General features: G+C 38.6%; 3 protein-coding genes across 9 annotated transcripts; 1 reads left to right on the forward strand and 2 right to left on the reverse strand.

The window, feature by feature from the left end:
- Nucleotides 1–21,357: 21,357 nt before the first annotated feature.
- Nucleotides 21,358–74,981, reverse strand: kcna4 (potassium voltage-gated channel, shaker-related subfamily, member 4). 2 transcript variants are annotated; one of them, XM_044355248.1, is made up of 2 exons: nucleotides 71,156–74,981; nucleotides 21,358–23,540 (listed from the first exon to the last, which is right to left on the reverse strand). In XM_044355248.1, the coding sequence occupies exon 1, from the start codon at nucleotides 74,383–74,385 to the stop codon at nucleotides 72,283–72,285; it is 2,103 nt and encodes a 700-aa protein (XP_044211183.1). In that variant the 5' UTR covers nucleotides 74,386–74,981; the 3' UTR covers nucleotides 21,358–23,540; nucleotides 71,156–72,282. The 2 variants fall into 2 exon arrangements, with proteins under 2 accessions (XP_044211183.1, XP_044211172.1); XM_044355237.1 differs by lacking the exon at nucleotides 21,358–23,540 and adding an exon at nucleotides 70,295–70,754 and having other exon boundaries at nucleotides 70,860–74,981.
- A 353-nt stretch (nucleotides 74,982–75,334) lies between these two features.
- Nucleotides 75,335–89,989, forward strand: LOC122984665 (gonadotropin subunit beta-1). Of its 3 annotated transcripts, none has more exons than XM_044355259.1 (3): nucleotides 75,335–75,762; nucleotides 88,720–88,903; nucleotides 89,722–89,989. In XM_044355259.1, exons 1-3 carry the CDS (start codon nucleotides 75,725–75,727, stop codon nucleotides 89,914–89,916), a joined length of 417 nt encoding a protein of 138 aa, XP_044211194.1. In that variant the 5' UTR covers nucleotides 75,335–75,724; the 3' UTR covers nucleotides 89,917–89,989. The 3 variants fall into 3 exon arrangements, with proteins under 3 accessions (XP_044211194.1, XP_044211206.1, XP_044211198.1); XM_044355271.1 differs by lacking the exon at nucleotides 75,335–75,762 and adding an exon at nucleotides 86,689–87,136 and having other exon boundaries at nucleotides 88,666–88,903; XM_044355263.1 differs by lacking the exon at nucleotides 75,335–75,762 and adding an exon at nucleotides 86,823–87,136.
- An 8,523-nt stretch (nucleotides 89,990–98,512) lies between these two features.
- Nucleotides 98,513–107,175, reverse strand: LOC122984685 (ADP-ribosylation factor-like 14 effector protein). Of its 4 annotated transcripts, none has more exons than XM_044355299.1 (5): nucleotides 107,077–107,175; nucleotides 101,103–101,298; nucleotides 100,852–100,980; nucleotides 100,629–100,669; nucleotides 98,513–99,073 (listed from the first exon to the last, which is right to left on the reverse strand). In XM_044355299.1, exons 1-5 carry the CDS (start codon nucleotides 107,097–107,099, stop codon nucleotides 98,845–98,847), a joined length of 618 nt encoding a protein of 205 aa, XP_044211234.1. In that variant the 5' UTR covers nucleotides 107,100–107,175; the 3' UTR covers nucleotides 98,513–98,844. The 4 variants fall into 4 exon arrangements, with proteins under 4 accessions (XP_044211234.1, XP_044211226.1, XP_044211242.1 ...); XM_044355291.1 differs by lacking the exon at nucleotides 107,077–107,175 and adding an exon at nucleotides 106,454–106,635; XM_044355307.1 differs by lacking the exon at nucleotides 107,077–107,175 and adding an exon at nucleotides 102,963–103,203.
- Nucleotides 107,176–109,191: the final 2,016 nt, after the last annotated feature.

The following is a 109,191-nucleotide window of genomic DNA, read 5'->3' on the forward strand; positions in this document are numbered from 1 at the left end:
TATTGGTGAAAATTGAAGAGCAAAGAAATTTCATCCATCAAACCCTGTTGTTTTGTGGTGTAATGAGGATCAGAGGTGCGATGGCTCATGAAGCTGCTGGTGTTGCTATAAACGTTTAATGGGCGGACATTTCAGGTTTCATTTCTTATGTGAAACAACCTGATCATAAATATCCACCATGTAGCTTCTGTAAATTCCTTTAAGAAACATCTTCAGACGCAACTTTTGAATCTTGCTTTTAAGTCGTCTGTATTATTTGGAATTTTTCTCCCATCACACCCCGCTTTATTGTTATTATTGTAATGCTTGTATTTGTTTACATGTTTACATAAAAAAAATATCAACAAGTTGATATAAAGCACTTTGAGCTGCATTGTTTGTTTGTAAGGTGTTATACAAATAAAGTGATGATTTCAGGTGCGTTCACTCTCAACTCAGAATAAATGGTTTCCATAACAGAATATGTTTACAACCTGAATAAATACTTTGTGCTGCTGTTCATCTGGACTTTGTTCTTGTGACGATGCTGCATCTGCAGTCAAAGTGATGAGTAAAATGTTGTCATAACAATCAGGAACAATGACCAAAGCTAAAAACATAAGACTTATATTATTAAAAAAACAGCATTTTTTTCTATGGAGAGCATTTGCATTGCTTGTCATTTTCAACATATCCAACTTAAACCATATACAGGCTTGTTGGCAGTTGTGTTGCAGAACATTATTATTATTATTATTATTATTATTATTATTATTATTATTATTATTATTATTATTATTATTATTATTATTATTATTATTATTATTATTATTATTATTATTATCATTTCTGATTAATTGAGGAAAATATCATCTGCGTATTATTACACACATATATACATATAAACATAAAACCATAGGAGATAACATTGCAGCTGTTTCTCCTGGTCACCTCCCTGTTCCCAACTTCACATCCACTCTGTCTTTTATGTTACGGATGGTTTTGCCCTTGTGCACAGATTCATAAAAGATAAGATGAGATGAAGCTTTATTGATCCCTGTGGGGAAATTCTGTCACTGCAGCAGCAAAGAAATGGCTTTCAACAGACAAAAGAAAACAGAATACAAGAACATAACTCTAATATAAAAACCAGCAAATAAAATGAAATAAACTATATATAATAAATAAAGCAATATATGAAGAGTATAAAGACTTCAAGGTTATGCAAACATATTCAGCCAGACATTTCAATAGTAGACTGTTAAAGTTGGGAGTATGGGAGAGAGATTGATTTCTAGCATGAATGGATTTATTTGCAGTCGTTGCAGATGTCTTGACTGCCCACATAAAAATAGATTTGTTGGGTAAGAAATAGCAGTTGCATATAATTGTTAGGGTATAAAAACAACTTTTTAAAAATGTGTCTTCACATTGTCATATCAAGTCCAGCTTTTTCTCCATATTAAGGGATTTTAATGTGTTTTCCTTTGTCAGGATGAGCCTCGCAGACAAAAGGGGCACAAAAGCAGGAAGAAGTAAGAAATAAGAAAAGAGGCGGGTAAATGTGCAAATAATAACAAGAGCTTAGCATCGCCCAACAACCAGTCAGTGCCTACATTTGTTTATGTGCACATTTTAAAGCTTTCAGCCAGCGGGGACTTAGTGTATTGGTGTTTGGTTTAGTCTAGACGGGGAGGGTCATGTTGGCTTCCAGCGTACAGCACGCTGCAACTCTCTGCCCTCGGTCTGTCTCACACTTTTCTTTCTCACTCTGTCTCTCTCTCTCTGTACTCTGTCTTATTTCTGATAGCCAAACTCCTGTCTGAACAACACCGTGATGACTGAGTGCGTCTTCTCCTCCCTGACTGTTTCTGTGGAGGAACGGGGGGGGGGGGGGGGGGGGGGGGGGGCTTTCTGTTCCTCACAGCTCCTGAGTTTGGTGGGAGTTTGATACCATTCAGAAGAAAACTCTGTATTACACTTGTGTTTGAGGGAGTCGATGCGGTCTGAGTTTTTTTTATTCCAGTTTCCTTTCCACGAGGCTGCTGGCAAACCCACTGTAGACAAACGTACAGGTGACTTCCAATGGAGGATCTTGCATGTGACTTTATGAATGAATTAATGTGTTATTTTCGTGTCATACTATTTAAAATGATCCATCCCACATGGGAATATGTGACATGCAATAGTAAAACATATAAATAACAACTTCTGGTGATTGACGCTCATGTTCCAAACAGAAATAAATCACTGCTGCAGACCACATAGTATATGTAGTACAGGAAAAACATGCTTTGCACAGAAAAACAAACATAAAAATAAACAACTACTTCATTTAGCTCACATAACTGACAAAACCAATGCTGTTCTTCAATACAAACATAATGTCCTGTTTCTGAATGTGATTGTAAGATACAAATGAGAGAGAACACATATGCACATGAGGTTTAGACACATGTGTGCGTTGTCACATGTGTGTCTTGTCCATGCAGGTTGTGTGATCACACCAAGGTTCATGTGAAACACCTTTTGCCCTTTACCTCTCTCCTCCTGGTTGGACATGAGTTAGTTTGATAACCTATTTATGTCTCTAGAATCATGTGGTCTGTAAGTTGGGCTGATGATGGTGCTTTGACCGAATGTTCACTTATGTCACATTTTTTCACCGTGTCACTTTTTATACATGAAATAAATTGATTCTTTTTCATCTTGGGAGCCTCTTTGGGGTTTTTTTGTCAGTGTGCAGGTAATCTCTTTATGAAATGACCTGTCTAGATCCCAGTGCTGGAGATTGCTGTCATTTATGTACACAGGAATAAACAGTTTCTAATCCATTTGCACAATATAACAAGTCGGTAAGGCTGTTTACACTTTCAGAGGGACGGTACTACCGGTATCAAATTATCGTAGGTAAAAAAAAACGGTGTATATATAGTAAAAGCAGTATACCAACACATCTCTTGATGGTACCATGGTCTAGGCCTAGATTTCTTGTTGAAGCCGTTCATTTTCTGCTGTGAGGAAAATACCATCGTTCATGTGCTGATTAACCTGTAATTCTTGATTATGGAAGACAAGGAGGAAACATAAAGTCATTATTCGCAGGACAGGGAGGCGCCGCATCAGGAGGGAATTTAGTTATTTTGAAATGAGTCAAAACTTGGACATTTTAGTGACGGGCGTTGCATTGTACTTTGTTCTGTTAAAGAAAAAATCTTCCTCCCTCTCTCTTTCTCTCCCAGAAACTCTCAGCTTTAATACATTTCACTGTCAACCTTTCATCTTCTCTGTGCTGCACCTGCCGCATTAGTAATTCAGTACACAGTAGATCATTTATAAACATTAAAATTTTAGTACCTCTAAAGTTTGTATTTGGCCAAGATGTTCCGGGCAAATATTTGCATGCATGTGCACAAGACCGATGACTGTAAACAGATTTAGAAAAAGTCAGATTTATTACAGGGGAGTGTTTAACGGCACACAAAGTAGTTTGGATTTTCTGAAGAGAAATCAGATCTCCAGATTACTGAGCCACTGCAGCATGAAAAGAGAATATATTTTCTCATACATACAAAGTGATTCATACAAAAATATGATAATATCTTGCTTGAACCACCTACTTTTTATATGGAACTACATTACAGCTTTCAGTAACACCCTCTCAAAAATAATGAAAAAAAAAATGTATACCTTGTCCACTGATAATACTGATTTCGAATTTTTGGTTGGTGTCTGTTATCAGGATGTGTCAAACAGTTTACACCAAACACAGTTTAAACACTTTTCTAAATCAGTGCACAGAATACATTAAACTGTAGGTATCCATAGCAACAGTACTTACAGTTGCTGCTCGCTTAACAGTTTAACTGAAACGAACCCAATCATTGACAAACCTGATAAAAATAGATGATGATTTGAACATAGATTTTCTTCTTGCCGGTGTTGGGTGGTCATGGTATAGAAAATATCCTGATATAGAAAATATTACACTTGAGAAATGGTTGTAGACATTGTCAGATGTTTCTTTCAGTGGTTCTCCTCATGGGTTCCTCAACATAGAAACAATATCCTGGATTATGTTATGGCTTTAGTCCCTCCCACTGAAGGTGTAAGGAAAGATGCAATGATGTCTATGTTAAACATGGTCAAAGTAACAAAACTTGAGGTAAACATGTAAAATGTTCCCTGCAAGTCAAGTTTGTTTTAGGAAGTTTTGACACCCAAAATAATTCACTTCACTGCAGTAAAACGGGAGAAATGCTGCTCTTCGCCTCCACCTCATCCGTTATTTGCATTTGTAAGGATGCTTCTTCCTGTATTATCACTTTCTTAACCCAATTAACCTCTTGAACCCAAAGCTGTCTTTCACTCCCTTTTATTTTTATGCTAATATGTAGTCACTATATGTCTCAGCCAGGTGTGCCATGTAGTTATTTTGAGGACACGTTAGGCTTCTCAAAAATGTCATCAATGAGGATGTGAAGCTGCTACTTCTCAGCTTCCTTTAGACTTGTACTATACACCAGCTATTAAATAAATCCACAAAAACTGTCCTATTAGATAAGTACTTTGAACCATGTAAAATTTGCAATTCATAAAAGCTGATTTAAGTGATTACTCCCGGTAATTGGAGTTACAGTGTGCATGTAAACATATGCAGTGTTGAAAAGAAAACTCCTCTGAACCTCACACCACGCCGTGTGTTTCAGGTCATGGGATGTTGACATTTTATATTTGCAAGAGCGGTTTAACAACAGGAGAAGAGTTGGACTGGAGCAGTAAGTGCAGATGAGGCATTAACCATGCATCCACGGCGGAAAGTTGAGAGCAAGCATTCATTTAAATTCAGCACATCATCTATATGCAGGGAGTAAACAGAGCAAAAAGGCCACCTCGTGTTGTTTGGAAACAGCATCTGTGGAAGCCAGAGGTCATGAGTCTTTTGTATCCAAACATGTGGCGAAAAATAGCTAGGGGAGGAGATTTTAACAACACATATCATTAGACCTTAATTAGTAAAGTCGGCTTTAGGGAACGCGCTTCCCACCTGTCTCAGTTTGACATACCTCGTCCTTCATATTTCTACATAGAGAAGATGGAAGTCGCCTGTCATTGGATTCCTGCATGGATTCAAAAGTATCTGGCACACTGGGGTCTGTGAGTGTTTTAAAGCTACAGTATGTGTTCTTGTTATATATGTTTTTTTATTTGAAATATTCCATGAAGCATATCTTAAGGTGCTGTCAAAGGCTTCTGTGAGGCAGAGATATTCCAGTCTTAAGTTTTTAAGCAAACCAATCAGAGAAGGCCAAAGTCAGGGGTCGGAGCTCAAGGCTGTCAATCAATATGTAAACACACTTCTGGCTGTTTACTCATCTTGTACCAAGGCTCCAAGCTAGCATTAGCTGCTAGAGGACGTCACTATGGCTTACTGATGTGCTCTCGATACCTGCATTAGTCAAACTGAAGAGCTCTGTTATTTCCAGTCCCCCGGGGGAGAAATCAGGAGGTGTGCACGATCACAAGGATGCAGGTGAACGGTTGGGTGGAGCGCAACGGAGCAGGAAGACTGAGAGGAACGAGGAATGAGTCTAATATTAGCAACTAGTTTGATTTCCAGAATAATGCAATCAATAATGTTAACGTCAGAACATCTGTCTCAGGTAGCTGACACCAGAGTTAATGGTTGAAAAGAAACATAACAGTTTTTTTTTTTCTTGTTGTTGTTTACTCAAGAGTAAATATGTGTTTTATTTATGTAATGTATTGAAATATATACTGTATAGAAAATACAGTATATATTTCTCTTATACCAAACAACAAAATTACATCTAATTATAACTCTAATGGGGGCTGCATTTATGGAATATTTGTATTGATCAATCTATGAATTACTTTTAGGTCTCAGCAGTAATTAAATATTATAATGGATGATTCTCAGTTTATCATATTGTGATGATATAATCATATTGCATTGTCTTTTTAAACTGTAACGTCCGTCGCATCTCGTATCCCTTCTCTCTCTCTTCCCATATTTCCTGTTAACATCTTGACTTTATACACTACAAATTAAAGGCAAAAATGACCAAAATACAGGGTGCAAAATTAACTTTTTTGTCCACTGGACAAATGGTTAATGAATGTTACAAATTTTACCAGCCACTTGCATATTTTACCAGCATTTGGCTGGAGGCTGGTGCTAATTTTGTGCCCTGCCAAAATATAAAATATAAATAGCTTGTTAATAAAATTATGCCGTGCTCATGGTCCGGCATGCCAGTCCTCACATGCATAAAAACAAAACAAAATTTGGAACCACTTCAGACATGATCGCCTTGTACAACCCAACTGATAAGACCTATATTTTTTGTAAACTCACAACACACCACCTTAGAGCTGCAACGATTATCTGTCAAGTCAGCTGACAGGAAATCAATCAATCTGCAACTATCTTGATAATCGGCGTAGTCATTTTCTAAGCAAAAATACCAAACAAATGCCATTGTTGCTGCTTATCTCTGTTTTATATCATTGTAAACTGAATATCTTTGAATTTTGGACGGTTTATCGGACAAAACAAGACATCTGAAGACGTCATCTTGGGCTTTTGAAAATGACAACAGGCCTTTTTCACTATTGTCTCACATTTCATAGAGTTAATCAATTAATTAATCATGAAAAAAATGGACAGACGAATCAATACTGAAATGAATCATCAGTTAACTTGCAGCCATCTACAGTATATATACAGTATGTATTACTGTACCACAACACAGTATTTTGAATCATTTTCCGGTTGAAGTTTTCTTTGCAGTTGAAAGAACGAACTCTTCTTGCTCCACTTTGCTGCCGCTCTGCTCTGACTGTGTTGCGTCATCAAAAGTCGCAGCGGAGAGACTGTTCTGTCCACCTAGTGCTCAGTGGGCCTACAACCATCACAGTGTCTGCTCATGTTGAACAAAATGGACAGAGGACTATCTAAAGGCTTATCACTGGCATTGTATTACCCAGAATTCCTTTTGCCTGTGTTATGCTCATCATCTCTCTCGCTCCTGATCCACATTTGGCATGGATGGATGGTCATTTTGCCAGGGGAGAACTGGAAGAGATTGTGTGCAGCCCTTCAGTATGTTCTCCCTTCATGTCTCTGGATGTTTCTGTGGAGCAGAGAAGCAGCTAAGCAACAGTCTAGAGAGAGAGAGGTAATTGCTTCCTGGTGATGAGATGAATTGACATTCGCTTGGCAGCGCTGTTTATTTCCCTATCTGCCCTCTCCACCGAACACAGAAGCCAAGTCAGGAGTGTGTGTGACTGAAATGCATCACCTCTTTCTTGAATTAATACAATAGTTATTGGCTTGTGACTGTAGATGTCCACAACTGTATTCAAATAGATACAGGATTGTCCATCTTAAGCGAAGGAGAGTAGTTTCTCCTCGGCTAACACACTTTTTTGATGGGTATCTCTTACCATCATGCTTCAGTGCGTCTGAGCGTTTCTTGCCTCCAGACGCAGTGAAGAGAAAAGAACACATCCTGCAGAACTGACAGGGTTTATTCTTTTTACTGTCAGAGCTATTTGTAAGACAACTATTCTTTGGTGACAATTCTTTGAATATTAACAATGTGCACTTCATTTTTTTTTTTTTTTTTTCTTTGGGAAATCTCTGCCAGAAGCTTTTACTCTACGCAGTGAAAGTTGAACGTAGGTAAAAACCAAAAATAGACTGACAGCTTCTCTGGGGTTTATGGATGTGGATATTCATGTGGAGGTTGCAGGTTGTGACGGAGGGGGAGGAGGAGGAGGAGGAGGAGGAGGAGGGTGGGGGTGGGGGGGGGGTAACTTCTGACAAACATTTCTATAACATTACCTTCACAGTGTGGCATTCGTCAGCTTAGTGGCTCCCCTTCTTGCCTGCTCCTTGTCAAGCACCGCTGTCACTGCTGCTCATGTGTTTGCGACTTTACCGCAAAAATCATTAGAAGAGGGAAGCTGAAATGAAATGAATATCTTTTTCTGCCTCATCAGTAAGATTCAAACTGAGCGTCAGTTATGTAAGCACTGCTAAATTTATCAATGCTCATTTTATGCAAAGCCTGAGCTCCCAGGCGCAGACTGTGTGTTGAACAGAACGGGAGGAAGGCTTTTGTTTCCCTGCGAGCCATTTGATTTCTATTTTTGTGCTTGGAAAAACAAGATTTAAAAAAAAAAAAAAAGGTCATGCTAATTTTAGGTGTGTTTTCTTGAAGGAAAGGGAGATGTGTTCCTCTTCACTCAAACGCGTACAGACAATCAAAGCAGACTTCAGTCAGTTTACAGCTGTTGTTGCGCAGGGGGGGGATTACAGTCAGGAGTGAACGGCAGGCGCATGCTACGTCGGCATATGGCGCTTTCTTCACTTGCTCTCTGCTTGTGAATGAGGCAGACAGGAAGACAGAGTGTGTTTTTTCCGGTGTGTACCTTGCAGAAAAAAAGTGTTGTGATAAGTGCAGGAATCTCTCCTTTGCTCCATTCACAGTGAAGACTGGAAGTTGTCAGATTCAAAAGTGGCGAGTCTCAGATCTCACACAGGATCTCTGTAGACAAACAAGGCAGCTTTCCTGATTTTTTTGGCACACTGCCTCTCCCCCACTCCATGAAACAAACATTTTTTGTATGACACTTCTGACAACCATCATACCTCATGTTTATATCATAATCTAAACCTACTCCCTTTTCCTAATTCCACACTTTAATCCCCATCCTAACCTAAACTTAATCCTAATTCTTGGCAGGTTTTCCAATTTCCCCTCTAAACTTCAAGACTTTATATCTGTCACTTGTCTGGGTTTTGTTTATTTTTTTTCATCCATCATTGCAGGCCTAGAGATGTCGCTTCAAACGAAGTGCTCGTCAAACTGTTGAACAACCCCGTCCCCCCTCCACCTTTCAAACATCAGAATCGGGGGGGGGGGGGGACTCTGTCTGACAAATTTTGTGACTTTCCAAAACCGATAATCCATCATTCACACCCACTTCACATAGTTACTGGTTTATGTGTGCAGAAGTGTGGAAGTAAAGCTACATCTGAACTTCTCTTTTAAGCTCATGTCACTTTTTATGTGCACAGTCGAGTGCGACACGATTCATAGCGTGTTGCCTCTCTATGACGGCAGGTTTCTCACCGCTCCTTCAGGAGTATGAAGTATAAGCTCTTGTACCTTTTTAAGATGCGGTCAGCCGACACTTCAAACATACTGTATTGTCTATAGACAGACAAGCATTCACACTAACATTCACACCTATAGGAAATTTAGTTTCCGATTCATCTAACCTGCATGTCTGTGGACTGTGTTGTTCCACAGGAAGACAGTGGGAAAAAAACTCTCCAAACAGGTCAGTGAAAATACTCAGAAACAAGAATGTAACATGCTCAATATGTGCATGAATATATTAACTAAATGGCATGAAGAACACAGAAAAAGCCTGTTTCACCAAATGTGCAACATGCAGCCTGTGAAAATTTCCCCTTGTGTTAATTTTGACATGTTTAACTAATCAAAATAAACAGCATACTTACGATCCATGCATGAGCATGTGAGAGGACTGTAGGACTCACAGATGTATTTATGTATTTATATCTGCAATTTGCAAGTGGCACTATTTGCGACCTGCGTGTAAGCAGAACTCACAAATGTCTTTTGTGAAACGGGCCCCCTGGATTGCAACGTGTTTCAAGCTTGGCGCGTTTCCCCCGGCAGCATCCTGTAAATGAAATTTCACTAAATCCCTAAATCTGAAAACCTATGATGAAAGTTGTAATAACTGAGTCATGGTGCAGCCCTTAGTTTTAATTTGATTCTAATTTGAATATTTTTAATTTTAAGTAGAAAATAATATATAAAAGTACTTTAATTTAACATAGGATTATATTTTAGTTGCACTGTAATAATTCATAATAAAATTGCATTTTGTGTATCTGGTATCTGTAATTTGATTTATTATATTCACTTCAAACAAGGTGTTGCCTTGTGAAATCTTACAGCAAGGAATCATTTGAACCTGTAAAGTCATGTGACATCATTAGAAGACAAACATGTAGTTTAATTTGTTGTATTATTAAAAAAAAACATGTGTTATGTTGATTATGGCATACTCAGTAAAGATCGACTGATATCCAGTGTCACACTAGGAACTAAAACAATAAATACTTGTATTTTGGGGATTTATATAAAATGGATTTCTATAAAGGCCTGACAAAGTACTTGGATACTTTTATTTGACCTTTGTGTGTCATTCTCACTTTTAAGGGCCTATTTCATTTAAATCACAAGGTCATGATATCAAAGTTATTTTTAAAACAGACAGTTATTATTCATCTACATTATTTAAAACATAATCAAAGGGGTTACCCTTCCTCCATTGCTTGATACAAACCGTACTGTAAATGTTACAGTTGTTGACATTTTTTTCTTTCACCTTTATGCATGGTTGCATTGAAATCCCACTCACCATGAAAAGAAACGTCTTCCACACGCTCACCACAACAATTCAGTGACTCACCTCTCGTTTTCTGAAGCCTACATCCACCCTGATAGTACTACAGCCCAGTTTTACATAGGAAACTCTCCCGTTTCTCTTCAGCTCGACTGATCTGTATATTTCATATAAATCGGAGCATCACGGATCATTAAACATTTGCAACACACAATCAGCGTTCCCACGTTCAAAATGGAGGAGGGGAGCTGTGCTGCGAGGAGCCGCTGGATCCTGATCAAGCCTCTATGCTAGGGATATGTTTTTGCTACAGACCACACTGCCTGTTACCATGACAACAAACAGAAATTTCCCTCCATACACTTCAACCAAGTGCTTTTCAACACTGAATCCATCCTCCGCTCCCTTCCCTCCCCCCACTCCCCCCCCCTGAAGTTACTACCCGCTTCTCTGCTACCAGCGTCTTCGGGAGTTTGGGGAATACACTTCAATTGATCTGCTGCAGATGAGTGGAGTGAGACTGATCACATGACCAATTCAGATGTCAGTGAGATCACTGCCTCGTTTCGTTTCTCTCTTTCAGGCGGTATCAATTTGAGAGCGAGCTATTCTGGCGGTGACTGAATTGCATAATCTGATACAGAATGAATTGAGCTGTTTTTTTTTTCACGAACGTGTCTGAGTGGCGAGGTGCTCGGCGTTGACCCAGCTGCGCGACCACTCCGGGCTATCATGCATCACCGTCTGAGTGTCAAGCACAGGAAGCTGCGTAGGGGAAACGCTCCGTCTGGCACGGAGTGGAGGCATGAGCAAGGTGGAAAGGACACACTCAGTCACCTGTTTGGTCCCTTCTACCGCATGAGCAGAGGAAAGACTCTTTTTTTTTTTGGTCTCCTAACAGAAATAGCTTCTCCTCCACCTTACCTTGGAGATAGCAGGGGGATGATGGGCAGCGAAGATACACTTACACACCATGGGAGGCCCCGACACCGAGATGCCAGACCAGACCTGGGCCTGTTTTGGGCTCTTCGACCCCTGACCTTCCTCCATTCTCACACCTTGAACTGTCAGAGATGGATGAAGATCTGTCAGAGGCTCTATTCTGGGTGAAGTGCAGCTCTGAGCGTCTGAGATTTGACATTTTGACAATGGCTTGGCACTTTCTGTAAAAAAAAAAGTTCTAGTACATAAAACACACAAGTATAAAGCATAAAAAACTCAAAGACCATGAATATGTGGATAAATCTGACAAAATCTAACTCTGTCTTTACTGTTTGTAATAAAGCTACTTGAAGCGAAACACATTTGGATTGAATTCACACTTAGGACAGTCTTATCAGATTAATAACACTATTCCTGACAAACCAGACCGTGATTTATTCTCACTTGGTGTGCAGAAAGATTTGAAACCTAACAAGCTGCTTAAGCCTCCTGACTTCAAAGCCAGCTGTTGGGCTGGGAGATAAATCCAATGGAAACCGCTGATGGTTTGATGTACGTTGGTTGATTTGGGATTGCTCCTTCTGCAGCTTTCTCTTGCTCTCAGTATTCCTGGGAATTGATTTCATACCGCACTTCATCAGGCTGTTTGCATTTAGTGGACTTATCTATTTTTATATGTATCTATTTTTACATGTATCTATTGGTGTAACAGTGTATCTCACCATCTCCATTAATCTATGTCTCTACACATCTATCATCTCATGGATAGATAAATATTACAGCAATACTTTAAAATGCTATATCTATCCTTGACAATACATCTATCCAATGTCACTGACTGTCAAATTTAATAAATTGAGAGTGAAAGGAGTATGCCAGGGGAGTAAGTCCAAGGTCAGCGCCACTCTAAGTGCAGAAGCTGGTAAATGTTACCCCGGGGAGGTCACTGGCCTGAGTCATGCTGTATTCGTCTGGCAGGAGACCTCCTGACATTTTCTGGATGTAAAAGAACAGTTTGTCTATAGCAGCAAGCACAATTGTTGCTGACAACTTTTCCATTCGCAGCCCTGCGACAGGAGCGTTGTTTGTAAAGGAGCGCGAGCAGGTACCTTTTGGGATTTGGGTGATTGGGTTTCAGGGGCCAGCGGTGTTCAGTACGGCGGCGTTGGGTTTCCATGCAGAGGGGAAACGGTGAACGCCAAATTCACTGGCATGAATGTATGAGAGCAGCCTCCGACCATGTGCCGAGATATTGTTCCCTGTCAGGTGTCATCTTACACCTCTGGGTGACAGGGTCTCTTCCTGGTCGACAGTAGTAGACACTGACAGAAGCAACAGAAGCTGAGACGGTGCAGCGACAGCACTCGGACTTGTTTCCTTTTGTCTGTTAAGTATGTAGTGTTCATTATTTAATTAAGAATATGACACGTTTGCTGCACCCTGAATACACTTTTTTTTTTTTTAAATTAACACACAATATTCTCAAGTTGAGTCAAAACATTCATGACTTACATTTTTAAGTCGAGGCAAACAGTTTTATCTGATTTACAAACAGTAAAAGGTCATTTCCTTGTTATGGATGTGACCATATGTAAGTGTGGAGTATTTTGGTTTCACATTGCCATGCTTTGCAAACTCAGGCCAGGTGGAGCTGCAACGATTAGTCAATCAACAGATGATTCATTTGCAACTATTTTGATAACGGATTATTCATTACAATAAGGAAAAATGCCAAACATTTGCTAGTTGCAGCCTCTCAAATGTGATTTTTAATATTTTTTTTTGTGACATACATGATAGTAAACTTTTTATCTTTAGATTCTTGACTATTGATTGGACATAAAAAGATATTTCAAGTCATCATTAATGTAAGAAATTATGACAGCATTTTATTTTCTGACATTTTGTGTACAGAATAATGATTAATCAATGAATCCAGAAAATAATCACCAGATCAATAATATATATAAATAATAAATAAAATAATCATTAGTTGTGGGCCTGCAGCCTGGGCTTTTTGCCACCAACTCTCGGACTGATGCTTGATGTACTCCAGAGATAATCCACTGTTTGCATTTACATTGTGGAGCCACTTCATCGGTTTTACACAAAACATCACTCACAGTCTAACAGCATTTACTCCTAATAACTAATTCTATAAGTAAAACACAATAAAAACCAGTAACAATGCACAAGTCTGTCGCTGTGGTGCATGCTGGGAGGAGGTGTTCTTCAGGATGCTACAATGTAAACTCATACAAACCACCATCAACGTAATTTAACCAAGATTGGTCAAAAATAAAATAAAAAAATAATCATTACTACAAAATAAACATTGAAAGAACAACAGTGTATGTAAAGTGCCCCCCAGAAAAAGAAGTACCAAATATTTTGCTATAACCTCAGACCATTTTATCTTATTGTTATTTATAGTTTAAGCACAACAGCCGCAAAAAAAACAACAACAAAAAAACAGAATGACACATTCTTCATCACTGCGGTTTCAAGTTCGGTCACAATGACGAAGCAGTCATCTTAATGAGTCGGTCTGAGTGTGCAACAAACATTTGCAGCTTGTTAGTGTTTGTGGTTGCCGTGTGCACGTGCCTCTGTGATTGTGCACATCGTGTACCTTGTCAAGTTTTGTGGAGACAGCTGTAAAGGGTGAGCTACTATATATATCTTCAACGCTGCTCTAATTTTCCTCACCATGACCTGATCCCAGAGTCATACATTGACCTTACAGGGTCGCTGTCATGTACGACAAACTCATGACAAGCTCCTTTAGTCTTTTTTAAAGATGTGTAGAACAGGAAAAATAATATTATTTTGCTGAATTAGGTTTAGTATTTTGTAGTAGTTTCTCTCTCCTGGCCTGTGGAGGTTTTGTTGAAGGTGAACATGCTGCATCCTCACAGGATTTTGTGTGTTTTGCTGTGAGGAAGCAAAGCACAGCCCTGCAGCAGTGTGTCCGTCACCGGCTTGATGGATGAACTGGTGTTTGTCCAAGAGTCAAGTAATCGCACCACAACGGACCCATTTAAAATATTTAAACGGTGTCGAACATGAATGGCTGGGGCATCGGGTTTCAAAAGCAACCACCGTAAAAGGCCACTGTAGATGAAAACGTTCTGTCACTGTGATACTCGGCCCCCGCTGACAGAGCTGGTTGCGCGTGAGGGACGAACATAAACATGTCCCAACATTTACTGTAAAGCAACAGAACCGTTACAAGCAGGGTGGGAGATGTGCTGAACTGTGAGTGTTGGCACCGGGAGCTGGAAGGCTTATGGATTTATGGATTTTAACACTTTGTTTAACACAGCAAATAGCTGAACGGTTCAGAGTAATTGGTTTGTATTTTTGATTGAGACAATGTTTAAAATTTGGTACATGACTCACAATGCCATTTTTAAAATCTTTTAAAAGCTTTTGTTCTCGGAAGCAGCGCTCAATCAAAAGAAGAGGTGACGTTTTTATCTGAGAAACCAACCACTTCACCGAATAAATTAATAACCTTCTTCACTTTCTAGATTAAAATCACACTCTGATCAACTGTGTAAAGCTGCAAGAGGCAACAAAATATGACTTTGTGCGGTCAGAATACAGCAAATTCACACCGTTCTCTCCTTTTTATGAAGACTCGGCCTACCTCTCAGTTCAGTTTGGCCTGGAGGTTAAACAGTGGTTATTTCTTTCATTTGAGAAGGCATAAAACTCCTTGAATAGACCGTTCCAACGGCTAATATATGTGCTGCACTCTAGCGACACTGCCATTACTATTAGAGACAAACTGAATGCAGTGAAATTGATAGCAAAGGCATAGAGTTTTTTGGGTTAATCGTTTTCATAAATTGCCAACTAAATATGAGGCTCTGTGAGAAACTATTTTTCCAAGTTGAAGTTTATTGTTGGAACAGCTGATAAGAGCACCGGCCAGTTAATATGGGTTTTATATAATCTGTGGGTAATAAGACATCTAGCCATCTGTTCAAAGTGGACTGATTTTTTGTTTCAGAGTTTTTAGCAGGGCTGCAACTAATTATCATTTTCATTATCGATTTTGCTTTAAAAATAACTGAGACGGTTAATCGATTATAAAAATAATGAATCTTCTTTTGCTCAACTAATCAATTAGTGGAATAATCATTGCAGTTTTTAGATTATAGCCTTTATTTCAACGGCAATCGACGGCTACATTCCTGACATGTCACATGTTTTACAGCATTACTGTGAGATGTACAAGTGAGTCACCTGATTATTGGCTACATCCAAGATATCAGCAGTTCATCTCGGACAAAAAAAAAAAAGAAGCACATCTTAAAACACTTCTGTTTTCTCAATTTTTATTGAATATATTATATTTTTCTTTAATCAACATTGCACATATTCCATTTTCAATCACATCTCATATTGCTGTCTACAAAATGTTTATGAATGTAGAAAATCCAGAAGTTGGAAGGTTTACCAAAAAATAAAACAAAGAAGAAGAAAACAAAAAGGATAATTAAGGTCAGAAGTGACAAGCTCCAAAGATACAGAGATAAAGAGAGAGAGAGAGAGAGAGAGAGAGAGAGAGAGAGAGAGAGAGAGAGAGAGAGTGAAAGAGAAGGAGAGGAGCACCCTCAGGAAAAGAATACAAACATACCTTGGGTTAGGATGCATTTTTCTCAAAACAAAGCATCATGCAGAATAAAAGCAAGGCTGGCCAAAACTCACATGGATATTTCTGAACACCTGAACTGTAGAAATATTTTACATGTTCATTTATAGTTACCGTCAGTTCTCCTTTGCTGATTGATAATGATTTCCCTCCTTCGTAATGAGTGACAAGGCAGTGGCGAGTTTGAACAGTTTGAATATTAAGCATACACATACGTGAAGCAGTTAACATTAAAACAAATGCAGCCCCCCTGACCCACCCACCCCCCACCCCTCCATCATCATCATCATCATCCCAAAAAAAAACAATTATGTCATCGCCATCATTTATGACTCTCCACACTGTGCCTGTGCAGCACGACGGAAAGCATGTATAGAAACATCTCTGCTGGCTGCATCTAGATACTTTACCTCTCTGCAGGTGAGATGATATCTTAATGACTAATGTAGATATACTGGATTATAACGGCTGTATAAACGTGACCGTGGCCTTGGCTGACCAAACTGTACCAGCTTGCATAGACACCCGATAATTGTCGGTTTGAATCCCATCAACGTCCTGTCAAATTCACATCTGGACATAGTATATTCTTCATTTTTATGTCTTTGTTTGGGTGCTTGATTCAATATTTTGCACACAGTGACTTTTCATCAAGCTTTTTATGGCGTAAAGCTCAGTAGCTACAATGAAATGATCCATGTCTGATTTATGGCTGACACTGTAGTTTGATGAATCAGAGGAATTTTGTGCAAAAAAAACAAACAAAAAAAAAAACTCTGTCTGACAGTCAAAATGATACTTTTTGTGACTGTGAATATAACACATCAAAAGATCTGCTAGGGTTACCAAGTGTCACCATAGTAATTGGCCCATACAGGCTAAAGTACACGGTGTCTAATCATCCGTTTATATGCTTTGTGCATCTTCAAGACAGCAGCAGACAGTTAAATCATTCGTTTGATGCAAAAATTACGGTGGCCCTAAGAGCAGTGCGACTAAAGAAAACACAAAAGAAAACATATTCACCAACGTGACAACACACGCAGCATAACAAATACAGAAAACACAACCAAACTTTGTCTGTGTTTGGTTGTTTTTTTTTCAGTATTTGTGCCACTTTTTGTTTCATATGTACTGTCAAAACTGGTGAATATGTTTCTGGATTTGTCTTTCATCTTTTTTTCTTTAAATATTTTGTCAAATTGTTGAGGATGTTTTCTTCATTTGCATTGTGTTTTCTTGAGTTTCAGTGCCACTGTTAAAACTTCATAATAAGTATTGAATCTTTTTTTATTACTAAAAGTGACATGAAACATTATATTGTAATAAGGTTTGTCAAAGAGTATGAGGAGATTACATAACAATCTGAAATTGGTTTTTCATCCACAAGCAAATATCTTTGATTTAACTTGAAGCTTAGATTTGAATTTGCAGCTGCTTGATGAATGAAGTTATTATAAGTTTGTTCATAAAGATCTCTTTGAGAAACAGACAGCAGCAACCGGGAGAAGTGGTCTCGGAGCAGGCAGGGGTTGCTTTGCTCAAGGGCACTCTGGCGGCGATGCTCTCACTGGCCGATTAACACTTCAACATTTAATTCATCTTCTTGATTTAACATAACATAGTCTGTCTGCTACACTATGAGCCAGAAAATGAAAGGTGCAAGTTAAATTTGGGTGATGTTTAAGCTCATTAAAGGCTGTTATCATTTAATCAGTGTCATAATATCTAGAAGAATGTGTCATCTTCTACTTGTTAACAAAATTACAACTTATAGTGGTGACTTTCTGTCTCCCAGTGATATATGTTACCCCTGTTATTAACCCAGTGATCTGAGGGAAACGCTGACATTAAGCGTATAAGCTAAGGCCTTTCAACAAACAGGTATGAACCGTCTCCTCCGGTTTCCTAAATACAGATGTGACCGAGCAAACACTGTAATCATAGAGCACTAACACTGTTCTGCAGGAGGCAGATGGTGAGAAAAACAACCCCAAAATCCCAGTCAGTCATATAATATCCAGCACAAGTACTAAACAAATGCAAACTGCGTCACTGTTCAACAGTTTTGCTTTGCTCCTCATAAGCCACCTTGTTTATAAGGAGATTAAGACATAAAACGGGTTCCTGGTGTTATCGAACACTGCGGATGTTACAGTAAACACTCTAGTTTTTATCCTCTGACTAATGCTTTACTTTTATGTACGTGTGTGTCCACGGTTAGTAATATCAAACCGAGCCACAAGGAGACATCAACAGCGCTGCCTGGGTGCAATATGAAGATATCAGGCTTAGTTTCTTCTGCACTGTTGTTAAAAAGATGTACAGCTCTTAGAGAGATAAAACATTTAAAAACGGACTAAAAGCCAAAGTCAATACATGAACCGTTGAGGATTTCGCTGAGGAAACTGAGGTCACGTCATCTGTGTTTGAGGGTTTTAGCAATCTGTGAGGAGTTTCAATTCTGCAGCTGAAACCTCTCACATTGTGTTTTAAACACTAAATCTGGTATTTTTAGATTCAGTATGTTTACATCAGACTGTTTTTTAGTCCAGCAACATAATTTTGAAAATGCTGGCTGTCTGGAAAAAGAGGTAAAGGCTTTGTAACTGAATTTTTGACTTTCATGTTGGGAAATTAAATTTACAGAAAATCTAATTAGTTAACTGAATAACCAAAATATCGCTATTGTCCAGGGAAAGCCTTTTATCTCCATGTTTTGTGAATTTCAAAAATATCAGAACTGAAGGATACATTCCTCTATAATTTGTTCCAAATATTATCAAATGTCTTAAATGCCTAAAATAAAAATAGAGAACTTTGAAAACCCATTAAACTGTCACAAAGGTTAAAACAAATCTTGTTTCATGAAAAGATGACACTGTGATGTCACTTCTGGGGTCTGGCCAGGATTTTCTGAGGAGGTTGGTGGACTCTAAATTTAAATAAGACATGACATGAACAATAAACTCTGATGTTTTAATAGTAGTCGGATTATCACCATATTCATCCTGACTACAGGCAAAAGCAGTGCAAAAGTTTCTACTTCACTAAATCTTAACTCTGGGCTGCATTGCTTTACATTTGTGCCCAATTGGTTTGTTTTTAGAGAAAATCCTTTGTTATTGATTAGAAGAGAGAGACATCTTAAACCTAATCGTGCCCAGTAACTCTGAAAAAGCATTATAGAGGAGCTTCGGGCCTCAGCTGAATGACGTGATCCCCAACAGAAAAGTGTATTTCTCAAAATATGGACGCTGAGATAGCCCTTCTTAATGTGAAATCAATCCTCAACAAGAGTATCCTCTTTAAATTTGATGTTTCTTTTTTTTTTTTTTTTACATTATAACTGAAAGTGTAACTAAAAAAGCAGCGTGGGATGAATCCTCTCTTCGGTCTCTGGCCAGTGGCTATGAAATATTGTAAATGAGGCCCTGGTGAGTTTTCCAGCTCCGAGGTGATTATAATTAAAATGTCCTCCTCTCACCTTGTTCTGAGTGTTATCTAATGCCCCCACACAGACTAACTGTTAACCTTCTTACTCATTCGCTGTGCTGAATCACAACAGTTATCACAACACTTATTACTGCGGATAATTTTAACATCCATGTGAATATCTGGCAGTACTAAGTCAAAGGAAAGTGAATATTTTTTTACTCTCCTATCACTCATATGACTTGGATGACCTGGACTCTTTATTAACATCCATGCGGATAACTCTGGATCATGACCTTTTTATTTAGTGCGAGTTTCATTCATGTCACACACAAGGACAAATTATTTTTCTTCCTGTACTATAAAATCTGCTTAAAAATCTACCCTTATTATTGTTCTTGTATTATAGTACACTGACCTCCTCTGATCTCCTGATGGAAGCAGATTTAAGCGAGGGCACTGTGTCAGAGCAAGTCTACATAATTGCAGCCTCAAACCAAATTATTTGAATTAATAGATGGAGGGGGAAATGGGTTAGAGTCTGACCAGTTAAACAGATTTCTTTCAGTCAGTCTCCTCTGGTGCTTGTTTGTTCTGCTTGATTGAATGTGGTGGCCTCAAGGATCAATTCTCTGGCTGATCCTGTTCTTGTTCTCTCTGCTAACCTGTGGGCATATTACTATTTGGAGTGGTTTTTCAATTGTGCGATGCTTTATGATAATACTAAGCTGTAACTGAACACAGAACTGGACAGATTCATTTGTCCCTCGCATACATATCAGTATTATTGCAATACAGCTCGGCCCTTCCTGACGGTTCCCGAGTCGAGACTCGAGACCCAAACTGACGCCGAGCCTCTCTGGTTTCGAACAACTTGTGCTTGAGACACGTAATCTGACAAGATCAAGGCAATGAAATCACTTAATTAAACATATTTCTACTCACAGGTTATATGTTAATTTCATTCACCAGTAACAATTTAGATTACGGCCTGCAATGTTTATTATTCCCAATTCATAGTGTTATTTTTTGTACTAAAGGTGTCAGTACAATACGTACCGATACATAAATGTAGATACAAGGGAACAAGATGAGAAGGTGGGGAATAAGGCGTGAGTACAAAACAATTAAACTCTAAATTGGAAGTAATTACGTTGTACATTGCGGGCCGTAATCTAAAGCATTACTCTTATTATCTATTAAAAGAATAGTTTGACATTTTGGGAAATGTGCTTATTCGCAGGGTTAGATGAGAACATTGATATCACCCTCATGTCTGTCCGAAGCTACAGCTAGCAGCCGGTTAACTTAGCTTAGCTTAGCATAAAGACTGGAAACAGGAGGAAACTGATAGTGTGGCTCAAAAGTAACAAAATCCACCTACCAGCATCTCTAAAGATCACTATTTAACTCATTATATCTCGTTTGTTTAAGCCGTACAAAAACCAAAGTGTAAAAAAGACAAGTTAAGTATTTCTTGGCTGGAGACGTCCTGGAGTCTTGCTGGGACCATGATGTTGCCAACCAACAAGCAAAGACTCCACTCCTTGATGCAAACACTGATCCTGATGCAGAACTATTTAGTCGATAAGCTTAAAATATTGATGTAAAGACCATAAAAGTGTCTTTATACTCTAAGCTAAGCTAACCAGTTGTTGGCTCCAGCTACAGACATGAGAATGGGATCATTCTCATCTAACTCTCAGCAGACAAGTCAATAAGTTTATTTCTTAAGATGTTGAACTATTCCTTTTACTGTAATGTTTAATTCATGTCGGCTGTTTTGTAGCTGTTTTACTCCATTAATTCATATCCTCATATTATCAAGTTTTTTTCTATTGCTGTGTGCTTATTCATTTTAAAAATGTTGATACTTTTTGATTCGACTTTGACTTCATATTAATTATATATATATATATATACATATATATATATATATATATATTATAAAGATTTATTGATGTTGCACAACTAAAGATGTGACAACTGCAACCTGACATTACAATCTTCTGTCTTTCAGTTATTTCATGTTTATTTTCTTTTGGATGACATTTTTCTTCTTTTCTTCCCCACTTTTCATTGTTATGCAACTTTTTTTCCAAAAAGAAGAAAAACAACTTTTGACAGTTTAATCCCTAAACTTTGCTGGAATATAATAGTATTCCCGGTAAACCTGCTGGTATGCAGAAAAGAGAAAATTTATACCTACTCCTTCCCAATAAAAACATCCTCACCAAAGGGACTTCACAATTAAACTACTGATATCTATTTTAAAACTATTGCGGCTATTTGGTGGTTACAGGGTTTGTTTTTTTTCTGACACTAAGGAACTATCTGGAACATTCAGTAAACAGCTTGTCTGAGGGATACTATTATTGAGGTAATTACAGATACGAATTTTCAGAAAAAAGAGCAAGAGTGTGAACTTTGGATTTTCTTTAGGAGAAGAGGAAAAATACACTAAGATCAAGAGCTCTAAATTCAAGCTTTTTAAGTGCCATTATAGGTAACACAGTATGTGAAGGATGCTTTTTAATGGGAAAAAAAAATGAGGAAATGAAACACTGTCTTTATGTAATTCAACATACTATTATTAAAATAAAACTGGCAGTGGACATTAAAACTTAGTTCATTCTCAGGCAACATTGAGAGAGAAGTATGAAACCCCAATTCTTCTCTGACAAAGCTGCACAAACAACATTAGCAACCTCATGTTTTCATGTTGTATGCCAAAAAAAATGAATCAGTTGATTTTCAATGAGTAAAAAAAAAAAGGGGAAAAACTGCCAAAAACAAGACAAATGGAGAATGTTGGAGCAGCATCCGCAACAGTATGAGGAACATGATTGTATCAGCGAGGACAAACAAAACACAGATGATTATGGTTGATGGTCATAACAGTCAAAGAAAGTAAAAAGTCTCAAATTACTCTATCTGCAACACATCTCAGGACACACAAGTATAAACGTCTGCTATTTACATTTTTTTCCTATTCAGTGTGCATCTATATCACAACATTTTCCAGAAGTCCACAACATACAATAAATTCAGGGTTTCACCTTTGGTTATGTAATTATCAAGGCTAGGTTTAAAAAAATATAGAACACACGTCCATGTTACTTTGCATACAGTTAAATTCAAAGTGAAAACATATCAACAAAGCAGCTGGTCAGCTCTAAATTTGCATCTGAGAAAAAAACCTAAGTTATTTCATCTTTACGACAATGATTCTCGGGCGGTGAAAGCCCGGGGAGTTTTCATCCGCTGTTTTTCTGCGATAGAAAGTGAGTGTGGCAGATATTTATGAATGTGTTTATGTGCCTGACATCTTTGCTTTAGTGTAAGTGGATGTTAATGTATGAGGATATTCTTCTGATGTAGTCAGAAGCCAGTCAACATACGTCTGATATTTCTCTCCCAGCCCTCTATACACTTTCTGAATGAGGATTTTCATGTCTTATGACACAATGTGAATTAAGAGTTTGTCGCCAGCGTTTGAGTGAGCAACTCAGGCCAGCCTTGTTTGGTTGACAATATGAAACAAGATAAAAATAGATTAAGTCGTACTGCTGACTGCACATAAGCAGAGAGCAAACTCACCATTTAGTAACCAATGACACCTACGAAGCCGACCCAACTAAAACATTATGTCGACGTTACAACCAAACATTAGTCTCTATCATATTAAAATATTCACATCTGTTCCTTACAAGACACTTTTTTCACATGTAAAGAAAACATCTTTGTACTCTGATAAGTCTCTTAGTATCATCACTCCATACATCTGTATATGTGTAGTAATTAAGGCAATCATTTTGGGCCATGACTTACTCATTTGCCAACTCCAGTCTCAACCCTCAAGGGTTTGTTTACCGACGTCATACAGTAGTACTCAATCTCCACTTGTCCAAATGCAGAGTCCCGTCCAGTCTTTGTTGCTTTTTCAGTGTCCGCTCCCACTCAAGATGACCGGTCTCAATGTTTTGCTTGTTCTCTGCAATTTCCAGAGATGTGGGGTTACTCCCTCTCCCTGTAACTGGCAGCGCTGCAACAAAGAGAGAAACAGGAAATGGATGCAAATCCATTATCATTCTTGAGAAGATGGAGCAATTTGCCCAAAACGCCAAACTGATACTGCATATTTTCCTTTCCCACCCAGAGGTTGGGCCAGAAGCGTCCCACTTCAGATAATCATCAGGGTCATTAAGTAGCAGTTCCTACAGAAGCACTCAGGGGGGAATAGGTCTGAGGTTTGTTAAGCACATGTACACAAGATAATACTACTGACTTACAGTTTTATTCGGATGAAACACAATTTATGATTTACTGCATAACATTTGTTTCCCATCAACAAGCTTTAAGGTCGTTAAAACCATCTTACTCCACGTTGTCAGACAGTATCAGCTTGTTCCAGCTCTTCATTGAGGTTTTATGATGTTTATACTGAGTGAAATATACAAACCAAAGGCTCCATGTTTTTGTGGCTGCACCATTCCATCGAATGGAAATATTCAAGATAGTGGAGTATACATACAGTTGCGTTGAATATACTCTTACTTGTTTGTTTTCCAGGAATGCACGCACAATATATAATACCAATTGGAACAGAGTGGGCTCACTGGGAGGGGGGGCCTGAAGGAGACAGGAGCTGAAACAGCCTGTTTCAGACAGAGGCTGAACTGAGGGGCTGCATAAAGGGCTAGTATGAGTTAAATAAGGAGTTTTTTGAACTTTTAATAATGCAAAGATATTCCAGTAGAGCACCAGATTAAAAATATAGACCTGTAAATGTGCATTATATTTCCCCTTTTAAACTATTACATTTTTAGCAATTAAATGACAGTTGCAATAACTGTTACAAACATAAGTATGCAGGTAAATGCCACGAAGCATCAACTGTCAGCTATGACGGAGGTCTGGCGATCAAGGTTTTGTGTTTTAAAAGCAACATGAGACAACCATCAAAGCTCCAAAGATGAAAAACATCTGTGCTCAAACTGCAAGTGTACAGATTTTGAAAAAAGTAATAAAAAATAATGAATTGTCAAGAGGTAAAGTCTAACATCACAACAACCTACCCGAATACATGCAAACTGCAGAAACAGAGAAACAACCGTCACAGATTTACAACTAACCAGCAGCGACATGACGGACATACGGAGCATAAAAGCAGTTGTTAATTGGCATTCAGCCTGAAATGTAGCTGTGTTTGTAATGTTGATTTAACTCAAATTTGAATTTCTTCTTCATGAAGTGTTTATGTCGTTTTGGCTACCCCCTGTAGGGTGAAACATTTCACAGAATAACTGTTCTGTGTCATAGCTATTTGTGCTTATTAAGATGCAGACTATTACAGACGGGCGTCCTCTTTAAACAGAGCAGCTGTTGTATAATTCTCCACCTCAATAATTTGAGGATTTCCACACAGTCTCTGAGGAGCTGGAGACATTCTGTATGCAATCATAGCTGCAGCAGGCACAAGGCAATTACAACAAACATACTGAGTGTTTTTATCTAATTCCCTTATTAAGACTTTACAGCTAAACCTGTGCTTGTTTACATTTCAGGTTTTGTTTGTTTGAGGAACTACTTTAGTAAATATACACCAGTGTTGTATCCTCTATTTACCCTTGAATACCTTCTGCCTGTAATGATAAAAGAACAAACATGAAGGTCAATATTCATGTACTTATATACACTGAAATAAATCAAATGTTTGTGCTACCCTTTACTTCAAAACAGTAACGGCGTATTCAGGAGAAATCTGGGAATATCCTTAATATTGTCCAGTGTCTGCTGTGACCTTACATTTATTTAATTCTCAGGCTAAAATGTCACTGTGTCACTACAGTACAGCACACTGGTGCTCTGCACTGACGTCTTATTTCTCAGGTGTAGGGCTGAAATAAAAGCAGCTCCTGTGTGTAGAGTTTTAAGTAGGCAACCTACAGCCGGAGGGAAACTGTGCCAAACCACGACTACATCTTACAGCACCAGAATACACAGAGTAAAAAGCTGCTGCCACTTAATAACAGGTGACCCATGCTGTGATCTCTGTCGGGGTCTGCAGCGGTTATTACAGTGAACTGTATGAAGACATTAAAAAAGATCGTTCTGAGAGTTTATGAGCAGATATCATGACAGCAAATTATACTTAATTTCTTTTTAACGAGAGGCTGTAAAATTAGAATGAATCATTTGTTGTGTTACTGAAGATGATTCATGGGAAAAGACGGTTGCACCAGATGTTTATAAGGTCAAACTTTGGCTAGTTGTCATGTAAGTGTTTACTAAGTGGAGATTTACTCACCTCTCAAACTAGTTCTTACGTAGAGTTTAGTTGTTATAAATATTTACATCTACTAAGTGCCGAGTGAAACTGTTGCGTAAGCTAGCTGAATGAACCAACTGCTAATGCTAACCTGCTAACTTGACTCATGTTAGCTTCAAATGAACATCTGAATGTATTTTTGCACAAAACAAGGACTGTGGATTTTGTCCCCCATCACTTACATTGCAATAGGACAGGGATATTTTAATGGCCAGTATGAACAGGAGGAATTATTGCAGCAAGAAAAACAGTGAAGGTATCCTTTAAGGGGCTTCCTGGTGGCCTAAGGGTTGGAGCACTGACCAGCAGCATCCCCAGTTTGCATCCAGCTGGGGACCTTTTATTCCTTGTCATTCCTCATCTCTTTCTCCTCATACTCTCCTCTTTCTGTTGTCTCCCCATTGATAAAAATATTATAATGGCTAAAGGTTAAAAGTTCATGTAAACCAGATTTGTTTTTGGTTCTTTCTCCCTTTCTCTCTTAAATGCATTTCAATAAATTAGGCATTTTCCCTCTGCCGAGATGCAGGTAAATGTCTCTGAATAATAAACTTTATATAAGAATAACAGAAAACAGGCATGTGTACGTCTGCCAATGATACCAGTGCACATTCACTTACATACAGCACAAATATGTTATTGTACCTTGTGCATTTACTGGGTATATACAATAGATGGATTGCTACATCCTGATAATATCTATTATTAGTCAACTATGTCAGTTTTTGACCTGAAGCTGCAGTAAACAGTGTTTTAAGAAAGGCTGAAACTTATTCTGCATTGTTGAGATCGCAGCTTGAAGGTTTGAGTCTTTTTAGTCTGATGTTTCTGCTGTTTTAACACATACAGTGCTGTCTGTCTCGTTCTGGGTTATTCCATTCTCGGCAGCTGCAGTATAGGAGGTAGAGCTGGTCGTCCACTAACCGCAGGGTTGGTGGCTCTTCCTGTCAATGTGTTGAAGAGTCCTTGAGCAAGACACCGAACCCAAAGTTGCTCCTGATGGTCAGGCCAGCACCTTGCATGGCAGCTCCGCCACCATTGGTGTGTGAGTATGTGTGAATGGGTGAATAAGAGGCAAAAATTGTAAAGTGCTTTGTCTGTTGAGATAAAAAGGCTGTCGGGTTACTATTTGACTTTTTAAATCCATGCTAAATTTTACTTTTTGCCATTTACCTAGATGTCAAGGATTAAGACAGCCCACAGGGAGTTTTATCTTCAGGTCTTTGAATGTTCATTTTGGATTATCACCCCCCCACATATGCACACTGCATGCAGGTTTCTCCCAAGAGACACAATAATCCAGTACCCCAGCCTGTACACACCAATCCAGGAGACAGCTGCTTCTCATTAGAGTCTTAGCAATAAACCACCAGCGATACAGGAGAATTATCTAGGAAGGGCTCATCAGAGATCTTATGATAGTAGATGATGGACTCCCCAAACATCAGGCCTGTGTTTGACTCTGTAGCTACAAAACACAGTCTTAGAAAACAATAGAAACTGAAGGAGCACACTAGTGAGGCTACATATCCAGAACATACAGAGAAAAAATACTTGCTTCATTTAGTTTCTAGGACTCAAACAGGAATACAAATGTGGAATAATCACTGTCTATCTCTAAGATCATGTACCTGGCTCACCAGCTGTGTGCACACCTAGATGCTTCCACTTCTGTGGCCCAGCAGGAGGCGGGCCAGTTATCAGTGCCACACGCAGAAATCCATTCATCCCACAGCCTGTCACTTTGGGCCACTGCCTGCTCAAGGCTAAGCCAAGAGCACCAGGTTAAACCAGTTCAGATCTACAAAACCACCTGCTACCCAAAGCTCTCACTATTCACATTTCAAGAGCCCAGAAGCCCTTCTTTCCATGGAAATGGATTTAAAATCATTATGGATTTTGCTGCAAAAGCTGAAACTGGCAGAGACTGAACCTGCAGGTACGATATTATGTGGGGGGAAGATTTTTACAGCCCAAAATGATTTTAACATAACTGCAGGGGTTTGATAGTGCTGCTAATTCCCGATGATTCAACAGTTATTCCACTAGATTTCTGATGCTTGCTAAACCCGCACATATTCGCTCTTCCATGCAGTCTGAGTTGCTCACTGATGGAGAACATCATGTGACATTATGTTCATAAACCAGAGCAGCAATGACAAGTCAGTATTGTTGCAGTATTTTTAAATGCGGCATATTACCTCTAATTACTAAGTTTATTTGTTTCTAGTGTGGAAATATGACTTTTATTGTCAGCGTCAGTTACACAGCACAGTAACTAAGAGGAGTACACTGAGCTCTCTGCTTTATAATGTGGTTGCAATTTCGTTGGCTGCTGATAAAAGTCAACACGAGTCACAGATTACTTATTGCTCCTTTCCAGTGAGTATGATTGCAGAGCACCACCAGGTCGAAGGATTAGAGGAATGAAAAGAGAAAAGACCAGCAAGCTGCCTCCCTGACCTTTCATTACCTCTCAGATGTTTGATGGTAATGTAGCTGCCGTAAATAGATGCACGTAATGGTTTTACACACAAGCACAGCTGCTCCATTGTTGTTGAAGGACCTCACTGTAGCACAACATATCTAAAGTCTGATGGAGCAGACAGAGGTATTTATATGCAAACAGGTGATTAAAAGTGTGTCTTCTTCTATGGATGAATGAATGAAATAATACATTTTCTTGTTATTATATCATGTGTACAACCAGTTGCATTTCACTGCATAGCACCCGAAACCAGTCTTCCCCAGTTCAGAGTTTGTATGAGGAAGTTTTACAGCCAACCTGCTCTGTGATCTGGTGTCATGGTTATTAGCTCTGAGCTCAACTAAAGATGTTAAATAATTCAGCAACTCAGATAGAAAGCTCTTATAAATGAAGACACAGGTATGCTGGTGCCTTCTAGATGCCAGTAACAACTTTTTGACCTTTTCATATAGCTCACAGTGGTGAGTGCGATAGCTGTCTGCTGTAATGAATCGAATGGCACTGTGGTAGTTAGCGTGCAAGGGTTTGAGGGGTTTGAGGGTGACAGCAGCAGCATGAGCATATAGGCTATGTCTGTAATCCAATGTGGACAGTATGATAGATTGTATAATGTGTGAGAAACAAGATCTGAATTTTTAGTTGCTGAGCAAGATGTTCAATATGAGTTTTGAAGGACAATCTGCTGTCTAACCAAAGTCCTAAGTATTTATAATGCTGCACTGTTAGTTAGTTCTCCATTTAGAGCATGGATAAGTGTGGGAACATTGATGGATTGTGCTCTCAAATGAATGAAAAATAGATTTTTCATTCATAAATGAATGAAAAAATAGATTTTCATTTATGAATGAAAAATAAATTTGGTGGTTCAGAAGTTTGGTATAGAGACTGATTATGAGGAGACACTGTTAGGGGTCAGAATATAAACAGTATGTAAGTGTTAAACAACTTTCACGGTCAAATTTTAGGACTATCATTGTCTACAACAAAATCCATAAATGACAGCTGAAAACATAAAATATGATACATAGAATACTGGAGAAGTTAGATTAAAGGACCAGTGTGTAATATTTAGAGTGCAACCAACTGACTCCCTCCCTTTTTAGGAAAACCTACAGTGTCCGCCAAAAGCGCAGAAGGCCCTCTCTAGAGCCAATGTTTAGTTTGTCCGTTCAGGGCTACTGTAGAAACATGACAGTGCAACATGGTGGCCTCCGTGGAAGGGAACCTGCTCCCTATATAGATATAAAGGGCTCATTCTAAGGTAACAAATACACAACGATTCTTATTTTCAGGTGATTATACACTAATTAAAACATACTGATGAATATTATATTCCATTCCTGCCAAGTCCGCTCTGCTAGATGCCACTAAATTCTACACACACCTTTAAATACTGATTAAATGTTTAATCTCTTGGTTAACTATGAGTGAAAATCATAGTTTCACAATGATTGAGATTTATTAAACAGAACCATGTCTACATACAGCTTTATGAATCCGGCACATGCAATGGGAAACATATTCTTCATCACTATCATTTTATCATTATGTGTACAGCATTGTACTGCTCTTTATTCTTTATTGCACATATATTATCATTCTCATATTATTATCATCATAATGTGTACAGCATTATGCTGCATTATGCTGCTTTATACCCTTATTGCACTAATATTATCACTCTCATATCATTATCATTATTATCATAATGTGTACAGCTTATTTTTGCTTTTTACGTATTTTTAAATGTTCCTGTATTGTGTTGCTTGTTGACTGTGCTACTCTGCAAATTGCCCCTCGGGGACAAATAAAGTGTTTTGAATTGAACATTTTCTTGTCTTTATGCAGTTTTATGCCTCTGGCTCCTGGAGGGACATGTAAAGCAGAAAAGTTTTCCACATGGACTGAGCAGAAATGTCTGTACTTGGGACTGGGACAAACTCCTTAAGAGCGTAAATAGGTGAGGACATTGGCAATAAGTACTGTTGTACTGCTGTATCAAGCTGGGAAATGAGACATAACAGCTTCTCATTACTTGTTACCTTTCCTGCTCATCAGCCCGGCAGCCTCCTGCTCCGCCTGAGTGAATAGGTAACTTTTCTACAAGGCAGTTAGAGGACAAATCTGTTTTCATACATCATTTACATCTTTTAATCTAACATGAGAATCTGCAAGCAGTGTATTCGATGTTTGATGTTTGAATTGTTCTACCTCTGCTTCATGTGACTACCTGTTTATTGGTGCTAACATAGTTTCATGTATTATTCCAATTAGTTATAAATAACATTTTAGTCAAAAACATAAAAGCTAAGATCTGGACTTAAAATTCAGAAACACCACTTATAGCATAGGCATCAGGAACGGTGGATTAAACTATGAAAATAACACTCAGGTTGTAAAACAAAAAAACAGGATGTTCCTCCAGGACGTACTGGTGCAATGAGCCATAGTTGGCCACTGGCAAAGCTCATAATTTTGGTTCTGTGTCATTTGTTCTCTGCTTTCAATTTCACATACACAGAGTTATTGAGTTTGGCACAAAAACAACTGGATTCCAACACCGTGCAAGAACTCTGTATCTGCTGCAGGTAGAAAACTGTCAACTCACTCTGCAGCCTTTAGTTTTATTCTAACTGGAACAGCATGATTATGACAGATTGCACTTAGGCTCTCCCTCCTTTTGAGAATATCCTCTCTGAGAATGAAGTGTTTTTGATAATACGCTCATCAGCATCTTCTGATCTGTGTATCACGAGCGCCCTAAACTCCCGTCATCAAAGCACTAGGAGGAACTTCACAGGCAAGTCACTTGTTAGATTTTTCAAAGGAAGCCTCTGTGCAGTCCAAGAAACAGAGACGTTTCTTAGATGGTGTTACAACAGACGTGACTTTGTCTGTCCTTCCAGATGTTATTTGCAATCTTGACAATGTCTGTGTGGTTTGTTAGAGTCAAATCAATTTTATTTGTATAGTCCAATATCACAAATCACAAATTCGCCTCAGTGGGCTTTACAATCTATAGAGAAATACATCCTTTATCCTTAGACCCTGGATTGAGGCATAGAGAACCATGCCTCGTTGCCTGCTGGTGGTCAACAGTAAGATACAAATGTTTACAGTCCCTTCAGGAAATTTTAAAATCACAGGATGCGGTTTTTGCAGCATTGGCAAAACTCAAACCTTGACGAATACATAGTGTAAGTCTTCCACATGAAGCAGCGACTGTTTCCACAAATCGCCGTCATTTTACAGCAGTTACCAATCTAATCACATGACTCACGTCGACCAATCTATGCACCGAAATCCTTATTGGTTATCGGTTTTCAATTAATCATCACAGATTAAAAGAGAACTTCTAAGGACAATATCAGACAAGCCGCCACTACATTAAGGGGTTATTCTCCAAACCAGAAGAACAGACAGAAAAATAAAAATTAAATAATATATATTCCTGCAGGGACTGACTTCAGGAGAGTGCACATGTAGCTCGGTGCCTGGCTTCCTGCTTGCTGACACTAATCCAAAGGCAGCGGGGATTTTCTGCCTCTTGCTGCTTCTTGCCTCACACCCCTGCAGGGCTCTCAGATCCACACTGGCTCTCCCAGTCACACACACACACACACACATACAAACATACGCAGATGAACACACGATAGACTATAAATATTCAGGCCAGGATCGGCGGTACGTGCAGCACAATGTACACCGGGGACATAACACACACTGCGCTCGTTTCAACCCTGCCACCGAGCTCTCTGTCAGCACTTTTCTGTGGGAAAAAAACCCCAAAAAACTTGCACATCTGCTCATCTGATGCTGTTCATTTAGGCAGATTTGACCATAAATGCGCTCTACGGAGCCCTAACTGGAGCGGCCCCATTGCTGTTCTCTTGTCAGCTCACACAGTCCTCATTAGATGTGTTAGCTGCTGCATGACAAGCCAAGCTTCAGGTGTTGTGTGTGTGTGTGTGTGTGTGTGTGTGTATTTGTGTCTGAGGGTGAGAGGTGCTGTTTGGGAAGCACATGTGCAACACAGCCAGTCACATTACACCATGACAGACTGTCACAGCGAATTAAAGGCAGGACACAAATGGATGCAGCAGTCAGAAAACATCATTAATGCCAAGATGCTCTCATCCACTGACTCTAAAAATGAAATGACTGCCAAAATGAGAGGTGTACTGAACACAACAAAACCTCCTTGTTATTATTTCAAGCATCCCCTGAACGAGATGTTCTCCATTGTCCAAATGTACCGCTCTCTCTTTGCGTTACATAACCAATGTACAGTATATGTAGCATGATACGAGACAGCAGAAGCAGCTGAAAAGTAGGTTAACACCAATTACTTCCACGCCAGCAGTCAAATAATCTATAAGTTTAGATGTTTTTCTTCTCTGTGACATTGATAAAGAGAGACAGCAGCTCTTATCTAATCTTGTAGCCCCACAACTTACTGACAGAGCTAAGGGTTCAGAGTCCAGAATGTCAACGTTAGGACTGTTTGCGGTCTTGGAAACACATCTTGACTGCTGAGATTAATACGCTGGAAATGAGAGAACAAGAAAATGGAGCTGAAATACAATGTTTGCTGCAGATACAATACATTGTAAGGAAGGTGTTAAAGTGCATCTTTGTAGCTGCATGGGTCAAACTCTGCAACAACATCTCTGCATATTACTTGAAGTTTGAGTAGTTCGATTTTTAAAAGTTGAACATCACATGGTCTGTTGTTATTTCTTTGCTGCTTTCTCAAAGTTTCAAAATGTTTTCTAAGGCTTTCATGATACTGATGCATCATTTTAATGCATCACACATTTGTCTGTTATGTATTGCGTGTATTGATTTTAACTGCGGTAGCGGTACATTAAGCACAATTTCATAATTTGTGTGAACAAAAGCACAGAGCCGTTTACCCAAAGCGAAAACTGTCATTATCTGCTCATCCCCGTCAGTCACTCTGTTCCACCTCCAAACCAGCCTCCTCTATCTCATGCCCCCGCAGGCATTTCTCACATGTGTGGTTCAACAGTGACTTAATGAAACGCCTACAATCACTCTCCAACAGCAGATGTACAGTAGATGCCTGCCAGTTGTGCTGCCAAGCAATAAAAATTACCATGTTGTTTTCCTTGATAATGGTACCTGCTGGCAATATATTTCCCAATTTACAAACTAAATTACAAACTAGAACTCATTTCACACAACTGACCCGGTGTAATTCTGTTTTGGATATTTGATTAAAAGATTCAAAAAATGGTGGATACTAATCTCCTACAATAGTTTTGAATCCACAGCTCACTTTTAATGTTTTCAAGTAATGTATGTAGATTTACAGGTGTGAGGTGTTCAGCAAAATCTGCTTTTCTTTTGATTGGAAAAGTAAGTTTGAAAGTGAAAAAAAAAAGAGGTTCAACGCTGTAAAGACACAAATGCACATGTGTTTTTTATATATTTCACATGTGAAATGTGAAACATTACATGTGAAAACCACATGTCACATATTTATTACACATTAAACATATTTCACATTAATTCACATGCAGTTTAGATATATGATTTTCTTACATTGACAATTTACAACGAATTTGACACGTGCCTTTTTAGTAATTTCCTGCTATATTATCATATTTTATGTAAGTTACTGTTATGGTGAACTACAGTAAGATGTTACATCAGTGTTCCCAACCTTGTTGGCTTATGACTCCATAAAACAAAGTAAAGTTTACTTGCAACTCATGTCGCAGGTCACATAAATCTATGAATTGTGAGCAGTTCAGCCAAAGAGATAACCCATTCAGGTGGTTTCATTTGTAAAATTTCTGGATGGATGAAAAGTTCAAATTATTTCACAAAAAAATCAACTTTCTGAAACAGAAAGATATATATTTTTTTATCTCTCCTATTCTATTAATCATCTTCTGACCTCTCAGATCCAGCTCTTGGGAGATCCAAACCCGCAGGATGAAAAACCACCGTGTCAGAATTTGATTGGTTCTGAATTAGTTTGCTGCACTGGCTTCATCGCCTGCTAAATTAAACTGTGCTGGAAAAAATTGATAGAAACTTTGAACTGAGGCTAAATTGTATTTTGTCAGATGTGTGGTCAATACACCAGTAACAAGCAATTAGTTTGTCAACTGCAGCTGAACGGCATGTTTATCTGTTTCATCTGATCAGTCTGATTTATCAAGCAGAGCCAACAGCCCGACCCTGACTGCAGGAAGTTACTAACTCAGCGTTACATTGATTTCAGTCAGATATTTGAACACCAAAGTTACATTTTTTGAATTCGTATTTTCATACTGTAAAAATTAAATGACAATGATGAAGATTAAAAGATGTAACTAACTTGAAATTTTCACTTTCACTTTTCATACTGACTCACATATAAATCTAAGCTTGGATACTTTATTAAAGATTAACCTGTTTGAAATATAATAGGCTTTTTTAAACTTAACATATTTATATCTGATACTGTATGTGCTGTTCCTCTATTAGTAGTTATTAATACAATCTTCTTTTAACCAAATATGTCACAACGGTGAAAGCATGCAGCATGATTGAGTTGATATTTTGTTTAAATACAGAGTTACCTGGTGTGTATCAAGTCATATTTTATTAACTTATACTGATTTGCGAAGCCATATTACAGACAACGGTCCAATTCTTCAGTTTATTTTGTTGTGATGTTTACTCGAGACAGAAACACATGCACATATATATAAACATTAGAGCAGCAGAGTTCAGCACAAAGGTCATGCTGTTGGTCACAATGACATCCAAGCAACTCCAATTACACATATTTATTATTAATTATACAATTTCTAATTTTTCCTGACTGCTGTCTGCAACCTGAAAACAATGTTTTTCCCAGATATTTCCTCCTCCTGTAGTTTAGTTGGAGCCACGTTCATAAACTTTATCACCACCAACCCCTCTGTTGGCCTGGGGTTGATGTAGACTACCATGATCTTCCTCCCATACATGTGAAGTTGCCAGACGCCTACCTGGATAAGTTGCCAAAGCAGCAACACAGACACAATCCCAACCATCTTCCTACATTACCTGCAGAAACTGCCAACTGTGTTTGTTGGAGAGGTGGAGGAGTTGGAGCGACGGAGGCTGAGTGCATTCATGTTATCTGTGGGAGTGGAAATCAGGCTCGAACACGTGTGCCCACATTTACATGATTGAATCAGAATCATCTTTATGCACAGCTTTATAGATCTGATGTAGAGTGTGTACGTATATTTTTGTCTGTGCATACAGAGTTTTACACATCTGACATCTCTGCAGTAGTGGACAAGTGTTAAACCAGTATATCGCCCAAAAAATCTTACTAGCTACAACATAGCTGTCCCAACCTGGTGCACTAACAACATTCACTGATTATTACTTTGTAATCAAGTGGCACAAGTACCGTCACCTAAACATGATTTGATTTTATGTCAGTATCCTATATCCACTGTTGCCCTTTCTTAACCGACCTGCCTTGGCATCTTCCAAAGGTGTTACTTTAAGAAACCAGAGGTCAGATTACTGCCCACTCAACATCTGTTCTTGCAGAGTCATGCTCAGACAATTTAATTGAGCTGCTGCCTCTTAAACAAACAAAAAAGATCAAGAAGGGAACTTCAGCCAAAAGGACAAAGAGGCTGTGGCTTGAGCAATCTACAGAACATTCACTATATACATACATACACCACACAACTCATTGACTCCCAGATAATTACCAACCAGAAGCAAAACCGTTGATTGAACAGCTAATTTGAGAGACTTTAACTACTGTAATGGGCCACTCTGCAGTTCAGAAACTTAATTTTGACCACAACTGCAGTGCCAAAGGAACAGCTAATTGTGTTACTGGTGATTAAAACTGGTAAAAACACTGAATAAAGCAGTTTCAAGTTAAAAATCTGTGTTTTTCCCTGCACTTTTCAGCGGACACAGGGTGTCCCGAGGGGCTACAAGCCAAGCTGCCACTAATGTTTGCTCAGCTTGTGTCTTTGATGACTTAAGATCCAAACATCCGATGACTAAAATCCTTCATCCGCTTAAAAGATACAGTTAAAAACTACCAAGATCTAAAAAGTGTATCATAAAAATGTGGCTTAAAACTGCATAAAAAGTCAATTTATGTCAGCTTCTGGTGGACAACCACAACGCTGACACATGCACAAAGGGGATATAACATCTGACAGGTGACCAAATGGAATAGACCATTACGGATTTCTCTGCATTTGAACATTGTTGGAAACATTTGAGATAATATAAGTACACAAATCAACAAAATATATAATATAGGTCTGGTCGTTTTTAGACATTTTAATGCAGAAAAGTTACATATTGGGCCTTTAACCAAGCGGTTATTACTGTAACCATGGCAACAAAGATCCCCTAACCCTAAACAAAGTGGTTATGACACTGAAGACTAACGTTGGCTTCTTTTAACCATGACCTTGATTGTTCCCTTGATCAAGTGTTTATTACTGTAACCGTGACAACAAAGGTCCCCTAACCTCAAGGTCATTTTAACCCAAACCATGATCGTTCTCTGAAGCAAGTTTTTTTTGCACCTAAACCTGACCAAAACATTAACCGTAATGTTGTCAAATGATCATAAAACAGATTTATTTGGAAAGCACCGTCCTGTCGTTGGGGGTCTCACATCAGAAAACACTTCTACGTGTCTTTCTAAAGGGATATTGTTGTTTAATTTGGAGGACTTGTTAATTATGCTGGCATTGTAGCGTTACTTTGGTTTTCTCTGTTAGTCTGCTCTACTGAGTCTTCCCACGGCTGGACCACAATCTGTGTCTTGTCAAACTGCAGAATTAATTTGTCCATCACATTTCCCCCAGCGTCTCTCGTCTGCCCTAAATCACGCCTTCCTCAGAAATCTTTATTTACTTTCTCATATAAGGAAATCTTAATGAGCAAAGACACTCCGAACTTCAAAGTGTCAACTTAAGTTAATAATAAGTTTCTCTTTTTATCTCTTCATTTGCTGCAAATGGAAAATGTAAAAAAAAGAAAAAAGGAAAAAAAAAGGAACCTGGAAATCCAATTCAGTCACACAGTCTGACTTCTTTTAAACATCTTGAGAGGAAACATGGAAACTGTACTCTTTTTCGAGCAGAAATCAAAGCCCCTTCACAAGTCTTTCCTACAAATGCTGGCTGTTTCCCAGATGGCCAACTTCTTACTGTCTTCTTTCCAACTGGATACTTTTGAGCTTGTAATTTGTTTTAAATGGACAACTGTGTCTGTCATACATCACACAGATCTATTCATCCTGTGCTTTTGCAAAAAATGGAATTTCCTGTTTCTCCCAGTAAGAAAAACATGCAAATACTACCTGCATGTGTGTGACAGTATGTGCAAAGCTTTAAGTTGGTTTTAGAGATTACACATCTGTAAAGCTGGCCAACATGAACATGAGTGTAGTGACTCACACGTTGACCTTGTTCACCTGTTGGGTTTGACTTTACACTTTCAAATTGCATGCAGTGCATTCGCCAAAGTCCAATTTTGCGTGCAGGTCATACATCGAACCTCCCCAGGGACGTTACATCAATATAATGCGATTTATTTTTTATTGAATATGCTTATTTTTGGCTTATTAGGAGGAGGCAGTTTGGTTAGATGTCTAGATAATCACTTGGCAAAAGCAACAGGAGAGCATTGTTTGAGACCACCAACCGGACATCCTTAAAGTCACATGGGGCATTTTGACTAGAGATTTTTAGTGTCATATTGGGACATTTTTACTACATTTTACTGTTTTAACCCAAACCATGATCTTTCCCTAACCCTAACCAACTGGTTTTTGTGCCTAAACATAACCAATGGCATTAAATTACACGCAAAAGGTGTTAAATTGATGTATCACCTGCACACAAAATTGGACTTTGGCGTATGCCCTGCACGCAATTTGAAAGTGTAAAGTCATGTAATTTGTATGCAGATTGTGAGACCAAATTGGGTTTGACTCATCTCACCTCAACACACTAGACTTGGCAATTTGCAAGGATGAATAATGAAGCAATAATCCACAGTACAGTGATATTGAATCTGTCATTGCGTGACATGCACACACTAGTTGTTACAGTTGCATTTTGAAAGGTAAAATTAATATTGGTCACATCTGTAACCTGAGGAAAGACAATTTTATTCAACTGTAATTTACTATTGGAGTGGTTTTTTAAGCTTTTTGGCTTGTGAACTAGGTCTCCAACTAAGAATTACTTTCATTACTGATTAGTCTGCCGATTATTTTTGCGATTAATCGTTTTGTCTGTAAAATGTTAGAAAATAGGGAAGAATAATCATTATAATTTACAAGAGTCAAAGGTGATGTCTTCATATGTCTTGTTTCGTTTGATCAACAGTCCAAAACCGAAAGATAATCAGATTACCATCATATTTGACAAAGAAAAGCATTAAATCATCACATTAGAGAAGCTAAATGTAGTAAATATTAGGCATATTTGCTTTAAAAAGTGACTAAAACAATTGTTCAATTATCAAACTAGTTAATTTCCTGTTGATCAACTAATTGCTTGACTGACTATTTGTTTCAGCTCTATTGTAAACCCTTTTTAGTGAAGTAACTCCTGATGAAGTGACTCCTCATCATCATGGGGTTGTTTTGGATGTCCTTGGTCCTAGAAGTTAAAGACTCTGTAATTTTCTGCAAAGACAACGTTAGGTGGCTGACAAATGAAGCACTTCAAGGCTTGTATGACATAAAAAAACTCTCCTGATTGAATAATCAGTACGACAGATGAGCAACTGTAAATGTAGAAGAAGTTAATTACACCTATTTTGTTTTTTAGTAAGAAACATCCAATCACAGAGCTTAAAATTCTGTAACGCACACTGCGACGTATAGAAGTTTAAGATTAGTAAACTGATTTATATTAAAATACGCAGCTTAAATCAGTTTACTTTCAGATTCAGAGTCAATTTTGAATGAACTCGGCACCGCATTTCGTTCCCAACTGTGACGACAATGTTTTAAATTCAACTAAAGCTCTGATTCACCCCTCCGATTGACTTCTTCTCCATAGCAACAGTGGTTGAGACTCATTGATATTGTCATATTTAAAGCCATCCAACATGTTGAACTGACTCATGACCTACCATAAACCCACAGTTTCATTACATTATTTGGGAAACTCTGAAGTTTCTGTATTGAGTAACATTGAGGGTATGATTAAAAGAAGAAGTGCAGCTCCAGAGTTTCGAGCCGAACATCCAAAGTTAGAGTGTTTTTACTCTCAGTTAGTTTGATTCAAAAGGTTTTTACAAGAGATCATTAGTTAAAAGTATTCAGTATTTAAATACTTTTATCTTTCTTATCGCCTCAGATCTTTTTTGGGACCCCTTGGGGTGCCGACGCTCAGGTTGGGAACCACTGCACTATAGTACTGTCTACTCAACACAGATTTATTGAAGCACAACTAATATTAAAGTAGAAGAATGAATCATTATTATCAGTTTGCTGCACTGAAAACATATTTCACATGCAATTTAGTGACAGTAATAACAATTTTTCCTTGAACATAATATATACACACATCACCATGATACATAATCTAGATAATAACCCAGTGCAGCTTTTGAGAGGAAAGTATTTCTCTGGCAGCTCTGGCTGAAAACATTTTTGCACTTTGACTCTTCGGTGTTGTTGTGTTGTGTGACTAACTATCATGCTGAAATTTTGATGACTGCTTTTTTTTTTGCTAATAAATTCAGATTAGGATACTCTGGTGGGAATTGGTCCTTGTGAGATTTGAGGACAGTCAATTATCCTGCAGTTTTTCCATCACGCTCTCTCAATGTCACACAGTCTGTTTCTAGCTGTGCTTCCTTCACATAATCCTTTCATGGTGGAAAATATATTTTTCTTACTTTTTTGTACACAGAGCACATACTGTATTTGCACTTAAGACATTGTGCTTCTTTCATGAAATTGAGGGAGATACAGCTCCACACAAACACAGTCAGTCTCTTTGAAGTATTTCATCGTAGATCTCTCTCTGCTCTCATTTCAAAAAGCCTTTTTGATCGAATGTACAGGTTTATTTTCCTCACAACCCCGCCTCATTCTTTTACTACTTATTCCTCTTTCTGCACTGTACTCTTTCTAATTGCTACGACTCCTTCAAGGTACTCTGACTGAAACTATCTCTGCATCAACATGTAGCCAAACTATAGTGTAATGGCATTAATGCAATCAGTTTTGCAAAAATAAATAGTAACTCTACTCATGCTGTTGTCACGGCCAGCTCAGACCGACTGTTCACTAAAACCCCTCCCAAAACAGCAATTGTCCAATCACAGCTAAGCAACCGTAACCAGGCATGGCAGACCTGTGCATGAGGCTGTAGCTAGAGCAATATTTGGCATTAAAAGAGTTTTAAAGGATGGCGTTTATTTTTTATCCTTTCCAAAACCAAAAACACAAGCAAAACTGTGAGGAATGGATTGAACAGTGTGTTTATCTGCTCTAATATAACTGCACTCGTTAGCATGTGCGGCTAATTAGCTTATTACATAACCGAGGAGCCAAGGAGCATCATTAACTAACACTACCTGTATTATTTTATAGGGTCACAAGTTACATTTTTTTAAAAAGCCCTGTTCATGACTTGCACATCCACTGTGTATTTCCATACAGTGTGGAAGCTGCTCCTGGATGCTGCTATATCAGAGTTAATGGTGTTGTTAGCGGCTCCATCCTGCTCTGGTTCGGAGAAGTTTACACTCCAGCAACACCAACGCCAACGTTACCCAGAAATCCAGTTTATTTATAGCATTATGGGGAAGACCCACAGAAAGTGGCGCAACATGATGTTCACCTCCATTTTTTTATGGGACACAAGAAAATTGCTTTGTAAGGCATTGTGGGATTCCAGGCAATACGGGAATGACCAGTGCAAAAACAACTTTTGACTCCTTTTAACCTTACCCTGATGTACAGTTGGTACATTGGCTGCTTGGGGCAAATAATGGTTTAGCGGTCAAACTCACAGGATTGACACAAGGCAAAAATTGCCTGGTTCATGTAGCTTTAGCCTCAGCCTTTTAACACATGGCACTCAAACCTGTGTTTAGTCCAGTAGTACTTCATTGCAGTTTGTTTTGGAGGATCTGAACACAGTGATCATATTTGGGCGCAGACCAGAACAATCCTACCAAGGTCCTTTCGAGGAAAGTTAATTTGTGGTGGAAAACTCTGCAAGTTTGAGGTACTCTCATAACCAGGTACACTTTGAATACTGGAATGTGGATGAGTGAAATCAATCAGTTGCTAGGGAATGAATTGAAGTACGTTGCATTCTTGATATTTTGACAGATAGGACCTTTCTCAGGACCTTCTTCTAACCAATGTGCATGAGGATTGTTTTCTTCTTTCTCTTCTGTGTAAAATGACACCAAACACACAGAAAAACGCTTTTAAAAAAAGGTTTACCAACTTATCCACTGATTGGCACCAGAGCAAACGAACTATAGGTTTTAAAATGCCTTAAGAGTCCTTTGACAAGATTCTTGCTTTTAAAATGAGTCAGCCAGAAACAGTGTTTTCAACCAACTCATGTGTCTGAAATCAAGGATCCAAAGTTTCAGAAATTACTGAGATATTTTAATGCTAAACCTGGCACTGTCATTACAAACAGCATAAACTGCCAGAATGGAAAGCTTGACAGGCATAGCAACAGTAACTAAGAGGGGGGAGGCTTAATGAAAGGTCAATTAAAGAAAAAACCCTGGTTTCAGGAACAAAAAACATTAATTTGCTGTCCTCAAATGACAAAAGCAATGTAGATTTGGTGCTCTAGAGGCACTAAAGACAAAGGGCCTTTCATTTAGATATTAATACAGAGTTAATGAAGCTGCAGACTATCAGTACTTTTATCCCTTGAACATGAACCTTTTTGTTTTTTTTACTAGATTCTCAAATTGGCACAGATTTAGCATTGATCCCTAGTAGAAGATGCAGTCAGCTCTCCTGTTGTCTACAAACATAGCGTCCTACTTGCTGGATTTATTCTCTGAGCAGAAAAGAAGAATGAATGTGATAATTTCCTCTTTAGCAGTGAATGCAGAAAGTGAAGAGTTGCTTGGTGTCTGGTTAAGACAGCTGATTCAAACATTTGGACTTCATTAACAAGAGAGAAAAGGTGAAAGAGGCAGGAGGGAGAGACGGGCTCTGCGAACTGCTGATGAGGACAACTGAAAACGTCTTTTTCTCTGTGCTCGAATATTGCTTGATTAGACACTTGAGGTTAATTGCAGTGGTATAAAGGTAAGCATGATTACTGGATTGATTATGGGCCAGCTTCCCAGCCTGTCATTAAACCTCATTCTGGACTCTAAAGTGAATCCTTCAGTGGAGAATTTCTGTTGAAGATTTACCTCTACACTTCAGTGTTTTCAAAGTTGACAAGAAAGGGAGACTTACGGGGACTTATGGAGTCAGCTCGTACACAGCTCAGGACAACATGAATACTGACTGACGATGTTGTAAAATACTGTTGTAATAATTATAAAATTCAGGAATTCTGAGAAATACCAAGGTGTCAAATAGGTTGGGGTGTTTGCTCAAAAATTATTATCAAAAATATTATGTTATTATTATAACAGCCTTATTTTGCTGCTGAAATGTGTCAAAAATCAAATGAAGTATATAGTCAATGTTTTCTTATATTTCTATTTTGTCTTTCTTTATGTCTTGATCTTCTTTCTTTAGAAGTTCTGAAAGAGCAACTTGCAGGTTGGCGACCGCAGTGAACCAGTGTGTGACAAAATGATACAGGAGCAGGACTTTAAAAAAAAAAAAAAAAAAAAAAATATATATATATATATATATATATATATATATATATATATAAATACACTAAAATGACATCTGGACTCTGGATTTTATAACGCCGTTTTCATATCTGTCTTAAAACGAGATCACATGAGGGAGAGCAGTCAAGCTAGGTCCAGTTTAACAAGAAGAACTCAGCATGAGTTCCGACACTGCTGAGGCTCATAATAAATATGACTGCAAACGCATAATTTTGATCCTACTAGGTGTCCAAAGGATCAGAAACAAACAAGGATTAGGAGAAATAATGGCCATCAGCAAGAAAATCCAGTTATGGTGTGAGAACTAGTGGAGAACTGGGCAGATGTTTGGGTGATTCACGTCACGTAAGGCTGTGTTGTTTCACCTTACAATGTTGTAACATTTGTAATCACATATCAGCAACACACATCGTCAGTGTTTGACTCACGTCTAAACACCCGCACCTACTCTTGTTTATATAAGCCGATACATCAGCAGCGTCCTGACACGTCAGGAATACGCCACATACTACACACATCCAATGGGATCCTGGCATTGATGGGAAGCAGAAGTTATGGAAACAACAGTTTTACTCTGAAGAAGAATGAGGGGGAAAATGTTTTTTTTTTATTTTTCTTTCCATCGCTGAATTCCAGGAGTAAAGTAATGGCAGTAAATAATAGAGAGGACGAGGAGACCCATTAAGAAAATTAATATTGTGATTATTTACATTGTGATGTAGCATCCTCATTAGCTGTTTGTGCTGCTCTTTATTCTGCACGCTACCTTGTGCAAACTATTCACTCTTGCCTGTTTGATCTAAAACTGGACTAACGGACTAACATCCAGTGTGTGCTACGAGCTTCAAGTAACATGTGAAAAATGATGACACTTTAATGTGGGTTATAGGGATTTAAGAGAGGCTCTCAATCACAGTAGTCCAGCTCCTGTGGTCCCCTGACCAATCTGTAGGAGTCACTACTGCAAACATTTAGTCTCATGTCTTTATTCTTTTCATAACATTCATTTTACATGGCTAAACCAGTTGTGATCTGTTACTTTTCATTCATAATACAAAACATCCAGTTACACAACCACACCTGGCACCGACTCTGACTTCTCGTTATCTGCCTTCTGTGTACGTGTAATCAAACCTCACGATGTGGAATAGAAGTAGACGGCAGGCGGGGTGAATGACGTCAGCTTTCAAACATTACAGCTGATCTAAAGCTGTTTCCAACCCGACACTCGGCGACTCGTCCAAGTTAACATATATAACATCTATCATATATATATAACACATCTGTAACAAAATAAACAGAAAACCAATCGCCGTCACTTCATCATGTTGCAGTCTTGTTAATATTTTGTTGTGTCTCTGCGGCATTTGAACTAGAAATGTGTTGTAAAACTAAACATACATTAACAGACTGACATTTGTTATGCTAATCATAAGCTGCACAGAACAATATTACCTCAGCCGTGCAACAACATCAAAGTTTGTTAAATGGACTGTACCACTTATCCTGACCGTATCTATCAAGAACAGACCTTTTTTATATTTGTTGACCTCAACTTCAATGGCTGAATATACAGTATATATACTGTATTTACAAACAGGAAGCATTAGGATAGTTAGGATAGACAGGTTTATTTCTTAGTGCCCACCCGGCAGGGACTCATTAGTCATTAAATTAAATGCATGACCACAGAGAGTACAAAGAGCTGGAAAAATGAAACACGGAGTAAATCCTTAAGGTCTACAAAATACTATATGCGCAACAACCCGAAACACATAGAAGATATACGGCATATTATTATATACACACAGTAAAAATCACTATAGAGTATAGAAGTCCTGAAGTAGCTGTTATGTTTTTCTCCCGCACACTCTCCCTCTTCATGTGGCATCTACAGGCGAGTAGCTGCAGAGGACAAGCACTGCATTTAAATAGACATGGTGTAACATTCACAGTATAATGCATAATTCAGCCCCGCACTGTGGATTAAACCCTGCTCCCCAGCTGTTACAGAGAGCCTCTTAAAAACAGCGTGTAGCACGACAGCCAAGACCCTGAACTGTTACTGATATCATGAGGCTCCTTCTTGCTGTTTAGCAGCTGAGTTTCCCTCCAGAGTGTGCACCAGATTGAGTCACATAAGAAAGTCACTCATATATTATTGCTTTTTTTTTTTTTTTTTTTTAAAGACGTCCTGTTTGCCAGTGCTCTGTTTGGAAAACTCTGCTCTCCAAAAACACACATTTTCCAAACTGAGGTTGAGACATGGAAAAAAAAATAGTACAGAATTACAGAAAGTGCGAATGTTCACACACAGATGGTTTTTTTTTTGTTGTTTTTCTTTTTTTTTACACTCACACTTCACAAACTCAAACACATGGCCACACAAGGAAGCAAACACACACACTTGAGGATAGTGTTTTCCATAGACAAATAGCCCCTATCAGAGATTCCAGCCCTTGTTGCCATGACGATGATTACATTTACCCCAAACACAGGTTTCTTTCTTATGACTTATGGTGCCCTCCACCCCATCCTCGGGGAGAGTGTTTTCAACATAATGCATGGGAATGCGACCCTGGAACAACATTACATGCAGTCAATTGATCAAGTCTGACACATGAGGGGAGTCTGGTGTTCACAGCGAAGAAAAGAAATGAAAAGTACAAACCTCTGCCAACTCTGAGCAGTTTCATCTGAAGACTTCATACTGTACCTGTCACTTACATGTGACGGCAAATGGATTTCCCGGCCTTTCGTATATTGCGTTTGGATTTGAAAGGGAGTCTAATTAGTTTGATAATAGTCCTTAATGATCCCGATCACAACAGGAGTCAAATTAATTGTTCTGAGGATCAAAAGAAATTATAATGTAATTATAGATAATAGGTTGAACTGGAAGTCACATATTAATATGATTTCATCAAAAAACATCGAGATTATTGGCAAAACAAGTTCCCTATTCAAAAATATGACAAAGGAATTCATTTAGTGCTCCCACCTATATTAAATAAATATTCTTCCATATTAATTAGCTTCACATTAGCCTCATTAACCCACTCCTGAATGGATGGCGCAGTACTTTCTACCCATTTTTAAAACTTTTTTTTGTAATAATACACAAAATAAGAAACAAATACATGCTTAATTTCAGCACCACATTATGTTACTACATTATTTATCCTTATATAAGTTAATGCGATCTGGCTAGAGCGAGTACGCACAATACAAAACTGCAAAATTTACCAACTACAGACAAGATTTCTTAGAATATTATTATAAGGGCCATAGAGAATCCCTTTTGCAAGATGTGTCATTCTTCATGTTTTCCAAATGAATAAACTTCAGGTTGTTGGAGTTTATTGATCATTATTTATTTATACAACACTCTGCCTTCTGTCTTAAATGATTATTTCAGTACATTTAGCAACATTCTCGACTATGAATATCATCTTCAGCCTGCGTTTTCAAGAACTTTGAACGCCCGATTTAATAATCCTCATTGTTGACTTTGAGTACCTCTCTGCTTTGAACAATTGATTCTGGTGTGCACAGATGAGCGCATGAATGTTGTTATTCTGCTCCTTAAATATGATGTTGTTGTGATGATGACATTTAATACTCTTCTAGAGGAGCCACGGGATACGCCTTTAATTTTTTGGCTCTGCCTGCACATCTCTTGTGCTTGTATGAACAGTTTGTTTGCTTTAACCTCTTATCATTTTTTTATCTGACTTTTTATGATGTATCCTAAATTTGTGCAAATAAATAAACAAAAACAAAGACAAGGAAAGCTTGTCTGCCTACTAAAATTACTGAATATTTTGGTAACTGGCAAATAAACTATATAACAGAGACAGAAGTATTCTGTAACAAACTAGGAAAAGTAAAAATACTGGGTGATTTATATTGAGAAGGTTTTACAAGAATATACAAAAGCAGCAAAGCATTCAGATGTCGATGCATTGCTAAATATTTTTCTCTGTAACTTTCCACAAAGTGTAGGTTTATATGAATCAGGCATTGCAAAACATGGAAAGTACAGAGTTGAGATTTCTGGCACAATTTCACCTACTTCCAAGGTGCATGAAGAGGGAAAAAAGTCTGAAGAGGTCAAAACTCCAGAAACACTTGTAGTATAAAGAACAACTTTATTTTATTAGAATATAGTTGTTCTTTACGTGTTGCTGTCGTATTGGCCTCTTCAGATAAGGAGAACTATCAGGCTTATGCTCTGTTTTGATGAGTACATATACATACTGCAACATAGTGTGAAATTAATCACTTCCAGTGCGCCAGTCCCTCACTGCCAGATTTTATTTCCATTCTAGACATGCCAATATATCGAACGCCACTTCTTAGCAAGGTTCACCGCTTGTTGCTGTTTCTCTTTGAGAATATCAATAGAGCCTGGGAGTGAAAGCAGAGGCAACCAAAATCCAATAGTCTGCAAGTGGAAAAAGTTTATATCTGAAGTCCACATCCGCCAAGTAAGGCTGCTTGTGCCCTGACTGTATTATGACAGCAGCGATCTGACAGGCCAATGTAGATTTTGTTGTAGCAGAGAGTGGGAGAAGAACTCCAACCACAGATCAACACTGATTACTTAATTTTATAGGACATTTTAAAAGGGACATATCATGCTTTTTGTGATTTTATGTTATTTATATACTGTTATGATGTTGGATGTCTATGTTTGACATGGACATGGTCAAAGTTACAAAACTTTGAATGTATGTAAAAAAAAAAAAAAAAGCCTGCTTTAAACGCTTCATTTGTAATTTTACCTCTACTTCGTCACAATGACATCAGACGGTCACACATGCCCACAAACGGCCGTCCGTTAGGTAACGTTTGTTGCAAAGCTTGTTCCATGCAACCCTGTTTCCTAGAAATTATGTTCATATATGTCTAAATTAAAACAGCAAAAGCATTTAGCTAGAAACGTAATGCTGGCTGAATTACATTTTCTCTAAACATAATGAGTAAATGTTGGTAATTACTGTATTTGGCAGGCAAAAATGTTGATACTGAAGGTTTGAGTGAAATGTTCACAAACAACGTTCCTAGTTCTTTCTTTTCCCACGAAATTTTCTGATCTTGCAATACAAAATCCACAAGAAGAACAGCAATATTACACTTTTTGTGGTTATGTTTAGGCACTGGCAGCACTTGTGACACCACGATCTTTCACTAACATTAACCAAAGTGCTTTTGTTGCCTAAGCCTAACCACACACAGGACTCAGGATGTTAACCCAGGTCTGTGGTGTCAGAGTCTTGCATCCTGTATGTTCCCCATCCAGTGATATATAAATGTAGCACTTCATTCACTTGAAAAAACGTTACCTGTGAACATAATCCAGGTAGCGATTACATTTGTCAACAGGGTGCAATTTGGAAAACAGCCTTGTTGTATACAAATGTAATTTCTAGGGGACATTTCGGATCAGATTCGGGCTCAAACAGAAGTTTCCATTTCAAGTAAAGAATGAGAAAAGAAGTGAAATCCTACTACTGTTTGTTTATGCAGCCTCTGGAGCTGTCGGTAGTCTACAGAGGTGCAGCTTCCAGAAACTGGCCAATCAGAACAGAGTGGATTCCTTAAAGAGACAGGAGCTAAAACAGCCTGTTTCAGACAGAGGCTGAACTGAGGGGTTGCATAAAGAGCCAGTATAAGATAAATAAGGAGTTTTTTTTTGACTGTAAATCATGTAAAGATATTCCAGTAGAGCCCCAGAATAAAAACATAGACCTGGAAACAGGTGCATAATGCATCCCCTTTAAGGTCTGTTCAGGCTTTTCAGCTTTGGATCATTTAGCAGGAGAAACCAAAAAGTCAGTTTATTCGAATGTCATCATTTATCTAAAATAATTTATTATGTATATGATATGAAATAATATAGACGTGGAAATGTGCATGATGCGTCCCCTTTAAACATAGCTGTATTTTGTTGGAGTCATGCATTGGAAGTGATGACAGAAAACATGTTGATAAACTGAATTAAATTTTGAAAACACACAGTAACATGTAAAGCAGAAATCATCTGTGCTCTTATAACACTGTTATATCTAGTAAAATGTTGCTCATGTTATGTAACTGGATTATTTAAACTTGGTTTAGTTTGCCCAACTGTTACATTAAATTTAGTACTGGAATGAAAATAAATAGTCAACATATTTTCGCCAGTGGTGTTTTTATAGTTCTGTTTTTTTTTTAATTCAATAGTGCATGATGTATTTCCTTTAAAAAGTCTGTTTCATAAATTGCTGTGTTGGATGATACTGCGGATTTGTACACAATTGCACAGTAGCAGCTACCAAGGTGGGGTCTGTCCCTGGCACAGCAGGAAATGCTGTACCTATTTTTAACCACAAACATGCAGTTTTTTCAGCTGGGACACATGGGAAGCTTCCAATTAGTTCACAGGAAACCCACAGAGGCAAACACTGAGATAACTAATAATATGTCTTTCCCCACATGCTGACACACTGCACCAGAAGAGGATAATACACTCTTGACATGTCTAGAAAGATCTCAGTTTTGGAGGTCAAATTTTATTATGATTGCGAGACGTTTTCGGATATCTTTATGGGGTTTTTTATGTCATGTACAGTCTGCTAAAAACGTCCCTCGAGTATGCGATCTATATCTGTGTTTTTCTTATGCAGCTGATTTGTTCAGTGCTGTTTTTTAAATGTGCTGTACAAAGTGACTTGCATTAAAACTGATTACATAAGACTGATATGATATATGAGAGGAAAGTAGAGTAATTTACTGACTTTTTAAAGGTGATAATTTGACTGAAAAAGTCATATGAACAAATTTATGATGAACAGTCACAAACGGTTACTAAGATTTTTTTTAGATGATAATGAAAATATTAAATAACTCGTTTATGTGTCATTCATTAACATTTACTGATTCACTTTCTCAGTCATTCACACTCTCTATTGAATGACTCAGTCTCTCATTTATATACACCCCTCACTCTCATTCATTCATTCAGTCAGTCATTCATTCACTTTTCTTTCATTCACAAACTCATCCACTGACTGATCCACTCATTTATTTACACACTCCTTCATTCATTCTTTCATTCTGCCTTTTACCCATTCATTCACTCTCTACATCATTCATTCATTCTTTCACTAGCTGATCATTGATAACCAGTTCATTCATTCATTTACTCACACGCTCACTCAATTTATTCTTTTATCTCAATTTTATCTTTTTTCTCTCATTCATCCATTAATAAGTTATTCACTAATTGATAATTGACTGCATTCATTCACTCATTTATTTACTTTCTTTCTTACAATTACTCACTTTTGCATTCATTCATTCTTTAATTCATTCATTCAGTCGGTCATTCATTCACTGATTTGAAAGCTAATTAATTACTTTCATTTATACTCCCATTCATTCTTTTTTTTCCCACTCAGACACTCATGCATTCATTCATTTAGTCTGTTAGCGATGCATTCATTCTGTGTTTCATTCATTCAATAACTGATTGATTGATCACTCACTCGCTCGTTGGACTGTTCAGCATTTATTTGTCTCTCTGTCTCATGTTGAACTGTGGTGGGAGTTTGGTGTTTGTTTATATCTACCACTTACTAAACGAAAAAATCCTGAATTCCTCACTTTTGGACTCTATTAAGTGTTATTGATCAACGGCAAATCAAATGTAAAAGTAAACCAAGTTTGAACTCCAACATTTGAACAATTCCATTGAAATGACATTAATTTGGTGCAAAATGTGTCACATAAATGTCTCCAAGTAAGAAAGCGAACATTATTAATGAACAAGAATGGTCTGAAAGAAGAGATTAAAGTGATATGACAGATTTGCTTCATTATCTCAGTCAGAGCTAAAGAGGCTGTGAGAAGGCAGTTCATACCCTGTGCAGTTAAAGGCTATAAAATTCAGTAATTGTAAGAATAGAAGCTGTCCTGAGATATAATGAATCCCAGGCTTGTGGAGACATTTGAAGGGTATTAAAATACAAGGAATAATAGACTTATATATTAAGCTTTAACAGTCAACATCATTCCCCTCTCAATCTGATGCTTAAATTTGAGACATTTTTCCTGAGTGTGCAGAAGATCTACGCCCCACACAAAGAGATACTGTGACTGCAGGAAAAAAAATCAACAAATCAAGCGTTTGTTAACAGTAAAAATTAAATGGAATTTTCCATCAGTGCTGAGGTAGCAATTCGAATCTGCCAAGTGCAGAGTTCGTCTAACGAAGAGGCAGAAAAGCATGACTGTATAAAACCAGGAGTTGGCTGGAGGGAGAAAGGATTTACTGTTAGTGGCCTGAGAAGTAAAACAAAAATCCTAAAAGAGGACGTTGTGGTTTTTCGGCATAATCCAACAGACGTCAGTGAAAGCTTTCCAAAATAGCAGCGTGGACCGAGCCCAAGGAAAATGAAAGTGCAAGTTCAAGTCCCCTGAACATAGAGACACTTTTCACCCTCGGAGGTATGAGAGAGGCCAAAACTGCACCCTGGTCTGCTGGGAGAATTATTTCCATATTGTGTTTTTAAGAACATGTCATAACATTTGTAAAACTACCAAATATGAAAAACACAAACAGTCCTGGTAGTTTTGTGTTGGCGCCTTGCCAGAGATCCGTCAGCGGTGGAAGAAGTATTCAGATCCTTTACTTAAGTAAAAGTAATACAGCACTGTAAAAATACTCCACTACAAGGAAAAGTCATGAAAAAATCTGACGTAATTGAAAGTACGTAAGTATTAGCAGCAAAAAGCACTTAAAGTAAAAGTTATCATTTCATCCCTCTGATATTCTGTATTATTGTATATGATATTATATATCATTAGATTATTAATACTGAAGGATCAATGTATAAGCAGCATTTAACTGTTGAACTACTTCATATACAGTTAGCTAGTTTAGTCCAGTGGTTCCCACCCCGAGGGGTCGGGCCCCTCCGAAAGAAGAAAAAACAAAGTTCTGATACACAAATCTGTTCTCAGTTTTTGGACTTTTTCTGTAATCTTTCATTTTTGGTGAAATATTGGATCATTTGAACATTTATTGAAATGAAACCATGTGAGAAGTTTAGAGGGAAAAATAAATATTTGGTGGAGCTGTTAACAACTCATAGACATCTGAAATGTGACCCCGACTACACACTGCTTCTTGTAAGACGTCAAAAACCAAAAAGGTTGGAAACAACTGGTTTCATCTTTAACAATGTGTTGTATTTTAAAAGCTTGTTATATTATCCATTGTGTCAAATCTTCATCTGAAAAGTAACTTAAACTGTCAAGTAAATGTAGCGGAGTGGAAGTATAAAGTAGCATCAAATGGAAATACTCACGTAAAGTACAAATACCTCAAAATTGCACTTAAGTACAGTACTTGAGTAAATGTACATAGTTATTTTCCACCACTGAGATCCATGAGAGGATAAATAAACAAAGAAAATTATGTTATTTATCATACAACAATGAAAACCCAGTTCACAGTCATATTATATATTTTCCTTCTAGGTTCATAACTGTGTCATAATTTTCAAAGTGTTGATCCTGCAAACAACTATTCACCTAAAACTTGCAGAGATTTAATGGAAAAGCATGATGCAGGACCCGCACATTTAAAAACAAGTAGATCTGATCCACAGAGGCTAATGCTGCAATTTAGAGGTTATTAATTTACATAAAGCCCTGGAGAAAAAAAAATCTGCCACACAGCTCCCACCTCAAAAGAAGTCATCAAAAACAATAATTGAAGCCAAATTGGTTAGAATCAGCAGTGAGATACAAGGGGCAGAAAAGGCATGATAACAAATTATCTGAATGAGAGGTAGAGGAACATAAATAAATTAAAACCAACCTACTGCAGTAAATGAAATCAAAAGGAAAACAGAAACGTTGGAAGCCGGTGGGAGTCAGTGTGTGTGTGTGTATGAGTGCGTGCGTGTGTGTGTGTGTGTGATCAAAGAGGGAAAGCGGGGAGCGACGGAGGGAGGCAGCGATTTGCCACTGAGGGAAACAGTCAAGCAGTTTGGTTAATCACACAGGTCTCAAGTTTACATTCATCAGATATTTGCTGAATACAGAAAGACTATTTATTTAAGCAAACCTGGCAGTTGAAGTGAAATCGCACAGCGCTGTACGTCTACATCTATAATCCCAGAGACGTGCAGACATTTTGAGGTACAGCGGCTCTATGAAACTTACTCTCCATCCTGATGTTGCTAAATGATGAAGTTTCACATAAATTAAATAATATGTTCCCCACAATTGCTGTATATCCCAGAATGTAAAACCGGTCCGACGATGAGTCACATTTTTATCTTTTGAAAAACGCCGAGAAATTAATCCATGCTTTTGTGTCCTCATGACTAGATTATTATAACTCATGATACTCTTGCTTCAGCCACAGAGCTCGTCTGCGGATGATTCAAAATCCTGCAGCCCGTCTTCTAACAAAGACAAAGTGCAGGGAGCACATTACTCCACTGCTGGCTCCTCTCTAGTAGAGTTAGAATTCAATATAAAATTTTTGGTTATTACTTATCAGACTCTACACAATGAAGCCCCTGAGTACATCTCTGAGTTGTTGTGTCCCTACTGTAATTTAAAGTCTCTCAGATCAATCCTGTCTCCTAGAAATTATGTTCATATACAACTAAACTGCAAAAGCAAATATGTTTTGCTAGAAACATAATGCTGGCTGAATGATGTTTTCTACATAATGAGAAAATGTTGGTAATTAACGTATTTGGCAAATTGCAAAAAATGTTGATACTCAACGTATGAGTGAAATGTTCAGAGACAACATAGTTCTTCAGTGTCTGCTGGTAGAAACTACAGCAATCTTAAACTTTTTATGGTTATATTGAGGCACTGGCAGCAACTGGTTGAGGTTGGAGAAAGATCATGATGTTGGTTTAATTCACAGAAAGGTCAGCAATGACTTGAAGCATAACATGTTTATTATCATTTTACCTCACTGGTAAACCTTTAACCAAAGTGCTTTTGTTGCCTAAACATAACCACACGCGTGAGTCAGGATTCAAAAAAACATTGCCTGTGGACGTAATTGGGAAAACAATAGTTGTACATAATCCTAATTACCAGGAGACAGTGTTGCTCAGATCGGGCTGACCAGTGTCTGCTGGATGTTCCCAGAGCTCCACTTAAGATGGGTGACTTTACAGTAGTGTCCCTCTTACTGTCGGATTAACCAGCTCCACCAACATCTTTAAAAAAAAACTTAAAGGCGCAGCGTGTAGAATTTAGTGGCATCTAGCGGAACGGACTTGGCAGAAATTGAATATAATATTCATAAGTACGTTTTAATGGGTGTATAATCCAATGAAAATAAGAATTGTTGTGTTTTTGTTACCTTAGAATAAGCCTACAGCCCTTATATCTACATAAGGAGCAGGTCCTCTTCCACAGAGCCCGCCATGTTTCTACAGTAGCCCAGAACGGACAAACCAAACGCTGGCTCTAGAGAGTGCCTTTCGCAAGTTTCAAGGCCACCGTATGTTCTCCTACATGCCAGGAAGGGGAGGAGGGGGGAGGGGTGTTCAGTTGGTTGCAATGTGCAGCCTCAGTACTAGATGCAACTATATCTTACAGCCTGCACCTTTAAAACTGATGTTTACTATTTGGTCAAATTGATTTTGTTGTTTTGTTGATGTTATTTCTGTTTCGTAAACATAAATCTTGTTACTTTCATGTTTGTTTGATGCTTTTAATCGCTATATAAATAAATCTTTACTTACTTACTGTATATTCTGACTATAGAAGACATTTCTCAGCAGCTCTGTCCACTTCCACTGTTCATATTTTTAAATGTTACTGTAATGTTAAAGGCAGAATGAGAAGGATTTATCAGTTGCGGTTTGTAAACACAACATTCAAAGTTGGCCCCATTCGCCTGGCTCAGCGACACCAGAAGCACTAAACTACAGTATTATTATTCTTCCCACCTGCATTCTGTGAAAGACCCGCCCCTGCTCTGCCTCTGATTGGCTGACCCTGATATTCTTTCTACACACCCACTGCCCAGAGGTTGATGCCCAGAAATGTCCCGAATGCAGCAAAATAAGTAAATACAAGCAGAGGGCAAATACAGACACCGCCACACACTTCCAGTGGGTCATAAGTGATGATTGAGTGGGATTATTTTTCTATGTCTAGACATGTTTTTTAGGAAAAATCCTGCTCATACAGTAACTTAAATAAAACAAGCTATAATGTAAGTTATTTTAAATTAAATATTACTTTTACAGTCAATAAAACATGCTCTTTTTTTTAAACTTTATAAACAATAGGGATACTTATTGAAATTGTTGCTAGATATTTCAGTCATAGTGATTTTCCTGTTGACCAGCTGCCGCTTTGAATCCGACTTCATGAAGAGGCTCTTCTTTTAGCTGCCAGCTTTGGAGCTCTCTTTCTCTGTTTTCCCCTCTCTTTACAAGGCACTGCCACTGTAAACAATGTGCAACACCCAATATGTTACAAAGCTTTAACCTTAGCTAATTAGTGAGCAATAAGGTGTTAGGCAAATGTGAGCTCCAAGATATCCAGTGCAACATGATGAAATCAGGAAGAAACAGCATGAGCACTGAAATACACTGAATAACACTGAAATTACGACAGTTCAAGACTAACAGTTAAAACACACAAGCCACAAAACCAAACACAAACACAGTCACCATGTTGTGCATTCGATGTTAAAAAATCAGTATCGGGCAAACCAACCGTAACTGCAAAGTAAATCTCATACATAATCCATCCATCCGTCTATTATCTATACACAGAGCCAGGACCTGGCTGTGAGGTGACAGTGCAAACCACTGAGCTACTGTGCTGCTCAGCCTACATAATGATAACATAAAGCTTCACGGTGTTCATTCGCACACAAAGAATGAAAGAAGGTGTAGCGGGAAAACATGAGGAGTTCCTGCAGTCACCGACAGAAGTGATCTGACACTGAACGACAGAAGAAGGAGTAGAAACAATAACAATACCGATAATCTTTCTAATAATCATCAATTTCTCTGCCACTATAGCCGCTGTACTTTATCCTTCCCTTTGTAAACAACACTAGAATATAAAGTTTAAAGAAATCTTGAATAAACAGAAACACATAGCAAGCATTTCATCTCTTGCAGCCAACATTTCACTTATTACGACTCCCCTTAGAGCTGCGACGATTAGTCGATCAACAGAAAATTAATCTACGACTATTTTTATAATCAAATTTTTATTTTAAGCAAAAATGCCAAACATTTGCTGTTTGCAGCTTCTCAAATGTGAGGATTCTTTATGTGTCAGACATTTTCACCATGAGCACTAAGAAATTATAAAATGTCAGAAAATGGTGGGAAAAATGCTGGTTATAGAGATGATGATAAAAAATGATCATTAGTTGCAGCTTCAACTACTGTGCCTTGTTTGTTTTATCATCCAGAAAAATATGAAGTTCAGTCTTTTCACATGATGAGTGATAAGAGGATTTCAATGACAAGGTTAAGACCTGTCATCAGTCTATAAATACAACCAACGAACGGAGCATACGTCCAATGTCGCTGCCATTTGCTGTCTGGCAGCCTCACGGTTTCATAATTCCAAAAAATTTCCAGTTCATCATCCTGTTTTTCATCATCAACTGGGCACAGATACAATATCACATCTTGACTCTTCCAGTATAAAACAGGCACACAGTGAATATTATTGTTTGTGGCAATCTGCACTCATCAGTTTCACCTCCAACCTCCTCCTCTCACTGTAACTCTCATCCCAGTGTCCTTACATGCGCATGAATTGGCACTACAGTGTTTTGGTGCACAGTAACTCCTATACACAATTACAAATCAAACCATTTGCATGGATCGAGATGAAGTGTGTGTGTGTGTGGGGGGATCTCGGTCTCTGCAGACCATGAAACTGACTCATCTTCATGTAAGCGGGTCAAGCCCCTGCCTGCTGATTGGTTGCGTACAGGATTCGTGTGCACACACATTAAAACGCACATACCCGCACACACACACACACACACACACATGCACACACACACAGTGAGATACACCCGAGGCCCTTTAGAGCGAGCATTAGTCACTCCACATAAAAACATCTAGTCACTCCAAAGCAAGAGAGCACAGAGAACGAGTGGGAGACGAGGTCTGTAGAGGGCTGGTCATGGCAGCCATTTTCCAACAAGTGCAAACGCACTGCTCGGGCAGGACAAAAGCCGAGAAAGCTTCACTGTTATTTTACATAACAGTGATCGATACACGAGGAGACGCCCCCTGATCCAGGCTCATCTAGGATTTGCGTTTTCCATGTCCACGCCAGCCTAGACTGACCACGGGGTGAAACTTGAGGTCGTCTGACTGTAATTGATGTTGACTGCACACGTGGCACTTATATAACTGCGTATTACCTATCAGCATATAACATTAACGGTTGTCAGACTCTCAAGAAATGAAGAGATACTCAGATAATAAGTGCCAAAATGAATAATACTGTGATTTGAATTAAAATATAAGTTCTTTCTGTAATATATTATACGTCTGTTAGATAATGATGATGCAGTATTTCCTTACAGTGTTCTCAAACTGTCTAAAATGTGGTCATGGGAACGTTTTGTCAAGCTGTTGTTAGAAGACAAAATGCAAGAAATTTAAACTGGTTTTGGAGAAAAGAATAGAAGCAGAGGAGGTGTATGTACTACTGTGAGTGATGAAGAATCAATGTACTATTCAGTGTGTTTGGGATTTTTATCTCACTGCAGACACACTGGTTTTGTAGAAAAAGTTAGAAAGTTGTAGCCGACCGAGTGCAAAGATATCTAGTTAAATATGTAACAAGGCTCTCCTCCTCTTGCTCAGCCAATCTAAAGTGGCAGTAGAGCAGATTTTACTGATAACGACTAAAAGTTAGCTGTTTAACTGTGGTGTCAACTTCCCTCACACCAGCTTGACTTTTAGCTGAAGTCCAACTGAAATCACATTTAATCATCCTTCTTTGTGGTCAAAAATAGTGTGAACATGTTTTCTGAAATGTTAATAGTTTTGTATTATTAGAATGAAGAAAAAGGGTCATAACAGTAGAGATTTCTCAGTTTATCAGCCATGACCGGTCATATTAAATTCTTATGAAGAAAGAAAATTGGAATCGGCAGGTCAGACCTTTAAAAAATTGGAAATCAGAATCAGGGCAATGATCAAACCAGCATCTAACCGAACCAAAGTGACATTTTCAGGTGTGTCAAAAGCTGTAGTAGTAGCAATTTAATTTCAGTTGGACTTTTAGCTATATCCACCTTAAGAAGGACACTTTAACTGATTCCTCTGCGATATCTTGGCAGTTTGTTTGTCAGGCAGTTTGACTCCTGCAGATGTTTGTGTAAAATAGCCTGTACAATGTTTAACGACACGTAGATGATCAGATGTAATGGGGTTGCTCAGCAAAAAAGCATCAGTGTGTGATGACTGAGCAAACTGAGCGGCATGTGTTGAAGTCCTCTCTGCTCTAATACTGACACGCTTTAGGAGAGCTAACTCTGATGCATCATGCATTTTTTTTGGCATATTATCACATTATAAAGTTGTGATGGCTAATGTGTGAGCAAACAACAGCGACACATTAGCAGGGCCGTACAATCTTTCAATTAGTCATGTTTCCACCTGATGAATGTAAGATATTCATTTTCCTTTTAGCTACGCTTTTGTTTCAGTCTCTTCTACGTGTTTGATTGTCTTGACCACCTAGTTGCTAACTTTTTCTGTCTGCTGTTTCTTGTGCAGTAGGTTTATGAGAGTGGAGAACCATCAACCCTGTCTCCTAGAAATTACATTTGTATACAAACTGATTTCCCAGTTACGTGGTGTTGGCTTAATTACGTACACAGGCAACGTTTTTTTTCCAGTGATTTAATCGCTACATTTACTGTATATGTATTTCACACTGACGTCAGAGGGAGGTGGTCGGGGTGGATGGTGGGTGTACAAGACGCAGGCCTCTGGCACCAGAGATCAGGGTTTGTATCCCGAGTCTTGCATGTGTTTATATATAAGCAATAAAAGCCATTTGGTTAAGGTTAGTGAAAGATTATGGTTTCAATTAAAAGTTAATAAACACGTTATGCTTCAAGTCTTTGCAGACTTTTTTTTCTGTATTAAACCAAGACCACAATCTTTCCTGAACCTTCACCAAGTGCTGCCAGTGTCTGAACGTAACAATAAAAAGTTTAATATTGCTGTAGTCACTGCGAGCGGATATTGTAGAGCAAGATCAGATAGTGTGGCGGAAAAAATAATGACATGTCCTCACTGAACATTTTACTCATACAGTTGATATCAGCATTTTTGCAACTTGCCAAATATGTTAATGATCTGCATTTTCTCATTATTGTGAGAGAGAACGTAATTCAACCAGCATTACACTTCCTGCAAAACATATTTAGTCACATATAAACGTGATTTCTTGGACACAGGGTTGGAACATACAGTAAAGTTCAGTCTATACAAGCAAAACAATGAGCTAAAAGAGAGTAAAAAGCTTCATAGAGCTGCAGAATTGGTTGACAGTTGTCTGCAAACATTACACATACTGTATAATCTTCATTATCATTTAATCAACAAATGACATTATAATACTATATGCACTAAACATAGACAGTAAAATCCAGCGGGAGTAGTATCCAAACACACCTCCACTCAGCTGCTGAAAGGCCAAAATTATCATCTTTTTAAAAAGCTGATTTCTCTCCAAGAACTTAAAAGTGTTTTGTTTATTTGAAACGTTGTGCATAAGAAAGTATGATCAAATATAAAATTTATCGTAGAAGGTTATGAAGCTATAGTAACAGCTGCATGAGATATACGCTGTAGCCTAATATAGCAAGCCTACATGAATAATGTAATTTGACTCATCATTAGTCAGAACCGTTCTAAAGCCTACTTCTGTTATTTGGGTTACATTATTCAGTAATGTGTGCAGAGAGAGGAGATTTTTTTTATTGGGGAAAACAGCTTACACTTGTAATACACCCACAGATTTAGTTTGTACATAACACTGTAGGCTGCTGTCTTTGCATCTCTTCTCATTTAAAATGAGCAAGAGGGGCTGAAATTCATAATGTGCCTTGCAAAAAAAATTAGCAACTGCACAAGTGTGTCATCATATCCATACTAATGTAATGTAATGTAGACAATGACGGTTAGCGTGACGCACTGCCTGACCCCACCGTCCTCGTGTCATCAGGTTCGGTTTGTCCTACACGAGTCCTTGGTGTGCAGGAAATGGGGAATTTGTCTGTTTTCTAATCTAATCATGAGAAGCCTGAGGTATTTTTAGACAAACTGTTTTATTTAACAGTACACAGTTGGCATTTAATTGCAGTTTTAAATACTGCTGGACCAAGTTAATCAAAGTATTTTCCATTCTGTGTGGGTTTTTTGTTGCTTGTTTGTTTATATTTACAATCAGAAATGTCTAAATCTAGTAAGTTATGATACATAAACTTGCATATGTGGTGATTTTACACTACAAACTAATTTCAGCATTGAATGTTTGACTCTGCTGAGCTTATTGTATGTGAGTTTGTGAGACTTTTGATATGTTTTTTTAAAAAAAACCCTGAAATTAGTTTTTTGTTTCTGGGTTTGTTGAGGTCAAGATGTTCTCCAGTCGTTTACAGGTAACATTTCATAAATGTGAACAAAAAAACGGCAACATCTTAAGATCAAGAGACAATCTAATTATGTTTTAACTTGTGTTTAATAATGCTGACACAGTGCTGTCCACAAACATTATCTACTTTTCTCTGCACTGTGTCAGCTGCTGTGACTAATATCACAGCCAGGAAAGCTGCAGTGTTAAATTTTACTGCTTTTTTTTTTCATTTTCTTGTTATTTTTGGGTGAGACTGTGAATTAAATGATTCAAATTTATACTAAAACTGTGGGAGCTGATTGTGTGTCTGATATCCTTCCATTCATTTCCTAAATTGCTTGTCCTGTTCAGAGCATATATAGAGAGAGGAAACCAACACACAGCAGGTGCAAACATCACACAGCCTAAATACCTGACAATGACAAGTCTACCAAATTAAATAACACACACTGTAGGAGCGTTGTCTAATCTGGGGCCCCCATCAGCAGTAATCGGCAGGACATCATCATTTGTCTGTGCTTTCCCAAACTCTTACAAATCACTGTGGAATGATGTTTCATGATGTAAAAACACTGTGGTTAAGGTATTGTTGGGTTTAGGCACAAAACCCACTTAGGTTTAGAGAAAGATCATGGTTTGTCTTAAAATTACCGCTTTGTTAGAGAAACATGTTGCCCAAAAATACATTTTTGGGCAACTGACATTACGACATTTTGTCATTTTTCTTGGGAGGATCTCAATAATGTAAAACAACAGGACTGTTTCTGACTTTTACAAATCATACTGTACATCTTTAGAGGACTAAATGTTAACATTGTTACTAAAGATGGCTCGAAAGTGCATGCATTGCTATCGAGTTCACCCTCCAAAGATTTTACAGACACACACTGATGTGTGTTCCTTGATCCTCACAGCTGATCTGCATCTGCGGCCCTTCAAAAGTTTACAGGACCGCTCACCAGCTCATCTACACACAGAGCAACAGAGAGAACTTTTTTATCGTTGAGCAGATGCTCCGTTTAATCAAATCTCAAGCTTGTTCATAAAAAGCTGCAGCGCTGTGGGGTTTTAGGTAGCACTCTGGAAAATGAGGGGAAAAAAGCCTTAACTTGATATGACAAATCTTTGAAATGCTTACCTTTCCCAATGCCATAACAAATCTGTAATCCTCTGTTGGCCCAGATTGTGTGAGTGTGACAGCAAACTTAATCAACGTTTTGACCACACATAGCTCTGCATGCACTGCAGGTAAACTGGCAGAACAGTACTGTAAATATTGATTTTGTAATCTATATTTTATTTTATATATGCCATCATTTTGGCATCTATAAAACTAAATCAGCTTTTCTCTTTTAAACACATGCAATAACTACTGTTTTAATAACTGAAATCCAATACATCATATAAGCATTAATAAAGCCGCAGATTTCTCTGTGGGTGGAGAAACCCAACACCGAGGCATATGTGTAATTAGCAAGACAATCTACACGTCTAGAATGAAGTAACATAATAAAGCCTGGGATACTGTCAGATTAATGCAGCCAATTGGAAAGCGGGGATACAGTGAAGGCAAAGAATCAGGTTGCTATCCTTCAATAGAGGGACATTATGTAACCGCTACATGGAAACCACGAGCTGGTTTAAACTTACACTGACGCTGTAATCCCAGTGTGCTTTAATAAATGCTCTCCTCAGCCTCGGCTGTGAACACTGTGTTTACGTGGAAAACGGGAGGTGACAAACACTGTTTGTTAAGTGCATGATGGCCCCGGGCAATTAAGATGTTATCTTGGACCAGTTAATTGGTCAATGAAAGGGCAAGTTGTCCAATTGAGTGTTTGTTACACAGCCTATAAAGTATGCAGTTTGCAATGATAACCATTCAAATTTCACAGTAATTTTTAAAACAAGCTACATTGAGCTAATTAAGCTAATGTTAGCTCCATGAGTTGGTTGAAAACACACGGTCTCCAGCTGACTTTTAATGTTTTCAGCATTTTGAAACAAGAATTCTGTAAAAAGGGATCTTAAATATGCACTTGATGGCTCCCTACATGATAGTGTGCTAACAGACAGTCAGCACCCACCAGTCGAAGATCTATGGAGAAGACATGTAACTAAAGAAGATGCATTCTTCTTGTATTGCAGTAGAGCTAGTTAGTCCTATATGATAATGAAAAATATAAGATCAGACATATTTTGCTCTAACTTAACCCTGTTTGGCTGCTACATTTTCATACTTGGACAAGTAAGACAGAGATTTATGCAATCATTCACATTCAAACTGTATGTTTTGTTACTTTTAACGTTACTTAGAGAAAAGGTTTTTAGGATGAGGAGGACAAACTGATGGGTTTGGTAAATGTAACGCTCTCTCAGGTAAGAAGTTTGGATGGGGTTGTTGGAGTTAAACTTCTCTAAATCCAATGAAGAGCAGGACAGAGCTGCCAATGTTAACCTAAACGCTGATATAGTAGCAACGAAGACCAGCTCCCACATAGCTGGGATATACTGTATTACTGTATATTATTAGTAATTATTAACTGTACTAGTTGTGAACAAGGCTTTTTTTAAACATAAACTTTAACCTCACACACAACTTTTAATGACACTAAATTTATTTACTAATATGCTAACTTTTGGCCATCAAAGTCATGCTTAGTTAGCACTGTAGGTGGTAAGCTAGTTAGCCAGGCATGCTAATGATTGCTGCCTATGTTAGAGCAGATGAACACATCGCTTAATCAATTTCTTGTGATTTTGCTCATGTTTTTGATTTTGGAAAAGCTAAAAAAAAAACCCCAAAAAAACACTTTTCGCCAAACTTTTTAAATCCAAAGTCTGCCGTGCTTAGTTATGGTTGCTAAGCTATGATTGGACAATCTTTGTTCAGGGGGAGGACTTAAACAAACAGTCAATTGACGAAATCAGTGCCTGAAAAATGTTGGTCATGCCTGGTTATAAATCTGGATGTGTTAAGGAGGACTGGATAGAGGACTTATAGATGGCGCCTCATACATTCCTATGAAAGCTGCTCAGTGGCGCATGAAGCCAAAAAATTGGCAGAAGAGAAAATTAGAGAAGAAATTACCTGGATGTTGCTCATGCTTCCTGATTGACTGATCCGTCCACGGGATTGATAATCCATTAAGGAACTACTGTGTTATGTGTGTTTGCCCACTTTTGACAAATTATAAAAGTAATAATTTTATGTTTTATGTACTTATTTATCTAATATCAACTGTATAAACAACTTTTTACTGTTTTGGTCACTGGTGGCCATGTTGACTCTCTCTTGTCCAATCACAAGTCGTGTTATTGGGTAGTGAGTCATTGTCGGTTGCAAAACGGCATATTACCGATTTACAAACATGATTGGAGAGATCTATGCTGTGTCCTGAGAATTTAGAAATCTACTGAAACGTGGAAGCCACTTACAGAGAGTAAATAATGTGTCAAGATAGTTATCTGAAGTTTACTGATGGTGTTTATTCATGTGAGGCCTTGGTCTACAAATGTGAAGACAGTAAACATTTGCACATAGATGTTTGTTGTAAAAATCAACCAGAAACAAATAAGGACAGTTGTGATAAAAATATAAATAGTTAAGTTTTTCTGTGTAATTGATACTTCAATTTTTTTTGGTTTTTACCCAAGGCCTTGGGCTACAATATGAAGATAGTAATCATCTGCACATAGTTTGTTTTTTGTGGAAAATTCATAAAATGTTGAAAAACTCAAATTCTGTTTTACTTTTTCTTTTGACTTCTCATCTTCTAACTTTTTATTATGTCATGTGATATCACTGCAGCATATATATACTTGCATGTAACTTACAGTACTGAATTTATACAAATATTTATACATTAAGAGAGTCGAGGCACCAGTAATAGGAAAAAAAAGTCTACCCCAGAGGGCTAAATGGAAACTGATTAATCAATCCCGTACTCTTTGAACCATTTTTTTAATGATTTTACAAGAAGGTGGCTCAAGTTGCCTCATTTTTAAAAGGGACAACAATTATCGTAAATACTCGCATGATGACAACAGCTGGGATCGTCTGCTGTGTATGTTGGCAAAGCAGTTAGCTGACAGGCCTTTATCAGGCCTGATTAATGTATTGGCAAGACACATGAATGGAGAGACATTCCAGCCTCATGAAATTCCACTCTGCTTTTTGTTGTTTTCTTTTCATGTTGCTTTGGTTACTTCCAAGGAGAAGATTTTATCAGTGACGCATGATGGCTCATCTATGAATAATTACATAAAACAACACATTTAAGATTCTTTTCTCAAACATGTAAACATTATTATGTTGTTCCAGTCTATGTCAATTTGTTTGCTTAATGGTTTTTCCACAAAATTATTAAATTTATGGAAAATATGACCTGCTCGATCAGTGAAAGTACAATGAGACCTAGAAAAAACTTTCCTGGTCAAATGGGCCATTTGAATTTCCATAGTAGGAAAAGAACAGGTGTTATTAATATTATGAACGATTATTAACGGCAATCATTTCCTGAGCAGGAGCTTTAAACATTAAAGCTCCTACACAGCCTGGTGTGTTTGTGGCACATTTTACACCTTGATTATTCTATTAAGTATTGAAGTTATGCACATGATATCACTGAACACAGAAGTTGCTACTCTTCCTTTAGTGGCAAACACACAACAGTCAGCATCTCCTATTGTGCATTCACATGGAAAAAATATGGAAAACATTACAAAAATGGTAAAAAGCTGTTGTTCAATTGCCTGTAAAAACAGATTCAGTAAGAATTCTCATTAAGTTTATTTGGCCACTCGGTGGTGGCCGGAGGGGTAGTATCACATTAAAAAGGATGGATTATGCACATTTTCTGGTCTATATTTTTATTCCGGGGCTCTACTAGAATATCTTGACATGATTTACAGTTCAACAAACTTCTTATTTATCTTTTACTGGCCCTTTATGTAGCTCCTCAGTTCAGCCTCTGACTGAAACAGGCCATTTTAGCTCCTGTCTCTTTAAGGCCCACCTCCTGATGAGCCCACTCTGTTCTGATTGGTTAGCTCCCAAAAGCTGCCCTTTGGCAGACTTCCAGCGGCTCCGGAGGCTACGTAAATAAACAGCTTTTGACTTATAGGGAGAATTTTTACATATTTTCACCTCAAGTTTTGGACGTTTAACCATGTTTAACACAGACAATCTGACATCATAACAGTATAAAAATAACAGAAAATCACAAAAAAGCATGATATGTCCCCTTTAAAAGGTACACTGTGGAGATTTTGACAACTATGGAGTAATCTTTTGATGTAGGTCCCAGTTTTGGTTGTATCGTGCATTCACGCATTAACATGCAACTGATGCAAAACACATTCCTGCCAATGCTTTCACACAGTTCCACCGATCTACAGGTGGCGGTAATCTGGCAAGAAAAATATCAATACACCATCACAGCGCAAAGAAGGAGAAGACTGTGAGCTAGCAAACAATACAATTTTCAAACTTTTCAAACACATCTGTTAGACCTCAGCGAGACACACAAAGCTGAACACAAACATAACTAGTGATGGCAGTGCATACCCCCTGTATGAAGTCAGCACAGCTCCACCAACCTTCAACCTGGGCAGAAATCTAACCTACATATTAACTAAAAACACTTCTGTCTGTGTGCAGCTGCTTTAAAAACAGTAACAACCTGGCACTGAATTTCACTGGCAATGCTCACCTCGGGATAAAGAATACTTTTCATGACTTTTCATGACAGTGATGCATGTGTGCCTTTGTCCTACTATTGCACCTAATACCTACAGCATTACTTAAATTTGTTAAGATATCTCGTAGCATAATAGTTCAATAAAAAATTGCCTTAAATTTTTGGCAGGGGCATCGCCAATGAAATTGAAGGATTTATCTCATGACTTATTCAGTTACTACTTTATTAGGTACACCTCGGCTAGTGCAACAATGCCCTGCAATAAATCCTATCATCTGTGGATCAAGGGTGTCACATGTTGTACAGACTTTAAAGCCCTTTCAGGTAAACGTGTGATTTTGGTTATATAAATAACAATACCTAGAATTTACTTGCCTACCTTTGCAATTTTGTCCACTCCAGTTACATTACCTCTCAGTTTAACACAATATAATTCAACAGCACCAAAATTATCATAAAGTGGAATCACCTCCTCTAAAAACTCTACGGTAGGATTTATCGCAAGGTGGCTGTATTAGATTGAATTAGTTTTAGCTAGGTGTACCTAAGAAAATGACACTTATGAACTGGAATCTCTCAGTTCCTCTGAGGGTTGATTGTGAGTGTGAATGTGTACCTGTCTGTATTATCTCTTGCCCAGTTTATGCTGGGATCCACTCCAGCCCCCAGTGACCCTGAACAGGTAAGCAGATGTAGAAGATGGATGCACGTCTTGGCTGCAGGTAGGAATCACTTTCTGAACAGCTAAATGGGCCGTTTGTCAGCAGGGTCAGCCGTGACTTTGACCTATGGTTGTCAGCACAATTTGGCTTCTGTTATGCAGAGCAGGTTGTTTCAGTCTGGAAGAGTCAACTGTCCCATAAACTATGGACTGTGGGTTGCGGGGTATGATAAGCCCAATCGATAAAAAATGCAGGTGCCAATATGATGAACCACAGTGCAAAATCTGAGAAGTACTGTTACTTTAATTGATGCAGTTTGAAAGGATTTGGGACACTTCAGACAGCTTAAATCTCATGCTTTGTAGTAGTTCAGACTTTTGCAAGTTTATGGCCTTAATATGTGAAGGTGGTAAAATCTTTGGTCGCACTGTGACACACGTCCACTGACAACCGATTTGGAGATTTGGACCAATCAGATTACAACATGAAATGACACAGAAAACATGAATGTTTTGAATAAATTTTAGGGGGAAAACATTCTTCTTAAAGCGTTCTTAATATGTCCCAAAATAATGAAGGTGAGATGAAAAAGAAGTTTGCTGTATTTTGACGTGAGCTGAAGATGTGGGTCTGCTTTCATATAATTTTTTCTATTTACATCGTAGCGCTAAGATTCACCACACATTCAGCGCACAAGCTGACATACTTCAAATTGATGTTGCACTGTCTGACGCAGATTTTATCATAGGCATCTCGAAAAATGTGACATGCGATAAACGTACACGATCGTTGTTGTCGCACAGTCTAAAGTCATCTTAAGTGTTGTAAATATTGATTCCTGCTTTCTATTATCTTAGGGAATAATTTGTCTTTCATGATGCATCATGAGTTACCCCAGGATCAAAGCCAATGGCTTCCAAAACATGACAAACAGAAAGGCTGCGTAACTCTATTTTTTTTTAAATATTAACAAACACACCTTCACTAGCACATATACAGTACAAACTAATAAAAGTACTTCATAATAGGTTACCAACCTGAGGATCAGAGCTCCTCAAGGGGTCACAAGATAAATTTGAAGGGTCACAAGATGATTAGTGGTAAATAAGTGAGGAAAACATCTCCGCCACAGAAAGTCTGTTCATTTTTTCTGAGACATTTACTTTTTTATCAAACACTGAAGGGTTTTACCTCTTTAAGACTCTAATAATATTGATATGAAATCGTTTAAGGAACGGGAACATCACTATTTAATTGAATTGCTCATACCTGATATGTAAGCTGTGATGAGGGCTTGCATTGAGACATTGCTTCACTTTAAAGGGTCACAAACAAAAAAAGGTTGAGAACCACTGTCATATTAGTTTTTTGCTGAGTCCAGGAGAATAAAATTCAAGGATAATGGCTGGAGGTCAAAATACCACCAGGGAGCTCACGCTATGTTCTGTACAGTACAGATGTGACTCTGACCACTGAAAACCTGAATCACTGCAATTCACTATTGTTTGTACTGTGTGCTAGAATGGAGCATTGTAAACATTTATCAATGAACAGTCCATCCTCAGGAGTATAAGATTGTAGTATTGTCAATATCTCTTAGAGCTACGATTAATTATTGTTTATCAGTCGTTATCAAATCTGATTTTTGATCAATCAAACAATGATTAATCCCTATAATGTCACAAATATTGAAAAATGCACATCAGCAGCTCCCACAACCTAAAGTGAGTCTGACCAACAGGCACAAAACACAAAGATCTTCATTTCACAATTATACAAAACAGAAGAAGAGAAGCTGGAGATGCTGGAACTGTTTGATGTCTTTACTGGAAATGCTTCACACTATTAACTGATTAGCAAAATTGTTGATGCACTGCCTGTTGATCAACTCGCCTCATTTATACTCTGCTCTTGCTATTATTACATAACAGTTTGACATTATGTACCGCACACTCACTTTCTTTCCACCTCTCCTTTATGTCCTTTGACAGGCATGGAATACCTTTTGAGAAATAACCATAAATAACTCACTTTGTCACATGGCCCGGCCATATGGTCTAAATCTGCACTACAAAGACTCACCGTGCACGTGACAATAGGATGCTCTGAATAGTCAAAACCATTCAGCGCTGTTCTGTGGCTCAGGATGATACGGGTTGTTTTCACAGTCAGCTCAGCAGCTACAGGCCTAAGAATATGCCTAACCCGCACACTTTGCTTAAAAAATGTTTTGGATTGCGCCTCTTGCCATAAGCCACATTATGTAAGTGCTAAGTGTGAGGTATCAAGAGGAGCTGGCCCCATGCCAGGCTGGTGCTGTGCGTGCGTCGGGTTGTGGGTGCAGGTGTTGAAAATAGCGTGTATGAATAGTTCCCTTGAGGATATAAACACACAGAGCAATAAATTATTATACGCTGATGCAGAGATTATGTGCTGAGGAATGCTGAGAGGCACTGATAGAGTGAGTGACAGGGTGCGACATTTGGGTGCTTCAGATAGAGTTGTGATGCAGTCATAAGGCCTTAAGGTCATATTTGAAGGTACATAGTGTCTTTTGCTGCATTTTGTCAATACTCAGAACACTGTTAAGTACTGTCAAGGACATTTAACTTTGCTAAGAGCAACAGTTATAATGTTTTCTCAACTTTTTCTCCACACGTAATGCAGTTAAGGCCCAGAAACTTTTTGTACTTGTATTATTTATTTTGCATCTGTCTTTAAGACATCTAAAGACACATTTGAATAGAAATTTGGAACAAATACAGTTTTTCCACAAAAAAAGTTAAATCACCTAAAGATTCTTAAAAGTTCATCTTCTCCGCTTAACTACTGGACACAAGATGTCTCCTCTCTCCTCAGTGTGTGTGTGCACTGGACGCTTCAAGTTTCCACATCACACTAGTGTAAGTTGCATGCTGGCCCACAAAAGCTTTAAACTGAGATTAAAGGTGAGCACAGAGAAACTTTCCACCTTCAGCAGATGACTGAAAACAGCCTTTTAGTGTTTAACTCTGCACATACATCATTCTGCACAGTGAAGCTCAAACATCCAACTGAAGGAACAAGAAGCAAAACACATTTTTTGAGTGGAGGGGGACTTTAAGGTTTTGCTTGACCATTAAATATCTACAGAACAACATGAGTAGACTTAAGCAGCAAAATGGTGTAACTTTTCACATTTTAAATAATAAAAGTAAAAGTTTAGGCTGATAAGCATGTCGTGAAACAACATATTCTGACTTCTTCCTTATGGTACACCTGCTGTGGAAGGTGAGAATACTGTCAACAAGGTGAATGAACAGCAGAGACGAACAAAAACCCAGTGAACTAAAATCAACTATATTTTCATTATTATGCATTTCAGACAATCCATGGATGCAGGGGAAACTTTGTGGGACTCTGACATTATTTTCAGAGTTATATGCTTCTGTTGTCAGGTTTTAGCTTATGTACTCCATCTGTAAACTTTCCAGACACTCCATACATGAACCATCCTTAATGGTAAACCAGCAGCAGTCTGATCTGATGTCACCTAAGATGAGGTAATTGCGCCATTATTAATGAGCTTGTAATATCGTTGTATATTAGACCTGAGTTTGGTATCGAAGTGGTGCAGAAGAAACATGAACTTAATTACCATATTTTGACAGGAATGTCCGCCATTTTCGTCCAGCGTCCATCTAGAGTATTTTTACGCACTATTACGCGTGCGTAATAGCGCGTAATTTTTTGGTAGAGGGGACATCCAAGTGTTGAAAATAAATGATAAGATGGGAAATTATTAAATCAGCTGTATATCTGAAGATGGTGCGTCATGAGTGATGCATGTATCATCTTTGAGATAGACCCACATTTCCAAGAGTATTATTGGCTCATTCGCATAAAATGTTGAGGACAAAGATCAGTGTCAGAGGCAAACAGTAGGCTACATACCTTGGAAGACATCCACACCCCGGAGAAGCTCTGAGCTCGGAGATTATCATAGTCCTCTTGAGAAAAAAATATTTTTGTGCACGAAGTCCAGCGGACAGGAGAGGAAGTTGCTCGCAAACTCCCCCAAAAGGAGTTTCCACAAAAGTCATTTTTGCTATAGCTTTCCATCTGCGTCCGTGTAAAGGGATATTGTCATTTTGAGGTGACTTAAATGAAGCTGGGCAAAGTGTTGTCACTAAGGGTCCAAGCCTGTCCATACAAAACCTGGGGGGGGGGGGGGGGGGGGGGGGGCAAGTCATTTCTCCAGCCGTGTTTAACTCTGATGATTCCTGTGCTTAGCTTTCATGGTTGGTCAACACAAGTAATTCTAGCCCTGGTTTATGTGATTACTGCTAAATGCTGTGTCCTATCATTGAGCTTTTTGTTGATATTAAGAGTTGGAACAGTAACAAAATAAGACTTTTATCTGTCTTAGGTTTTTCCTTTCTTGGAGTCCATTTTTTTACTGGCAGCGTATGAAAGGGGTTATTAATATTCTTCGTTTTCTCTATTTGTTACTCATTCTTCAGCTAAGTGGTCAGAGGATGACAAGAATTATTGCCATTTGCATGGCCTACAGTTTCTGTCTCTGAAATAAAAAATTGCCAAACCCGCGCAAATTCTACATTAGTGCAAACAAATGTTAACTTTATTGCATAACAGCAAAACGATCATCCCTACCCTTTTTCTATTATTGACAGATGAAACTCATAAAGTGCGAATGCATAGCCTGTCTTATCTAGAATTTCGATTTTGTGTCAGATTTGGAAGCCCACACAGGTTATCAATAAAATACTCAACCCATTAGGCCAATATTGGTCATAATTGCTCCTAAGGGTTCAACAGTGTGGAGAGGATATGAGAGAAACTATTGTTCTGAGATTGTAACCAGCCATGGGAGAGAATGAAACATTTAACCTGCCAAATGGTGACCAGTGAGAGTGTGTGTATGCATGTGTATGGGAGCTCTGACGCGTGCGTAAAACTTGTTTTAGGGTGACCACCTGCTGTTGGGCATACAGTATCTTTATAGGGAGTATTCTTCTTTAGAAAAAAAAGAAAGAAAAAAAAAGAAACTCTACTTGTAATCACACGTCAGTCTGAATGGATTTTGAGTTAGTACTGTTTTTTCTGCTTATGTCTGTGCCGTTTCCTTTACTGGGGCTCTTGTCCAGCCCGCAAAGCGACTCCGTCACCCCTTCCTCCATCTCCATGTACTCCGCTTTATCACCCAGTGAGGAGCCCGAGGGCGAGCCTTTGAATTTCCTTAGAAAGTCTGGGAAATACGGGCAGCCCGGTGGCATGCTCTCCACCACCGGTGTCTGGTCTTCGTTATCCGTCTCCCTGTGGTAAAAGTAGTTGAAGTTGGACACTATGACCGGCACCGGGAGCGCGATGGTTAACACACCTGCAATCGCGCAGAGAGAGCCCACTATCTTCCCACCGACAGTGATGGGCTTCATGTCTCCGTAGCCCACCGTGGTCATGGTCACCACCGCCCACCAGAAAGCGTCCGGGATGCTCGTGAACTGAGAGGTGGGCTCGTCCGCCTCGGCGAAGTACACCGCGCTGGAGAAAAGGATAACACCTATGACCAGGAAGAAAATGAGGAGGGCCAGCTCCCTCATGCTGGCGCGCAGGGTATGACCCAGGATCTGCAGCCCCTTGGAGTGCCTGGACAGTTTGAAGATGCGAAACACCCTGACCAGGCGGATTATTCTCAGGATGGCAAAGCTCATCGCCTGCTGCCCGTTGCCTTGGTGCTGCGCCAGGTCCGTGCCGAGAGTTATGAAATAAGGCAAAATGGATACAATGTCTATTGAGTTCATAATGTTTTTAAAGAAAGCCGGTTTGCTCGGACTCGCAAAGAAGCGGACTATAATCTCAAAGGAGAACCAGATGATGCAAACCGTCTCCACGATGAAAAACGGGTCGTTGAAAGGGGTAAATCCGTGGTCAGGTTGACTGGAGTTGTGTCGTGGCTGTAGGTACTCTTTTTCATCCCTGAACTCCGGCAGCGTCTCCAGGCAGAAAATGACAATAGAAATGACTATAACCAAGACTGACACGACTGCTATCCCCCTGGCAGGACTGGAGCTCTCCGGATACTCAAAAAGCAGCCAAATTTGGCGCTTGAACTCGTCCTCAGGCAGAGGTTTTTCCTCCTCTTTGACAAAACCCTCATCCTCCCGAAACTTGAGTATCGCCTCCTCCCCGAGTTCATAAAACTTCACCTCCTCGGAGAAGATGTCAAACGGGACGTTGACTGGTCTTTTCAACCGCCCCCCTGACTGGTAATAGTAAAGAATGGCGTCAAAACTTGGTCGGTTCCGGTCGAAGAAGTATTCGTTCCTCAGCGGGTCGAAGTACCTGATACGCTTGTCGGGGTCTCCCAGGAGAGTGTCCGGGAACTGAGTGAGAGTCTTGAGCTGAGTTTCAAACTTCAGACCCGACACGTTGATGACAACTCTCTCGCAGCAGCCGCACTCGCTGTAAACATTTTCGTATCCGGACTGAGGGCGCCTGTCAGTGATCGAGACGGTCTCCTCCTCATCATCCATGTTACACAGAAAACTCGACCTTTTGCTTCCCCGGTCCCCCTCCTCCTCCTCCTCTTCCTCGGCTCCCTCGGCCTCTTCCTCCTCTATCATGATGTCCTCCTCGGATCCGAGCAGCGCCAGCTCCGAGTGGCGCAGGTCCCCGCCGAGAGTCGTCCGGCTGCGTCTCCACCGTCCGACGCCGCGCTGCTTTTTCCGCTCTCTGAGAACCCTCTGCTGCTGCTCGGGCTCCTGCTGGTGCTGTGGCGGCTGCGAGGAGGAGGCGGAGGTGGAGGAGGAGGAGGGGCGCGAGGCGGTACCGCCGCTGCTGATGTTGGCGTTCGAGGAGGAGGCGGCGCGAGACTGATGCTGGCGGTTGTTAAGGAGATGAGCGCTCGAGGAGGAGGTGGAGGTGGACCCCCCAACGCCGCCGCCGCCGCCGCCGCCACTGCCACCACCACCGCCGCCGCCGCCACCGCCGCCTCCTCCCTCCGCGCCGGACCCACCTTCGGCAGCGGCCGCTGCAGCCGCCGCTCTCGTATGGGCAACCTGGCGCTCCCTCTCGCGCTCCCTCTCCCGTGCGCGAGCTTGGGCATATCCGTAAGGCAGGTGACTATTGCACCCGCCGTCCGCACCCACCATGGCAAACTCCATTTTAAGTCAATGAGCGGTTCGGTCCGTGAGCGCTATAGTAACCGCCTCAGGGCGATGTGGATGCAGGCCAGAGGATAAAAGTTGCTGCTCAGCGCGCGCAGAGCGAGAAAATGAGGCATCAACCGGTTCGACCAATCAGTGCTGAATATGAGTCAGAATAACAAACACACCTCAATTAGGTCCATGTTGAGCGCAGTCCATGTGGTTACTTACATGATAGGAGATACTGATCAGCCTATCTTCCCGTTTAGACACAGGCCTCCAGTATTTTATGACATCATTACCATAACCAAAAAATGTAAGGGCCGGTGGCATAGCCTGTTACGCAGACGCTCTGTGTCCAACTTGCAGCGCCCCTTTATTTGTTCAGCATTATAAATCACCAAGTCAACAAGCGACACCAAAACAGTCTCTCCTTGGTTTCTCCGGTGCCCATCAGGTGGTTAATTTCTTCAGGACCAGGGCTTGCGCCCAAATGCGTCTTTTGATCCTCCATGGTCACTCCTGGTTGCCATTTTATGTGATGAGATAAAAAAAAAAAAAAAAAAAAAAACTGGATCCTTGCTGTTATATTATGGAGCTCCGGTGAATCTGAATGACTTTATTCCTTTGACGCTCTCTGGAGCTGCGAGAAAAAGAGAAGACAAGAGAAAACAGCAGTTGGGTTAATGGCAAAAAATAAAATAAAAAATGATGTATTCATGTCCGTTGTTTTGGCGACGCTTTAGTCCAGGATATTACGCATCTTTTGCAATGTGAGGCAGTAAAACTTAATTGGGATATTATTATTAGTATTGTTATTATTGAGTGGACGTTAATGTAGGATATTCGGAAATGAATGCATGGAAGACATTTATGTTTAGAACAGACATTACGCACGAAATTTTCAGCTCATTAAAATAGCCTCCCTTCATTCTGACATTCATACTTACATCTGAAAAGGGGGGCAAACGAAATTGCCTCAGCCCCCCTACAAACAAATCTGCTGGAGGAAGAGGAGGAGGTAGGCTAGGTGAGGATGCAGTTCTTCGCTTTTGCCCAAATTCCCGTCTTGATTTTGGGGGGTAATATCACTAATCCCTCGTCGTAACCAACCAGCGACCATATCATCCACTCTGTACATCCGTGCTCTGACGCACTCTGAGGAGGACACTTTTTGGCTGCGTCTCGACGTCTTGTCTCAATTCAACAGGATCTGTTGCCACTTCAGCCCCCGTTTCTGCTGCATCGCTCCTGGTACTGGCAGCAATAATGATCATTTAAGGAGAGTGGGAAAAAAAGAAGAAGAAGAAGAAGAAGAAGAAGAAGAAGCAGGTGTGCAAGCAGCGAGTTGGCATCAATGACAGCTCCACACGGTCACGGCGAAAAGACGCGAGGGTGGGTAAAAGTTTACCTTCACGCAGGCGAGGGGAAATGGCCCCATGGTTAAGTCTGAGCATCACACATCTGTCTGTCTGCCGCTGTAGCCCTACCTATACTCCTGTATCCCTCCCATTGTGTGTGTGTGTGTGTGTGTGTGTGTGTGTGTGATGATGGAGAGCCTCGGTGAGAAAGTCGTCCGTGTACCGCAGCGCGTGCAGGCGGTGCTCGGTCCTCCCCCAGTGGATGCAGCCGGTCACTGCGCACCGTGCTGCAGTCTCACACCGGAGCCTCCTCTGCCCTTCATCATCAATGCTGGGTGGCAACCGGTGTCCTTACCCCCAAAAAAGTAATACATTACTCTCCATGTATTCCTAAAATAACGTCGCTACTTGTAACTCACCGGTAATAGAGCGTAAATGGTTGTTGCACGTGCAGTTTTTCAGTTAAATCCACCCTTCCAACACACCAAAACACTGTCTGTTTTTGTCCTGTTTTAGTTTTAGAAAAATATTCTGGAGAAAAACGTGGATGCAGACTTTAGTAATGCTCAGAAATCTGTATTGAACCCTTTTCAACATTATGCCATAATAAGATAACTGTAACCAAGAGTATCCACACACAGTAAAGATTTCACCGGAACCTGCACAAATAGATAAAGTTACCATCAAACATATTAAGTCCAGTGGATAATTAGACCTCAATGGTCAGTGAATTCAAAGTAATGAAGAAAATTGAGCCCACAAATACACTTTTTAGGCACTTCTATCCACCTAAACACAACAAACATAAAGCTTCTTAACTCATTACACAATATTTCTTCAAACCTCCATTATTAACTGTTTTGGACTTCATTTTGCATCAAAATCCTGATATTTCAGCTTCTTATGTGAATAAACAGGGAAACTGTTAATATTTTAGTGCTATTTGATTAAGTAATGGGGAAACCGAAAGGTGAATGGCACCCGTTTCAAAAATTCATTAATTCTTTCATACATTTATAACCCTTTTCTGTGCAGTACAATCCTGGAATAGTTCAGCCAGTCGTTCCTGAAGCCTGAGAGAGAAGAAACCCTGGAATGTTAGGATGTAAAGTCAGCAGTTGCACCACAGTCAAGTAATGAGCTGTTACAATACAGCTGTTACACCACTGCAGTGGAAAACGATCTTTCACTAAACCCTGGTGGTATAAAACATTGCAGTATTAAGACGTGAGACATTAGAGGCAAACAGAACTTGTAAAATAATAATACCACCTTAGACATAACTAAACTAAAAATCTGCATGTGATCCGATTACATTGGAAATGAAAGACTTTTTTTGTAAATATTCTTTTTTGCCAGCGGCATACAAAACATTTCCAAGTGTCGTTCCAGAGAAAAATGAATACTTCACTCTAGGGTTGTTAGGGATTTTTCTCTGAAAGGTACAAGCTGTAATTCCCATGTAAACAAAACAACCAAAATTCAAGTTGATTTTTCACTAGACAATCACTAAACTTAAGTTACTCACGACTTCTAATCTGTTGCAGGTTTGTTTACATCATTAATGTTTGTGAACACAGCGGAAAAAGTGGTGATTACTCCATAATTATCAGTTGACAAACAGACAAACTGCAGAATATGACTCATTAAGACAATCTCTTTAATTACAAATATGTCTGTTTCTATGGAAAACAAACCAGGATGGGGTCTGAGAAATGGTGCGTTTCTTAATTGGTAACTGCAGTATTTTCATTGACAGTGGCGCATTAACTCATTATTGTAATGAACATACAGCAGTGCAATATAATACAGAATTACATTACCACCCACCACTGGCAGTAAGGTGTTTGCAATATGAGGGTGTCATGTCATAACCAGAAGCTCTGAGGTTCAGTCCAGAGGTTCAACCAGGAAATATGTGCCCCTAAACTCATCCTCATATGACCATTATCACAATTATCCACTCATGTTCAGTCCAAATGCAACATCACATTCCTCCTCTCTGTTCCACTTTGCCTCTGAAAATACAGCTGTTGTATCATATTTTTGCTAAAGTTTCAGCCAAATCTCTCTTGGTTCAGGTCCAGAGTTGGTGGGAAATAAAAGTATAAAACATTCATAAATCTTCACTTCAGGATAACAGCAAGTCTTTTAGAGGCCAGACACTTAAGGGGCCCAGCCATCATCAGGTACCCGGTAAAATTACAACAGCAGAGAGACTGCAGTATCTGAGAAAGTGTCACCCAAAATGACAAAAACATAATGAACATATTGTAACTGCAATACCTAAGACAACAACAGCTTGATTCAGATAATTAAAAACTGTAGTGCTGCAATTCATAATTACAACTCATCATCTCACATTAAATGAGCTTATAAGAGGAACAGCAGAAGACTTTACTCTCTGAGTTCTTCATCTTTCACGATTTTTGAAATCAAGAATGACAACAGTCCCTGTCTCAGAGCGTTACACAACAAGTCGTCTAATAAATGACTGTGCTCAGGTATTAATTAGTCAAACAATGCATTACTATTGAAAAAGCAATTAAGAATGCATTACGTTTTTGAATAATGAGTATTGAAAACCACAGACAAATCATTATAATGAATATTATGGTTATTTGTCATTAATATACCTTCAATAGACCATACAGGTATAAGCCACAGCTTTATGACACTTCAAAAGACAAGCTTGTTTACACAGTTACTAATATGATTTTTTTGATAGTGACCGGGCAATTACAACATCAAAAGGTCTGTGCTAAAGACTGTAAAATATATAAAGAACTGTTGCAGAGTCTTTATACAGTCTTTTAAGTAATGTAGCATATTTAATGCTGTAATATTGCTTCATAGGAGCAACTGTTTTGTGCACAGAGAGGCACATCTGTTGGGAAACCAGCTACACTGAGTTTTAAAATCCAGATATTTCAGCAGCTGGCAAGGTAACTTTTGAGTCACTGTTCCTGATCAACCACTCTATTGCCACCACAGATTTATTTGGATCATTTTGCGCTATGAGGTAGAAGAGGTCTTATTCATCGCACCTTTGAAATCTCTCAGGTTTAATTTGATTGTGCGGATAATTGGTTTTTCTGCAGGTGCCACAGTAGGCCTGATGCTGTGATACTCAGCAGTTAGTAGATATATCCCCATCCAGTCCAGTCCATTTGGTTCAAACTATCCTTATGACTCAAACACTCTAATTAGGACAAGAACGGCCTGTTATTCCAGACTCTGAAATCACCAGATACAATATTCCTCTAAGGAATCATTCCCTAAGGTGCTTTTTAAACCTCTAGTTGTAATATTCCCAGAGGGATATTTTTTGGTTGCTTGTGCAGTCTCTTTCTAAAATGTATTACAAAATCACCTCTTTTTCATGAGAGGGAATCTAAAACAATATGTAAAATCCAATGCAGAGGCTTACGCTTGCTGACAGTGCAAATATCACTTACTGCTTCTTTTAAGTCTTTAAAGTCATCTCTCTCTGTACTTCAGATAGTTACCTAAGACATTAGACGAGCTCTTTTTTAGTCTCCACACACGCACACGCACACATACATCACGCACACTCACCCCTTGCACTTCATTGAGCTTCCGCCTCAGTCAGCACCAGGGGGAGATGTGAGGTCAGTAATAATAAGAGGTGATAGTTCGAGGATAGAGGGTGCCTCATTACAAACAAGTTCAGATGCACTTTGAATCGATGCCAGAGCTGCAAAACAGGTGCGTCTGTTGATAAAATCTTTATACGTCTTACAGGATCACAAAAAGCAAACTGATGTCTGTTAAATTAAATTTATTTGCAAGAAAAAAACATCTAAATGTCTAAGATATGGTTAATAATAATAATAACTAGAGTCAGTACCCTTTATATTAAGAATGGATCACATGATTACTATGTGAAAGGTGTCGTTTGTTGTGATTAAATTACAGGAAATGTGGGATCACTCGACTCGACTCTGCAGTTCAGCATCCTTCTCTTTTCTATTAATATATATCATGATATAGTAAACGTGTGCAAAATCACATGTAAAATGATAAAATTGTCGTTCAGCGCAGTCAACTTTGTTCCAAAGTTTTAATGACGTCAAAATCTTTAAATGTGTAAAACAGAAACTTAAATAATTATTTATTTGATTCAGTTTAATTACAATTGAATCACTCTTTTTCTTAATTTGTTTCAATCACTTTGGTGTACTCTTTCATATTTTTACACTAAATATGAGCTACAATTTACATAATACACGTTCCCTGATGGAAAAGGAGCACAGAGAAGAAAATGTGATATTATCTGCCCCCTTCTCAAAATAATAACATAAGTGATCTATAATAGATGATCTATCTGCCAATATGCCCACCTTAAAACACTCATATATGACCAAAGATGGAAGACTAAACGTAAACATTAGTCATTTAGTTCATACTGTCTAAACAGTTTTCTGAAATTGTTGTTGAATAGTTGAACAACATTTGAGATGACATTGAAATACACATCTGCTTTAATGTAGTACACACAATTTCCTTCCTGATCTTAACACAAACAACCTCTGTACATTTTCAGGCAATAACCTGTTTTTTCGTTCTATACAGAACTGAGTTTGTAATTCCACTAAATCTTTCAGTTGTATTTCCCTTGACTTGGTAACTAGTCAGACGTTTGAGCTTCACTGTGCAGAATGATGTATGAGCAGAGTTTGATACCTGAAAGTTGTTTTCACATTAATCTGCTGAAAGTGGAAAGTTTCTCTTTGCTTCAATGAAAATCTGATTTTTTAGAGGCGGACCTACTGTGTCACAACTAGTCTGGAAGCCAATCGTGGTCCAATATTTAATTTACACAAGTGTGATGTGGAAACTTGAAGCCTCCAGTGCACAAACACTGAGAACTGACTTTTCAGTGTCTTGTGTCCAGCAGTTAAACTTCTGAAATGAAATACATTTGCATATTTATATATTCTGGAATTTTTAATGAGGGAGAAAGAGGAGATGTCATTTTAAGGAGGTAATTATCTTTTTTTTTTTTTAGGAAAAGCTGTATCAGACACACATTATTGTTCCAAGCAGAGTATTTTTATATTACTTAAGGCATATCTGGAGGGGATCTTTAATTTGGTCAAGATAATTCTGTAAAAAGATCACAATATGATCATATCATCACAAAACAATGCCACTGAAAATCAGGAAACTATCATTTTGAATGATCACACAACCCTGCATTAACATATTATAAAATCAAAATATTTATAACAAATCCACATATGTTAGTAAAAATACCAACAATTTTATTTGGGCTATTTTCAGGGGTAGAAGTGACTCAGCAGATACAAGTACTTTACAAGAATAACGTGGACTAATGAGAAGCAGCACAGTTTAAAAGAACACAAAAAGTTAATTATAAGATATTTAAAAGTCAAAGAAACATAGAAATGCTGAGCAAAGAAATAAAACAATGGGCATGGAGTGAGATTAGATGAAAACAAAAAGAGAATGTAGAGACCGGGAGAAAGAACCTTCAGCAGTCGATACTCTTACTTCGACGCTCCTGCACACATCACGGTCACCAAACAAAAGCCTCGCCCTTGGCGATGCTGTGGAGGCGTTTTTTGTTTTGACCCGATGAAAGGAGGGTGAAAACGTGAGCGGTTTCAGGGCCTCTGTGAGTGTGTTTGCATGCGACACAATGATTTTAAAGGAGTAGCAGCAGATGCAGCGGCAGAGGAGGTGACGCTCTGCAGAACGGGAGGGCGAGGTGTGACTGAGCGGGTTTTTATGCATGCTGTCTGTCCTGTTATGGCAGTGTTTACGGTGTGTTGATGAAAAGCAAGGGCTGAGAGGAGCTCAAAACCAATGACCCATGACTCAAATCTGTGATGTCAGCAAGATGTACGGCTTGGAGCTGTTTTTATATGTGGTTTCATATAAAGCTTGTTTGAGCTTTTACACCCATAGGAGCTTCTTTTTTTTTTATAGTAGCGCTTAAAGTTATGAACCAGAAAATCATCTCGGGCACTGAAACCATCACCTCGTCCATCATTTCCAAATTGATTCCCAGTGGACATTAATGTGACATGACAGGGCAGGTCTTCTCTTCTGATGGCTGCAAAAAAAAGAAACGGGTACATCTTCTGATTGTTCTAAAGCCTCTTTTACATTCTTTTATTTTTGGGGTGGCAAGTTTAGTCGGCCAGTCCACCGCTTTGGTCCAGACTGAAGTATCTCAACAACTATCAGATGGATTGCCATGAAACTTGGAGCACACATTCATGTCCTACGTTGGGAAAAAAAGTAATGCTCGCACACTTACTCCAAAGCCACCATTTTAACACAACATTTTGATCAAAGTTGGGTTTTTCTCAGGTCAAAATGTTTTAAAGAATGAATTCCACAGCACCATATATACAACACTGTCCTGCAAAGAAAAACAACACAATAGGTCGTGATGTCAGTTGCCCAAAAATGACTGAATATAATTGCGTTTGAGTGACAGATGCAATCTAGAGGAAGTAGTAATTATGACCCGGAGCAGTGGCACAGTCCAGATGACATTTATAGCTATAAGGTGACATTTTTCCTCATTTGGGGGAGGAGGGGTGGATGGAGGTATTAATCCAACAGTGGACTTTGCCGCAGGAGACCACCGTTCATTTCCTGTTTCAAAGTGTGTCACATTTTCCAACCGTGATTTGTAACAGTTTTGGAAAGAACAGACAAAGGATGTTCTGCTGATAGAGGCGCCAGATTAGAAAACCTACGTGTTGTTCTGGAGTCACGTGGTCAAACAACATATTCGGTCGTTTAATTTGGAGGACTTGTTGATACATACACACACAGGCTGGCAGGCTCTATGTTGGCAGGTTGAATTAATCATCCAACCCGCCCAGGGTGATGCACATGTCACATCAATCAACAATTATTCCATCATCCAAAAAAAGTACAAAGATGACAAATCAAAATATCAATAATAGTCAAAAAATATCACTAGTTTGAGCTAGAGAAAAGGAGGACCTTAAAAAGTTTTACAAAAACATCATTGAGAATAAATATCAGCAGCAAAATCTCCACATATATGTATTATATTATTTTAATGACATACACAAACATGTGTGTGTGGGTCTCATGATCAAGCCTATGAAGAGATAACGAGGTTATACGAAGTTACACTTTAATTAATCTGAATATGAATTTACAATAATGTGTTTTATCTCATATTATATTATGTTATTGATTTAGATCTCTTGGTGTTAAAGTTGGAAGAGTAAATATATAGAAGCTTTCTCTTTGGAGAAGGAGAGTATTCATGTCATCTCCTCTTCTCAGAGATCTAACATATCCAATTAAAAAGTGATTTTCTGCCAAAAAGTGATTCCTGTCCGCAGTATCCCTCGCAGCCTGTTAAAGCTGTATCATCCAGTTTATATACGTCTACAGCTACTTTTATCTGGATCAAACTGTCATAACGTGCAAATACACATAACTTAATGTCCGTGATAATAACCGAATAATCACAGTTGTGATCAAAGAAGTTTATAGCGTAATCAGGCATGACATTTATGTGATTATAGGCAATATTATACTTGTAGTTTCTGAAGTTTGAATGTGTTTGGTTTGTCTAATATCCTTGTTTAGGCCTATATTTGGAAACTAGACTGTAATTAATGTGACTTATGGATGGGTTATATATACAATAAAGAAATTATCTCTTTTGCAATTACCCTTATGACTCTGCGCTATTTTGCCTGCTCCGTGCCCTAGATTATAACCAATCCAGTCCTTTCTACCAGTTCAAATATATCTTAAGTGGCAGTAGGCCTTCAACCCATAAAAGGCACTTTTCCACTTGCCAAAAAGTGGTTCCAGCTCCTACCTTGGGACTGAAAGGTTGTTCCTGCCTCAAAATGACTTGATTTCATTCATGGGGGTGATATTTTACAGATTTTTAGCTTACCCAGCCCTTTTCCACCAGTTGAGATACCTTTAAAGGGCCAATACAACCCATAAAAAACAGTTTTCTACTTGCCAAAAAGTGATTCCAACTCCTGCCTTGGGACTGAAAGCTTGTTTCTGCCTCAAAATAACTTGATTTGATTCACGGGAGTTATATTTTAAAGATTATAGCTCACTCAGCCGTTTTACCAGTTGAAATACTTTTAAAGGGCCAATACAACCCATAAAATGCATTTTTCCACTTGCCAAAAAGTGATTCCAGCTCCTACCTTGGGACTGAAAGGTAAAGAGAAAGCACAGACGTTGCTGATGTTGAAAAAAATAAATATATTAAGAAATAACTGTGGCTACTAAGTGAAGCAGAAACACAGTTTAAAAGGGAAGCCATAGAAGAATATTATAAAACCTGAAAAATATAACAAAAAAAAAAGGTTAATTCAAAGTAATTGGCGGCAAGACAGTACCTGCATAAGGCTGAACTGTTTTTTCAATCATGGTTTGGCTAAAATAAAAATTAAGTCATTTTGAAACAGAAACAACATTTCAGTCCCAAGGTAGAAGCTGGAATCATTTTTGGCAAGTGCATTTTATGGGTTGTATTGTCGTTTTAAAGATATTTCAACTGGTAAAAAGGACTGGGTGAGCTATAATCTTTAAATATAACCCCCATAAATGAAATCAAGTCATTATGAGGTAGAAACAACCTTTCAGTCCTGAGGTAGGAGCTGTAATCATTTTTTGGCAAGTGCAAGAGTTCATTTTATGGGTTGTATTGCCGCTTTAAAGATATTTCAACTGGTAAAAAGGACAGGGTGAGCTATAATCTTTAAAATATGATCCTCATGAATGAAATCAAGTCATTCTGAAGCAGAAACAACCTCTCGGTCCCAAAGTAGGAGCTGGAATCACTTTTTTGCAAGTGGAAAAATGCATTTTATGGGTTGTATTGGCCCTTTAAAGGTATTTCAACTGGTAAAAAAAAGGGCTAGGTAAGCTATAACCTTTAAAATATAACCCCCATGAACATAATCAAGTAATTTTGTGGCAGAAACAACCTTTCAGTCCCAAGGTAGGAACTGGAATCACTTTTTGGCAAATGGAAAACTGCCCTTCATGGGTTGTAGGCCTATTTCCACTTTAAATATATTTAAACTTGTAAAAGGGACTGGATTGGTTATAACCAAGGGCACAGAGCAGGTATAGTGCAGAGTCATAATGGTAATAATAATTTCTTTGTTGTATATATAACCCATCCATAAATCATGTTAATTACAGTCTAGTTTCTAAATATGGGCCTAAACAAGGATATCAGGAAACACTGTCGACAGGTGTTGTCATAGGCTCCGCTGTAGCCTACTCCGTCGCTAGTGTTGCGGCTGTAAAAGGGTGAATAAATTGTTCTGAGCATCACACAACCACCGTGAAATGACTCATTTCACTATCGGAATTTGATTCGGTCCGATTACATTTGGAAAGTCTAGAGGAACGCACGATTAAATAATTGTATCCCCTTCAAGTTAGCAGAGAGCTAACCAGACATTCATTTATGTACAAGTTCTGCACTGCAAGTTTAACTGCCCTTTCCAGAGTCCACACTGAGTGTAAATAAGGTGCTTATGTAATTAGCATATAAATGCAGTGCATGCATTCAGCTCCATACTTAATAAAGCAATTTTCGGTGCAGATGCGCTCATTTTAAGAGGAATTACCAGCTGTTATGCAGACTACTCAGAAAATGACTAATGATGCATTCTGACTCCGAATACAAGATTAATCGTGACTTGTGTTCATTAAGGACAAAATGTATGCTAACAATGATGTATTTCAGCTCAGACTACCTAAGAGGACGAGGGTGACACTCCATAAAAGTCCTTGCCAGGCAGGTATAGCAGTTCAGCAGGATGTTGGGGAACCTGAGTCCCTGGTGGCTGCAAGGGCAGACGGAGCAGCAGTTGGATGAACCGTGGCTGCAGCCCAAGTAGTTATATTCTACTGTCACTGCAGACTGTCCAGGCTGTGGTGCAGTGCTTACTTTTTATTGAATGCAGCAGAATACAGAATTTCTCATAAACAGATAGCAGCAGACTTTCAGGACATTAGGCTACAACTGTATGAAACATAAGGGAGGCAATAAGTGGTGTAAAATAACTTAATACATTTATTTAAGCATTGTACTTAAGCACAATTTTGATGTATTTGTTCTTTACTTGAGTATGTCAGTTGTGTGTTATTTTATTCTTCTACTCAGACAAATGATTTGATCATTTTACTTTTGATACTTGTAAGTACACACTTGCAGTCAGTATTATTTGTGCAGAGTGGCATTGCTATTTTTACTGTCAAGTCAATTATTTGAATACTCCTTCTATCACTGGATGCAACACTCAGTTGCACCTCATTAAACAAAAAAAGTGTCAGAGAAACATTGAAGTTGTAGATTTATCATTCACACAGATCAAGAACAATAAAGGGTTCCCTGCAGTCTTAAAAAGTTGATGCATATGTTTTTAGATCCTACACATGAGACAGCTTAAAGCCACTGTGTGAAAACTTCCGACTTTGGCGTCCTGTCATGGTGATATCAAACAAAAATACACCGTGGTGATATCTTTCTCTACAGTGTCTCGGTGTCTCTGGATATGACTATTGAGATGAATGGGCTGAGAGGAACACGGAGGCTGAAACCGAATTGCACCTGGATCGTCTCATTTTGTCTGTGAGCAAAAACTGATGCTATCAGAATCATTTGAAAGATGATATAATCACATAAGAAAAGTGTATTTAAGTAGTTTGATCCCACTGAAATGCCCGATCGCATTTATCCATACCTTTAAAAACCTAATTAAAATTGATCTAACAATTGAATTTGGTTCTCAGGTGTGTTTATTCTATGGTAGAACAGCAGAAAATGACAGAAAAGCCACAAATCTTTGATACTTTTACCTCAGGAAAAGGTTCGATACGTCTCATTTAGTTTCAGAAGTGACAATGACGCGTGTTGTTATCGTTAACACACTGGAAAAAGATAAAACTCTACAAATTATTGAGGATGGAACATAACAAATCAATTACTGATGCTTGTGTCAGTGTTTTCCATCTAACTGTGGGGGCTGATACTTGTTTATATTTCTGTGGTCCCTCTAAGCCTTTCACTCCTGTGATCTAAACCAGATTTCTGAAGATACCAACTCGCTCCTCCTCATGTGTAGGAGGGAAAGGCCTTGAGCCACGGGCCTTCCCTGATCTGTCGAGGGAAAAAAGACGGAGGATTTTGCTTTTTAAGTCTAAACAGTTAGGAAAAATAGCACCGAGCCGAGGCTGAATAGATTAAAAGGATTTAGGAGCGACCCTATTTAAGTTGGAGAGAGAGCAGTCGCAGGACGAGAGCTGTTACAGATGTTTAGACGCTAACAGGAGAAACAAGACGTGCAACTTCCAAAGCAAACAGATCTCTACAGGTACGTTTTTTGGTTAAAGATTTATGTACATCACATGCAAACTGCTGAATTATGATTCTGCTCTAAAGTGTCATAACATAACGGGAATATATAGAGACACTATGAAATTGTCTCATATTAAGGTATATTTGTTAAAAATGACATCTTTATGTATGTGCTGTCTCTGTAAAATTTAATCGCAAGGTGATATTTTAAATGTTTATATCCCTGTAATGATGATGCGATGGCATCTTGAGATGTGAAGAAGGAATTAAATTTTGATATATAAGAGCCTTTATATCAGCTGATCTGATTTCTTTCAAAAAAAACAACAACTTTGATGTAAAAAGTCTCTTGAAAATCATGTAAATGATAACTGAGAACGTACTTATCCCCTTTTTTTAATCCCTGATCACTTTTTTCTGCTGGTATTGTTAAAGGATATTCAAACATGCACATTTTAATAGCATAGAGAGGATTGCATATTATTATTTAGTCTGGACAGTGATGTCTGACTATGAGATAGTTTACTTCCTGTATACTCAGATCATTTGGGGTTTATTTATCTTTGAGATTTCTTCCATAATGGATTAGAAATGTATTTTAAAAATTCAACAGAAACATCTCTTTACAAAAAATGTGTCCTTGTTACTTTGGATGATCTGCAGAACGCAGCATATTTTTCCTGAGTGTGAAAGTTCCTTCTTGACCTTGAGAATGGACAAAATCTTAACTCAATCTTAGCTGTGAGATGTGGTTGTAAACTACAGGAAAAAAAGCTAATAAGAGGACCTTGAGTTAAGATCATTTTGTCAATGTACATCTTTTGTAAATATTACCGTCGATGAAAACTGTTCACAATAAAGTCTGTGGATTATCCAGAGTAACTGGGACATTGTTTCTGAAAAGACACATAAATGTTGAAGTTTTCAAATGTAATTTCTTAACGCTGTGATCACCACAAACATAATTCCAGTCACCTTTGTTGTATTGTGATGGCAGCAGAAATCTCTGTAGATACAACTGGAAGTGAGAAACATGTTGATTTTGTAATTTAGAGGAACCAAACCTTTAAATCCTGATAGGAACTGATAGGGTGAAGTGAATTTTTATTAGTATTTTTTTCAGTTGATAGAGAGACTGGGGAAAAATATTTTGGTTATCCACTCTGAAAATTAAATTTGGCACGTTTATGTATTTATTTTTTAACAAAAACATATCTTGTTCATGATGTATTTCATTAAAAGATCATATTCTATTGTACAATACAGTACACTACAACAATGTTGTAATCAAAGCTTTGGTATAGAGATTTCCAGCTATTAGACACAAACAAGAGGTAATTTTGTTTTGTTCATGTATTAGCAGAGGGGAGGCACACTTACTTAAACTTAAACATGCTCTGTAGATCTAAACCCAGCATCATAAACTGGTCCCTGAGCCATAAAATCATCAAAAAGCTGGAAATAGTCTCTACGTGATCACACTGTGCCACACCTTGAACCACATCTATTTATTTGGATCCTGCAATGATACCCCCCCCCCTTCAGATCTTCTGACATAGTTCAGTATCTGATGTGAAGTCTGATCCCCTCTTGTGGCAGGCGTCTGTGCTGCACCCAGCAGAGGATGCAGCTGGTTGTCATGGCAGCAGTGCTGGCGCTGGCGGGGGCGGGGCAGGGTTGCAGTTACGGCTGTCATCCAAAGAACATCAGCATCTCTGTGGAGAGCTGTGGCATCACCGAGTTCATACTCACCACCATATGTGAAGGACAGTGCTACCTCGAGGTGAAGTTAAAAAGTCAAAAACCTGCCGTCTGACTTGCTCATTATGAGACATCATTTGCAAGTCTGTGCATTTATTCTGCTTGAGCTCACATGCATCCTATGTTTGGCTGTAGTGTATAAAGTTGTCACAATCTAATATGTATAGTATTAGTGTTTGGAAACAGTATTTATTATAAGGTCAGTTAAGGTTTAGGGAGTTTTTATGTTTAGTTGATTTCAATTAAGTTAAAGTCCAACAATACAAACAAGACAAGAAAACAGTTAACTAGCTGACCACACATAAAGTTGACAAATCACTGGATTAAAGGATAAATCAGTATGTTTTTGACCATGTAAATTACAGATATGTATGTAACTTATATTTTTCATTTTGTAAACTTCTCAGATGATCAAAATTGAAAATACAGATCAGAGGTCTGTTAAAAAAAAAAAAAGTTATTTGAATAAAGTTGTTGAGTAAAACCCAGAACCTCCTCAACTCCACGACATGGACTAAAAACATTTTTGTTTAGCAAAGTTGAATCAGTGAACCTGCTTCTTTTAACATGCCCCATGTTTACTTTTGCATTTATACAAGTTATTGAAGAAAATACACCTTTAATAGAACATAAATAATTATTTGATTTAGTAGTTGTCAAATATTAATCCACATATTTGCAACAGTCTCCATTTGAGTCTAACGTCGTCTCTTTGTTGATTTTACTCTTTCATAATTTTTGGGAATCATAAAACACCTTCTCACATAAAGAACTGACTGAAGTGTGTGTGTGTGTGTGTGTGTGACGATCCTTCTGATAACGTTTTGCTGTTGATGACAGGATCCGGTCTACATCAGCCATGATGAACAGAAGATCTGTAATGGCGACTGGTCCTATGAGGTGAAACACATCGAAGGCTGTCCGGTGGGAGTCACCTACCCTGTGGCCAGAAACTGCGAGTGTACCGCGTGTAACACAGGAAACACGTACTGCGGGCGCCTTCCCGGATACGTACCCAGCTGTCCGTCCTTTTAAACAACCCCGTTGTCCCTCCGCATTGCTTTTGTGTCCCTTGTCTTGATATCAAAATAAACAGGTATCATTTAAAGGTTTTGGGGGTTTTGTTTTTCCTCATACATTATGTTTGACATTTGTTTTTTTCTTTATCTTAAAAATGCTGTAATAAAATCAATCACAGCGTAAAGCAAAAGGACAGCCTGTCAGTCAGTTAAATAATGCTGCAACAATTTATCAACACAGAGGACGCCATGAGTCAACGCAGAAGAAACTGTCTGTAGACGTAGCAGTGAGATAGCAGGATGACTTTTAAGTTAGAGAGGCCAACTGAAAGATTAAATGTCACACCAACATTTCCTCTTTTTTTTTTTTTCCTGACAAAGGTGACGGACCCCTAAAATTCAATTATGCTGCCATTCAGGTCATCCTATAAGAAAAAGAGCAGGCTCTGCCTCTTTTTGACAGGTGGAAATGAAAATATAGAGCCTGCGGTGTATCCAAAAACTCTCCCTAAAGTGGCTGCTGATCAGTGTCTCTCTTCAGTAGGCAAAATCTTTCTCTCATGAGATGTCTTAAAAATCCTATACCCCCCCCCCAAAACTGCAACTTTTTAAAAATAAAAATATTGGCTACTCATCCCTCTTTAGTGGTTTTCAGACATAGTGTCTGACTGGCCTTGTTCATCAAGCTGCTTTGAGCTGAAGGAAGTGCAAACAGTCCACAGAGTGAGCAGCACAGACTTTATTCCATAAGCTGACTTTTAGGCACAAATGTACCTTCTTCAGAGCTTAAAAGACAAAAACAACATCATATATATTATACAGTAAAGCTTCCGGCCATACTGTAAGTGGGAAAAAGTGCTGAGCAAATGCTCACTAGATCTCATACCATCTTAGAGAAAAGACTCTACAAGAAATTCAGCTAATTGAGAAGAATATGCAATAAAATCTAAATCTAATGAGACATTTAGCACCATTAAGTGAAATCACTACAGTCATGGAAGAATAGCTTAAAGAACTGAAGGCATACAAGTTAAATAAATTTGACAAATCAAACAGGCTTGGTGGACACCTTTGCAGAGAAAGTAGAATAATAATAGATGAGCTCTGTACCCTGCAAGTCCACTGCAGACTGTCATTGTTTCTATAATACACGATTGAAACCAGGTGCAGCATCTGAGTCTTGACTGCATATTGTTAGCGTAACATCTTATTAATTGAGAGACAAACCTGAAGCTCGCTCATTAATATGATAGTTAATTACTGCCTACAATACACTGTTGGCACTTGGCAACACACCGCAACACCCTAACAAGATCTCCTTTATTGTTTCACTGACAATAACGGCACTAACATGCTGATGCTAAGCAGGTATGATGTTTACTATATCATGTCTAACATTTAGCTCTAAATGCAAAGTATAGCAGAAACTGATGGGAATGTTATTTAGTCATTCAAAAACCACAAATTTTGACCTCATGGTGGCGTTAAAGGGGAAAGTCAACGAATCAACAAATTCTTTAGAAAACATCCGCCGGGCAGCATGAATGTTTGTACAAAATTTCATGAAAATCTGTCCAATAGTTGTTGAGATATTTCAGTCTGGACCAAAGTGGTGGACCAGACATCACCATCCCTAAAGCCACATTGCTAAAAAAACGTGCATTAAATGGTGATCAATATATCAGCCAGTCAATAGTGAAGGGTGCAGCAGTCAAAGCAAAAAATGCCCTAACAAGTAAGACAGTCGATGGAATGATTGGTAAAACATATTGATCAATGATGAGAAAGAACTTGTACAGGAAAAAAGCTGTTGGGAAATACAAAATGGATTTTTGCACTTAAAGAAAACAGCACACTGAAGAGAGTGCAGGAAGAAAATACCGTATGTGAGAGGGAGAGCTGAAGTATTTATTGAACAGACCAGTTTTCAGCTCGTTCTTTGGAGGCCAGGAGGAAAACGGAGTTGAAACTAGACTAGAGTGATGACCGACCCTCCAGGCAAAGCTGACCTGAGAAACTTGTAGAGTAAAAGCTGGCATGTAGAGATGGACTGTGGCCTGACGGTGCTGCTTTGTTAGCCTGTAAGATATCACAAAATCAACATGTTTTTATTCCAATACAAGCACCTCGAGGTAAACAGCCAGCAGAGGGAGTGCAGGAAAAATGGGACGTAATACTGTACATCTTCTCTGGAAAATGTGGTTAAATAAAAGGCATCAGGAAAGCAAAACCTCCACCAGAGCTGAATAATCCCCAAAGATATTATTCCTACCACTTAAAGATTTGGTTAAATTGAATTAATCCATATCTATGAAGTTCGATTTCAAACTTTAGCTCAAGGGCTTTGGATCGAATAAAAAAAGATAATGGTGGAAATCTAATATCTAAATCACAAAAAACTTGTAATTAATTGTTCTTTATTCAGAGGCTGATTGGTACATTTCAGGATAATGTGATTTTATGTTCAATAAGCTGCTTGAAAATATAAACTCCTTGTTACTTGTCAATTTGTGGATTTCTTTGAACTGCTGAATAAAACTAGAACATGATGAGTTTAGAGCTTCTGCTGACAATTGTTTTCATGACTACAAATTCAAGAAATAGTGGAAAATGCCCATCACAAGTTCCTATAGCCCAAGGTGATGTCTTCAGATTAAGAGACAGGATTTGACCAGAACCCCAAATATATAAAACAAAGAAAGGCATTTTTAGCTGCACTAGAATGAAATATCTCAGTTATTAAATAGATTGCCACGAAATTTTATACAGACATTCATGGTCCCCAGAGGACGAACCCTACTGACTTTGGTGATCTGCCTCACTTTTCCTCTAGTGCTACCAGCATGTCACTTATCCTGTGAAATATCTCAACATCTACTTCAAGGATTAAATGTTTGTTCAGACATTGGTTCCCAGATGATGTATCCCACGGACTTTGGTGATCCACCTCATTTTCCACCTAATGAAATTCCCATCAGCCTCAGCTGCACTCTGTGTTTAGTGCTAATTAGCAATTGTTAGCATTTTAACCACGAATCCATTATAGGAACTGGACAATGGACTCTAAGATGGTGCCTTTTCAATCGAATGAAAATTGCTCATCTGGTGCATGAGCCAAAAAGGTTTTCTAGACTCTGGGATGATGCCAAAACCTTTAGGAAAGTTTTACAAGTATAAAACCTTCATGGATTAAAAATTCATGAGTAATAATTGACCTTATTTGCAGTTCGGGGTGGCCTTTTAACAATTTTCCAGACTCTTTTATAATCTTTTATACTGCAGGTCTGTGGTCTTATGCTTTTTGGGCTGCAGGGGATTTTTTTTGCTTTATGTAGGATGGATGGGAGGGTTCAGAAAGATTTGCATGTTAAGGACAAATCAGGAAGGTTGTATGATGACTGAGTTGGTCGTATGAGGGTTTAAAATACTGTGCAATTGCAAAATTACATTATATCCATTTAAAATGGGTTAAATTGCATTTAGTGATGAACTTAAGCATACGTAAGGCTTGGGTTTTTGGTATTTCCGTAATATTAAAAGGACCAGTGTGTGGGATTTAGTGGCATCAAACAGTGAGGTTACAGATTGCAACCAACTGAATAACCCCTCACCCTCCTCTTCCAAGCATGTAGGAGAACCTACGGTGGCCACGAAAAACACAAAATACCCTCCCTAGAGCCGGTGTTTGGCTTGCCGGTCTGAGCTACTGTAGAAACATGGTGGTGCAAAATGGCGGGCTCCGTGGAAGAGGACGTGCTCCCTGTGTAGATAGGAAGGGCTCATTCTAAGGTAACAAAAACACAACACAATTTTATTTTCAGGTGATTATACTCTAATTAAAACATACTTATGAATATTATATTCCATTTCTGCCAATAGATCCCCCTAAATCCTACATACTGGTCATTTAAGTGCAGAAAAATCCCAGTTTCCAAGTCATAATTACCACATGGGGAGGAAACGTAATTATGGTAACTCCAATATAACATGAATAATAACAAGTACAGCCTCACAGAGTTGCTAGCATGGCTGTAGAACGTTAATCTTGTTGTTTGATAAATGACTGAAATCTGTAGATCGATTAATCGACTAATTGTTTCAGCACTACTGAGTTCATTAAAGTAAGCTGGCGATCAATGACGCTACTGTAGGGTTGGAGTGAAAAATCTGACAGCTTCATTATTTGATGTTTGCTGTCAAACATCCAGAAGGACGTGAGACCTATTGGCGCTCATGTTCATAGATTTTGTTTCAGCCTTGAACGCAGCTCCTAAGACACCGACTCTTCTGTCACATCTCCAGTTCAATATGAGAACTGCAGGCTGGATGGCTGCTGACAGATTCAGTCCGTTCAGGTCATTGGTGTCCTTTAATAGTGGCTTGTTTTTATCCAGCAGCACCCTGGAGGTTTGTGCTCCTTCCCCATTAATGACTGCCCCGGCCAATATTTAGATGGACATTTTATCAAGTTTATAGACGAGTCTGTCCTTCTGACTTCTGTGCTGGAGGGAGGAAACAGACACGGTCATGAAGTGGATGGCTTTGTGTCAGGCTATGATGAATTCTTCCTTGAACTGAATTTTCTAAAACTAAGGACAATAGGTTTATATACAGTATAGCCTGGTCCCAAAAACACTATTAATACTATTCATCATTATATTTTATCGGTGGCTGTTTAAAGCACACGGGGCTCTGCATGGGCACATGAATATGTACTCTAAGAACTCCCAAGAGGAAAAAAGTTTTAATTGGATGTAAGTTATTTTGCTGAATTGTGCTTTCCTGCGTTTGTTTCAAGTTTTTGTGTGGTGTCCTTTTTTTGGCAGCTTGAATTAATTAATGAGTGATGGAAAAAGCCAGTGAAAGTACTGGTGTGAGTGAAGCACGACAGACTAAAATGTTTAAAAGTCAGAGCTGCTGCCGTAATTCATTCATTCAGACACCAACTGAGCTGCTTTGTGTTTGCAAATGAAATTATGTAGCCTATTAACAAGAGTCCACGGTCACGCTGGCAGCCCTGTGAGGCTGCACTCAGACACTTGCTTCAATGAAAAGCTGTGGCCATGCTAACATGCTGATGTTTAGCATGTATGTTTACCATGATCACTGTCATTATAATGTGTTGGGATGCTAACATTTGCTAACTAGCATAACCAAAAGTACAGCTGAGGCTGATGGGGATGGCATTAGTTAAGCAGGTATTTGGTCATGAGGTCGATTTATGACATTTGGTTTATTTGACAACATTTTGACCAGATGTTAGCTCAGGGAATCACCAAAGTCATTAGGATTCATCCTCTAGAGTCGATGAACGTACCAAATTTCACAGTAATCCATCAAATAGTTGTTGAGATATCTCAGTCTGGAGCAAAGCGGTGGACTGATTGCTCGACACACAGCTAAAAACATGACAAAAGACTCAATTACAAAACTCTCACCGCCTAAAAATCAGGTAATTTGAACTCACAAATAGTTCCAGTCAAAAAATATCTTCTAAGCAATGAACAAATGAACTGCTTTCCGAGCAAAACGTCCTGGTATTATTCCTCACAGTAGCACAATAATAACTCATGAGCTCAATATTCCTACCAGCTGCCAGTACGGGAGAGTAGGTGTCATTTTTTAAAAGGCTGAATATCTGCAGCCGGTGCAACATCAGTTTCTGCACTGGGAAAATATTTGAACTTGAACTTAAATTTAAGTTTGGAACAAAACTTCAGCTGCTTTGATGAATGACTTGTTTGCATCGACTCGCTCTCTGCTCTAATCGACTTACTCTTATAAATATTAATAAGCTTCATTTATATGTAGGCCTTTAAAAATGAGCCATAAAATGCATCATAAAGGCAGCGCTGATGAAAACACAGTGAATGCAACAGAACAGCGCACTATTTACATTTATTAAAACACTGTTTTTATGATGTTACTTTAAACCGACTGCACACCAAATTTCCCCTCTAAGACAATGATGACTAAAATTTAAATGCCTTTAAAATATAAATATATCCGCCACTGCAATTGCACTGCAATTACTGCAAGTTTTGACAGGACCATACTTTTCAATCTTCACCCTCAGTTTATTTTGAGTAATGCTGCCAATGTTCCCTGAAAAATAAGCAGAGGATATGCAGGCAAAGCAACGCCGGGGCTGCGTGACACTTAACCTACAGCTGAGCTCAAGGACAGCAGGATGTGCAAAAATGAGACATTACTGTCTGCAAGTCTTTCTTTAGCCAGAGTGATGAACTGCTGTGTCATGCTGCCTCTGGTCAGCATGTGGTGAGTCGTAAAAAGACGGTCCTCTAGTGTCTCCAGTCAGTGATCATCAGGCAAAAAAATGAACAGAAATAAAAAAATTATTAACATTTTAAAAAGGACATTAATTTACAATATGAATAACTGAGATGACTCTAAACAGACATTAAATTATACTTTAATATCTTAAAAAAGCCCGGCGCTACTTGGTATAACACAGTATGAAATTAAAACCTTTATTCATCTAAAAAAGTTGCTCTGATTGCCTTCACCTGTGTCTGTACATTGGACTGATAAAGGACGAACAGTTTGGCCCTGACTTGCTGTTTTTCCGTTTCCACTGATTCATTTAGTTTCATTTGAAGCATCTAAAGCAGCCTTGGTCATACATGGCCTTACTGGCTTTCAAGCAGAGATCTGAACTTCTGTTCCTAAAACTTGCATTCAGTTAAATACACTTTCTGATGCTTTCTGAAGGTCTCGCAGAGCTTTCTTCTTTACCTGTATCTATTGAAATCATTGTGTCTTCTTTTGGATTAACTGTTTTTGAACCAACATTTTCTAACTGTGAGGCGAAAGTCCCTGAAGAGCCAAGATGTTTGAGAGGCAATATAGAGGTAGAGCTTCAACACTAACACTATAAAGACCAAAATGTTTTTTCTGTTTGTATGATGAAAGAGAGGAGGAATGCGCAGAAGTGTTGGAAGAGGTGCTGACCAAAATGAAAGTACAAGCATGAAGGAAGGTAGTCGCACACTCATAGCCACAATGCAAGAATAGTTTACTAAACGTGAAAAATTAAAATGTATATTGAATTGACACATTCACAGGAACAAAAACAACCACTCAGTGAATTGGGAAATCTGTGTTAGTTTTACATTTTACATGAAAAAAACCCCTCAAAAAACAGCTTATAATGGCTTAAAGATGCGCTAATAACCACTCACGATAATTATGATTTTACTGAAGGTCAAACTATGGTTGCACCACAGATGGTATTTTATTGTATGGAGCTATATTGTGTATATTACCACGCATAGATGAGAGCAGCACATCTGGGTAATCCCTCTAATTTGACTGGCGGTAAATGCAAATTCTGAGGTCTTTGCCACTTCAATAGTATAAAATAAGAAAACTGAATTGCTTTTTAGCTATTAGGAGCCCAAATCCTCTGGCCCGTAAGGCAAACAATTGTTAAGTCATTATAGAAAAAATTAAATAAATAGGGGTTGAAGAGCGTCATTGCTAACTGCTAAGCTACAGTAACTAGCAGATCTGAATAGCGTGTAAACAACTACGGGATTAACGAGAAAACTGATAAAAGGAGGAGAGAGCTATGAGTGCTTGAACAGAACTGGTGTACGTTTAAATGTACAGCAGGTAATTAAGACGCTGTAATGAAGAATATAGCTAAATTAACGGGGTTGAGAGCAGCAAAAATTAAACGAAAATAAGACAATACGCTTACCGCAGCACGTCAGATCACAACTTCATCTGGGCAGAGGTTAATGCAGCATTCGGACACGCTTTGAATTTGGATTATTATGTCAATAATCATGACATAAAATCACTTCAGAGAACAGGCAGGTGACTTTGTACCTGTTTCAACAAACCAGGGGAATACCCATCTTGCTAGCAAGCTAGCTGTTGCAGGCTAACACTAAATTGGGATTTTCTCGGCTTTTCAGTATGCTCCATGTACTGCCCTTTCAATGCAGCATCAACATTCATTACTTTGACTTTTAACATTATAACTGTTGACTTTAACATCATTAACTAACCCGTGATGAAGTGTTTGCCACAAATGTATCCCACAGTTTACCATTTTCATAATCTCTGCTGAAGGCCTGAAGCCAAAGATCTCTTTTTCTACTGTCCTTAGCTCTTTGGGGAAATAAAGGAAATCGCAAACTGGGTTTTTTTTTAATTGTTTGATGTGCAGCAGCTCTTAAGCATGTTGCCACTAGTTTCTCCAATTTGGCGCCGGCACTTTTACAGCGCTTGTTTTCACTCAAAAGGGAGCGTGGTGGTGGTGGGTGACGTATGCCTGCTCTCAGTCAGAAGTCAATAGATCCGAGTCAGTATTCTTGACTTCCAACCTAAATGCGTCACAGTGGAAAACAATTTTTTGTTCCATGATGTTAGTTGTCACTTCAAATCTAATATGATTTATTGTATTTTTTTCCTCTCCTGTAAACAATTCAAGTAGTAATTTAGAATATTTAACTGCATAAAACCAGAAAAAACAGGAACGAAGTGGAATTTGGGAGACAATTTAAGACAGTTGCACTAAAAAACTTGAGGTCCACTTATTCCCACCTCTGCGGATGTTAAAGCACATCAACAGTGCAGCCATGTAACATTAAGAATATGGTTTATTAACACAGATTGGCACATAAGAAATATTTTACCAGAGGATACAGAAAAACAAAAAACAACTTTACAGGAATAAAGGTTCTACGAGCTATAAACTGCACATGCAAAATTCAGCAGAATACTCACGTTGTTCTGCATATTTCTATCATGTGCAGGAGTTTTGCAAAACCTGATAAATATCAATGAACCTTATTGAAGATTCCTTCACAGTCTTGAATTGTCCATCAACTTGACTTGCAGCAGGATCTGAGGAGGCAAGTTTTAGTTCCCAGAAGCCCCTGAATTCATGAGCCTTTAAAAGATTCACAGCTGATTACACAGCAAACTTGTTCCGGATGATCTCTCCGCCCTCCACCTCCACCTGCTCGTAAAGCCATTTCCTCTCGCAGCGGCACTCGACCCCACACTTGCGTGAGCCGCAGTCGGGGCAGGGGTAGAAGCAGCCCATACAATCCACGTCCAGGCAGTCACACATGTCCTTGCCGTTAGACAGCAGTCGGCCTTTGCTGTCGTACACTCTGCTCTTGGCTCCGATCGTCTGCCTGCACGATCAAGAGGAAAGACGTTAATGAGTGACCCGCTCGCTCTGATAAAAACAATTAAACTTTTTAATAGGACCATCACTTTTGTTTTTATCTGACAGTATAAAATAATCACGGCTGCATTAAGCTATCTGAATAAATTTACATCCACTGCAGTCAGGCAATGACAATAAATATTATGAAAAATTATTCAGTGAGGAGCAGTTAAAACCAGTTTTGTCTTTCAAGATCAAAGATTAATTTCTTATTATCATTTTACAACACAAGGTTGTATAATGAAATGCAGTTTGTAGTCCCTTTATGCTACTCACAAAAAATATATTATATAAATAGATTAATAAATAATAAGTCATAAAAATAAAACTATTTTTTATATTGTAGTGCATCATTATGAAACAAATCTACATTTAGATGAAATGAAGTCTGATTAACCAGCCCAGGGCCTCATGGAAAGCGCTACCGGCTTGGATCTCTTCAGTTTGGGATGTTCAGTATATTCTAGCTGTTGTTGTCAAGATTTTGGTGCACAAACTTTTCCCAAACATTACTTCATTTAGACTTACAGTGTTATGAACTACCTGCTAGAACTCAGTTTTATTTTTCTTGAGAGGATTATGGACTATAGTTCTATGAGTAAGGTGACCTCAATTTCGTTTCCTCTGTGCTGCTTCTAAGCAGCTGTGATATTGTACAAACAAGCAAGAGGACATCCCCTGACATTCTAGGAAAATAAAAATACGGCCAAGATTTCTCACCAGTGTTGGTAGTAATTTAAATAATTCATTATGAATGAATTTAACTTTTAATGTTTGAATGAGGGAAGTAATGTTATTACTCAAAACATACAACGTACTTGCCCTGATGAAGGCCTTAATGGCTGCTGTATTTAGTCATATATTGACATACTTCTACAACTGGATCATACAAATGGACAGAGAACATGATTACGCTGCAGGAGGGGTTTCAAATGTATCTTTGATACTGTTTGATAGACAGTCTGATACTGAGTGCAACATGTGGCTGCGTTTCCTTTTAGTCTGATAGGATAGTGAGGATGGAGAAATGTATTAGTCTGCCTCTTCACTGAGGGATTTATTACTGCTGAAAGCTGTTTACCTTGTTAAATTATTCTTTTAAAATCTATTTTATCTGTGTTGAACATATCTCTGGCTTAAGAAGATTGAAATACACCACCAGACATAACAACAAAAATGTAAGGTATGTGATCAGCAGCTCTTTTTTTCTGTGTATGAATCTTTTTTGTTTATATTTTTTGCTGTACAAAGTACAAAGGTGATGACCAAAGATGACCAAATATGGTCAGAAGAGGAAGCAGATTCTCCACCTTAGCACAGGCATTATTCCTACACATACCGAACTAGTGAGTGATTGAAACAGAGCAGAGGGTTTAGCTGGGATGGGCTACTCGGTGAAAAACTCATTCTCTTCACTGAATAGAAGGAATGAAGAGGCGCAAACTGTTCAGTCATTCTTCTATCATCGAACGCAGTGAAGCGACTGTGAGGAATGAAAAAACACCTGCACAGTATCTCACCTTTCAGACAGCTGTTTTCCTCCACGGCCACCTCGTCCACCCTGTCAGAAAAGAAAAAAGAACAAATTCAAATCCAAACAAATTCAAATCCATACAACTTGTGCTATCCTTCAGATTAACTTGAAGCGTAAGGTATTTATTGTAAGTGAGATATCATGTCAAACACTGGTATTGTACAAGATGAACATCACATCCGTACATACAACAGTAAAAGAAAACTCACCCTCATTCCTCCTCTTTTGTCTCTGCGTAGACCGGCAGCCTCTCTCGCTCGGTCTCTGTCTGCTTGTGTTCCTATTTGATTTGTGACGTTGGTCTCCTTTGGTATCACCCCTCTTTTCCGAAGTTCAATCTGTGGAATGTTTTACAGATATATCTCTTGACTTAACATAAAAGTAAGACAGGATGACTTATTTAGACTGAGAACAAACTGTCGGTGAAGAATAGTGTATATATAATGCTGTGAACGCAGACCTTTGATGAATCTTGCCCATGGTTGAATATGGTGGGTACCGCGTCCTCCCTCAGAAACTGCTTGCCGTTGTAGTCCCTGAAGCAGTCCGTCCGGAAATGCTCTGAGCAGAGGCAGGTGTTGGCGGTTGGGGTGAAGTTTTTCATGCCCAGGCTGTGCACCCATTTCGTGGCCAGTTGAGGTTTGCTGAGCGGGAACCTGATACACAAGAGAGTGAGGAGACTGTATTTTTGGCAGCTGGCCCTTGCATAGTCTGAAATGATCGTTCTCAAATACACAGAGCTTATTAGTTGTCTTAATGACAGCTCAACAAGCTCTCCCAATCTACAAATGAATCAAATGAATGAAAGTCTTTTTTTGTTTGATGGACATATTAAAGCAAGCCCTTGCATGGTCCAATGCACCAACTAGTGCACAGGATTTGATGTAGCAACATTTTGACCAGACAGGTTATCATAAGTCAACAGACAGTTCAGACAGACAGTCTGAATTGGTCATATCAAGTGGATATCTGCCACATTTACAGTCTTTTTAGCATCAAATTCCCTCTTTGTGTTTCTCTGTTTAACTGCTGTGGAAGTATAATAACAAAAAGAGGGACTTTGGCACTAAAAAGACTGTAACACTGAAAGATATCTACTTGTTTTGTCTAATTTGGTGGCTGAAGCTTCATATTAGCTTCAGAATAACTGTTAAATACATTTTTGCACAGAAGGAGGGCTGCGGATGTTGTCCCCCATCACTTACATTGTAAGTGCATTATGAAGGGATCTTCTAATGGTCAGTATAAACAGGAGGAATAATTACAGCAAGAAAAACAACCTGTTTCAATGTTCATTTTGGGCACCTGACTATTGTTTTAAGACAGACTTGGAAAAAACGGGAACACGTCTTTTAATAAGCTTTACATTTAAGCACAACGCTTTGTTGCTGTACGGTTAATCAAAACACACAAACCAACAATAACAAAGGAAATACGACGTAATTGTATACTGTTGTGATAATACATTTCCATCTATTACTATTATGACGTGTTGTGGTTAAGATGTCATGTTACCAGGTTTAACGTTAGCGTTACTTAAAAACATGCATTAACCGGGCGAATATTTATTTGCAATTCTAACTTAAAAGTGACGTTACATCTGCCACTCTCTATGTTCGTTGTGTGGATATAAAATAACTTAAAAGCTAATGTAAAGAGGAGGAAGATGCACTGCAAACCTCGCCGCCGGCGCTACACCGGTAAAACTTACCTGTAAAATCTGATTTCAGACCCCTTGACAAACTTATTGTTACACCCTATCACCGCACAAATAACGGGCATGGTGTCCCCTTTGACAACACTATGCGATAATGCAAAAAAAATTGTGCAGAAAAACGTGCACAAAAGACAACAAACAAGCGCTGTCTGTTTGTTTGCGTTCGGCTTCTTCTTCGGCGGAGATATAAAATACATCCGCCTCCACTTCCTGTTTTGCGTCAGAAAAGTCTGCCCTCTAGCGACGATTCAGATGTAATGCAGGGGGGTTAAAAAAAATCACAGACCCGAGTGCCAGTTCATTTTCATAACGAACATTTATTTATGTATTTATTTATTTATTTTGCTGCTGCTGCTTGTCTCCCCTTCTAGATTCTGCGTGCCAAAAGATCCGCTCTACACACACATTTATATGCCGTTTATATTGAAGATAGATGGCAGCTAGCAAGGTCTGCTATGTTAGCTTCGACTGTTAGCATCTAATATACATGAATTCAACAGTAATCCTAATTTCTTTTTTTAAAATGTAGCTCAAAATACACAATTACTAAGTTATATGGTAAGGGCACACAATAAATACTTCAGAAGAAAATATTATCTTTACCTTCTTCTTGATCTTGACATTCACCCTGTGTGTGTAGCCCAACCCATCATCCATGTGCTCACTTGCTAATTTTTGTTTCCATAGAAACTAGATTTGTTTTTCTTAAAAAAAAAAAAAAAACAACTTTTACTTTGGCATTTGTTTTGTGTTGCACTAAGAACTCGTAAGTCTGGTTAAAATACCCGATTCTGTCGCCAGAAAAACGCTTTCCCAATTTTCTTCCACCTAATAAAGTTTCTAGCCAACCACCCAACCCCTCCTCCTGCTAATAAGAAAGCCAGCTCATAGATTTAATCTGAACTACATCATTTTCCCTATGCTACACAGGGGCGTCGCTAGGCCTATTTTAGGGACGCTTTAAATGATTTTATGACATTTTTAGTTTTACAGGTTCACACATCAAACATCAATCTGTGTGTGAATAACATACTTAGGACCTGCAACATATCTAAGAGAGGAGATAGCATTCCTTGACTTCAGTACCTTTGCTTGATCTGTGCCTGCCGTAAGTGGATGGATAGCATTTAAGTCATATTAGATCCGTGCCTATTACAAACTATGAAGAGACAGATCTATCGTATTGATTTTACACCTATTGCTACTCTAAAAATTCATGACAAACGGACATTTTGGGGCCATTAAAAAAAAAAATCCTCCTCCCAGCCCCCCAGTAAGGCTTAGCCCCCCAACCATATATCTCTAGTGACGCCCCTGAATGCTATGTATTGTTGAAATGTTGATATGCTATGTATTAGACTTTCCTTTTATATTATTAAGCTACATAACAGTTTTGTTTTTTATTATAGCTACGTCACAGACTGAATAACATCATTTACTGCATCATTCTGTCAATGAGGTTATTTTTTTGTAAGAAAAAAAAGTGTTAGTGGAGCAATAGTCATCGGACTGATCGGACTGATGCCATTTCAGCCATAACTCGAATGTAACATATCTCACCTCGTAAATGGTGATATAGTTTAGTAATTAATGTTACACAGCAGCATTTGCACTGCAATGTGTCAAGAATAAATTATGAGACGCTACTTTTGCTGAAAAGAACGTTGGTAAATAGGCTGTGATGAGCCCTGCTAACCCAGCATGTCATTCATAAAAGGGTAGAATATCGAGTTATAATCGACCAGTCTGATGTGTGTAGAGGTGTGTGTGGTTATACTGTAGCAGCATGGTGTCGTTTTCAGCTGATTTAATGATGGTAAACACAGTGAACCAACGTGCGTAATGGCACTGAACTCTGAGGCTTCAGATTTATCAGCATATCAGTCCTGCGGCCTTAACGAACTGAAGGAGAAGGATTTTCATACAGCATAAAGCAGCTGAGATACAGACAGATACTGTCAGAATCACCCACATTCATTTACAGATCAGTACAGATGTTTTAACCACATTAAATGTTATTTCTGTGCCAGTTTTGGTTGGAGAATCTTTGAAATAATGTATTTAGATTTTAAGCATTAATCCATTATTGCATCACAGTTACAGCAAGTATTTAGTTTGCTCTTGTTGATAAAATCACCAAGTGGCAGCAGAGTGACTTTGTTCCAGAAACAGACGTGGTTCTGTGCTGCCTGTTTGCACGTCTCCTCCTGACAGTTCACCTTGCAAACAGCGCTGGGCACCACAATACCACACAGACGGGCAAAGCAAATTTCAAGGTCAGGAAAATACCAAACTGTCCGTGTGCTGCCTGTGATGATTGTTGCACTATCACGAAATATAGGGCCCAATGTTGTATTTGGAGGTCAAATTATTTAAACTAGTCTAAACTGGCAGCCATAATAGGCTACTCACAGTCCTCTCTTCTGATTAAGATTGGACTTAAAGATCCAACATCCAACATAATGTTGTGTTCACACCAAAAGCGAAGCGAAGAGAGATTAGAGTAGGTTTAGACATTATCGCTGTGACCTTAATACCAGGCTTTGAGATGCCCGGCTGCTTTCACCCGGCCAGGGGCTCCTCACATCTCCGAAAACGTTGCAGCAGATTTACAGACAGGTGTTATTTTGATAAACTGACCACATATTTGGAATCTACATGGTGACTTTCTCGCCTGAAAAAATATTCAATCTTAATAAAGTGAGATATTAACAGTCCTAGAGTGAAAATTACAACAATCTGGCTCAAAATCTTCGCCATGACGCCATTGCCCACGGATATCCAATCTTCCTCGCACCGCAAGGCACACTGGGTAATGTAGGCCAAGCAAGGGCCCTCGTCTCTACGCCAAAACGGTGACAGAAAGTTGAAACTGAAAAACAGAAAGTTGAAACTGAAAAACAGAAAGTTGAAACTGGAAACCAGTGATACTGAAAAATATTGAGCGTAAAAAAAAATCTGTCACTGAAAACAGACAGACACGAAGAAAAAATCTGAAGATTGACAATGAAAAACACATAATCATGCAAAAAAAAAAAAAAAAAATCAGATAAGATAATAACATTTTAATAATATACTTTGACAACTGGACACAGTTATGGGGAGGGAAAATGATCATTCTCAAATACACGGAGCGTATTAGTTGTCTTAATGACAGCTCAACAAGCTCTCCCAATCTACAAATGAATTAAATGAATGAAAGTCTTTTTTGTTTGATGGACATATTAAAGCAAGCCCTTGCATGGTCTGATGCACCGACTAGTGCACAGGATTTGATGTAGCAACAATTTGACCAGACAGGTTATCATAAGTCAACAGACAGTTCAGACAGACAGCGCTGTGGTCAGCAGCCTAAATGTTAAAGAGTTCAGTGTGCAGGTACAGCTTTGTTCCTAGTGCTCTCTTTAAATTTACACACAAAAGCTTCAGCAGTAATTTGGTCACTTCTCGTTGGATTGTATGTTGTTAATATCTTGTTTTAGCTCTTGTATTACTCATACATGTTTTTAATCTTGATTATTATTGCCAGCATTCATTTCTTTGAGTCTACGTGATACTGCCAGTCATCAGTCAGACAATTCAGTAGTTAAATACAACAGTGACAAGAAGTGACAACAATGCGTGATTTTATTTTTACTCCAACTGTATATTATTATTATTATTATTAATTGCTCATTGATGGTAAAGCTATGGACATGTTAAAGGATAGCTTCACGACTTAAAACAAGAGTCAGGTACCCATATGAATACGGGAAGAGGTTACGATCCCCTTTAAATGCACTTTCAATGTAAGTGATGGGGGCCATAATCCACAGTGTGTCCACGCAGTCATTTTGTGCAAAAATGAATTTTAAAAGTTGATCTGAAGCTTATTATGAGGCTTCAGCAGTCTGAGTTAGTCATATCAAGTAGATATCTGCCACATTTACAGTCTTCTTAGAGAGGAGATTTATTTGCTATGCTAAGTTAAAAGTAACGTTACAACTGCCTCTCTATGCTGGTTGTGTGGCTTATAAAATAACTTAAAAGCTAGCATAAAGAGGAGGAAGATGCACTGGAGACTTCGGCGCCAGCGCTACACCGGTCAAACTTACCTGTAAAATCTGATTTCAGACCCCTTGACAAACTTATTAGTACACCCTATAGCCGCACAAATAACGGGCATGGTGTCCCCTTTGATGAAACTATGCGATAATGCAGAGAATTGTGCAGAAAACGTGAATGAAAGACAGCAAACACAGGCGCCGTCTGTTTGTTTGTGTTCGCCTTCTTCTTCGGCGGAGATATAAAATACATTCGCCTCCACTTCCTGTTTTGCGTCGGAAGAGTATGTCCTCTAGCGGCGATTCCGGTGTAATGCAGGTTTTGGCAACCGTTTGGATATCACGAGCCACAATGTTTTAAAAAAAATACAGACCCGAATGCCAGTTCATTTTAATAATGAACATGTATTTATTTATTTATTTATTTATTTATTTACTAATGCTGCTTTTCTCCCCTTCTAGATTCGCTAATATTGCAGATAAATGGCAGCTAGCAAGGTCTGCTACATTAGCTTTGGCTCTTAGCACCTAATATACATGAATTCAACAGTAATACTAATTTATTTTTTTTAAATGTAATTCGAAATACACAATTACTAAGTTGTATGGTAAGGGCACACAATAAATACTTCAGAAGAAAAGATAAATAAAGAAAGTAAAATAAAGATCTTTACCTTGGTTTTTGTGATCTTGACATTTACCCAGTGTGTGTGGCCCAACCAGTCCATGTGCTCACTTGCTAACTTTTGTTTCCATAGAAACTAGATTTGTTTGGCTTTGAAAAAAAAACTTCTACTTTGGTATTTGTTCAGTGTTGCAGCAAGAGCTCATTAGTCTCGGACAGGCACATTTAGATGACTACATTTAATTGACAGCTTTAGTTACTTTTCAGATGAAGATTTGACACAATGGATAATATAATAAGCTTTTAAAATACAAAACATTGTTAAATATGAAACCAGTGGTTTCCAAACTGTTTGGCCTTTGATGTCTTATAAAAAGCAGTGTGTAGTCAGGGTCACATTTCAGATGTCTATGAATTGTCAACAGCTCCACCAAAAAATGATTTTTCCCTCTAAACGTCTCACATGGTTTCATTTCAATAAATGTTCAAATGATCCAATATTTCACCAAAAAATCAAACGTTAGAGAAACATTTTAAAAAACTGAAAACAGATTTATGTATCAGAACTTTGTTTTTTCTTCTTTCCTCTCCCATTAATCATCTCACAACCCCTCAGATTTATCTGTTGACACTTTGGAGGGGCCAGAACCCTAGGTTGGGAACCACTGGACTAAACTAGCTAAGTGTACATAAAGTAGTTGAAACTAGCTCCACCTTCAGCAGCTGCAACAGTAACACACTGCTTACACACTGATGCTTTGGTATTAATAATTTAATGATGTCATATACACCCACAGGCCACTTCATTAGGTACACCTGTGCAATCCAATACAACAGTTCTGCCATAAATTCTACTTTTAGGAAGCTTATACATTTTCAGTTTTTGTTGACATTGTCAGAAAGGTGATAATTCTACTTTAGGTTTATTATTGAGGTCGTAGTGGGTGGTGGTGTACTGGGGTGCATTATATTGAATTGTGTTCCTAATATTTTGCCCCCCTCATGTATGTTAATAAGGTAGACAAAATATTAGGAACACCATTCAATATAATGCACCCCAGTACACGACCACCCACTACGACCTCAATAATCAACATAAAGTAGAATTATCACCTTTCTGACAATGTCAACAAAAACTAAAAATGTATAAGCTTCGTAAATGTAGAATTTATGGCAGAGCTGTTGTATTGGATTGCATTAGATTGCACAGGTGTTCCTAATAAAGTGGCTGGTGAGTGTATAATAATATATCAGTCAGAGGGATGAAACAAGTACTTTCACTTTAATACTTAAAGTACATTTTACTGCTAATACTTCTTCCACCTCTGTCCATTTCTAAAAAAAAAAAATAAACACAATTAACTGACACACAGATAACCTGGTGGCAGTTGGTATCCCAACATTGAAACTCTTTTAGTTTCTGGGCCCTTGGGCTTATAATTAAGCTGTTTTTTGAGCCTGCTGTGTGCACTGTACTTAATACAAACGTTGACAGCATAACGTCCGTCAATAGGGGCCGTTTGCCACTGGACTCCCAAACAGGTTCATCCAGTTATGCCAATGTTTGTTACTGTCATCATTTATTTTACCTGACGTGTTTGCTGCCTGTGAGACTAATCCCTGGGCGGTAAAGTCCCACGGTCGCTGGCTTTCAGCCTGATGATGAAACCTGTTTCCTGCCGCAGCCTGAGCGACTCCGGCCCGCTGAATCACATGACAAAACTACGCTGGCCTACAAGCTAACATGCTATCTTTGGTTGTCAAAGCCGCTGTCAACAGCTACGAACTGACGGAGTAACCTCAAGTAACGAGTATCTGGAAACTCGCAAACTGTCTGGCAAGTTAATTTCGCCTTTCGTCGCTTCTTAACGTGTTTGTGTTCATCCGTAGCGTGAAGTTAGCTAAGGTAGCTAAGTTGAACTTGTTAAAAAGGGAGTTGCTTTCGAGTGCGGGGGTGTTAGGCTAACGTTAACGATATTGGCCTTGTTTGGATTGACCATGAAGCTAATCTCACCTCTACATCCCGTTTGTAAATGTATTATTAATATTTGAAAGCTAGCAAGCGAACGATTTGTACCTTAAAATATGTTTAATGTCAGCCAATGTTTACATGCTGAACTTGTAGCTGCGTTTGTTTGTCTAATTGACTGTAAGTCTGGTTAAC

Source organism: Thunnus albacares, chromosome 1 (assembly GCF_914725855.1).
Source record: "Thunnus albacares chromosome 1, fThuAlb1.1, whole genome shotgun sequence".
Lineage (NCBI taxonomy): Eukaryota > Metazoa > Chordata > Actinopteri > Scombriformes > Scombridae > Thunnus > Thunnus albacares.

Coding starts and splice junctions, on each gene's coding strand:
- LOC122984685 (XM_044355291.1), bottom strand. CDS start 106,524: ATGCCCGTTATTTGTGCGGCTATAGGGTGTACTAATAAGTTTGTCAAG. Junction 101,299..106,453: donor TCTGAAATCAGATTTTACAG/GTAAGTTTGACC, acceptor CTTGTGTATCAG/GTTCCCGCTCAGCAAACCTC. Junction 100,670..100,851: donor ACAAAAGAGGAGGAATGAGG/GTGAGTTTTCTT, acceptor CTTTTCTGACAG/GGTGGACGAGGTGGCCGTGG.
- LOC122984665 (XM_044355259.1), top strand. CDS start 75,725: ATGACAGCTCCACACGGTCACGGCGAAAAGACGCGAGG. Junction 75,763..88,719: donor CACGGCGAAAAGACGCGAGG/GTGGGTAAAAGT, acceptor CTCTTGTGGCAG/GCGTCTGTGCTGCACCCAGC. Junction 88,904..89,721: donor AAGGACAGTGCTACCTCGAG/GTGAAGTTAAAA, acceptor TGTTGATGACAG/GATCCGGTCTACATCAGCCA.
- kcna4 (XM_044355248.1), bottom strand. CDS start 74,385: ATGGAGTTTGCCATGGTGGGTGCGGACGGCGGGTGCAATAGTCACCTG.